This window comes from Triturus cristatus, chromosome 4_1 (genome assembly GCF_964204655.1).
Source record: "Triturus cristatus chromosome 4_1, aTriCri1.1, whole genome shotgun sequence".
Classification (NCBI taxonomy): domain Eukaryota; kingdom Metazoa; phylum Chordata; class Amphibia; order Caudata; family Salamandridae; genus Triturus; species Triturus cristatus.
In genome coordinates this window covers 25,924,563-26,068,741 of record NC_140585.1, presented here as the reverse complement: position 1 = coordinate 26,068,741, position 144,179 = coordinate 25,924,563, and the positions used below count along the sequence as shown (strand labels likewise).

Sequence of the window (144,179 nt, the reverse complement as noted above, 5' to 3'; positions counted from 1 at the left end):
CATCCACTACAACGCATTCCATTACATCGCAGGACACTACAACGCATTTTTAAAAACTACCTTTACAACGCATTCCATTACATCGCATACTACCTTTACAACGCATACCATTACAACGCATAATATTATATTAAAACCCCTACACTTACCCTACTGTTGCACCCCCTGGAGTTAGAATAGTAATTTTTACCCCTATACTATCCAACACTTACCCTACTGTTGCACCCCCTGGAGTTAGAATAGTAATTGTTACCCCTATACTATCCAACACTTACCCTACTGTTGCACCCCCTGGAGTTAGAATAGTAATTTTCACCCCTGTACTATCCAACACTTACCCTACTGTTGCACCCCCTGGAGTTAGAATAGTAATTTTTACCCCTATACTATCCAACACTTGCTCTACTGTTGCACCCCCTGGAGTTAGAATAGTAATTTTTACCCCTATACTATCCAACACTTGCCCTACTGTTGCACCCCCTGGAGTTAGAATAGTAATTTTTACCCCTATACTATCCAACACTTACCCTACTGTTGCACCCCCTGGAGTTAGAATAGTAATTTTTACCCCTATACTATCCAACACTTGCCCTACTGTTGCACCCCCTGGAGTTAGAATAGTAATTTTTACCCCTATACTATCCAACACTTACCCTACTGTTGCACCCCCTGGAGTAAGAATAGTAATTTTTACCCCTATACTATCCAACACTTACCCTACTGTTGCACCCCCTGGAGTAAGAATAGTAATTTTTACCCCTATACTATCCAACACTTACCCTACTGTTGCACCCCCTGGAGTTAGAATAGTAATTTTTACCCCTATACTATCCAACGCTTACCCTACTGTTGCACCCCCTGGAGTAAGAATAGTAATTTTTACCCCTATACTATCCAACAATTACCCTACTGTTGCACCCCCTGGAGTAAGATTAGTAATTTTTACCCCTATACTATCCAATACTTACCTTAAATGCAATGTAATATTATGCGTTGTAATGGTATGCGTTGTAAAGGTAGTATGCGATGTAATGGAATGCGTTGTAAAGGTAGTTTTTAAAAATGCGTTGTAGTGTCCTGCGATGTAATGGAATGCGTTGTAGTGGATGTTGCGTTGTAAAAAATGCGTTGTAAGTGCATGCGTTGTAAAAGTGTGCGTTGTAACGACGTACATCCATGTCTTTGTGCATGCCCCTGCTCCATCCTTTTTGCCCACTATGTTCCATGGACCTGCCACTCCTATCTACTCTGAGTGTTCTGTTGAGCTGCCACTCCCCTCCCACCTGCCTAGCATTGTCAGATGACTGTAACCTGTCCCTTCCACCCTACCTGTCCACATGCCATGCCCCTATCCCCTTCCTCCTGTGCTCCATGGTCCATTTTACTGCCACACCCTTCTGCCCTCCCTGATCTGTTGTGCTGCAACTGCTCCTCCTGCCTGCCCCGCGCGGTCTGTTGTGAGGCCCCTTCCCCTGAACTCTCTTGTCTGTGCCCAGGTCCTGACCCTCCCTTCTATCCTCCATGGTCCTTTGTGCATGCCCCTGCACCCTCCTTCTTGCCCATCATATCGATTGTGCTGCCACTAACCTTCCCGCTTGCCATGCATGGTCTTCTGTGCTGCCATGGCCCCTCCCACCTTCCCTGTGTGGTCAGCTAGCTGCCCCTGACCCCCTCCCACCTTCCCTCCATGGTCTGTGTGTATGCCACCATAGTCTCATTGTTGCTCTCCATGGTGTGTCTTGTTTCTAGTGCCCATCCTGCCTGACCTCCATGGTCATCTTGTTGCTCCTGCCCTGCCACCTTGCCCCCAGCCCTCTGTTTCCATGTGCAGACCCCCTATTCCCTCCCTCCTGGCTTGTCTGTTCCATTGTAATGCCCCTGATCCGTCCCTCCTGCCCTTTATGGTCTGTTATGCTGCAGCTTTCTCTCCTGTCTGTCTATTATGGTCAGCTAGCTACCATTGCCTCTTTCCCATCTGTTCTCTGTTGTCCATGTGCATGGTCCTGTCCCCTCCCTATTGCCTTCTATGGATTGTTGTGCTGCACTCCCGTCCCGCATGCGCTGTGTGGAGTATTGTGCTGCTGCAAACCCTGATGCCTGCCCTGTAGGGTCAGTTTGGTGCACCTCTCCATGTCCCTCCTGTCCTCGTGTTATCCGAGTCCATGTCCCTACCCCAATTCCTCCTGCCTACCATGATTCAATGTACCATACTTGCGAACATTTTGAACTTGGTAAGAGGGAGATTTTGAAAAAAAACTGGGGTATTGATTTTCCCCTTTGAGTTACATTGAAAAAGAGGAGATTGTAGACAGGAGACAGATCAAATAAAGCCCATTTGAGCTTAAAAACATTGGACGTTTACTGGCTGAAACGGGTCTGTTGGCATGTATGGTTGTACTACCACTGCCTCTTCCTTCTGCCCACAATGGTCTATTATATTGCCACAGCCTCTCTTGCCAGTCCTGTATTGTTGGTTTGTTGCCCCTGCCCCCCTTTCCACTGCCCTCCATAGTCCGTTGTGCTGCCACTGCCCTTCCTGCCTGCCCAGTGTGGTCAAATTGTTGTCTGCACTCTCCTACCTGCCTTCAATTTTCAGAGTCCGTGCCCCTGGCCTCTGCCTCTCAACCTTATCCCAATGAACAACTAGATTGCTAACATTCTATATTTATTACAAAAGTGTGGAACGCCTGACGTCATCTTGATGTAATCAAAACTGTAATACCTAGACTATTTCCTTTAGAAATTACATATATGAGAGGGTCTTATTTTCATCAAAATTGTGGTTAGTGCTCTAAAACACTAAAATGAGGACATATTTTCTGAGTTTTCAAATAGCGACAAAGAACTTTTAAATTATTTGTAATCTTTATGTTTTTTTATCCAGTTGACCACTTGATTAAATGTTGCACTTTGGCGGGAGGATGTGGTGTTACTTCCAGAGCTGCAGACTTTGCAACTGGGGAACCAGGTTGGAGTTTCTGCTTCAGCTCAACATTCTGTGATTGTGGTCAAATCCCTTAATCTCCCCATGTCTACAACCAAAATGAATTTCATCTTGTGTGATGTAACCAATGCTCATGTAAAGAATTCCAATACCTGACAAGTCTGCACTATATAAAACTGCAAATACACAAAAAATAAGTGTTTGCACACTTCTGTCATTGGGCTACATGTGGGCTACATCTGGGTGATATTTGTGCTGCATTTAGGCTCTTTTGTGTCTGGTGGCCATCTTGGGAGATTTATTTGTTATGAAGTTTCCTAATTTCCTCATTTACTGCAGTCTCCTCAGTAGGAAATGCTTTCAGTTTTTTACTTTGATTCCATCAAGAAGGTATTCAGATATGTCACACATTTGCCATAAATTCTGAATGTTAGCACTGCATATCAGAATTTTTAATGAAATAGAAGAGGATTTGAGAAGTCACTCAAAATTGCCCTAATTTTTCTTTCTGCAGAACTAATCATAATTTCTATGGCAAAATGAACCCCCTCATTTTGTTCCTTTTTAAATTAAATGTTTTAAGTGTTACCACTTTATTCCAATCAAGATGGCTTCAGGTGTGCCATACTTTTGTCATAAGTAAGACTGTTAGCTCTCTAGTTGTTTGTTAGAACACTCTGGGACATTCTGTCCCAGGGCTATACTTGGGCTACATCTGGGTGATATTTGGGCTACATTTGGGCTCTTTTGTCTCTGGTGGCCATCTTGGGAGATTTATTTGTTATGAAGTTTCCTAATTTCCTCATTTACTGCAGTCTCCTCAGTAGGAAATACTTTCAGTTTTTTACTTGGTTCCATCAAGAAGGCATTCAGATGTGTCACACATTTGCCATAAATTCTGAATGTTAGCACTCTAGTTGCTCATTAGATCACTGTAGTAAGCTACTGCTCACCAGGGAAGTCTGCTGCTGGTATTCAAAGTGCATGTTTCAGTCTGCATGTCAGAATTTTTTTATGACATAGAAGAGGATTTGAGAAGTCAAAATGTGTCCTAATTTTTCTTTCTGCAGCACTAATCATAATTTCTATGGCAAAATGAATCCCCTCATTGTGTTCCTTTGTAAATTAAATGTTTTAAGTGTTACCACTTTATTCCATTCAAGATGGCTTCAGGTGTGCCATACTTTTGTCATCAGTAAGACTGTTAGCGCTCTAGTTGTTCGTTAGAACACTCTGGGACATTCTGTCATTGGGCTATACTTGGGCTACATCTGGGTGATATTTGGGCTCTTTTGTCTCTGGTGGCCATTTTGGGAGACTTATTTGTTATGATGTTTCCTAATTTCCTCATTTACTACAGTCTCCTCAGTAAAAAAACTTTCAGTTTTTTACTTTGAATCCATCAAGAAGGCATTCAGATGTGTCACAAATTTGCCATAAATTCAGAATGTTAAGCACTCTAGTTGCTTATTAGATCACTGTAGTAAAGCTACTGCTCACCAGGGAAGTCTGCTGCTGTCTGCATGTCAGAATTTTTTAATGAAATAGAAGAGGATTTGAGAAGTCACTCAAAATGTGCCCTAATTTTTCTTTCTGCAGCACTAATCATACTTTCTATGGCAAAATGAACCCCCTCATTTTGTTCTTTTTTAAATTAAATGTTTTAAGAATTACCACTTTATTCCAACCAAGATGGCTTCAGGTGTGCCATACGTTTGTCATAAGTAGGACTGTTAGCGCTCTAGTTGTTCTTTAGAACACTCTGGGAAGCTGCAGTAGAACACAAAGGAATCAACTGACAGTCTCTGCCCTTGTTGGATGTACATGTTTTACTGAGAATGTCAGACTTCATTCTCACATGACTGAGAAAGATAATGTGAATTTACAGAAAATATGCTCTAAGTTAGCTTATAGATCACCTTCCAAACCACTGCGGGAAAAGCATGAGAAAATAGTTTTCTCTCAAACATGATTCATGATATCACAGCAGAAGGCTTTTTCCCATGGTAAAACCACCTTAGAACACACCACAATTCCTAAAATGAGTATGGTACCATCAACAAATGATTTATAATGTAACTAAAGTCTTAAAACCTTCTATTAACTGCAATGATTTTTAATGAGGTGCTATCATGTATATTGGTCCCAAGATGGCTGCCAACAGTTCTTGGATGAAGTGCTGACAGCCAATCAGATCTCACGATGAGATGTGTGGTTAGGCTTCGCCCAGATATATATGTGATTTTACTTTTGATTTTCTCAGGAACTACTGAACGCATTTACACCATTTAAGCAAAAGGAACATGCCTGACCTGAGGACTACATCTTTGCCAAATTTCAAGTAATTCTGTTCAGCCGTTCGGGCTGTACCTTCGACTAAAGGTCCTATGGGAAAATGCATGGGGAAAACACGTTTTGGGACCCCCCTTTTTTCTCAGCCCCCGCTTGACAAATCACCCCGAGACTTTCAGGGTAGGAGCTGAGCGGAGCGCCCCATTAGTTTTGAAAATTTCACGAAGATAAGTCAACCGGCGCCAAAGTTATTCAAAATACAATTTTCAGATTTCCTATAGGAACTCGGTCTTAACTATAACTATCTACTGGCGACCGCCAGTAGATAGTATATATATATATATGAATGATAAACTAATGAACAAAATTTAACAAAAATAATAGAAAATAACAAGGCGGAACACTCCTGTGGGGACCATGGATGTTGACGACAGAGCCTGGAAAATAAAGCACAAAATAAGGACGTGTGTAATGGGCATATCAAAGGAGAGAGACACAGAGATGGAAAAAAAAAGCCAGAGAGAAAAAGAGAGGGAAGGAAAGAAAGGGACTGAGAAAGGGAGAAGGAAGAGAGAGAGTTAGAGAGTTAGAAGGAAAAGAAGGGAGAAAGAGAGAGAGAGAGAGAGAGAGACAGAAACTTCCGCTTCTGCGCATCCATGAGCAAATAATTACCTGGTGCCACCGGAGTGTGCAGCAGTGGGCACTCCACGTGCCCGTCAAAACTCCGCACATCTCACACATGTTGCTGAGTCCTGAGTCATCAATGGCGGAGGCCACATCAGCTTTTGGGGCCGCTAAGCCTGTGGAACTCAAGTCCTTGCCACGTGGTGGTAGGCCCCTGATGGCCATATGAGCTTCGGGTGGCACTAACCCTGTGCATCTGAAGTCCGCGCCAAGGGAGTGGTAGGCCCCTGATGGCTATACAGATCAGGGTACGACTAACCTTCTGCACAACTTTTCAAAGACTCTTTATGGTTGAGACACGTGGAACGCCCACCATCTAGTCAGCACCGGCAATAAAGGATGTGACGTTGTCGATCTATTATATTTGCATGGTCACGTGGCCTGTGACGCATGTGCCGAATGGGTGTGGTGTGTGTGCAAACCTGCCCTGAGGAAGTGGCCATGAGATGTTGAGAACTAGACCACTGACCTGCACACCAACAGCGAGTACGCCTGCGACAGGTAGCTATGTGGGGCCAACATCGGAACGTAATCGCAGTGGCGTGGTGTGGTGTACGACAGGGCAGGGATAGCTACATTGACACGGACCGCTCATAGTACTGCTTCTGTGATGGGCCGCAGCTGGCCCTCTGTGAGCCTGGGTGCGAAGTGTTCATAACTCACACTACAAAAGCATTGAAAAACCATTTTGTGATTCAGTCCGTCAGCTGGCATTTAGCCGAGGCATTTGTGAAAACATATTGGAGTTCTTTCTGTGATAGATTCCCCTTTGACGCTGCCTTTCCCCACATCTGCAGGTAACGCACCCTCTTCCCACATTACCATCATACCCCCAACAACCTTCTTGGGCCTGGAAGTGTCCCTGTGCAGTTGGACAAAGAAGAATCTTAGTCATGTATAGATTTACATATAAAAAAATGTATTTAAAGAAAAGAACAACAAATAAGACTGAAGGGAGTCTGGTGCTGTGGTCGGTGCCACGGACTTGCGGTCACTGCCATTCAGGACTCAGGACACAGTTACACATGTGGGATCGGCTTGTGTTAAAGAGGATTAGTGGAACCACGTGTCGCCGGCCATGCATATGGAAATATGCCTCACTGATCAGAGGGAGTCTGGTGCTGTGGTCGCTGCCACAGACTTGGGGTGACTGCTATTCAGGACTCAGGCCACAGTTACACATGTGGGATCGGCTTGTGTGAAAGAGGGTTAGTGGGACTAGGTGTCTCCGGCCTTGCATATGGAAATATGTCTAACTGATCAAAGAGAGTATGCTGCTGTGGTCGCTGTCATGGACTTGGGGTCACTGCCATTCAGGACTCAGGACACAGTTACACATGTGGGATCGGCTTGTGTTAAAGAGGGTTTGTGGGACTACGTGTCGCCGGCCTTGCATATCGAAATATGCCTCACTGATCGAAGGGAGTCTGGTGCTGTGGTCCCTGCCATGGATTTGGGGTCACTGCCATTCAGGGCTCAGGACACAGTTACACATGTGGGATCAGCTTTTGTTGGACAATGTTAGTTGGCACCACGTGTCCAAAATTCAAATTGCGAGGTCTACTGCCTGCACTGTAGACTGCTGAGTGTTCGTTTGTACTTGAAAATTAATTTGGTCATTGTACTGAAGCTATAACTGATAGAAAAAATGTTCAAGAAGAAAGGATACTAAAATGATATTATGTAGATTTGAGGCCTGTAATAGTTACTTGCCTAGTGGACTCTGTAGTTAATGAATGAAGAAATAATTTTCATTGTGAGCCCTACTGAGTGCAGTGTAGGCGTATGATGAAAAGATGAAATAAGCATAGAATACATTGACGAAGTGTTGTATTTTCTGAGTACAATCTTGTTGTTAGAAATTAGCATTTAAAATTGGAATTGCAAGCTGTACTGCCTGTAGTGTAGTCTGCTATTCCATGTTATTTTGCATTTGAAGATTAATTTGGTCATTATAGTAAAGCTATAGCTGATATAAAAAAAACATCTTTGAAGCGAGGATACTAAAAGGATAATATGTAGGGTGTAGGACTGTGATAGTTAGTTGCCTACTGGAGCCTGTAGTTGCATATGGAAATACCCCTCACTGATCAAAGGGAGTGTGGTGCTGTGGTCGCTGCCACAGACGTGGGGTGATTGCTATTCAGGATTCAGGACACAGTTACACATGTGGTATCGGGTTGTGTTAAAGAGGGTTAGTGGGACTATATGTTGCCGGCCTTGCATATCGAAATATGCCTCACTTATCGAAGGGAGTGTGGTGCTGTGGTCGCTGCCACGGACTTGGGGTGACTGCCATTCAGGACTCAGGACACAGTTACACATGTGGGATTGGCTTGTGTTGAACAGAGTTATTGGCACCACGTGTCGCCGCCGTTGCATATGGAAATATGCCTAACTAATCAGAGGGAGTATGCTGCTGTGGTCACTGCCATGGACTTGGGGTCACTGCCATTCAGGACTCAGGACACAGTTCCACATGTGGGATTGTTCGGCTTGTGTTGAACATAGTGATTGGCACCACATGTCGCCGCCGTTGCATATGGAAATATGCCTCGCTGATCGAAGGGAGTCTGGTGCTGTGGTTGTCTCACGGAGTTGGGGTCACTGCCATTTAGGACTCAGGACACAGTTCCACATGCGGGATTGTTCGGTTTGTGTTGAACAGGGTTAGTGGCACCACGTGTCGCCACCGTTGCATATGGAAATATGCTTCACTGATCGAAGGGAGTCTGGTGCTGTGGTTGTCTCACGGAGTTGGGGTCACTACCATTCAGGACATAGGACACAGTTCCACATGTGGGATTGGCTTGTGTTGAAGACGGTTAGTGGCACCATTTGTCGCTGGTCTTCCACAGTGTAGGCCAGAGGTAGCAGTGAGCAAGGGCCCACAGCCACATGCATACGTTGGTTGCCCTACCGGCCTGCGAAGTGCAGGTTCAGTGGCACCACGTGTCGCCAGCCTTCCATATGGAAATACCCCTCGCTGATCAAAGGGAGTCTGGTGCTGTGGTCACTACCATTCAGGACTCAGGACACAGTTACACATGTGGGATCGGCTTGTGTTGAACAGGGTTAGTTGGCACCACGTGTCGCCGGTCTTCTACAGTGTAGGCCGGAGGCAGCGATCAGCAAAGGCCCTCAGGCAGGTGACGTTGACTTGAGCTGCACAGATTGGGAGCATTTGGTCTTCTTAACCCATTATAGTCTCTTACATAATTTGCGTCGCTACTAATCTTGAATTGTGAACCGTTTAACCCCAGTGTAGGGCAGAGGCAGCGGTCAGGATGGGTGCACAGCCGTGTGGCGATGATTTATGGTGCAGTGAGTTAGTAGCACCTGAAGCACACAGCGTGTGCGCACCATGCGATGATGCGTGGTCTGGGAGGGCCGCACTGGGTACAACGTGTCTTGCGAACTGGACTGCGACATCTGCAATCGCCACTGCATCTAAATTGTGAGCACTGCAGTCCGCAGTGTAGATCGAAGGCAGTAGTCGGTACAGACATAAGTCTGCGGTGCTGTGCCGCTGGGTTCGCAGGGGGCCTGAGTCAAGGAGGACCACAGTTATGGCGGCAGCCACGTGCCAGGGTGAGGGCTGCCGCTGTGACAGACTTGTTGGTCTTCCCTCAAGTGAACCACACCTAGGGCCTGGCCTATTTATTCATGCTCCTACGCTGGAGTGGCGTACGTTGGAGCAGCCCACTCCGCTTCCAGGGGGAAGACAACACAGCTACATGACCGAGATCTTCTCCACTGCCTGAGGTAACATGGTTGCATCCACTGTGCACTACACTACAAGTATCAATAGTATATCTCCACATGGAGAGGTTTGTGCTTTGCACAGTGAGGTCTGTGCAGCACATCAGCGTTACACTTAACTTATTGTTGATGGGTGACTTGCCTCCTTCATATAGAGTTGGTTGCCACATCTCCCAACATTCAGCTATTGTGTGGCAGAGGGGCCATGCCGTTTTTGGAAGGTTTGCTGTCCTGTTGTGCGCTGCCTCGTGGTAGTAGGGGGGGGTGGTCTGGGAGGGGTCCTGAGGGTGGTGGCAGTGGGTTTTGTGGCCTTCTTGGGAGTGGGAGGTACATGATCAGTAGCTCTATGACATGTGTTGGTCTTCAGATGTAATTCTGATCTGGGCTCCTTTTCACACTGTAGCTAGTCGCCCTACTTACATCAGTAAAAGGCAGATGTTACATTCCTACTGCTAACGCAGCTTATTGCCTGTTTTTGGATTGCACCGCAGATTTGGCTGCTCGTTGAAAATATCCGGAAGTGTTTACGTGTTATTTTTGCATAGAAACGCCTATTCTGCATATTATTAGTGTTAGTTGTTGCTCTCATTTGTGGCGATTTTTTTTTGCGGAAGCTGGCGATATCGGCTGTTTTCACCAGGTTGAGAATGGAATATTAATTTAAAATCACTGAAAAAACTATAGGTTTCAGGGATGTTATAGTTAGAAATTAGCATTTAAAAAACCTTAGAAATTCACTGAAAAAACCATAGGTTTCAGGGACTGAGGAGCATGGCATTTTGGGAAGGTCCATTGTCATGTTTTGCCCTGCCTCGGTGGTAGTAGGGGAGGTGCTGCGGGGGAGAGGTTCTGCTGCATGATCAGTAGCTCTATCACGTGTTGGTCTTTAGATGTGGCTGTGAGTTGGATCCAATTCACGGAGTAGATAGTCGACCTCCTTACACCAGTTAAAGGTTGATGTTAATTTGTTACTGCTAACTCGGCTTATCGCCTGCTTTTTGGATCGCAATACAGATTTGGCCGGTCGTTGAAAGTATGAAGAAGTGGTGTTTTTGTGTTTTTTTGCACGGGAACGGCTACTTTGCATTTCATTAGCGTTAGTTGTGGCTCTCGTTTGTGGCAATTTAAAATGAACATTATAATTAGAAATTAGCATTTATAAAAACCTTTGAAATTCACTGAAAAAACTATAGGTTTCAGGCACGTTATAGTTAGAAATTAGCATTTAAAAAGCCCTTAGAAATTCACAGAAAAAAACATAGGTTTCAGGCACGTTATAGTTAGAAATTAGCATTTTCAAAACCTTTGAAATTCACTGAAAAAACCATAGGTTACAGGCAAGTTATAGTTAGAAGTTAGCATTTAAAAAACCTTTGACATTCACTGAAAAAAAAACATAGGTTTCAGGGATGTTATAGTTAGTTGGACATTTCACTCATAGAAAACCATAGAGATTCCCCTGTTATAGTTAGTTGAGCTAACTATAACTCGCGCCCCCGAAATGCACTGCTGATGACGTCACATATTACATCATTCATGACATGGTCAGTGACATCACTGATGACATCACTGATGACATCTCAAATGACATCTCTGATGACATCACGGATTACATTATCCACGTCAAAATCTGATGCACCTTATCAGACCCTAATATAACACTTGATACACCCACTCTAAAATACAGACTCTAATTTTTGAAACCATGAACACACCAATACCAGTTAGTACATATCCACTCACTAATTCCTAGGTCTACACACACATCCATTAATTCACCCATACAGTCACTCATACGTACAGTCAGCCATCAATACAGCATTATCATATCCAGTCACATATATATACAGACACTCACACATTGCCTCTCATTCATAGAGTTATTCACACACCTAGTCAGTAAAGGAAATCATCAATCACACTTTCATTTACTCACCTGTAAAGTTATACACATACCACGTCACTTATTTAAACATATACTAACACATACTTACACTCTAATACAATAACTAATACAAGCACACACTGATCCATACAGGCACTCTCACAATCACTCACTCTCATATATAGTCATTTATGCAGTCCAACACTCATATATACTGCCTTTCACATATGGAGTTACTCACACATGTACCACTGAGGCATCCATACACTCACCAAGAGACTCATACACACACTCACTAAGCCATACAGCCCTTCACAGATGCAGACTTGAACACATATACCCAGTAAATTATCCACTCACACATCTATGCACAGAGTCACACCCCTCACCTACTTACACAGACATTCGGGCACCCATACAGGTACTCAGACAAGCAATCAATAGCTCATATAGATCCTCATTTAGTTGCTAACCAAACCATGGGACTGCTTACACACCAACTGACAACCTCAAATGTGTGAATGTCTGTATCAGTCGCTAACCCATGAATTAAACAAGACACAATTAATTCAGAAAAAACTTCTGTCACTCGGATGTCCCAAACAAACTTGGCACAGACTCCAGACTCCAGTTAATTAGGCAAGTTTATTACAACTCATCTGCCATTATGTGTTTTGCCGAAGCCTGGCCTTGTTCACATACGTGCTACATTGTTAAAATTCATATTTATGGTAGTAACATGACACATGATCATAGAAGACAGACTGTAATGCACATTTAATTGGAAGTAGAAACTCATTTCAATAAGTATATGCATGCTTAAAACACATGTAAAGTGTGTCAACGGCATGGAAATAAAAAAAACATCAGTTGCCATAAAAATGTAGATAAACGATTAGAAAAATGTATAAGAACTTTACATTAAAACAAGCAAGAAGCATATGATCACAATTGTGAGAAGTTGCCCTGGCATATGCTGGTCACTAGTTAAAGTGGCCATCTTGCACCAGTCCAATTCTACTCTTATGGTAGATAGGTTTAAGACAACCTTTTAAAGAAAGCTATCCTAGTGGTAGCTGTGGAGAGCAGCCTTCAGGCTAAGTCTCTGAGGAATGTAAAGCAGCTTGTTTTACCTTATAATCTCTTGAATTTCCAAATGAAAGGAAACCACACAGGTATATATTACCTACTGGCGGTCGCCAGTAGGTAGTTATAGTTAGGACCACGTTTCCATAGGAAAACCTCAACATTCTATTTTGAATAACTTTGGCGCCGGTCGACGAATCCTGGCGAATTTCTCAAAATAGGTGGGGCGCTACGCTCCGCTCCTACCCTGAAAGTCTCGGGGGGATCCGTCAAGCGGGGGCTGAGATAAAAGGGGGGTCCCAAAACGCGTTTTTCCCATGCATTTTTCCATAGGACCTTTAGAACGAGCTACAGCCCGAACGGCTGAACAGAATTACTCAAAATTTGGCAGAGAGGTAGTCCCTAGGTCAAGGAAGTGCCTTTTGTAGGTTTGGTGTAAATCTGTTCAGTAGATTCTGAGAAAATAGCCTTTAAATCAATATATATATCTGAGCCCGCTTACGGTACGCTTACCGTACGCTTACGGTAAGCGTACGGCGGCGTGCGCGAGCGCGATTCTGATTGGCTGTTAGATCTTAGTAAACATTCGAATCGGCTGAAACCAGGAAGCGGCGGCCGCCATTTTGTGTATTTCACTCTGAAAAAAAAGAGTGAAAACAAGGAAAGGGGGCAATGAGGAGAGTTACAGACCCCCTAACATTTGTAAGGGGGTCAAAGAAGGACAGAAAAGTACAAAAAAAACATTTATTGATTTTAAAAAAAATCACGGGGTACGCGTACGGTAAGCTTACGGTAAGCGTACGGTAAAAAAAATAAAAATAAATAAATGAAAAGCAGATTTAAGAGTTTAGATATTAGGGAGCTCTAAAAAGAGCTGTTGTGTTTATGAAGTCATTTTTTTAGTGGTACCTACAAGTAAGTACCGATGCAGAGTCTAAGGTTCAAGAGGAAGACTCTGTTCCCTTCATCATTGAAGTGCACACCATCTCCTCTATAAATGTCTTGCATGTCATAACGCAAGTTGTTGTGGTAAATGGCACCCATACCATAGTCACGGAGGAAAGCAGAAACTGATTTGTTGACGTGCTTTCTTGCTTTGTCAATCTGTGGACAGAAATGATTGGACCAGTTCCATTTTTGCCTTTGGCATATGTTGGAAAACACAAAGGCAGTTTTAGGGAAAAGTGTAAACAGTTGTGCAAAGGTGTCCTTCATAAGCATTTCCAGACCTACCCCAGTCAAAGTGCCTAGGTCATTGCCACCACAGTGCACTATTATGAGGTCAGGGTGTTGGATTTGAATGAAGGATTTCACCAATGGCATCAATTGGTGCCACTTTAACCCTCTCTGACCAATCCATTTAATGTCTACATTTGGCAAAGCAAGGTCTCTCACCATATCTGTTTTCTCTGCAAACTTTTCACTCCAGAAGACATAGCTGTGCCCTACAATCCACACTGTGAACATCTTCAAAGGAGAACTGGATGCACTCAGGAGGTGTCTTTCAGTAGAATGGCAATATGAAAAGAAAGACAGTTTGGAAATGGAGGCATACATATTTTTTAGAAAACAAAAAGAACTGATTGGCTGTTTCATACCATTCTAGAAAAAAAACTAGGCTGTATGTGAAAATTAATACAAGCATGTTTTGTATTGGTACAAAAAAATGTGTAACCAAAGAACAGTACTATGGATTTGCTGTTAGGTTTGAAAAGTCAAGCACTCTTGCTCTGTGGAATTGAAACATTGTGTGTCGAACTTCTGACCTAACTGAACACAGCAGTGTTCCATGAGCTGTTGCTATGGTAGCAGGCAGAAGTCAAGTTGGGGGAAGGGTACTAGGCAGAAGTCAAGTTGGGGGCAGGGTACTTTTGGAAAAGGGTTGGTTTTCAACCAATAGAAATGTGTGATTACATTTAAAAAAAAGGGGGAAGCACTGAGATTTGAAACTTACATGTATATGTGTGGAAAAATAGAGGGAAAGTTTGCCATTATCTGGTTCTGCTGAGAGGAGACAGGTGAACAGAACAGAGATCCTGGCTCTGATAATCTGCTGTTTGAGTGTCACATTTCTTTCAGAACTAACTAATTTTAAAGGTGAGTTTTCAGTTTGAGAGGGTATGTATGTGGTAACTTAAGAAATGAATAATAGAAATGGGAATTGTTTTTGTTGTAGTTACACATGGTGGTTTCATAATGTGTCAGTGTGTAAAAGTGATTTACATTTGCCCCTGAAAAAATAAAAGAGCAGTAAGTGTGCTTTGAAATTGGCAAAGAAATTTCGTTTTGGCACTAATGTGAAAACATGACTCTGTGTGCATAGAAGAATTATAGACAGAGATTTATTGCGTCTTGCTCTGGTGATTTCACAGTTGCATTAGATGGAAAGGGGGAGCAAATTTTTGGGGGAAGAAGCAGAGGCTTAGCACACACCCATGTCCTTGCCGTGTATAGTCATGCACAGTATGTACAAGCCAGTGGGGTTTTCAGGTTTAAGTCTGTAATGCAAATACCTTCAGCATCACTAAGGCTGGTTGCCCTTGGTGGAGTGTAGGCAGTCACAGAGAATGCACATGGTGGTGGTCTGAAAAAAAAAGAGCTTGGACACGTGCAATTAAATAAAGCAAAAATAGTGGTTTCATAATGTGTCAGTCTGTAAAAGTGATTTCAAATTGTAAAAAGAGATTTTCACTTGCCCCTGAAAAAATAAAAGAGCAGTAAGTGTGCTTTGAAATTGGCAAAGAAATTTCGTTTTGGCACTAATGTGAAAACATGACTCTGTGTGCATAGAAGAATTATAGACAGAGATTTATTGCGTCTTGCTCTGGTGATTTCACAGTTGCATTAGATGGAAAGGGGGAGCGAATTTTTGGGGGAAGAAGCAGAGGCTTAGCACACACCCATGTCCTTGCCGTGTATAGTCATGCACAGTATGTACAAGCCAGTGGGGTTTTCAGGTTTAAGTCTGTAATGCAAATACATTCAGCATCACTAAGGCTGGTTGCCCTTGGTGGAGTGTAGGCAGTCACAGAGAATGCACATGGTGGTGGTCTGAAAAAAAAAGAGCTTGGACACGTGCAATTAAATAAAGCAAAAATAGTGGTTTCATAATGTGTCAGTCTGTAAAAGTGATTTCAAATTGTAAAAAGAGATTTTCACTTGCCCCTGAAAAAATAAAAGAGCAGTAAGTGTGCTTTGAAATTGGCAAAGAAATTTCGTTTTGGCACTAATGTGAAAACATGACTCTGTGTGCATAGAAGAATTATAGACAGAGATTTATTGCGTCTTGCTCTGGTGATTTCACAGTTGCATTAAATGGAAAGAATAATATGCATTTCTGTAATGATAAGTTTAAGTGAGAAGACATTCTGGGCTTTTTTAATACAATCTTTGTGATTGTTAATTTTTTTTGCCCGCTGTAAAATGATGAATGCAATTGCTTTCACAATTAATAGTGAAATGCAATATATTCTGAAAACAGCAAAAATAAGGCAAAAATATTTTTTTGTAAAAAATGTAAATATGTGTATTGTATTATAAAATGGATAAAAAATATTAATACTTTTTTCTTTATTTTCAGATCGATATAGAAAATTTTCGGAAACTACAACCATTTTAAAAACTATTTTTTAAAAAAACAAATGAATAAATATTTTTTTGAGTGAGTATGGTAAGTCAATAATAAAAATTGTAGTCTCTCAAGGACTTTGTAATGAGATAAATGATTTTTAGTGGGTTTTTTTAAAAAATAAAAAAAAGGTACGCTTACCGTACGCGTACGGTAAAAAAAAAAAAAAAAAAGTTTTTAAAAACAAGTAAAAAAAAGATGGAAGATAAGGTTGGCTCTTAAAAGAACCGTTGTGTTCATGCAGGGACAGAGGAAAGGAAGCATGGGAAAATCATTCAAAGCTACAAATGTGCTGATCTATTTTGTTGTTCACTAGGGAAACACTGGTCTCCCTATGACAAATTAGACCTTTACAAAATGTGCAATGAATATCAACCTTCCGAAATCGAAGGTTCATTTCCAGAGGGCCAGCAAAAGGAGATTCTCCCCCCACAGATGAAGGGCTCACCTGACCTGCAGAAGAAGGAGTCTGCCCTGCAGATGATGGTCCAGGCTGAGCTGCTGTGGATGTACTGGCTCGTCTTTCTGAAGAGTTACCTCCAAAAAGATGACCATGTGTCCTTCTGTGTACTTCCTGGAGGTGTCTCTTCATGGTGTGATTCCCAAAGGAATACTTCCTGTTAGGATTACCTCTAGAAAGTACACGCTTACACAGCTTGCAAGTAACTAAGGGTGCATTCACCTTTTGCTGGCCTTCTGGAAAAGTAAAATACTCCCAAACGTAAGAAGGCTTTACTTTCCTCGCTCTCTGCCTCAAGACAGTGCTGCTGGTGCTAGCCTCACTCTCAGAAGAGCTCTGCTGTTCTGCCATCGTATCCCAAAGACAAACCAGCTCCTTCTCCCAAGGGATCACAAGCAGAAATGAGGGGAATGGGTGTGGTGTAGGAGAGTTCTAGAACTGAAAGTAGTTTCAACCAATCAAAAGTTGTGTTTCAAGATCACATGACCTACCGTACGCTTACGGTACGTTTACGGTACGCTTACGGCAAAAAGTACGCGTGCGCGTAAAAAAGACACGCGCTTGCGCGCATGCGCATAACAGTCATTTCCCGGCACTTCCGCGTAACGTGCGCGTGTTGCGTAAGCGCGCACGCGTCCCACGCGCAGTACGCGCGGCTACGCAAAGTACGTAACTATGCGCAAGCAGCGTAGATAGATTACGGACGTTGCGTAAACCGTACGCTTACCGTGAGCTTACGGTACGCGTACTATAAAAAAAAAATAAAAAAAAAAAATAAAAATCTGGAAATACATTTTACATGTTTATTTTAAAAAATATATATAAAAAAAATATTTAAGGATTTTAAAAATTTAAGCATAGTCTTTATAAAAGATAAGAAAATTAAATTAAAAATATGTTTGAAAAAAATGAAGAATAAAAGAAAAAAATAGCATTTAAAAAACCTTGCAAATTCACTGAAAAAACCATGGGTTTCACACACGTTATAGTTAGGAATTAGCATTTAAAAAACCTTGAAAATTCACTGAAAAAACCATGGGTTTCACACACGTTATAGTTAGGAATTAGCATTTAAAAAACCTTAGAAATTCACTGAAAAAACCATAGGTTTCACACACGTTATAGTTAGGAATTAGCATTTAAAAAACCTTAGAAATTCAGTGAAAAAACCATAGGTTTCACACATGTTATAGTTAGCTGGACATTTTACTCGTAAAAAACCAATGAAATTGCCCCGTTATAGTTAGTTCAGCTAACTATAACTCGCGCGCCCGCAATGCACTGCTGATGACGTCACATATTACATCACTCATGACATGGTCAGTGACATCACTCATGACATCACTGATGACATCTCAAATGACATCACTGATGACATCACTGATGACATCATCCTTGTGATAGAGTGGCAGACCTCCTCTCACCTTAATATAAGCTTTGATACACACATTCAAAAATAGAGACTAAAAATTTCAAAACAATGGACATACCAATACCAGTTACAACAACCTCTTCAGTAATTCTAAGATCCACATACACATCCACTCATTCACCAACAGTCCTATACAGTCACTCATACAAGTACTCACTCATCATATGTACTCATACATCTATACATCCTGTTACACAATGCCACTCATCCATAGAGTTACTCACACACATAGTCACTCATGCTAATAAAGAATAAAACATACATTTACTTGCATATACAGTAATACACACACCACCATACTTACTTCTACGGAAACTTACACATACTTAGTCTTTTAAACAATCACTTATAGAAACACATACTTATTCATACAGGAACTCTTTCAATCTCTCCCTCTCACATATACTCACATATATACACCAATAGTCACATATACTAGTTAAAAACATATGTAGTTACTCCTGAAGACACTATTGAGACAGTCATTCACTCAATAACACACCCATACACACACTCATCCACACATACAGTCCTGCACACATGCTGTCTTCAACAAATACAAACAGTGAGTCACTCATTCATGCATCTATGCACTACGTAATACCCCCCACCGTACCATACAGACACTCAGACTGATACTCAAAAAAACAACTAATAACCTATATAGACACCCATGTAGCTACTCACCAACCCATGCAGCCACTTATACACAAAGTGAGAGATACACTTAATCAGTCAGTAACACAATCAATTTTTCAAAAACAAATCATCCATTTAGACACTTATATACACATTTATTCTTCCATCGACCTTGAGATACACATATATAAAACATATTTAATTTTCAGAAAAACACACATTCACTGGATGATGTCATCAGTGATGTCATCAGTGATGTCATTTGAGATGTCATCAGTGATGTCATGAGTGATGTCACTGACCATGTCATGAGTGATGTAATATGTGACGTCATCAGCAGTGCATTGCGGGCGCGCGAGTTATAGTTAGCTGAACTAACTATAACGGGGCAATTTCATTGGTTTTTTACGAGTAAAATGTCCAGCTAACTATAACATGTGTGAAACCTATGGTTTTTTCACTGAATTTCTAAGGTTTTTTAAATGCTAATTCCTAACTATAACGTGTGTGAAACCTATGGTTTTTTCAGTGAATATCAAATATATATGTATTTATTCTTAGATACACTCTACCAATCTCTTTATGAGAGAAGCCAGGAACACATTCAAATATTAACGTTTCACAATAAGTTAAGCACAAATATGGCTGGGGCCCTAGGGGCGTACCAGACCACATACTAAAAAAGAGGTTAAGGAAAGTCGACTTGCAGAATGACAAGGCCTCGGACCTGTAGAATCGCTAGGGCTTCACTAATGCAGTAAAAGCAGGTAAGTAAACAACCCACGGGAGACGCGTGCAGTGTGAGAACACAGCCGCGGGTTCCCTATTGATTACAATGGAGCAAGTCGCGATTTGATTTATAAAGTTCTACGGTACTTTGAGGAAGTCTACAAGCAAGCCACTTACAAGGTAAGTAATTCGAGGGCCAACACACACCAGGGCACCGGAGTGCACGAGTTACCTCACCAAGGGAAGCCGGGTGCATAGGTGTCTTTTGGTGTCGGGCCGCGTCGCTGTTTTCTATGGAGACCAAATAAGACTTGCTGCTTGCGAAGACTGAAGAAGTGTCCGGTGGAATCCAAGGCTGGATTCAAGATGAAGATGACCTGAAAATTGAAGGGACAGTGGTCAAAGTCACTTGCCATTGACCGCTGGCCAGGAAGATGGTTGACCACGGATGCCGGGTGATTTCAGGTCATCAAAGGTGTTTTAACTCTTTGCTCACGAGGTCCAGGAGAGACTGACGATGACCAGCAGCTGGATTCGGAGTGTCCCACGATGTCTGCAGCTTACTGAGGTGTCGGCAACTGGATTGGAGCCAACAAGCCTTGGCAACAGCAAGTCTCGTGGAAATCGAAGGTCAGCGTTGCAGACCAGCAAGGTCTGAGGGACTCACTCAGCAAGGGTGAGTGAGGGCAGGCCTGGAGCAACCAGGGGAGCCCTTTGAGTTGATAAGAAAGTCTTCGGGGGACCCACAAGCCAACAGGCAAGGGATTGCAAAGACGCCTCTTGAGGAAATGCTTCACAGGAGCCCACGGTCACTCAGGATGGGGTAGGCCTCTGATTTTTGCTGCAAAACCTGCTGGAGGCGTGGGCCAAAAATGGTGCAACGCACAAGTTCATTGAACGTCGAGAAGGGGTTGCACTCGACAATAGTGCATGGTACCCGGGTATTGCTGTTCCTCGTCACTCGTGGGGTCCACTCGCCACAGCTTTGCTTGGGTCTCACAATGGCCGTCGAGAAGTCAGGAAATCCACTTCCGGGGCTGCAGGGACTTTGGACTCCAGCGGGAGCGGGAAAGTTTGCGACCATTGATTAAGGTTTTTGGTGCCTGCCAAGCAGGGGAGTCACTCCTTGACTCCAAGGGAGATTTGTCTGTCTTCCAAAGGTAGTGGAACGTCGAAGGGCCAGGATTCTTCTTTGTAGAGCATCGTCCAGGGTTATCTACTTTGCAATGGCAAGGTTTCCTATCTTATACTTAAGATAGGGCAGGGACTAACTCTATGATCACTCCTCTGGGAGGGTCAGGGTAGGGGGTGGTTACACCCATTTCCCTTTTTCCAGTTTCACGCCAGAGCAGGGACAGGTAGCCCCTGAACCGGTTTGAGCTGGCATATGCACAGAGGAGCCTACTGCTCCCCCAGTGCAGGACTTCAAAGCACTCTAGAAGTGCACCCCCCCCAGCCTCAATACACTAAATCCTGTCTGGAAGGTAGTGACACCTCCCTGTGACAGGATGCATATTGTTGGGCCTCCTCCACTGCGAGTTTCAGTCAGCAGCAGGAGGGCGGCCTAGTGTCTGTGCTGGTGGCATCCATTTTGTGATGCCAAGGTCTTTCAGATTTCTACCCTGTTACCACAGTAGGCACATGTTGTCCCCTCTAGAAGGGTGGGATAATACTCCTACACCAGTTACTGATGTGGGGGTATGATTCCAAGTTGTTTGACACCAAACACAACATGTTTTGATGCAGTCATTCCAAAGTTAGCATTTACCTTTGGGTTATAATGCACTTACGAGTATATGGTTTAACTGCATTCACAAACAGCCACAGAGAATAGACTCTGCCAGCTGCAGAGGGGTCCTGCTCATGCAGAGGCACCCCCTCACATTGTAAACCAAGCACCCTGCCCCCAGGATTGATAGGGCCTGCCATAGGGGTGACTGATAGGTTTATATGTGTGTGTAAGGTGAGATATAGAAACCTATACCTCAGTGAGGAGTGCTAACACTACCTCACCCAGGCTACAGTAGGTGGCCTGTGGTGTCAGATTGAGTCTGCTTCCCAGGGGTGGCATAATACATGCTACAGCCCCTGGTAGGCCTGCTAAGTTCCTATGCCCTTGGTACCTAGGGTACCATATACTAGGGGCTCAAAGGCACCACAGCATCCAATCACTAGTGCATCTAATATGCACAACAAGTTGTTTAGAAAGAACAGAGAGACGGGGGCCCTGATTAGCAGGGACCCAGCCAGACTATAGCCAGAAACCAGTGTATACATCAGGACAAAAAAATGGTGGCAACATAAGTGCAGATCCTACTCTCCTACCACAATGTCTTATTTTTGTATATCTAAATAATTTGATATTCAAAAAAACAATATCGCCCCCAGTGGACTAGTTCTACAAAATGCCACCAAGAGCTTACCTTCATGCACTTGTTAAAGTTGATAATATCTGAATTTATAATTCCTAATAATTACATTATATCCAGCCTATAAGTAAAACGATCTGTATCACCCACTGTGGAAAAGATGAAAACATATACTACCATATATTCTCATAATGTGAAATGGAAAGGACTTAGATGCCTTAGTGAGATATAAAACCATTAGCTTCATTTTATTCATATTGGAAAACATATTATCTGTAATATGTTATTTGTGTGTAAATCTTCTCCCACTTTAAGACCATTTGGTGATTTAGAATCCAAATTTAATATGTAGCTTGTCTCCAATTGCCTGAGCAATCGCTCCCTATTGCCTCCCCACATCAACTTGGGGACTGCATCAATTACAAAATATCTGAGGCAATTGGGATTAGTACTGTGGCATTCATTTAAAATGTCGAGCCACTGGTATGTAGGGTCAGTATTAGTGATTGTTCTTTGATGTTGTAAGATTATTTTGTGAACTTGCAATTTGGTGCTGCCTACGTATCGCAAATTACAGCTGCACTCCAAGCGATACAATGCATACTCAGTTTTGAAGGAATACAAATTGGTCACTTTTTGTGGTCTGTCTTGGAATGGCGCTTTGTACTCACTGCTATTAATCCCAAATTTGCACACTCTGCAAGAACTGCATTTGTAAAAACCTCTTGTATTCAACAGCCAATTAGGTTTATCAATTCATTCTGGGCTGCTCTTGACCAAGGCAACACTCATTGAGGGAGCTTTTCTGAATGTAATATTTGATGTTTTAGGAATTGTGGGACCTAAAATAGGATCACCTTGTACTAGTGGCTAATGTTTTCTCAATATTGACCTAAGCTGTTGTTCTTGCTTACTGTAGGTTAAAATCAATCTCACATTGGTGTCCTTCTCTTTCAAACTAGTCCCAAACAAGCATCTTGCCTGCTCTTAGAGTTAGCCTGGGTTATTGCTGGATTAAGGGGATCTTGATATTAACCATGTATTAAAAATCTTTCTGTTGTCTCACTCTGGCGTTTCTCCAAACCATTCTATGAATACAGGTTCTTTTAAGTCGCAACATTCCACCATAAGGAATGCTAGCCTTTAAATGTTTTGGATGAAAGCTGCTGGCATACAGTTTAGAGTTTCCTGCTGATCTCTTTCTGAACAACTGTGTGTGGCAATGTACTGTGGAGCTGATTGGTCTATGACCTAAGAAGGTCAGAATGTGGCATGGATTCCAGTGTGGAATCAGAAGGGCTATCGTGGGGGTTCTGTAAGTGGGAGTTGGAGATGAGCTGTTGGTGGATGAGGTGCCAATAAATCCACTTGCTTAATTACTTGACCTGCCTCCTACTTATTCATATCCTCGAGGACACTACATTTATTTGGCGACGAGCGGGAGTAAAGGCACCTCAACATCGACTGGGCACTAACCTCTAGAAGGTGTCTGCGTGGATTCTGGAGCTGTTTCTCATCATCTCTGGTCGTGAGGAGGCGCAGTTGGAGGCCTATCTGAGTGGCGTTGCTCCGGGTACGACACAGCGAATTTCTTCGTGGAGAGGATTTTTTCGGCAGGAGGAGAACAGCTGGTGGTATCGAGAGCGCGAGACCGCTCTGTTACATGGATTAATTTTCAAGGCCGTGAGCGCGAGGCTTCTGCGTGCTTGCAAGGGAGTTGCCAAGGGAGAAGCGAGGCTTCTGTGCTCCGTGATGCATTCAAGGCCGTGAGCGCGAGCGTTACCAAGGGAGACGCGTCGCTTCTACGCTCCGTGATATGCTTCGTCTTTCAAGGCTGTGAGCGCGAGAGTTACCAAGGGAGACGCGAGGCTTCTGCGCATGTGCCAGTAATTCCCAGATGGAGGCTTGGATGTAGCCAATGAGAACCTCGTTGGGGGCCATTTTGAGTCGTTGGGAAGATTACAATGCACTTGTGAGGAAACACGGTGTTTGGAAAAGGCAGAACTTTGTGCCCATTTCTCTTGGAACCTGTGGGAATCTGCATAGTATTCATACTTCATTGGAAGTGTGTTTATAACTTGTTGTTCCCTTATGTGAGCCAGCTGGTCATAATTACTTAAACATTTTATGGAAATTTTGGATGGGTTAGTGCTACCAAGGGTGGAACTGGTCGCTTGTTTAAAAAAAAAAGGAAAACATTTTTTTTTTTATTTTTTTTTTCTTTCTCTCTTCCTATTATTTTTAGAGTGTTCTGATTTGATGTTCATTTTTCTAGGCTTGGTAATATTTAAGATTCAAAAGAGTTTATTGACATGCAGAATGTAACACAACCTCCGTTTTTTCTAACTAGTCCAGGTGAGCCGAATGTAAAATGGCAGAAATGGAAAAAGATTTTTACGAATTATGCGAGGGTTTGTGGCACGAATCTCAGTGCCGAACGCAAGCATTCGTTATTGTTGCATTGCCTTGGGGGTGAAGGTCAAGAGGTTCTAGAACATTTACCTGAGTTAAGTGCTTCCGAACAAAGGAACCTCAATGAGTATGAAATATGTATTGAACAATTGGACCGTCATTACCTCCCAAGGCTGAGCACGATAATGGAGAGGTATCATTTTGGTCTAAGGGGGCAGAAAAAAGAGGAGTCGGTTGAGGAGTACGTTTCGGCTCTGAGGAAGCTTGCTTCTTCATGCAAATTTGGTTCTGCTGTGGAGGAGAGGATTAGGGATCAGTTTGTGTTGAGGTGTGCGCATGATGATATCAGGAAAGAACTCTGGTTGAAGGATGAACCTCCACTCGAGGAAGTTATTACTATTGCCAAGCAAGTTGAGCACATGAGGAAGTGTGTGGACGAGTTGAATGAAGAAAAGTGTAAAAGTGAAGAAAAGAGTAAAAGTACTGTGGTTGAAAATAAAATAGAAGAAGTGGTATGTCAAGTACAAAAGAGGGAGGTTAAGGGAAAAGATACTAGTATATCTATGCCTAGCAATGTAATCAGTTCTCCTGTTGGAGGAAAACCTGTGTGTTTTAGATGTGGACGTTTTGGACATTTTGCTAACTCACCTTATTGTCCGGGACTGAGAGCCATCTGCAACATGTGTGGTCGGAAAGGGCATTTCGCTAAATGTTGCAAGGGTAAAGGCAATAAAGATAACAGTGTAACTGCAAGGAATCAGCCTGAAGTAAAGGTTGTCACATTTCAAGGTGATGCAAGTATAAGTGATCACCCTTCTCATGTAGTGGATATAGAAGGGGTACCCCTTAATTTTAAGTTTGATTCCTGTTCGCACCTGACAATTATTGGAGAGGATGTTTTTATGCAACATTTTGTCAATAAGGTGAAATATTTCAAGAATGATCTTTCTCCCATGGGGTATGGTGGTTTACCTATAAAAATGTCTGGATATTTTGTGGCCACCATTGAACTTTGTGGGAAGATGATTGCGGGGAAGATATATGTTGCTAAGCGGGGTGATTCTCTTATGGGTTGGCCTCATCAACGTCTATTGGGGGTATGGTTAAACCCAAATGCCTCTCCACAGGTTCAGGTACAAGCGGTTGGGGATACCTCTCTCAAGTTTGTAGAACAGTTTGCTGACATATTTAAGGATACTTTGGGGTGTCTTAAGGGATACAAACACCACATCAAAGTGAGAGTAGGAGCGGTACCTGTAGTGGCAAAAGTAAGGAGGATTCCGTTGAATGAACAAGCTGGTGTTCAGAAGGAGATAGATAAATTGGTGAAAGCAGGCATAATTGTACCGGTTGAAGCCACAGAGTGGTTGGCTCCGATAGTCGTGGCCAAGAAGGCCACTGGCGAAATTCGACTTTGCATTGACTTGAGGGCATTGAACAAAGAAGTCATAGTGGATAAGTTTCCCTTACCGAACATTGATGAGATGGTTGGTACGTTGGGTGGGGCGAAATTCTTTTCAACTCTTGATCTGGCCTCGGTGTACCATCAAGTTGTGTTAGATGATTCCTCCCAGGATCTCACGGCTTTTGTTACCCCTATGGGTACTTTTAAATTTTGTAGAATGCCGTTCGGGCTTGTGTCGGCGGCTTCTGTGTTTCAACGAATAATGTCACACATTATCAGAGGTCTTAGTGGAGTTAAATGCTATCAGGATGACCTTTTGATTTTTGGAAACACCTTACAAGAGCATGATTGTCGGGTTTTGGCTGTCTTGCAACGTCTAAGGGAAGCGGGTCTTACTCTTAGGAAAGATAAGTGTAAATTTGGGTTGCAGGAGGTAAATTATCTTGGACATTGTATAACTGGACATGGAATTTTTCCCAAGAAGGAATTGGTAGAATCCATCATGAATGTTTCTGTGCCGGTTAACAAGGAAGAATTGCTTTCTTTTCTTGGTATGGTAGAGTTTTACGGTAAATTTATCCCTGGTTATGCAAGTAAAACTCATGCTTTGAGGAAATTGACTGTAAAAATTGCGGAGTTTTTGTGGTTAAGTGAGTGCGAGGAGGAGTTCCTTTTGATCAAGAAGGAGTTGAGTAAAGCGCCAGCTCTTCATGCGTTTGTGCCTAGTGATCCGACGGTTATTATGACGGATGCTAGTGAAAAAGGGTTGGGGGCTGTGCTGCTTCAGAAGAAGGATGGAGTGGATTGCTTGATTGCTTGTGCTTCAAGGTGCCTAAGAGGGTCTGAAAGGGGTTATTCAGTTATAGAGAAAGAGTCCCTAGCTATATTTTGGGCTTTAAGGAAGTTTAAAAATCTGGTGTGGGGTGTAAAGGTCTGTGTTTTGTCGGACCATAAGCCCTTAAAGGAGGTGTTTTCTAAGAAAGGTCTGGACTCCATTTCTTCTAGAATAAGGAAATGGATTATTTCTTTACAAGAATTTAATTTTGAAGTTGATTACATTCCAGGTGTGGTCAATAGGTCTGCTGACTGTCTTTCTAGGTTGGTTGATCTTAAAGGGAGCAATGAGGAGGATGGTGAGGATGATAATGAGGTGGTTAATGTCTGTGAAATCACGGATGGTACTGTTACCCAAGAGGATTGGAATACGGAGATCAAAAAGGATGATGAAATTTCAAGAGTGATGGTGATGTTGAGGGAAGGTAAACGGTTGGAGAAACCGTGGAGTTTAGTTTCTGATGAGCTTTCTGTGGTGGACGGCTTACTTTCGAGGGGCACGAGGTTGGTTCCGCCGTTGGGTATTAGAGAGAAATTGCTCAATTTTGCCCATATTGGTCATCTTGGGATTGTCAAGACTAAGGAACTGTTGAGGTTGCAGTTTTGGTGGCCTGGCATGGATATGGAGATAGAGAGGTTGGTTCGAGAATGTCCTGAATGCTGTGCTAGTGATAAGATTTTGAAGACTAAACAAACCCCAATGGTGTGCAGGAAGTTACCTGATCATCCTTGGGATGAGGTTTCTATTGACATTGTTGGTCCTTTGCATGGGGTTTGTGACACTCCATATCTAATAGTGGTTCTGGACTTATACTCTAGGTGGGTTGAGGTAGGTGCTGTTAGGGATGTGTCTACGGTGTGTGTCATCAGGTTTTTGCAAGAAATTTTCAACAGAGAAAGTTTTCCTAACAGTATTCTTTCGGACAATGGACCTCAGTTTACCTCTGGTGAGTTCAAAGATTTTATGGTGAGTTGCGGTATTCAACATAAAAGGTGTGCCATATATCATCCTGAAGCTAATGGTGCAATAGAAAGGGTCAACAAGACTCTTAAGGAGAGTATTCAGTTGGCAAGAGCTAGTGGGTTGAATTGGAAGGAATCTCTTCAAGATAGAATTTTGGCTTACCGTGTGTCCCCTCATTCAACTACTGGGAGATCTCCTTTTGAGTTATTTAAAGGGAGAGTACCTAATACTTTGTTGTGTCCTGGTTGGATGAAGTTAAACAAAGGTTTTGTTGATAATCAGGTAGGGAGATGGAGGGATAGAGAGATAGAGAAGCAGTCTTTGAGGAAATGTTATGTTGATGATAAGAAAGGTGCCCAATTTCAGGTGGTGAAGGTTGGGGATTTGGTTAAGATAAGAGCTCCTGTGGGGTGTCAACCTTGGTCGAAATATACTAATGTAAGACCTGTGGTTAAGGTGTTCAACAACGCTGTTAAAACAAGTGATGGCAGGATTTGGAACAAGAGTCGTGTTGTTGTGGTTAATCCTGTTGTTTCTGTTGGTCAAGCAGATAGCGACAGGTTAATCTCCGGTCCTGGGTCCTCTGTTCCTTTGTCCTCTGGTTCTAATTTGCCTGGGGTCTTGAGGGGCATCCGGGAAAGAAGTCAAAGGGTGCGCAGACTTCCTCTGTATATGAAGGACTATGTTAGGTCATAGGTTGGTTCTGTTGAGTGTGGGGAGGCTCATTTGCATATGCATATGTCACATGTTAATGTTTTACTGTGAAGTTTTTCTGTTCATTTTAGTAACATGTTACTCTCTATCTTGATTCTGTGTGATACTTTCTTTTGTTTATTACCATTTGCAATTTTGTTATTTTTATTGTTGAGGGGGAAGATGTGTGGCAATGTACTGTGGAGCTGATTGGTCTATGACCTAAGAAGGTCAGAATGTGGCATGGATTCCAGTGTGGAATCAGAAGGGCTATCGTGGGGGTTCTGTAAGTGGGAGTTGGAGATGAGCTGTTGGTGGATGAGGTGCCAATAAATCCACTTGCTTAATTACTTGACCTGCCTCCTACTTATTCATATCCTCGAGGACACTACACTGTGTCTCTATTTTGTTTTCAATAAACACATGCACATCTAAAAATAGAAGTTGTTGCCTGCTCATATGGGCTGTGAAGTGTAAATTTACTGAGTTGGTATTGATGCGTTAAAAAATGTCTCAGCTGTCTCAAAAGTACCATTCCATATATCAAAAAAATCACCAATTTAGCACAGCCAACATATTACATGTCTGTCCCAAGGTGCACCATGGTCAGCAATGAGCACCCACTCCTCCCACCAGCCCATATGTAAACACGCGTAGCTGGGGGAGAAGCAGGTGCCCTTCGCCACCCCCACGTAGCTGGTGAAATATCTCTTTATTGAAATGGAAAAAAAAATTCAAGGCGCCACTTGATCAAGGACATCAGCATCTTGCTATGATTAAATAACATCAGCGGTCTACCTCTCAAGTAGTATTGTGTGTCACTTAGGCCATCATGATTGTTACTATTAGTATATAGGGATGTCACGTCAAGTGTCATTAAAACATAATCCTGAATCCAGGGGATGTCATAAATGTTTTTTTTTAAAGAAAATATCTCTCTCTCTATCTTTATCTGTTTTTATGTATGTATGTGTGTATGTTTGTGTGTATATATATATATATATATATATATATATATATATATTCACGTGTATATTACCTACTGGCGGTCGCCAGTAGGTAGTTATAGTTAGGACCTAGTTACTATAGGAAAATGGCAACATTCTATTCGCAATAACTTTGGCGCTGAATGATGAATCTTCGCAACATTTTCAAAACTAATTCTTTGTTGAGATCAGCTCCTATGTTGAAAGTTTGGGGGTGATTCGTGAAGGGGGGGCCGAGAAAAAAGGGTGGTCCCAAAACCTGTTTTTTCAATGTAAATTTCCATAGGAAACTTTAGACAAGGCTACAGGTCGAACGGGTGAACGGAATTACCCCAAATTTGGAAGGGAGAAGGGTCTCAGTCTATAAAGCACGCTTTTGTTTGTTTGGTGTAAATCCGTTCAGTAGTTTTTGAGAAATATTGAAATTTATAGATATCCATATTTGGGAATTCTGACATCTGATTGGCTGAAGCGTTACGAGCACGAGCTTGCTGGTAATTGGCTGCGTGCGGTGCGAGCGGTTGCAACTAGGAAGTGTTGGCCGCCATTTTGTGATTCCGTTGATGCGTGTAAGGGGAAAAAAGGGAGAAAAAAGTTGGAAAGAGGAGGGTAGGAGCACTGTTAGGTTTGTAGGGTGGGTAGGGAGTGTGAAGCAAATTATTTATCCCTACTGGTGTGAAAGTGCTGTTTTGCTCACTGTGAGATGGTGCTGAGGTGAGGTGCTGGAACACTCTGGGATGAAACTGTACATGTAAACTGTGAGCTGAGTGCTGTAAAGAAAGTGATGTACTCTGGGCGCTGTAGCATAGTGGGCGCTGTAGCATATCTGTGCAGGTGGTGTTAGTATGCGTTTAGAGTGTAGCGGGAGTGGGAAGCAAAGTACTTAGTGGTATCGGTATGAAGACTCAGGGATGAAACTGTGAGTGTAAGTCGTGAGTTTATTGCTGTGAAGTGATGTGCTGTGGGCGCTGTAGGATACTGGCCGCTGTAGCATACCTGTGTAAGTAGTGTTAGTGTGCGTTTATTCCGTCATGGCGTCCTTGTAGGTGGTGTGGTTTTCGGTTGTCTTGGTGTTTCTCCAGTTCTTCTCTAGGCGTCTGCAGGTGCGTATGGCTTCTTGGAGAGTGGACAGGGAGTGTGAAACGAACTACTCATCCCTATTGGTCTGAAGAGTTGAATGTAGTGTTTTAGGAAGCAGGAATAAAGGAATAATCGTGAAGAATATAATGCAGAATGTTGCAATGCCAGAGAAGGAAAATTGTCAAATGAGTTGTGTCTAAGAAAGTGGTTGAGTGTAATAAATGGATGGAGTTTGAAAATTATGTAGAAAATGTTTTTATTTAAGGGCCATATTTGGACCCACTGGTGCAAGAGGTAGGCTATCCAGCTGATGCAAAGTTGAACCATTTCTGCTGTATTTAAACGTAAGCTCCGGAATCGGTGAATTGTATATTACATGTTACAGTTGCATGTGAAATAAACAATATCTATTACACTTGAATGACTCTACAATCTATAAAGAAAATAAAGGTAGGATACGATTACCACATGTATCGTTTAAGAAAAGAAAGAAAAAAGAAATTGCAAAATGTAGTCATCAAACTTTTTATGTACCTTGGCAGTGCTTTTTGTAACAGAAAATTAACAACAGTAGAATAGTTAGCAATCTGTTGTACAGTAGATTCATTGTGGTTGGCCTGGGGTGGATGAAACGGGGGGTGGCCAGTGATGTGGGCATGATCACTGTGGCTAGCGTTTAAGGTCCAAGTGGTGAGGTGTCCACTCGGGGCAAAATGAGTCTGCATGTTGGAGTGCAGCTATGGCTCACGGCACTCTTTTGACCGGCTGGCGGTGGGAGGGGCATACGAGCATGTAATCTATGTATCGCTGTGGTGACACCACGTGCAGCGGTTTTGTAGCAGTGAGTGCGGGGCATTGATAGCCCCCTCCACACATCGGGGTCGTCCCGGGTCCCAACTTGTGTGTCGACGGGAGTTGTTCGGCGCAGCCAGCCATCTCGACGGGTTGGGGCTGAGCTGGTTGGGTGCGTCCGCCGGGTTGTCATGCTGTTTTCCAGGTGAGGAGCAGACTGGTACTATGGAGCGGTGGAACAATTAAATGTGTTAATTTACCTGTCCTGCGCTCAACGGGAAGGAGGAATGCAAAACTATAACAGTAGATTTTAATGTGGATATACCTATATATAAATATGTTTTGCTTAGCTCACTCGTCAGTCTGGATGATCAGCTGGATGTCTACCTTTCCAGAATGAAAGCCACGTTCTGTTAGGGCGGAGATAGATATAATATTCCAGAAAGCACCCAAAAATATCTGTTAACCAAGTCTCTCTTCTGGAAAAAGGAGATAAAAATAGCACACAAGCTTGGGACACACACCTGCAGCCTGCTCTTTCCAGCGAGAATTTGTTTGGCACTCACTGTTTTCGTACTAAGATGCAGGTTTCTGGATGCCCGATCAAAGAAAGATGCCAGGGTATAAAAATATAGATTAGTCTCTGGGGTCGACGGTGATTCTTATATGCGGGGCTCATTAATCTTATATATAACTATATAAGATTATAGAAATAGCAGTGCCTCGGTCCCTGGGATGCTTCTGCAGTGACTGCTCACAGTGATGTCCCCGTATGCTGTTTATACCAAAAGTCGCGTCACTGGCTTACGGTGGAGAGTAAGTCTTGGCAGGGGAGGAGACATGGTTTCTCAGATCCTCTTTTAAGGCAGAACTAGCGTTGTTGAAGGCCTCGAAATGGCATTATAGGTCTAGCTGATAACGACCTATTAAATTTGCTTTATTCAGTGTTACCACATTTTATTGCAACCCACCAAACACCATTGAGGTTTTCATTGATGGTGCTTGTACGAGTGTTCTTTCAATCAATCAGGGAATTGTAAGCATGCTACTCACCCATGAGGGTTTCAAGGCGCTGAGGGAGGGGGTGGTCCACAGATCTGTTTAGCCAAAGAGCCAGGTCTTGAGGGTCTTCCTGAAAGTGTTCAGGGAGGGGGCATGTCTGATGTCTGCCGGTAGCTCGTTCCAGGTCGTGGCTTCAATGTGAGAGAAGGATCTTCCACCTGCTCTGGCTCTGTGGATGCGCGGGGTTTCGGCCAATGCGAGGTTGGAAGATTGAAGGTTTCTTTTTGGGTACATGGAAGTTGATTCTGTCGTTGAGGTATTTGGGTCCGTTGTTGTGTAGGCATTTGTAAGCGTGAGTGAGGATTTTGAAAGTGACTCTTTTCTCCACGGGAGCCAATGGAGACTTCGTAGGTGTTGACTGATGTGTTTGTGTTGGGGGATGCCGAGGACGAGTCTGGCGATTGTGTTCTGTATTATCTGGAGTTTGCGGAGTAGGGACTTGTTGATGCCGGCGTTGAGTGCGTTTCCATAGTCCAGTCTGCTGGTGATGAGTGCGTGGGTGACTGTCTTCCTTAACTCAGGGGGGATCCACTTGAAAGTCTTGTGGAGGGTGTTGAAGCAGCTGGAGGTGACGGCGTTGACCTGTCGGTTCCTGGTGAGTGATGAGTTGAGTACAATGCCGAGGTTCTTGGCTTGGTCTGAGGGGGTAGGTGAGCTTCCGAGGGCAGTAGGCCACCAGGTGCTGTCCCATGCAGAAGGGGTGGTACCGAGGATGAGGACTTCTGGCTTCTCAGCGTTGAGCTTCAGGCAGCTATTGGTCATCCAGACTGCGACGTCTTGCATTCCTTTCTGGAAGCTGAGTTTGGCAGTGGTGGGGTCTTTGGTGAGGGAGAGGATGAACTGGGTGTCGTTGGCGTAGGATACGATGTTGAGGCCGTGTTGTCGGACGATGGCTGCGAGGGGGGCCATGTAGATGTTGAAGAGGGTGAGGCTCAGCGATGAACCCTGTGAGACTCCGCAGGTGATCTTCGTGGGGTCAGAGAGGAAGGGTGGGAGTATGATCCTTTGGCTTCTTCCGGTGAGGAATGATCGGATCCAGTCCAGGGCTGTTCCTTGTATGCCTGCGACTAGTGTGCCGTGGGAGACGGTGTCAAAATCCGCTGATAGGTCGAGTAGGATGAGGGCTGCGGAGTGGCCTTGGTCCAGGAGGGTGCGGATGTCATCTGTGGGGGCGAGTAGGGCAGTCTCTGTGCTGTGGTTGCTTCGGAATCTGGATTGGGACGGCGCGAAGATGGCGTTCTCTTCAATGAATCGTGTCAGTTTCCTTTTGACTGTTTTCTCTGCAACTTTGGCCACGAAGGGGAGGAGCGAGATGGACCGATAGTTCTTGAGGTCGGTGGGGTCAGCTGTGGGCTTCTGGAGCAGAGGTCTGACTTCTGCACGCTTCCAGTTATCTGGGAAGGTGCCTGTTTTGAAGGTGGTGTTGATGGTGCATTGTACTTCAGGTGAGATGGCAGCCGTGGCTCTGTGGTAGATGTGAGGGGGGCAGGGGTCGGTGGGGGCCCCCATGTGGATGCTTTTCATGGTCAAGGCGGTGTCTTAGGCCGTGATTGTTGTCCAGTTAGAGATGGTGGGCTGGCTGGTGTTTCTGGGGGGCGGGGCACTGTCTGTGGCGCCTGGTGGATGGTCGATATGTCATAGAGGTTTTTGAACTTGAGGTGAAAATAGGTTCCAAGCTTGTCGATGAGGTCTTGGGATGGGGTGATGTCTGTGGCTTTGCTGCGTGGGTTGGTGAATTCTTGAATGACACTGAAAAGTTCCTTGGAGTTTGTTAGAATCCGGGTTCTCTGGTTGGCACAGGTAGGTACATGTGTCAAGCAGTGAACCCAGATTCTAACATTGGTGGTCAGCGGTGAGGATTACGAATTTGCATTTGTGATACATACACAGTGATTGGTGAACGCCACATAGTGAAGGCAGGCCAATAGCGCAACCACTTACTTTTAATTAGCATTTTTTTTTAAATCGCCAGTTGATAAAGAAATCATGCCTTTTTCAGTTGTTGTGGAAAGGGCAGCATCCCTCATCTCTGAAACTGAAGACGTAGAATGGGAAGAAGAGAGATTAGAGAGCTACACCAAGGCCCAGCTGAAGGGCTTCTGCAGAAAATTCAAAGTCCCCACTGTTGGATGTAAGCTCAGTAGATCTTTGCAAGGCGCTGAGGGCCTGGATGGAGTCAAGAAAAGACTCTGATGAGGTGGAGGAAATTGAGCAGGCAGAGAGCATCGCTAGCTTGGGCAGAGGCCTGTCGCCAGAGGAATTGGCCGACAGGAAGGAAACCAGAGCTCATGAGATAGAGATGGCGAAACTAAATGGGCAGCTGGAGCTGGAAAGCAAAAAGCTGGCTCTGGAAGAAAAGAAAATGCAAATGGAGCATGACTTGATAATGAGGAAGCTTAACTTAGAGATCGAGAGGCTTGAGACCATGAGTGTCTCAGTCCAGCAACAAGAAATGTGTGTAGCTCAGACATTGAGCTTTGCTGAGTGGGAGGAGGAATCCAGCTCAGATGGTGGCAGCAACATTGAATTTTCTAATGCTGAGAGAGTAGTACACACACCCAGAGACATGGCACCTGACTTGAAGGAGGGGGTTAACAAACACGAGGAGGTTCAAGGACATGAGGTAGCTCCAGTAGCACGCAGTGTCCCTGAGAGGAATAGGGTAACTGGCGCAGGGGTTCATGGTCCTAGTGGTGGGAGGGACACTCTACTGACTCTAGATGAGAGGTGCAGGGAGAGGGGTTCCCCCAAAATTGAAGTCCTGGTATGTGAGTGTGAAGACCGCCCAGAAGAGTGTGGGTTGTGTGACAGAGACAGTCAGATACTGTCTTGCCAGTCTCAGGAGAGTGGTGTGGAGTACGTGTGTGAGGCACGGGATGATGAGGTGAAGGATAGTTTGGTTAACGCTGCTAGGGGGCTGTGTGATCCAATTGTGGGAGAGCATATTGTAAATCCCTGTTTTCCAGAGCTATGCCAACACCTGTGGGAGAGTGAGTTCTCTGACCGCAGGGAGCTCACATTGGAGCAGACCTTTTGGTGGAGTCCAGAGGGTCTGGAAAGGCATTGGGGAGTGATCCCAAGAGGAGTGGTTCAGGTATCTTCAAACCCAGTGTGGTGGAAGTGGCTCAGGGTAGCCCAACTAGGTCCTGTAGTAGTGAGAGGGGTGTAGGGCCTCACGTCCTGTCTTTAAGGGGAAGGAGTGAGAACTGTTATGTCCAAGTAGTGCCCAACCTCAGTCTCACAGCTTGGATGGTTCTTTAAAGGAACACCAGGTGGGGAGCCTAGTCTGTCCTGAGGGGCTGCCCGTTGTGCGGGATCCCCTAGTGTCTGGTAAACGGGGAGTGTCTGTAAGCAGGCCTCCCTCAGTTCTGGTATCTGGCAGTACTGCTCCAGTTGGGAAGGTACAGAAGTCCAGATTGAGGGGTGAGGGGGGGAAAGTGTCCCCAGTGGAAGAACCAGTGGGTCAGGGGCCAGCCAGAAGCGCTGCGTCACCAGTGAATGACCATGGTGACACCACTTCTGTCCTGGGGGATCTTTGTGCACTGTCAGATGGACAGGGGTCGGGAGATCTGCGCCAGGCAGACTGTCACACGACACATGAGTTATGTGTCACCCTCAGGGGGGGCATGCGTGCTCCCCGGGAAGTCCTGGTGCGCCAGGCGAGCGTTCAACCGCATGGGTTGGTCCCAGGGTTGGGAAGCCAGGTTCAGGTGTTGTCTGACCTGGAGGGTGGGACAACTGTAATCAGTGTCCTGACCCATGTTGCTTCTAGGGGTACCACGCCAGTTGGGAGGGTGCAGTACTCTGGAAGGGGGTGCAGAGGGAGCGAGTCCACGCCTCTGACCCCGGTGCAGCCTGAGGGTTTAGACCCTAGGTTGGAGAGCCAGGTTCACGTGTTGTCTGACCTGGAGGGAGGGACATCTGTAATCAGTGTCCTGACCCATGTTGCTTCTTGGTGTACCACTCCAGGTGGGAGGGCACAGCCATCTGGAAGGGGGTGCAGAGGGAGGGAGTACTCGCCTCTGACCCCGGCTCAACTGAAGGGTTTAGACTCTAGGTTGGAGGGCCAGGTTCAGGGTGTCCCCCCTGACCTGGACGCCCAGTTGCAGGATAGAACCCCTGAACTGGTGGGTCAGTGCCAGGATGTCATACCTGACCTGACAGGAGGGAGAATGGACAACGGTTGCCAAGCACCTGGGGCTACTGCCCCCCGCTCCCTGGCGCCACTGAGGTTTGAGAACCCTGAGAGGCATAAGTCCTGGGTCTCATCCCGGACTACGGTCAGTAGCCACTGTGGCATTTTGCTGTCTGTCTGTTGGGACACACCTGTGAGCCAGTTAAGGTTAGGTGCTGCACAGGTGGTGTCCACAGGTGAGGAGAAGGGTTCCCCATGGATTGGCTTGGTGGGCCCTGAGAGTATGAACAGAGGGATTCCATTAGGTTCAGATTGGCGTAGAACTGGAGTCTGCCCATGCAGTTGCGGGCCAGGTCCTTGTTCTATCACCCCAAGCAGGGAAGACCATCACGGTGGTGATTGGTCTGCCCTGCGTTTTGGCTGGAAGGGGATAGTGTTGGACTTGGCCCTTTTTGCAGGGTCATCCCTAAACATTTTGCCTTCCTCCTGCATCATTTTTTCTGACCTGTTGTTGGCTGTTTTATGACTCTGGGCACTTTACCACTGCTGTTCAGTGCTAAAGTGCATATGCTCTCCCCATTGTAAAATGAATATGTTGGTTGCATTCCATGATTGGCTTATTTGGTTTACTATCAGACCCCAGTAAAGTGCAGCCGGAGTGCCAGGGCGTGTAAATACAAATACCGCTGGTGGGCTTGCAGCACTGTTTGTGCCACCCACAGAAGCGGCCTGGTAAAATATGTCTAGGTCTGCCATTGCAGAACCTGCGTGCAGTCTGGTACTGACATGCTGACTGGCAAGTGCACCCACTTGCCAGTCCCTAAACCTTCCCTTAACTTCATGTTAGTCACCCCTATGGTAGGCCCAAGGGCAGAGTGCATTGTAGCGTAAGGTAGGACAAGCCCTGATGTGTGTGGCATGTCCTAATAGTGAATTACAGCCATTTTCGTTTTTCACTATTGTAAGGCTACCCTGTTCTCATAGGCCAGAATGGGCTGTTAAAATTGTTACATCCTATGATCCTAACAGACCCAGGGAACATGGTAGAAAATCGAGTTTAGTATGCCTGAACTCAGAATAATAAGGTACATCTAAGGTTTATTTTAATATTCTGCGTTTGCAAATGCCACTTTTAGAAAGTTGGCCTTTGATTGCCTAACCATTTTAGCCCGCCTCCGCGTGATGTGTATCTGCTGTCTGGCTTGTGTGAGTGACAGGGCTGGGGAAACCCAGATGGGCAGGGCTAGGTAGCCTGGTCTTGAATAGAAAGATTATATAGATGGGTGGGAGGAGTACACCTGGACTCTGAATAGGGTTGAGCTCTGCCACCACAATGCTGGCTCCGCCCCCTATGGAGCATCTGATGGCTCTGCCCTGCACCCTGAAAGAAGAAGCCTGCATCGCATCAACAAAGTGCTCCAGAACTGGACTGAACTAGGCAAGGGCCGCCCTGGCCTGAGAGAACAAAGGATTTGTGGTATAAATGTAGGAGCCCTGCTCCTTAGAAACTAGATCCTGTCCTGCCAAGAAGAAACCTCTGTCCGACCTGAAGGAACTGGAAAAGCTGCATGGAGGAGTACTGTCCCTGACCTGGGGGATTGGCCTGCAGTGGTTGCCTTGCTGCTGAAGAAGAGGAAGAAAAGACTCAAGAAACTTTCATTTGACTTGTGCTGAGAGATCTCCAAGGGCTTGTGAGTGAGCTTGCCCCCTGAACGAAGTCCCAGGAACGTTTTCCCTGCATCTTCGACTTGAACTGCTGCGCCCGTCTCGCTGATCGCAGCATACCGTCTGCAAGCTGGTATCCCGCTGTCCGGCCCGAACAAAGCGTCTGAGGCCCCTCTACGAGCCGTAGCTCGCACCGCAAAGGAAGGTATCGTCCGGCCTGAGCAACGCGACTAACAGGCCCCTACGAGCCGTAGCTTGCACCGTAACGGAAGGACTGCGAACAAAACTGGCTTCTATCCCCTATGAACCGTACTGCCCAGCGTACGCTCCTTTCCCCTGCTTTGGAAAGGCTGCGGTGCGTACGGTAGTCGCGTACGTCTCCCCTGTGCGGAGCCTACTGTTCGCTTGTATCCAGCGCTTCAAATCAAGATTGCCGATCTCATGGTATGGCGTGAACACCGCGACGAACATTGAATGCACCGTACCTAAGCACTGTCCCCTGAAGCTCTGCACGCCCAAGGTCTAATGTACCGTAGTACGCATCGCACCAGGAGGACAATGCACAGTGCATCGAGCTTGATGTTAGCGCTGCATCCGTGACAAACTCACCAAAAGTAAAGGTACTGTGCCTGTTCGCACCGTAGGGTGTACGCTTCATCCCAAAGCGCCTACAGTGCGTGTGAGACCCGTTCCCAAGCAGTTTTTACCGCGTACGAAGCGTACAGACAGGAACGAAGCGCACAGAACTTTAAAACTACGCTAAAACCAAGAACTCTTTGTCTAATAAGTATTGTGGGCCGTTTAAACGTTATCTGGTCTTGTGCTAGGCCTAAACTATATATATAAAGTGTTATTTTTTATATATCCCAGTGTGGAGTCCATTTGTGGTGTTGTCACTGAGTTACTGTGTGTGTGTTCACAAATGCTTAACCTAAACGCTCTGAGATAGGCCTTGTCTGCTCGCGCCAAGCTACCTAGAGGGTGAGCAGGGGTTATTGTTGGAGTGTACCCCCCTACCCTGACTAGAGGAAAGGTTCCCTGCTTGACATAAGTACCTACCTGTGCCAACCAGAGAACCCGGATTCTAACAGAGTTGGAGGAGTTGGCCAGGATTTTGTTGTGGATAAAGTTCCTCTTGGTGGCACTGATCTGGTTGTTTTAGTCCGTCACAACGTCCTTGTAGGTGGTGTGGTTTTCGGTTGTCTTGGTGTTTCTCCAGTTCTTCTCCAGGCGTCTGCAGGTGCGTATGCCTTCTTGGAGAGTGGTGGTGAACCAGGCGGCTTTCCTGGGGCGTTGTCTGTCGGGGTTGCGTAGCGGGCGAGCTCGTCTGTGCAGTCTGAGATCCAGGTGTGGAGTTCTCTGGCTGCATCGTTTGCGTCGGGTGCCCAGGTGTGGTTGTCTTGGGTGAGGGTGGAGTTAAGTTGCTTGTCGGTAACCTTGCACCAGTTCCTTCGTGGTGGGCTTGGGGCTGGTTTGGGTGCCTTGGGTTTGTTGATGACGAAGTGTACGCAGTGGTGGTCGGTCCATGGCGACTGCGTTGTGTGGCTGAATTGGATGCTGTTTCCTGCCGTGAAGATGGGGTCGAGGGTGTGACCTGCTCTGTGGGTCGGTGTGTTGACGAGTTGTTTAAGTCCGATGCTGGCGAGGTTGTCACGAAGGATGGTGGAATTGGGGTCGCTGGGGTTGTCGAGGTGGAAGTTCAGGTCACCAATGAGTATGTCGTTTGTTGAGGCGATGACGTGGGGTGCGATGAAGTCAGTGATGGTGGTGGCGAAGGGTGTTCGGGGCCGGGGGGGTCTGCAGATGAGGGTTCCTCGGAGTGTGGCTTTTAGGGGTGGTCTGGAACTGGAAGTGCAGGTATTCGGCGGAGGGGAAAGTTTAGCTGGAGGTGGTGAGGCGGAGGGTGCTCTTGTGGGCGATGGCGAGGCCCCCTCCTGGGTGGTTGGGGCGGTCTTTCCTCTGGATCTTGTATCCGTCTGGAATGGTGGTGCTGATGTCAGGGGCGGAGGATGCGTTGGTTCAGGTCTCTGTGAAGAAGGTGATGTCGGGCGATAGAGAGTCAAGTAGGTTCCAGATTTCCATGGCGTGTTTGTGTACGGAGCGTACATTGAGGAGAATGCATTTTAGGGTGCGCCAGTGCTGGCCTCGGTGGTGTTGGAGGTCGGGGTGGCAGTCAGCGTCTTGTAGCAGAGGAGGCAGGAGAACGGGCCATGGGTCGTGTTCGGCGAGGCCTGTTGGCATTCTCTAAGTCTTCCAGGGTTGAGTGCGAGGAGGGTGGTGGTGTCGTAGCGATGGGTTGTGGGAGTTCTAGGGTTCATGGTGCTGGCCGCGGTCAGGTTGCGGACGGGGGCAGACGGGCTTGCCTTTGGTGAGCCTTCGGCGTGCCGGTGGCACGCCCGCTGCGCTCGTACACTGCGCAACCGCACAGTGGCCACCATTAAGTAGGGGAGGTGGGAGGGAGGAGAGGCTTGGAGGCGGGAGCGGGGGAATTCCGAGGGAATTCCAGGGAGGAATTGCCGGAGGGAATTCCGGGTGGCGGGGGGGCAGGGGCAGCAGCAGCGAAAGGCAAAAGGAACAGGCAGGCGCGAGAAAATAAAAACAGTGGTGGAAATAGAGCAAGACAAAGATGAGCACAATAACAGTGGCACAACAGGGAAAATTAAGAAAAAAACTGCTGAGAAAGGTTACGGTGGTTGCAGGCAGTCTGGTCCCAGTTGGAGCGGGCAGCAGCCTCGAACCTCCCAAGGAAGAGGTCGGGGTCTGGAGGCAAGAGACGGCACAGCAGAGCGGCAGGGAGAGAGTGGACATAGACCGAGGGGCAGAGAGGCCAGGTCAGGGGTGGTGTGGCTTTGGCTGGTGCGTTTGCTGAGGGAACTTTTTCCCCTACAATTTTGTGTGCTTGATGCAGCCAAGGTGGGTCCCGTGGGACCAGTGACTCTGCAGCCCCGACTCATGGTGTCTCATTGTGGAGAGGTTGATTGATTGTATTTCGTTGCACAGCGGGGGACTGGAGCCATTTTTGGGGCCTTAGTTTGCAATGTTTTGTCCCATTGGCAACTGAGGCTGAGTGGCATTGGCTTGTCCTTGTTTGGTGGTTTTGGGCTCCAGACATGGCGGCTCGGCAGTTGGTGTCACGGGCCCGTGCACAGTTTGCAGGAAGGGTTAGGTCCCATTTCTGGTGGCAATACACTGGCAGTAAGATACACAAGCATATGCTATTGCTCTATCCTCAGAGGGTGTTTATGCCACCGGGTGGCATTGTCCCACTGTTTTGTTTTACATTTGGTTGATGGTGTGTTGAAAGTTTGGCATGTTGAAGCCTACAGTGATCTAAGTGGGGCAAACCGCAGCCTCAAACGGAGTCATGCGTGACTTGATAGGCCTCAAAGTGTAGTTGCACTATTACAGGATACAAGCAATACAGCTCCAATTCACATAAGAAGGATAGCAAACACAGCTTTAATACAGATGCGAGGGGGTAGAGGTTCATATCACCAGTTGCTCATTAACTCAAGGATAAGACACCGGCATGGTATGTGTTTGTACCCTTCGAGCTGCCATGGGGTTGTAGTTTTGATACCATTACAGACTCACTTGGGCAGATTGTAGCACGGTCGGTATTCGCCTTACTGTTCATAACATTGCAGTTTACTTGGTGTAATCGGCGATTGAGCGCCAATTGGTGGTACGATGCATACGGATGCCCAGATTGCGGAAGGCTTGGCCATGGGCAATGGCTGGCGGGCAGGGTAAGGGCCGTCCTGCCTAATGGGTCCCCCCTTGCCAGAGATCCAGTGCCATCTCCCGGCTTGCCAAGTCGGGCTCCAGGGCTTACTAACCTGCAGGACAGCGGCTCGATTGGCCTAGTGATTTATGCTATCACCCGTGTTGTCATGGCGCGGTCTGGTAGCACAGTGTTATACGCAATTGTAAGAAGCCCGAGTCATTAGACACTGAGTGGCTTTACTAGTACTTTTAGCGTGCATGTGGCACATTTGATAATGGTGCAGGACAATTATTCTGTAAGGTCCACCTTGCGCCTGTCAAATGGGGATGAGCTGTCCGATAGACGGACATGCATTTTAACAAATACTTGGTTTAGTCTGCAATGTGGTACTGTGACATGGTCATGGGCCCTGGCTTGCTGTAGGTGGTAGGTTACGGGTTGGTCATAATCATATATATTTGGAATGCAATGACAGAAGAGGCTGAACTTTGCGGCACGTCATGCTGTGCATAGGTTTCAGCTTACATGTTTTCATCCGATGGCAAAGACAGAGCAAGTGTTCGGGTCGGAGCCATTAAGCCACAGGGTGGCACGACAAAATATTTTCAAACCCATGCTATACTCTTAAGGGAGTTGATATTCTACCCGTAGAGGGTGCCTGCTCTCATCTTGCCATTGCAGATATCGTCATTCGGTGGGATTGAGTGCTGCACGTGTGGCCTTCCTTGCTTATTTATATAAAAAGTATCACGGGTAGGGAGCATGCTAGTCTCACAGCTGTGGTGTAGACAAGATGAACAATTGCACATGTTTGAGGGGCCTCATTGACGCTGGTCTTAGCAGTTTGGATCACACCACAGAGGGCATAGATGGGCCATGGCCCCCGATGAAGTATGTTTAATTTCAGCGATGTGGGGTCGGGGCTTAAAATCTCATTCCAATTGCAGTCAGAAACAGAATTTGGAGGAATCTTGTGAATGCATTGGGCTCACTCAGCAGTGGAGTAAGCGAGAGTTTAGCACAATTTCCATTGCCGGAAGTGTGGCGCAGGAATCAAGTTAACACAGCCAAACCAATCAAGGGCTCAGTGGCAGATACACAACAGACATACATTCTCAGAATCCAGAGTGACACCATTCATCTGTCCACCGTAGTTTATCACCAAAACTGCCTGCGCAAATGTCTGGTCGATGCAGCTAAGTATGTGCACTCTGCGAACAAGGGCATGTTACAGGTTGCTTCCGTGAAGCTATATTCACCTGCCCGATAGCCATGGCAGCCAGGTGGGTTGTGGAAGTTGTCACCTGACAAGTGTGCTGCGGTTCAAAAGTTGGGGAACCACTGGGTTAGAGCACAAGAGACTTATGTAGGCGAAGACTTATCACAGTTCTTGCACAGTCCCATCATTTCAGAATGGAAACGTTGCCTTAGGTATCCCTGGGCATAATGGAAGGCCAGACAGGCACCAGGGGACCACAGAGCGGGTGCACTCTGCTCTCACCGTGGTATATGCAGGCTGCTTCACCTACACCAAGGGAGCAAGCAGTTCTTTAAGTGTTGGGTTGGACCCGTACAGGACATCGAGGAATAATGTAGCTATGCTAACTTGCCCAGCCCCCAAAACATCTTGGCCATCCACCTTGTCTTTCACAGCAACTGCACATGCGAGCGTTTCAATTACCTGTGCATAGTTCATTCCGATACACAGTATCATTTTAATTTAAATGATCGCTGTAGTTGCAGGTTTCAAGCGTGAGATTCCCTCAATGTCAGCAACTGCTCACATTGTCAGCAATGGAGCTGCCTGGGAAGTCTGCGTGCAGTCACTACAGATTAAACTGCTCCGTTCTAGATGCCTCATCGTCAAAGGTAACAGCAAAGACCCATGGATATCATGAAAAACCATGACCCCAAAACCCATTGAAAATAAATGAACTCTATCCGGGCTGAAGAGAGGTTAAACCCCGAAACCGGTCCTAGGAGTCCTGTTTCTGGTCCAGGGAGGACCTGGCTTGGCAGTTCGGGCGAGACTGTTCCCATGAGGCACAGGGTCACGACTGATTTACATATGGCCAGGTCTAAACTGGGGTGGCTTGGTGAGCAAAAGAATGATGGATTTAACCCAGATCTCTTGACTGGGGGTGAATGTTTTGATTTGTTCTGCATTCCGTCCATCAATTGTGTGTCTTTTGCTTTCAGGAGACATTTTAAAACTTGGCTTTTTTAACCACTGAGCCCTGCCCTGCTCCTGTGTGCGGGCTTCAAATCCCTGATTTCTCTGTTCCCTCGGTCCAGCAGCGCCGGGACACTCCTTGGAGTAGCCGTGCGCTTTATAAGCTCCAATTTTCATTTTCATAAGTTCAGACCATATTTTTCCGGAAAATCCTTGTTCTGCTTTACTGAAAGAACATAACGAAGAGTGTGCCAAAGGGCAGTTTGTGCCCCCTTCTCTTGTGCCAAAGGGCAGTTTGTGCCCCCTTCTCTTGTGCCAAAGGGCAGTTTGTGCCCCTTCTCTTGTGCCAAAGGGCAATTTGTGCCCCCTTCTCTTGAGCCAAAGGGCAGTTTGTGCCCCCTTCTCTTGAGCCAAAGGGCAATTTGTGCCCCCTTCTCTTGAGCCAAAGGGCAGTTTGTGCCCCCTTCTCTTGTGCCAAAGGGCAGTTTGTGCCCCCTTCTTTTGAGCCAAAGGGCAGTTTGTGCCAACTTCTCTTGTGCCAAAAGGCAGTTTGTGCCCCCTTCTCTTGAGCCAAAGGGCAGTTTGTGCCCCCTTCTCTTGTGCCAAAGGGCAGTTTGTGCCCCCTTCTCTTGTGCCAAAGGGCAGTTTGTGCCCCCTTCTCTTGTGCCAAAGGGCAGTTTGTGCCCCCTTCTCTTGAGCCAAAGGGCAGTTTGTGCTCCCTTCTCTTGAGCCAAAGGACAGTTTGTGCCCCCTTCTCTTGTGCCAAAGGGCAGTTTGTGCCCCCTTCTCTTGAGCCGAAGGGCAGTTTGTGCCCCCTTCTCTTGAGCCGAAGGGCAGTTTGTGCCCCCTTCTCTTGAGCCAAAGGGCAGTTTGTGCCCCCTTCTCTTGAGCCAAAGGGCAGTTTGTGCCCCCTTCTCTTGTGCCAAAGGGCAGTTTGTGCCCCCTTCTCTTGAGCCAAAGGGCAGTTTGTGCCCCCTTCTCTTGAGCCAAAGGACAGTTTGTGCCCCTTCTCTTGAGCCAAAGGACAGTTTGTGCCCCTTCTCTTGCGCCAAAGGGCAGTTTGTGCCCCCTTCTCTTGTTCTATTTTCGTTTTAATTTTTCTTTTGCACCAAGCTGAATTAGTTCTATGCAAGATGCCTTGCCTGCTTTTTTTAATCTATCAACGTGCATATGATATCATTTTTATGCAACATTTTCTGCAATGCATTGTACATGTTCTGTGATTTGAGCAGATTTCATGCTTTATTCAAGCCTTCATCTAATATTTTATCTCTTAGCTCGGGCGTTTTAAATGATCTTATGGACGTCTTTAGACCCCAGCTCTCTGTTAACAACCGTGGGATGTTGTGAACACTGACAAACCATGTAAACCTCTTATATTTTTATCATGGGCTTGTCTGCAGACTCTTTTACCTCTTTTTAACACAAAATGTGAAGTTTTAGACACTTGCAGAAGTGCTCGCCTTTCATTATTCATCTTATAGTCGCCGCCATGCTAATATCGACGCTTATAGTGCAGCCTGAACATCTATATGTAAATTGCGATGACGCATTTATCGCTGTATTTATTTTGTCTTAGAGGGACTTTAGTCTCACCAAACTTGGGGCCATATTATCAAGGAACGGCGATAACATTATCGCCGCTTTAGCGGCACGATACTGTCGCTAAAGCAGCGATAAGGGGTTGATAATATGCCCTTGTGAATTCCCATAGAAGCCCAGGTTCTGGTGTGAACACGGGCTTCTATGGGAATTCTCCAGGGCATATTATCCAGGCCATTATCGCAGTTTTTTCCTGCCGCTAAAGCGGCGATAATGTTACCGCTGTTCCTTGATAATATGGCCCTTGGAGACAAGAGATAAAATTGAAGATCAGATACTATCAAAACTCAGATATCTCCAATAATTGGGGCGGCTTCACGACTGGAGTGTCACGCCGGGGGTCACGCCGGTTTGATGCGAGAGACCAGCCCAGTCGGGAGTGGCGCGGAGAAGCGGCTGCCAGGCGGCCCTGCTCATCTCTCCCGCGCAGGACTGGGAGAGAGAGCAGGGAAGCAGCGATTCCTGACTGAGAAAAGGCACGCGGTGTGATCCATTTGCAAAAACTCCATTTAAAGGCTTGCTTTTTTCTGCTAAAATGTATCTTAGCGCTTAGAAGTAGTGATAGGGTGTTAGGGCGCTAGGCGCTCCTAATTATGTTTGGAATGTTGATATTGTTTTTGTTGGTCCCATCATGCATTGCTGCTTTCATTTCGCATTAAGGTTTCCATTCACATTTTATGCATTCGATTTTGTTTTTAGAAATAAACATTTTAGAATTGTATGCGGTGTTTCTGAGCGCTATTTTGAGAGCGCTATTGGTTTACGACAGAGGGTTTGAAGTTTCACAGTGTCCATGACTTCATCTATAGCGACTAATGGTCACCAGAAGACCCCTCACGCACAGCACTGCTTGGTGTTGTGTGTGCGGGACAAAGACCTACTGCTTTGAAATCCAACCCTGGGGCTCTTGTGAGGGGTGACCCTCAAATTGTGATAGATACGTGGGACTCATCAAGTTTGCTTTCACTCAGTTTTTACCCAGGAGGGTGTGGAGAGGGGCTGGAAGCCGGCTGCCATAAAGAGACCCCACAAGGAAGGAGGCAGAGAGAGCTTGGGTGTCTGTAAAGTGAGGGGCATGAGAGTGGGGGGCCACAGGGACACTCAGCACAAATGAGCATTGCTGATCAGACGTGATGGGGTACACCTGTCCCTAGTAGCAAACAACATGTACTGACTGCATTGATGGAGGTGCTGGGAAGTATGGGCGGGAAGGTGAAATGGGGGATTTGGAAGAGGAGGGAAGAGAGAGCACCTCCGGGGAGGATTTTTCTGTTGGTGAGTGAGAGCTCACATTAAAGCTAGGGGAGACCAGGCAAGGTTTATGAGACGAGAAGTAGGGCGCTAGACCAGCAGCAAGCAAGAAACAAAGACAGCCGGGGCATAGAGTGGGCAGGCTGGAGGAGAAACCGAGGGGAATTTTATGGAAGAAAGGGAGTGTTTTAGGGATAACAACAGTGGGGTTTTGCTGTTAAGGAAAGAGGGTGCTTAGACAGGTGGACAGCGTATGTTAATGATGGGGCTTGGGTTAGAGTCCAGTGTTAGTACAACTGTAAGGAAGTAGGAGGCAGGAGGTCACATTTTTTGTGAGCTCCACTTGCTTTCAATTAAAGCAGCCCTTTCCACAATCCTAAAGTGAGAATCAGGACTCGGCCATTTCCTACAGGGGCGGCTGCGGCAGGGGTCGCCGTCTAACAGGGATCCTGCCAACAGGGCGAGGAGTGGGGACCTTCTTTGGAGCTCTGAAACTCTGAGGCAAATTTAGCTGCTGGTCAGCCCCATCCTGGAGCCTCATCTCCTATGGATTATGAATCACCCAAGATTGGAGGTACAGATCTTAAACTCAGCTTATGTTGATGGTACCCGTGAACACATAAAGGATCTCTTGACTTCAGAACTTCACTGGTTAATGACGCCTCGTTCATTGAAGAACTTCCAGTGGTGGCCAGGTATTACCTGGACCATACCACATGTGATTACTGTCCTTTGAGCAGATGTTGTGGTATGAGGTACAGATCTTAAACTCAGCTTATGTTGATGGTACCCGTGAACACATAAAGGATCTCTTGACTTCAGAACTTCACTGGTTAATAACGCCTCGTTCATTGAAGAACTTCCAGTGGTGGCCAGGTATCACCTGGACCATACAACATGGGATTACTGTCCTTTGAGCAGATGTTGTGGTATGAGGTGCAGATGCTTAGACAGATTGGGTATTGGCTGGAACAACCATGGCACTGTTGTCACTAAATGTTGTTAGGCCGGACTGTGGAGATTCCGTACTCCTGAGACCTATTGAAGCGTGGAAGAGATCTGAACATGTCTGCTGATGAGGATGACCGTGAGCAGAGTAAGCTGTACAGATGCTTCCTGACCTGTTCTGGTTGGCAGAAGACCTGAGAGGTGCCCCTTTCACAGACTGGCATGAGGAGCGATGAAGGAACACCCACCGGTACAAGTGAGATACCTGATCAACCTGGGCTGCTACTTAAGGATGACAACAAGATTGTTCAATTCATGGCACAAGAAGACCTGAGGCTTTGTTGTACTGGATATGGATCTAGGAACCGAAGCTAGATCAGACGCCCTCCCTACAGAGGGGCGGAGCTTGGGTTGACTCATCTGCATCACACCATAATTTATACAATAAAAGATATAGCTACTTTTCTTTTTCAGAAAGACCTGGCCACTTTCTTCTCACAGGGCACATGGACATGATGGATTTCCAAAGTGTGTGTTCCGTACTTGTATCCGCCTGCCCTAGACCTGCGATAGTTAAACAACTGAGACTGCTTAATACAAACACCTCCCAGACTAAAGCAGACAAAAGAACAACCACAATTTTAATTTGAAACAGACAACAGACATAGAAGTAAAACATGCTTTGTTGACAGCCTCTGGAGGGTCACGTGCTTTATACTGGTTCCTAGTGGTCTCATCCTATGGTTTTAGGCGGTCACTGCTTGTTTCTGTAATTGTAAGTCATGTCCTAAAGTTTTGGCAGTCACTGCTTTCCATTGGAATTGATGGTCGTATCCTAGGGTTTTAGGCACTCACTGGCTACTTCTCGAATTTATGATTGAGTCCTATAGTTTTTGGCAGTCACTGGTTGTTGTTGAAATGATGACTGGATCATTTGGTTTTTGGTGGTCATTGGTTGTTGTTGTTGAAATTGATGACTGAATCATTTGGGTTTTGGTGGTCATTGGTTGTTGTTGAAATTGATGACTGAATCATTTGGTTTTTGGGTGGTCATTGGTTGTTGTCAATGAAATTGATGACTGAATCATTTGGTTTTGGGTGGTCATTGGTTGTTGTCAATGAAATTGATGACTGAATCATTTGGGTTTTGGTGGTCATTGGTTGTTGTTGAAATTGATGACTGAATCATTTGGTTTTGGGTGGTCATTGGTTGTGGGTCAATGAAATTGATGACTGAATCATTTGGGCTTTGGTGGTCATTGGTTGTTGTTGAAATTGATGACTGAATCATTTGGTTTTGGGTGGTCATTGGTTGTTGTCAATGAAATTGATGACTGTACCATTTGGTTTTTGGTGGTCAAGGCCTGTTGTTGGAATTGAAGGCCGCATCATCTGAATTTTGGCAGTCACTGCTTACCATTGGAGTTGATGGGCCTATTTCTACGTGCTTCTGATTCAAGATACACCTTCAGCTTTGGGCGGGAGGCAATTCTGTCCACATAGGCTGCAAGCAGAGGGAAGTCCTTGAGGCAGTCGGGGGCGAGTACGAGGTGGATCTGCAGGATGTCCAGCAGACAGTAGTCTACATAGGAGATCTGTGTCAGAAAGAAGAGCACATTTAATAGCCACAGTCCAGTGTTATCTTCCGCAAGCCAGAACCTCCCCTGCATGGAGCTATCCCACTGTACTGAACTCCCCCGCTAATACAATATTGTGCAATATGAGTAGGGCACCGCCATGGGGGCGCCATCTTTAAAGAGCTGTGGCATGTTTACTTGTGTAGTAACTTCATATTGTGAGCTTTATGAGTTCATGTGAGCTTTATGTAGGCAAGGCTGGGACTGCGCATGAAGGACAGTCAAGTTATCCTCTTACAGGAAAATCTACTGGCCAGGGCTGAGAATGCTGAAGAAGTGACACAGGACTGAGTGACACCTCCGGCCCAGGGCTGGGAGTGCTGCTAAAGATACGTAGGACTGGGTGACGCCTGCTGGCCAGGGCTGGGAGTTCTTCTGAAGTGACACAGGACTGAGTGACACCTGCTGGCCAGGGCCGGGAGTGCTTCTGAAGTGACACAGGACTGAGTGACACCTGCTGACCAGGGCTAGGAGTGCTGCTGAAGAGACACAGGACTGAGTGGCGCCTGTTGCCCAGTGCTGGGAGTGCTGTTGAAGTGACACAAGACTGAGTGACAGCTGCTTGCCAGGGCTGGGAGGGCTTCTGAAGTGACACAGGAGTGAGTGATACCTGCTGGCAAGGACTGACAGTGCTGCTGAAGTGACACAGGACTAAGTGACGCCTGGTGGCTAGGGCTGAGAATGCTGATGAAGTGACACAGGACTGAGTGGCGCCTGTTCAAGGCTGGGAGTGCTGTTGAAGATACACAGACAGTGACACCTACTGGCCAGGGACGGGGAGTTCTGCTGAAGAGACACAGGACTGAGTGACACCTGCTGGCCAGAGCTGGGAGTGCTGTTGAAGATACACAGTACTGAGTGACACCTGCTGGCCAGGGCTGGGAGTGCTGCTGAAGTGACACAGAACTGAGTGTCACCTGCTGGCCAAGGCTGGGAGTGCTGCTGAAGATACATAGGACTAAGTGACACCTGCTGGTCAGGGCTGGGAGTGCTGCTGAAGTCACACACACAGGACTGAGAAACGCCTGCTGGCCAGGGCTGAGAGTGCTGTTGAAGTGACAAAGGACTGAGTGACACCTGCTGGCCAGGGCTGGGAGTGCTGCTGAAGTGACACAGGACTGAGTCACGCCTGCTGCCCAGGGCTGGGAGTGTTGCTGAAGATACATAGGACCGAGTCACGCCTGCTGCCCAGGGCTGGGAGTGTTGCTGAAGAGGCCTAGGACGGATTGACGCCTGCTGGCCAGGGCTGGGATTGCTACTGAAGAGACATAGGACTCAGTGACACCTGCTGCCCAGGGCTGGGAATAGTGCTGAAGAGACAGAGGACTAAGTGATGCCTGCTGACCAGGGCTGGGAGTGCTGCTGAGGTGACACAGGCGTGAGTGATACCTGCTGGACAGGGTTGGGAGTGCTGCTGAAGATACATAGGACTAAATGACACCTGCTTGCCAGGGCTGGGCGTGCTGCTGAAGTGACACAGAACCGAGGGACACCTGCTGGCCAGGGCTGGGAGTGCTGCTGAAGTGACACAGGACTGAGCGACGCCTGCTGGCCAGGGCTGGGAGTGCTGCAGAAGTGACACAGGACTGAGCGACGCCTGCTGGCCAGGGATGGGAGTGCTTCAGAAGTGACACAGGACTGAGCGACGCCTGCTGGCCAGGGCTGGGAGTGCTGCTGAAGTGACACAGGACTGAGCGACGCCTGCTGGCCAGGGCTGGGAGTGCTGCAGAAGTGACACAGGACTGAGCGACGCCTGCTGGCCAGGGATGGGAGTGCTTCAGAAGTGACACAGGACTTCGCGACGCCTGCTGGCCAGGGCTGGGAACGCTGCTGAAGTGACACAAGACTGAGCGACGCCTGCTGGCCAGGGTTGGGAACGCTGCTGAAGTGACACAGGACTAAGTGGCACCTGCTGGCCAGGGCTGGGAGTGCTGCTGAAGTGACACAGGACTAAGTGGCACCTGCTGGCCAGGGCTGGGAAAGCTGCTGAAGTGACACAAGACTGAGCGACGCCTGCTGGCCAGGGTTGGGAACGCTGCTGAAGTGACACAGGACTAAGTGGCACCTGCTGGCCAGGGCTGGGAGTGCTGCTGAAGTGACACAGGACTAAGTGACACCTACTGGCCAGGCCTGGGAGTGCTGCTGCAGATACACAGGACTGAGTGACACCAGCTGTCCAGGGCTGGAAGTGCTACTGAAGTGACACAGGACTGAGTGACACCTGCTGGCCAAGGCTGGGAGCACTACTGAAGATACACAAGACTGAGCGACGCCTGCTGGCCAGGGATGGGAGTGCTTCAGAAGTGACACAGGACTGAGCGACGCCTGCTGGCCAGGGCTGGGAGTGCTGCTGAAGTGACACAGGACTGAGCGACGCCTGCTGGCCAGGGCTGGGAGTGCTGCAGAAGTGACACAGGACTGAGCGACGCCTGCTGGCCAGGGATGGGAGTGCTTCAGAAGTGACACAGGACTTAGCGACGCCTGCTGGCCAGGGCTGGGAACGCTGCTGAAGTGACACAAGACTGAGCGACGCCTGCTGGCCAGGGTTGGGAACGCTGCTGAAGTGACACAGGACTAAGTGGCACCTGCTGGCCAGGGCTGGGAGTGCTGCTGAAGTGACACAGGACTAAGTGGCACCTGCTGGCCAGGGCTGGGAAAGCTGCTGAAGTGACACAAGACTGAGCGACGCCTGCTGGCCAGGGTTGGGAACGCTGCTGAAGTGACACAGGACTAAGTGGCACCTGCTGGCCAGGGCTGGGAGTGCTGCTGAAGTGACACAGGACTAAGTGACACCTACTGGCCAGGCCTGGGAGTGCTGCTGCAGATACACAGGACTGAGTGACACCAGCTGTCCAGGGCTGGAAGTGCTACTGAAGTGACACAGGACTGAGTGACACCTGCTGGCCAAGGCTGGGAGCACTACTGAAGATACACAAGACTGAGTCACACCTGCTGGTCAGGGCTGGGAGTGCTGTTGAAGTGAGACGGGACTGAGTGACACCAGCTGGCCAGGGCTGGGAGTGCTGCTGAAGTGACAGGACTGAGTCACGCCTGCTGGCCAGGCTGGGAGTGCTGCTGAAGTGACACAGGACTGAGTCACACCTGCTAGCCAGGGCTGGGAGTGCTGCTGAAGTGACACAGGACTGAGTGACACCTGCTGGCCAGGGCTGGGAGTGATGTTGAAGTGAGGCAGGACTGAGTGACAAATGCTGGCCAGGGCTGGGAGTGCTGCTGAAGTGACACAGGACTGAGTGACACCTGCTGACCAGGGCTGGGAAAGTTGCTGAAATGACATAGGACTCAGTGATGCCTGCTGGCCAGGGCTGGGAGTGCTGCTGAAGTGACACAGGACTAAGTGACACCTGCTGGCCAGGGCTAAGAAAACTGCTGAAGTGACACAGGAATAAGTGACACCGACTGGACAGGGACGGTAGTGCTGCTGCAGATATGCAGGACAGAGTGATGCCTGCTTGCCAAGGCTGGGAGTGCTGCTGAAGATACACAGGACTGAGTGACAACAGCTGGTCAGGGCTGGAAGTGCTACTGAAGTGAGACAGGACTGAGTGACACCAGCTGGCCAGGGCTGGAAGTGCTACTGAAGTGACACAGGACTGAGTGACACCTGCTGGCCAAGGCTGGGAGCACTACTGAAGATACACAAGACTGAGTCACACCTGCTGGCCAGGGCTGGGAGTGCTGTTGAAGTGAGACGGGACTGAGTGACACCAGCTGGCCAGGGCTGGGAGTGCTGCTGAAGTGACAGGACTGAGTCACACCTGCTGGCCAGGCTGGGAGTGCTGCTGAAGTGACACAGGACTGAGTCACACCTGCTAGCCAGGGCTGGGAGTGCTGCTGAAGTGACACAGGACTGAGTGACACCTGCTGGCCAGGGCTGGGAGTGATGTTGAAGTGAGGCAGGACTGAGTGACAAATGCTGGCCAGGGCTGGGAGTGCTGCTGAAGTGACACAGGACTGAGTGACACCTGCTGGCCAGGGCTGGGAAAGTTGCTGAAGTGACATAGGACTCAGTGATGCCTGCTGGCCAGGGCTGGGAAAGCTGCTGAAGTGACATAGGACTGAGTGATGCCTGCTGGCCAGGGCTGGGAGTGCTGCTGAAGTGACACAGGACTAAGTGACACCTGCTGGCCAGGGCTGAGAAAACTGCTGAAGTGACAGAGGAATAAGTGACACCGACTGGACAGGGACGGTAGTGCTGCTGCAGATATGCAGGACAGAGTGATGCCTGCTTGCCAAGGCTGGGAGTGCTGCTGAAGATACACAGGACTGAGTGACAACAGCTGGTCAGGGCTGGAAGTGCTACTGAAGTGAGACAAGACTGAGTGACACCTGCTGGCCAAGGCTGGGAGTGCAGCTGAAGATACACAGATAGAGTGACACCTGCTGGCCAGGGCTGGGATGCTGCTGAAGAGACAGAGGACTGAGTACCACCTGCTGGCCATGGCTGGGAAAGTTGCTGAAGTGACACAGGACTGATTGACACCTGATGGCCAGGGCTAAGAGGGCTGCTGAATATGCATAGGACTGAGTGAGACCCGCTGGCCAGGACTAGGAATGCTCTGATGTGATACAGATCAAGGGAGACTTATGTTAGGAACGATCTGTATAGCGTTGTATTTTGTAACACACATTTGTACATCGATTGGTGAACCATGACAATCAATAGATTTTGTTTCGGTGGTTTCCTGAGTAGAAGACCTCACCTTACTGCCCACGATGAATCCACTTCCTTTGTTGTTCTGGGACAGAAGTTTCTCAAAAGGGGCAAACTGTTTGGGTAGGTTTTCAATATATTTCTCTTTCCCGTTGTCCTGTAGGAGGTAAGAATTGACATAAGACTTGTTAAACCCATGCTCCAGGCACAAAGTTCTCTGAATCGCATCCACAACATCTATGTTCGCTTCCCCCGTCTGTTTCCTCACTACCTCCTTGCTTCCACTCCCTCGTCATGATGATTCCTTTTTGGGTCTGCCATTTGAGACAACGTTAGCAGTCTCACATGACTGTTGTCCTTCCCAAAGAAACCATACATTGTACGCATGTCGCAAGGGACTTCTGGCCAGCAGGCGACATCCACGCTCTGTTCAAGCTTCATTTCTATTTTGGTTCCGCCCACCAACATGCAGCATGAGACAGTGGCTCCCTTCACTTTGAGCGACACCATTGGCCAGTTTAAGATAGTTCCCTTCTCTTCAGTTGCAAAGCTGGTTCAAATTGGGTTGTTTCCATTTTATTTACTTTTTACATTAACTTTAAATACCAGCTATTTATTTTGCCAGGAAGATACATAAATGGCTTGGTGACATTAGAGCTGCCTGCGGTTTTATAGCTTGGTCGGGTGGTGATTGTAGAAAGCTGGGTTTCTGTTGCAGTCACCCCCCCCACACACTTTTTGCCAGGCTACTGAGGCACTTTGACTTGATGCGCCCTGGGTGCCTGCCAATCGGGTTCCCAGGGCCTGTGTTCTTTCCCAAAACTGTACCTTGTACGCCTATTTGGCACCTCTCTGGACACATGTCAGTCCCTTGTAAAATGTACCATGGGTAAGGGCATTGTTGGGCTACAGCACTTATTGCGCCACCCTTAGAGGCCCTGTACCTTTACACGCACACACACACACACACACTGCCATTGCAAGTTGCGTGCCTTGGTGCAGAACAAAGTGAAGATTCGACATGGCGCACATCCCTATGTGCCATGCCTACAACCCACTTCCCTGGCATAGGTCAGCCCGCCCTCTAGCTGGGTGCTCTATACCAGTAGTGAGGGTACAGGTGCATGAGCCCTGTACCCGTACAACGTCTAGACCAATTCTTAGATAATGCGAGGGTGCTGCGGTTTGCGTATCCAGCTGCTGCACTGCTGTGATGCGAAAAATGCTCCAAAGTGAACCCAATCTTCCAATGTCAACCAAATTAATCCACAGTACACCAATCAATCTGAGAATCATATATTCATCGTATCTTTCCATGTTCAGAGAATCAATCTTGAGACAGCACGATTGAACAGAATACTTTATTAATATTTTTCAAATGCCTTCTGTAGCCAATCCAGGCTTTTACATAAGCACGTTGTAGGAGACTAGGATCTGCTTCACATGGGTACCCCCACTTTTTGCTGGTGTTTCACTGTTTTTCAACCTTAGTCTGGCTGTGGTCCTGCTAATCAGGACCCCAGCCTAGCTGCTTCCTCTCTAAAATGGTTTGCATGTATATTAGGTACATATTGGATTCTGGAGTGTCTTATAAGGCCCTAGTATATGGTATACTATGTACCTAGGGCATAGGTACCTCAGAGGCCTACCAGGGGCTGCAGCATATATTATGCCACCCCTGGGAAACACTCCAAAATGGCACCACAGGTCTGCTACTGCAGCCAGGGTAAGGGTGTGTTTACACCCCTTACTGTGGTATAGGCTACCTATATCACTACCCTATATAGACACATATAAACCTATAAGCCACTCCTATGGCAGGCCTTGATAATCCTGAAGGCAGAGTGCTTGGTTTTGTGTGAGAGGGTGCCCAAGCATGAGCTGAACCCCTCTGCAGGTTTCGGAAATACTTCCTTATGGCTGTTCAGTGATATAGCCATACCATATACTCTTAAGTGCATTATAACCTCGCGGTAAATGCTAACTTTGGGGTGGCTGCATCAAAACATGTTGTGTTTGGTGTCAAACGCTTTGGAATACTACCCCCCACCAATTCTGGCGGCAGGGGTAGCATTCCACCCTTCTAGAGGGAGAGACATGTTCACACTGGCTAAACCCGGTATGACTTTCCTGAGCCCTGGCATCACAAAATGGATGCCTCTGCCACAGACACGGGTCTGACCTCCTGCTGCTGACCGAAAATCCGGCAGGGGAGGCCTGGACATTAGGTTTCCTGTCGAGGGAAGGTGTCCCCACCTCCCCAGACATGCTGATGTGTATTGGGGCTGGGCGGGAGCACTCTCTGGTGCTTTGAAGTCCTGCACTGGGGGCACACTTGGTGTCCCTGTGCATACTCCAGTTCAAAGCGGTTGCAGGGGCTACCTGCCCCTGCTCTGGTGCGAAACTGGACAAAGGAAATGGGTATAACCACCCCTCTTTCCTGGCCTACCCATAGGTGGGACCTTAGAGTTAGTCCATCCCCTAAACTCACTATAAGTATAGAAATTCAGTCCCTAGGACTTTAGATTACCCTGGATGAAACTCTGCAATGTACATCCTGGACCTTCGACGTTCTATCCTGACTAGAAGACTGAAGAGATCTCCCTTGGGATCAAGGAGTGTCTCCCCTGCTTGGCAGGCACCAAAGAAGCAACTGACCGGTCTGCAATTCTGAAGCTCCTGCCGGACGCCGAAGTCTCTGCATCCCCAGAGGTGGATTTCCAGACTTCCCTGAGGCTACCCTGAGTCCACAGCAAAGCTGAGGCCCCTGGCTATCGTGGGTGACATGGAACCGTGACCCCTGGACACTGTGAACTTTTGCAGAAGGACTATCTTCCTGGTCCTCCTCGAAGTTGTGCTTTGGGCTCTAAATAGCTCCAGCATTGAGCACCTCTAGCACTGAAGATTGTTGGCCTCCACTCCATGAGTCACCCGTGGGCCAGCTTCAAGTGCGACCGCTTTGTGGAAAAGTAGCTCATAACTGAACATTATCTGCGCCATCTTGTCTCTCCCCAGCGCGACACACAGGAAAGCGCACGGCAGCCATTTTAGGCACCCTGGTCTCTCTCCCTGCTCATTGCCGATCGCCAGCGCGTCCCCCTGGCGCTGCGAACATTCCCTCGCGCGCCGGCCACCCCCGCGCTCTCATACATGGGCCATAAACCCTCTCCTTCTGCGCGACCCTACCATGGAACCACATCCCACGCCTGACCGACATCCCATACATGGTCATACATCTCTTTGATAACCCCCTTCCTCTGCGCCCAATTGTCCGAACCGATCCCAGGCCATCACCTAGCCCTGCGGATGCAGTTTATTGCCCCTACTGTAAGGGAAACACCCCACATCAAAGGGATTACAGTAGATCAAGGCCCCCCACCCCCTGAGACCCGACCAGTCGCACACACCCCCGGGAATTGGCGGAATGTCCAGCTGTGTGATAGCCATCTCCTACTGTGTGTGGGGTGGGGACTTCCACTGTAGATATGTGTGGGAACGAGCTTGAAGTGGGGATTCTGAGGATGTTCTTTCATGTATCAAAGCGATCGCAAGAATGTGCCATGTATGATAAACCTGCAATAAAGTCATAAACCTGTGTATAAGAGGCCAGGCCTCAGAGATGTGGTTAGAGCACCTCGCGACGATACCTTGCTGTCTGATCTGATGTGTTCTCCTCCGGAGAGAATAAACCTTGGTTTCCTGCCTTCCAGTCTCCGGCGCCTGCCTCTTTGTTGGTTAATTATCGAATGGTATAAGAGGCGATTACCGCCGGGCAATACTCGAAAGGTTATCGACTGCAACTGCCGCTACCTTTTAACAATTGGCGTCCCAAGCGTGGGGCCCATCAGCGACACGTGGATCCAGTGGGAGAGGTCCCGACGACAGAGTGAACGACTGCAACGATCGGAAAGAGCTCCTGCCCGATAGACCCTCGTCTGGCAGCCGATCATCCGAACTTCACTGGTTCCGAAACGACCTCTCTCGAGTGATCTACGGTCCTGACTGGGAACCATCAGGAGTGCCGCGGCAAATACGGAGAGTAGAGGACGATCGGGCGCTGGAGGCGGAAGACGAGAAACTGTCCATGCGGTCCGGGTAAGGTCGTGAAACACGACAAATTGCGAAACGATTGATTGATTGATTGAAAATACTAGTATTGCTTATTGATTGTTCTCTTTGAGATATTCGCTGTCTACAAATGGGGAGGAGTAGAAATACTCTCTCTTCCTTTGCAGATAGTGAAGGGTAGGTAACGCAGACTCTTGTCCCCATTGTAACCCGTCGTGCCTATTTTTATCTCCCCACTGATTGATTGTCCGAACATTGATTGTTTTGAAGAATAGTGCTCTTTGAGATATTCTCTGTTTGCAAATAACGTAGAATATAAATATTCTGTCTAGTCTTTGCAAATAGTGAAGGGTAGGTAACGCAGACTTTTGTCCCCATTGTAACCCGTCGTGCCTATCTCTTTCTCACCATTGATTGATTGATTGTCTGAACACTGGTTGTTCGATATTGGTTCTTTGGAGGTATTCTCTGCTTACAAATAACGTGGAACAGAGATATTCTGTCTAGTCTTTGCAAGCAGTGAAAAGATAGGTAGTGCAGACTTTTGTCCCCGTTGTAACCCGTCATGCCTGTCTTCTCCCCACTGATTGGTAGTTGGTTCTGCCCGGACCGCTTATTAGAGATGAACCATCCGGCTCCTCTGGAAGGCACCCCTAATAAGGACATGTTTACTAAATATGGACTAGTCGCTGTAGCTTATAGCAAACTATGGCATAAATATACAAAGAAGGACTCCGAAAACCAGTAGACCACTGATGGGATCCTTTTTTTCTTTTAAGAAACACTAGGAAATAGCCCTTTGCGAAAAATATGAAACTAGGGGAAGGAACCAAGCTCACGGTCAAGATGGCCACGAGGTAGCTCAGCTACATCGCTCTCGCTACCTAAACATGTCTGCCCTACCACCCACCCCGCCCAGTAAACACGACAAAATCCTGCACAACCGGAAGCCTGCTGATACCCACCATCGACGTCACCGAACTGGGCTAGATCACGCACAATTGGGCTATGTCATTTTCCGATTACGCAGTAACATCCTTGTGCTCGTTGCCAGATTGCAAATATGTACAACACTCCAACAAAGTAGTATGATTAAAACATTTTAATAACTTATAGGTATAACAACATTCCGACAGGGTGAACACGTTAAAACACGTTTTTTAACAACTATTTACATGACAGCCAGCCGCAACCTCCATCCCAAAGCATTCACGTCCGCGTGACACAGTCCTCACCCTCCTTCCTCGAAGTAGCAACATTGGCTTGTTTTGGGCGGTCCTTTTAGTCGGCTTTGGGCTATAAAAGACATGCAAAATCCATCGGCCTGTAGGGCGGCATCAGTGGCGGACGGTTGTGCGAATAGGCCGGAGGCTACACGCAGAGCTGGGACCCTGGCGGCGCCGAGGAGGAGTCTAGCGGGTTTTTATACTGGTCTTGCCATTCTCTTCTGCTGCACAGATCGACAACGAAGGGTGCCCTGGCGGGGGGGGAAGCGACGCGAACGGGCCTCCCCCGCCTCCCTAGGTGGAGGCTCACCAGCTGAGAAGGCACCCCTGCCGTTTCACTCGCCGTCCAGCTGAGTAGCCGCCCCTGCACTCACCAGCCAGCTGCAGCAGGGGAACCATTTACGTCTCGCCTATCGGACAACCACCCAGGCGCAGGTTCCTTTCTGCACCAAGATTGCCGTCAGCGTTCGACGCAAGAAGTGGGCCCCCGCAGCCAAGTGGTCGGAGGGACCCACCCCGGTGGCTGTAACGAAGAGCTGCTGCCACTGGACTCTCGAAATGGCGGTCGGCTCTTCAGATTCAGGCCTGGTCCACTAAAAGATGGCTCTGGGCTACCTTGGAACTCGGAAGCTTGCCTGCTCGGGCATGGGCCACACCCTTGAAAACGCCCTCTCAGCTTTGCAGATTCTGCGGGAATCATTGGCCTTCGACTCCCGTGGACTTCCGGTGGGGGCAACCGCTGCTATTGCTTGATCATTCCACATTAACTTGTCTTTGCCCCGGGCGGCAGCCATCTTGCCTCCCTTTGGTGCCGTGAGAGAGACTGATTCAAGGCGCCAGCAGAGAGACCCGCCTGCTGTCCCGCCCTAAGAACGGATCACGGCATTGCTGCGAGACTGTGGTGACGCCATGCTGACGCAAGCTTCTGTTTGAATTATCAGGAGACACTGTAGCCTAGCCGCTCGGATCAGTTCCGGTGGAACCTCAACATGACCCGGTAGGAACAAAAACTGTGCTTCCCCACCCCCGAATCACGATTCATGCTGTCTGTTCTTTCCGTTGGCTCTAACGAAAGTTCTCGAACTGCCGAAAGGGATTCTGGTCTGGCAGCTAGTTAGTGGAAGGACTTAGACTGTACGCTGGACCCGCCCGACCTACCCCAAAATGGCGCCGATGTAGGAAGGGCCTACAACTCCTTATGGCGTTTCAGTTATTTGACATTTATGTTAAAAGGATATGAATGCGATGTTTTCACACATGATGGGCGGAGGGACGGGGAGGGTACTGATCGGGCATACGGACGACCTTATTGATGCTGTCCTCCCCATTTTTATTATCATTTTTTATTTTTTTGTGTTAAGGTAGTGTTGCTCGTGATACTCGACGCCTCTCACACCGTGGCCGACCTGTAACGGTTGTAGGCCCGTATTTGTATACTGACATTGTTTTAAATAAAGGACTTCTTAAAGGAATTACGGAATCAGCGTCATGACAAATCATCTAGGTTGGTGGAGGTTTTTTAATGACTGTTACTCACAAGCAATAGAAGGCAGATAATGCAGACCCTTTTTCTTTTTACCTGAATCTTTGGATCGATGAAAGTTGTACCCATCACGCCTTTTTTTTTTTTTTTCAGAATTGTTAGAAAACGGTTTACTATAGCTTAAGGTATCTGCCGAATGCAAGGTACGGTACCTTACCCTATAATATGCGACCGATTGAGAAACAAGTGCACGACAAGGGAACCCGAATTTAGGAGACGAATAAAATGGAGCGTCTTGTATAGTCGAAGGGAAGGATATAGTAGGTTTGTGGTATTACCCGCCCCTGCAACTAGCCTGGTACGTGGTAAGTAGAACTTTTTCCTGTCTACGCGCGCTAACGTACTTTGAATGCTGCATACCCCCCCCCCTCTCTTTTCTCCTCTGTAGGTCACATCGGAGTTCCGACTGAAGAATGGAGTGAACATGGACCGCACCGTGCTCAATATAGGGAAAAACATAGACAAACGTTGTGGGATGGTGCGCGAAGTGCAGACCACCACTGGGAACGTGAAAAACTGTATGGTATGACTGTGCGTACGTGCCATGATTATACGGTATGAATGTGTATGCATTTCGTATGCTTGGGTCGCTGGAAGAGAACGTCATCGCATGACTGAAGTGCTTGTCTATCGATCAACATGCATAGGAAAGAGGACAGGAAAGGAGAGGTCCCCATACTCAACGTAGCCCTGTGTCTTCGTCTTAAGTTTCTGCGCTTGATGTATGTACTGTCACGCCCTATCCGGTATTTATGTGTACGTGATCGCCGAATTTATGTCTTTTCCCCGCTTGTGTTTTCTTACATAGAATTGACCCGTGCTACTCCATGTTGTGTGTGCACCAAGTGGCCTATTATCGTACACATGTCTCTCTCTCTCTCGTTTTGTGTAGTACGTATACCAAATAGCCTACTTGATGCGCACGTCTCTCTCTCTCTCTCTCTCTCTCTCTCTCTCTCTCTTTCACTCTCTCTCTCTCTCTCTCTCTCTCTCACTCTCTCTCTCCCTCCCTTGCTGAAGGCTCTCTTGCTCTCTACCTTTTTGAATAAATTAACGACGCTATACCTCCTCAGCATGTGTATAATTGGCCTCAAACACGACAGTGTTCGAACAAATTGACAGAAGCAAAACGACCATATTTTCCCACATTACTACCTCTCCTTTCTGTAAAATGTTGACCTCAACTGGCCGAGAAAGAAAGGACAGGTAAGATGACTGATGTCTCCAAATCTGGCCCTCACCACGGGGACTATATGTCAGTGGTTTTCGTTTTAGAGCTCTAACGGCACCACCTCCACCGCTCAGAGTCGCCCCGCCCAATTGCCCAGAACTGGAACGTCTAAACACCCCGTCCTCCCAGAATAGCCCCAGTTTGGTACTAGCCATCCCAGGGTATTTAGAACAGTACAGCTGATGACTTTATTTTCTGAAGACACGTCGTCTAAACTAATGAGGGTTACCTATTATCTTTAGCTTGTGTCCCTCCCCAAAATAGACATTGCAAACCCATGACTGTAGCATCTCGCACTTTTTCATAAACTTAGCAGTCCTAGGGGAAAAATGTGAATTAACAAGAGCTTGTGTTAGAAGAACGAGTCTCTACCGGAGAAGCCGGTTCGAATTTTTGATAGACCAGAAAGTTGACCGATGTCAGGCCTCCCGCAACGATTATAAGGTACAGGAATGGACACCTAGCAGGCCAGACGATGGAAATTTGCAAGAACACCCACAAAACATGCACCACAGCAATGATTAATAAGTTAGTAACATACACCGACATAAGAATTAATAGACATCCATCATAGAGCGACCGACAAAACATTTCCCCGACTACTCGGTGGTTGGGAGAGAGGATGAAGTGCGTAAATGTCTTCCCTGCCAACTCTCTAAGATTTTGTTTTTTTGTACTCATTCAAAGATAACATGCAGTCATCGGAAGAGAAGGGGTCGGACGTGACGCACAGCCTGGCTGCGGATCATGGAACACCTATGGCATCGACCAAGGGGGAGCCACGAAGCAAAAAGGGCACGGAACGAGGCACCATTATCAGCATGAAAAGCGATAGAACGAAGGGCTATCCCGAGGCCCCCTGCTCGCTGATCAACGTGCCTGAAGTCCCAGCCCGTCGGGCCCGATTGATGGGCCCAGTGCTGAAAGATTCTGCTCTCCTTGGTCCGCTTTTTGATCCGATCCCACTCCACCCCCTCTTCCCTCGGCATCCCAAAGCACGCCCCTATCCCCCCCCCCTTCTCTTTTATATGGGATCTTGAATTTGACTTGACAACAGAAGAACAAAATGCGGGTACCCCGTCTCAAGGTACCTATGATAAGACGAGTTAGGGAACAGGACTGTGATCCGAGAACAATGAATGGTCACACCCTGCTACGTGAAAACTTGGATTTGAGCCGGACCTTAGCTCCACCGCCGTTGCTCAACAGTGCCAACAAAAGAAGAAGAACAATGAGAGCTTACCAGTGATGGCTCGATGCAATAAGACACTGGAAAGAAGAACTCCCCCCCCTGACTATAACTCATGTTAAGTTGAGTTCCTCTCCCAACCGCTTTCGTATTGACTATCTTCCAATCGAGTTTTCATGATATTGCATCGGTCACTTCCAACTGTACACTGATAGTTAAGAAACTCTGACTTTGTATAATGACACTTGTATAACACCAGCCGTGCACATGACTATACTGTCTATTTTTGATCCACACAAAGTCTAGGCCTTAAGTAATGTACGTAATATTCCTTGTTTTGCCAGAAACATTTTTTATTACTTTACGGTATCATGTTTGTGTTCAAGCGAGCTTCCCTCCTCCTATCTCCGGGTCTGACATATGACGCAGCTGACGTAATTTTGTATGCACTTCCTCCTCACCTACCCCATCAACTACATGTAATTATGTACAAATGTGTCGGATTATTCCTGTCCGCCCTAAAACTCTGAACTTTGAAGCAGAATATATGAAAGCTCTATACAAGGTAGAAGTTCGTGGCATTATGGGGATAGATCCGAACTAAACAAGCTGGCGAGATATGTTAAAAGGGAGGACTGTGGAAAAGTAGCTCGTAACTGAACATTATCTGCGCCATCTTGTCTCTCCCCAGCGCGACACACAGGAAAGCGCACGGCAGCCATTTTAGGCACCCTGGTCTCTCTCCCTGCTCATTGCCGATCGCCAGCGCGTCCCCCTGGCGCTGCGAACATTCCCCCGCGCGCCGGCCACCCCCGCGCTCTCATACATGGGCCATAAACCCTCTCCTTCTGCGCGACCCTACCATGGAACCACATCCCACGCCTGACCGACATCCCATACATGGTCATACATCTCTTTGATAACCCCCTTCCTCTGCGCCCAATTGTCCGAACCGATCCCAGGCCATCACCTAGCCCTGCGGATGCAGTTTATTGCCCCTACTGTAAGGGAAACACCCCACATCAAAGGGATTACAGTAGATCAAGGCCCCCCACCCCCTGAGACCCGACCAGTCACACACACCCCCGGGAATTGGCAGAATGTCCAGCTGTGTGATAGCCATCTCCTACTGTGTGTGGGGTGGGGACTTCTACTGTAGATATGTGTGGGAACGAGCTTGAAGTGGGGATTCTGAGGATGTTCTTTCATGTATCAAAGCGATCTCAAGAATGTGCCATGTATGATAAACCTGCAATAAAGTCATAAACCTGTGTATAAGAGGCCAGGCCTCAGAGATGTGGTTAGAGCACCTCGTGACGATACCTTGCTGTCTGATCTGATGTGTTCTCCTCCGGAGAGAATAAAACTTTGTTTCCTGCCTTCCAGTCTCCGGCGCCTGCCTCTTTGTTGGTTAATTATCGAATGGTATAAGAGGCGATTACCGCCGGGCAATACTCGAAAGGTTATCGACTGCAACTGCCGCTACCTTTTAACAGCTTGAGGCTCCTTCGCAATCACTAGCCCGTTGGCTAGCAGGTCCCCACGAAGGTGACTCCTTTTCTAATTGGGCTTATCTGGTTGCTCCAGACATGCCCCAACGTACCCTCGCTGGGTGAGTCCCTCAGACCTTGCTGGTCTGCACCGCAGTCCTTTCTCTGAATTCCAGTGACTTGCCGTTGCCAAGGCTTGTTGGGTCCATTCTGGTCGCCGACACCGCAGCACTCAACAGACTTCATGGGACAGCTCGAATCCGGCTCATGGACTTCGTAGACGCCTCCTGGACCTCGTGGCTGAAAAGTCAAGACACCCATCAACTCACCTGAAGCACACAACATCTGTGGGCATTGGTCCATCCTGCCCTAAGGTCACTGGCTAGTGACCCAGACTCTGTCCCCTCTGCTTTCAGGTTCCTTACATCCTAGATCCAGGCTTGGATCTCTTCGAACACTTCTCCTCTTCACGGCAGCAGCAGTTCTTTGCAGGCCTCCATTGAAATCGACGACTCGACCCAACACCAAAAGACACCTATGCACCCAGCTTCCCTGGATGAGGTAACTCGAGTACTCCAGTGCTCTCGTGGGTGCTAGCCCTAGAACTCCTTAAGTCCCAAAGGGTTTGGTCCAGACTCGATTAGAAGTGTCCCTAATCTTTAAATTTCCAACCACGACATTGCCCATAGAAGATAATAGGAACATGGGTCCCCTGTGTCACTACCTTGGGTGGTTCCTTGGGGTCCCAGCGATTCTAGAGGCAATAGGCCTAGTGCCTGTTCCAGTCGTGGTTCTTATATCACTTTTTTGGTATATGATTTGGTACGCCCCTAGGGCCCAAACATGTATTTGTGCTATTACTGATTATTGCTATCTTGTAACTTAAGTACTTCGAACTCCAGCCTCATAAAGAGACTAGAGGGGTGTGTGTTAATCTAAATACATATATTTTAAATATATACCTGGTGTGGTTGTCCTTTCATTTGATCATTCAAAAGATTATAGACTGGTAAAACAAGCTGCTTTACATTCCTTCAAGACTTAGCCTGAAGGCTGCTCTCCATAGCTACCACTAGGATAGCTTTCACATAAGGTTGTCTTTAACCATTCACCATAAGGGGTTGTTTGGACTGATACAAGATGCCCACTAGAACTACTGGACAGCATATATCAGGCCGCCTTCTCACATTGGTGTGCAGCGTGTGGGATTCCAGTTTGCTATTGTTTTACCAGATAATCTCAATTCAATTGATCAACTGAAAACCACTAAAGGCACCTGAGGTACATATAATATCAAGTGTAGCTACAGTAAGTTCTACTGAACTTAGAGTTGTGTGTTAAGGGATAGCATACTCGTTCTACAACTCAAGAGAGTTTAGTAGGCCACACTAGTGTAGGTAGTGCAATACACCATACCACATTAGTAATGTCTAACCAGCCAGGAACCAGTGGGTCCCTACCAGGAACCAGTGAGCTCCTTCCCTATAAATATGAGGATCTCACCTCTGCTCAGCTTAGGGCCTTATGTTCCATTAGGAAGCTGAAGACAGGCAAAAGCCCATCCACACAGCATCTCATAAATATACTGAAACTTTAGGGCCTAGTGGGCCTGATGATGTAGACAGTGTGGGTGGGCCAGCATCTGAGGGTGGGTCCAGGTGTGGAAACTCCCCTGACCCTAACTCTAATGCTGACCAGACTGGTGACAATGACCAGACACTGGTGAACACAGACCACCAGGATGAGGATGAGGAGGATGACAATAATGTCACTTCCTTTATTCCTCCTGGAAGGCCTGACAACAGGGCTAGAAGAGATGGATCTCTGTCAAGGGGATCTATCCAGTCTAACTCCTCTATAGGAACCTCTGTTTCTTCTCACAGAGGGAGGGAAACCTCCCAGGAGAGGGGAGAGAGACTGCTGAAGTATGAGCAAGACAAGTTCAACCTCAGAAAGCAGCAGATGGCCTTAGACAGGGAAGCCCTGGAGCTCTACAGAGCTAGTAAATAGGAGGGACTAGAGTCCCTTGGTGGCAGCAATTTCCCTAGAGATAGGGAGAGGTCTTATGACCATAGAAACCTAAGTAAGATTGTCCCTCCCTACCAGAGTGGGGATGACATCCACAAATGGATAACTGCCTTGGTGAGGGCCTGTAAAGTACAGAAGGTCCCTCAAGGTCAGTGGGCAGCAATCTTATGGCTCTCCTTTCCAGACAAAGGTAGAGACAAGCTCCTCACTGTAAGAGAAGAGGATGCTGATGATTACAAAGCCTTGAAGAGTGCTCTGATTGATGGGTTTGGCCTAACCAATGAACAGTATAGGTTGAAGTTCAGAGACACCCAAAAAGCACAAAATCAGGACTGGGTTGACTTTGTTGACTGTGCTGCTAAGGCTCTAGAAGGTTGGTTATTGGGCAGTAAATTGTGTGACTTCAAAGGATTGTATAATCTGATAATGAGGGAGCAGATTCTTAATAACTGTCAAAATCAGCTGTTGCACCAGTACGTGGTAGACTCGGATCTGACCTCCCCCCAAGAATTGGGAAAGAAGGCAGTTAAATGGGTCAACACTCACCCTACTGTTACCCTAAAAATAATATGCGTTGTAATGGTATGCGTTGTAATGGTATGTACTGTAATGGAATGTGTTGTAAATTTAGTTTCTATAAATGCGATGTGTTGGCATGCGATGTGAAATCATGCGTTGTAATGGATGTTGCGATGTAAACACTGCGTTGTAAAGGCATGTGTTGTAAATGTTTGCGTTGTAACGGCATACTTTCATGTTTTTTCAATTTAAAAATACTTATGCACAAGGCAGGCATATTTTGATGAGAACATATATACTTTTTTTATTTTTTGTGGCATATGCATACAAAAAACAAATTACAAACATTAACCATCACACAAGTGTGCCAAATTCAGGCCAATTGGCTTTACCATTTGTGTTATTAGCATCAGAAAACAGCAGAGAGAAAGATAAGGGTTCTGATTTTTGTTAGAGAAGTACTCATTTTATTTAATTTTTGTATTCTGAAACTCGTTCAAATTGCAACATTGGTGCAGTTTTTTTAGTTCGGAATGGAGGTTGCAATATCTGGTAGTTTTTTTCTGTTGCTTAATCTTTTAGAAGGTGTTCTGTATCTTGAGGCTCAATTTGTTGTCGTTGTAAAAAATCTTAAATTAAAAGCAGTGGGAATGTGGGTTACAAAGGATGTAGTAATCCAGTAAAGAGGAGATTGCAAGATAGATAAGGTGCAGGCCACTCTTCCTCACTCACACACCTTTGGGTATGGGGAAATTATATTCTAAAAATTACTATAAAATAGTTTTTTATTTCAAATAGAGCAATCTGCAAATCTCCGTAGTTGAAAATTTTGCGTTACATTTAATAAGCTAACTTTCCTTCAGGCATTTTCAAAACATGAAGAGTTCTCACGACTTTTTTATAAGCCAGTTGCGTAGTGAAACTGACTTTCCTTAAAATAAAAAATGAAATGCTCCTCCTTGTCGCTGTTGCCTCAGCGCCTCCTTGTATGCGCTGCTGATCTTGGCATTCTGAACCCGCGCACTCTCCCGTTAGCACACCATGGCGGTGCTGAGGGCTCAGTCAGAGACACTGAGCCCCCTCCACCTCACACAGAATGAGTCCTTACCCTAGCCAGCTTTCCACGCACCCACTGGACCTCAGTTACTGTGGTCGCTAAATCACCCTATTGTCGCCACTCCACTCCTGGTAGTAAATTTCTCTAGTGCGATTTGGGATAATATCCCGTTTACACCACTGTAGTAGCTTCTCCAACATATCCACCTAAAACCTTTCGAGAGCCCAGGACCGTGCCAATCATCTTCTGTTCGGCTTGCAATGCCATGACCACATCACACTGACACTGAAGTCCCTTCACTGGCACCCATGAAAACATCACACTTCGAACCCTGTGTCTCAACGACAAACCTTTGCCTGGTCGCTCATTGGATTATCTTTCTTGGTGTGTGTCCTCCATCTTCCAGAAGTCTAGGGTCTGCCGACGGAAACCTACTGAAGTGGAGGGCGAGCTGCTCGTGTGCAGGGCTCACGCGTGTGGGACATGCCACCATGCCAATTCGTTGTTGAAAATAACTTTCTCAAGTGGAAGTTGCTCTTAAAAACCTCCCTCGTCCACCAGGAACATGGTTTCATCTGGTCTGCAAACCGTCCATCCATCACTTGATCCTCCTGTCGTAAGAGCCAGAGACATAAAACCAGCTACAACCAGCGCTGCTCAGGCTCTACCAGGGTCTGTGGGCTCCCCTCCAAGGATCTGACTCAATACATCTCTACCCCAGGAGTAGGGTTCTCAGGGTCCTAATACCAGCTACAACCATCGCTGCTCAGGCTCTCCGAGGGTCTGTGGGCTCCACTCCAAGGATCTGACTCAATACATCTCTACCCCAGGAGTAGGGTTCTCAGGGTCCTAATACCAGCTACAACCATCGCTGCTCAGGCTCTCCGAGGGTCTGTGGGCTCCACTCCAAGGATCTGACTCAATACATCTCTACCCTAGGAGTAGGGTTCTCAGGGTCCTAATAGCACCTACAACCATCGCTGCTCAGGCTCTCCGAGGGTCTGTGGGCTCCACTCCAAGGATCTGACTCAATACATCTCTACCCCAGGAGTAGGGTTCTCAGGGCCCTAAGAGCCAGAAACCTAGGACCAACTACAACCCCCACTACTCCAGTCTCTACCACGGATGTTGGCTCCTCTCCAAGGATCTGACTCAATATCTCTCTACATCGGGAGTAGGGTTCTCACCGGAAGACTCAACCGTGCCACTATCAATAAACTGGTGGCTTTAGTGTCCAAGACTGGTAATCATTCTCCTTCCTGTATACTGGCCCCTATTTACTAAGCCTTTACATTTAGAAAGCCACACAAGAGTCGATTTGCGCCTTCTGTGGCTTTGTAAAGAAATGTAACACAATCCAGCGGCTTGTGCCGCGTTACGAAACATTTGGGGACTTACTTCTCACCGACCCAAGGGAAATGATGCAGGCTGCCCTCAGCACCTCCTCGTGTTCAAGAAAAGAGACGTATGTCCAGAAAAGGGAGAGTTCTGTGATGTTGAGAACAAAGAGTGTAACCCAACTCATGCGCCAAGAGAGGAGGTTGTTACCATCACTTATTTAAAAAAAAGGAAGAGTGTAACTCACTCAGGTTCAGAGAAAGGAGCGTGTAACAGAAAACAAGTTCAAAGAAGGGAGAGTGCAAAGAAAATCATGTTAATAGAAGGGAGGCTGTTAACATAACTTATGTTTAAAGTAGGAAGACGGACACTAAATTCAGGTTCAGAGAAAGGCATTTGTAACCTAACCCAGTGTGAGAGAAGGGGAAGTGCAACCAGATGGGAGGATGGTAACATACGTCATGTTTAAAGAAGGAAGAATGTAAAGAGTGTAACCCAGCTCATGTTCAGAGAGGATAGTGTAACCCAACACATGTTCAGACAGGAGAGTGTGTCCCAGCTCATGTTCAGAGAGGAGAGTATAACCCAACACATGGTCAGAGAGGAGAGTGTAACCCAACTCCTGTTCTGAGAGGAGAGTGTAACCCAACACATGGTCAGAGAGGAGAGTGTAACCCAACTCCTGTTCTGATAGGGGCATTTAACCCAAAACATGTTCAGAGAAGAGAGTGTAACCCAATGCATGGTCAGAGAGGAGAGTGTAACCCAACTCCTGTTCTGAGAAGGGCATTTAACCCAAAACATGTTCAGAGAGGAGAGTGTAACCCAGCTCATGTTTAGAGAGGAGAGTGTAACCCAACTCCGGTTCTGAGAGTGGAGTGTAAACCAACTCATGTTCAGAGAGGAGAGTGTAATCCAGCTCATGTTTAGAGAGGAGAGTGTAACCCAATGCATGGTCAGAGAGGAGAGTGTAACCCAACTCCTGTTCTGAGAAGGGCATTTAACCCAAAACATGTTCAGAGAGGAGAGTGTAACCCAGCTCATGTTTAGAGAGGAGAGTGTAACCCAATGCATGGTCAGAGAAGAGAGTGTAACTCAACTCCTGTGCTGAGAAGGGAGTATAACCCAACTCCTGTTCTGAGAGTGGAGTGTAACCCAACACATGTCCAGAGAGGAGAGTGTGCCCCAGCTCATGTGCACAAAGTGGAGAGTGTAACCCAACTCATGTGCAGAAAGGGGAGCGTGTAACCCAACTTATGTGAAGAAAAGGAAGTGTGTAACCCAACTTGTGTGCAGAAAAGGGAGAGTGTAACCCATATCATGTGCAGGGAGCTGAGTGTAAACCAACTTATGTTCAGAGAGCGGAGAGTGTTCAGAGATGGCAGTGTAATGCAGTTCTCTCAACATATGATCAAAGAAGGAAGAGTGCCACCCATTGCATGCTCATAGAATAGAGAGTGCCACCCAACTCATGTTGGTATGGACTGCCACCAAACTGCTGTTGAGAGAGAGCCAATAGTGTAATCAACTAATGTTCATACAAGGACATTTGTTAACATTGCTTGCATTTAAATAAATGAGAGTGCAACCCAACTCATGTTCACATAGAGGAGAATGCCACCCAACCCACATTCATCGAAGAAACAGTGCCACCCAAGTGATGTTCACAGAGAGGAGAATGCTACCGAACCCACATTCATCAAAGGAAGCATGTAGCCCAACTCATGTTCAGAGGGTGCCATCTTACTCATGTTCAGAGAACGGAGAGCACCAATGATCTCATATTCAGAGAAAGGAAAGTGCCAACAGAATCATGTTCAGAGAATGGAAGGTGCCACCCAACTCAAGTTTGTAGACAGGAGAATGGGACACAAATCCTGTTAAGAGAGAGGAGAGTGCCTCCCAACTCATGCTCAGAAAGAGAAGAGTGCCACCCAACTTATGTTCAGAGAGAAGAGTGCCACCCAACTCACATTTAGAGAGAGAGAAAAGTGCCACCAAACTCATTTTCAGAGAGAGAAAAGTGCCACCCAACTCACGTTCAGAGAGAGAAAAGTGCCACCCAACTCATGTTCAGAGAGAGAAGAGTGCCACCCAACTCCTGTTCAAAGAGAGATGAGTGCCACCCAACTCATGTTCAGAGAGAGAAGAGTGCCACCCAACTTATGTTCAGAGAGAAGAGTGCCACCCAACTCACGTTTAGAGAGAGAGAAAAGTGCCACCCAACTCACGTCAGAGAGCGAAAAGTGCCACCCAACTCATGTTGAGAGAGAGAAGAGTGCCACCCAACTCATGTTCAGAGAGAGAAGAGTGCCACCCAACTCATGTTCAGAGAGAGAAGAGTGCCACCCAACTCATGTTCAGAGAGAGAAGAGTGCCACCCATCTAATGTTCAGAGAGAGAAGAGTGCCCCCAACTCATGTTCAGAGAGAGAAGAGTGCCACCCAACTCATGTTCAGAGAGAGAAGAGTGCCACCCAACTCATGTTCAGAGAGAGAAGAGTGCCACCCAAATCATGTTGAGAGGGAGGTCCTTTGTCCGTCCCGAAACACTGGGTGCTGCTTATATCTGATGGGGGTTTGGGGAATGGATCGTCTTTGAAAGGGGTAAGGTTTACTTACAGAGAAAGTGTGCCCAGTGGTGAGGGTGTGAACACATCTTGTACACATGTGGAGAAGGTGTTCTTTACTTGTGCTGTGGGTGTACTCATTAGTTGAACACATCTAGGGGAGGTGTATCTCAGTTGTGGTGTGAATATGAGCAGGGGACACATGTCTCAGTCCCAGTTGAACACACAATATGTGGGCATTGAGGCTTGTGGTTGAGGTGCAGGGACCCCATGACCTAGTGGTGCTGTCATTACTCATACAATACCATTTGCATGCCAGGAAGGTTTTCAAACCAGATTATCGTCCCAATGGTCACCAAACACCCCTGGCATTGGCTGTGATAGCATCTCCACACCACATCACAGTCATGCATGCACCAGATCTACCCTTTAACACAACTACGTACATAGTCCAAGTAGATCATACGCAGGTAGCTGGTCCGCAGGTCGTCCAGGCCGTCACTGGTCATGTCGATAAGCGCCGCCTCCTTGTCGTTCCTTCCACAGAGCCCTGCGAAGAGCAGTGGGGCATCAGTGATACATCACACATGACAACTCATGAGCCAACCATTAATGAGCAGACTTTGTCATGATCCTACAGAGGATGATTGTATCTCTCACTGTCATGTATGTCTGTGTTGTGCATAGACCTTGAGAGTCCATAGATTTGGCAATAGCACAGCAGACCCGTGCAGGAGAAGGTGTGACCTCTGAGGGAACAGTGCAGTATAGTGTAGTGAAGCTTTATAATTAAAGACTGACCCTGAGAAACAGGGAGCTCTGTGACTGGAGTGTGCACTGAGAGCTCCCAGAGAGACACCCTGAGAAACAGGGACCTCTGTGACTGGAGTGTGCACTGAGAGCTCCCAGAGAGACACCCTGAGAAACAGGGAGCTCTGTGACTGGAGTGTGCACTGAGAGCTCCCAGAGAGACACCCTTAGAAACAGGGAGCTCTGTGTCTGGAGTGTGCACTGAGAGCTACCAGAGAGACACCCTGAGAAACAGGGAGCTCTGTGTCTGGAGTGTGCACTGAGAGCTCCCAGAGAGACACCCTTAGAAACAGGGAGCTCTGTGTCTGGAGTGTGCACTGAGGGCTCCCAGAGAGACACCCTTAGAAACAGGGAGCTCTGTGTCTGGAGTGTGCACTGAGAGCTCCCAGAGAGGCACCTTGAGAAACAGGGAGCTCTGTGTCTGGAGTGTGCACTGAGAGCTCCCAGAGAGACACCCTTAGAAACAGGGAGCTCTGTGACTGGAGTGTGCACTGAGAGCTGCCAGAGAGACACCCTGAGAAACAGGGAGCTCTGTGTCTGGAGTGTGCACTGAGAGCTCCCAGAGAGACACCCTGAGAAACAGGGAGCTCTGTGACTGGAGTGTGCACTGAGAGCTCCCAGAGAGACACCCTGAGAAACAGGGAGCTCTGTGACTGTAGTGTGCACTGAGAGCTGCCAGAGAGACACCCTGAGAAACAGGGAGCTCTGTGACTGGAGTGTGCACTGAGAGCTCCCAGAGAGACACCCTGAGAAACAGGGAGCTCTGTGACTGGAGTGTGCACTGAGAGCTGCCAGAGAGACACCCTGAGAAACAGGGAGCTCTGTGACTGGAGTGTGCACTGAGAGCTCCCAGTGAGACACCCTGAGAAACAGGGAGCTCTGTGTCTGGAGTGTGCACTGAGAGCTCCCAGAGAGACACCCTGAGAAACAGGGAGCTCTGTGACTGGAGTGTGCACTGAGAGCTCCCAGAGAGACACCCTGAGAAACAGGGAGCTCTGTGACTGGAGTGTGCACTGAGAGCTGCCAGAGAGACACCCTGAGAAACAGGGAGCTCTGTGACTGGAGTGTGCACTGAGAGCTGCCAGAGAGACACCCTGAGAAACAGGGAGCTCTGTGACTGCAGCAACATGCTGAGAGCTGCCAGAGAGACACCCTGAGAAACAGGGAGCTCTGTGACTGCAGCGGCATGCTGAGAGCTCTAAGAAAGAGATCATAAGAAACAGGGAGCTGGAGTGCCTCCATGAGAGCTCCCAGAGAGAGAGCCTGAGAAGCAGGAAGCTGGAGTGCCTCCATGAGAGCTCCCAGAGAGAGAGCCTGAGAAGCAGGGAGCCGGAGTGCCTCCATGAGACCTCCCAGAGAGAGAGCCTGAGAAGCAGGGAGCCGGAGTGCCTCCATGAGAGCTCCCAGAGAGAGAGCCTGAGAAGCAGGGAGCTGGAGTGCCTCCATGAGAGCTGCCAGAGAGAGAGCCTGAGAAGCAGGGAGCTGGAGTGCCACCATGAGAGCTCCCAGAGAGAGAGTCTGAGAAGCAGGGAGCTGGAGTGCCTCCACGAGAGCTCCCAGAGAGAGAGACTGAGAAGCAGGGAGCTGGAGTGCCACCACGAGAGCTCCCAGAGAGAGAGCCTGAGAAGCAGGGAGCTGGAGTGCCTCCACGAGAGCTCCCAGAGAGAGAGCCTGAGAAGCAGGGAGCTGGAGTGCCTCCACGAGAGCTCCCAGAGAGAGAGACTGAGAAGCAGGGAGCTGGAGTGCCTCCACGAGAGCTCCCAGAGAGAGAGACTGAGAAGCAGGGAGCTGGAGTGCCTCCACGAGAGCTCCCAGAGAGAGTCCCAGAGAGAGAGCCTGAGAAGCAGGGAGCTGGAGTGCCACCATGAGAGCTCCCAGAGAGAGAGCCTGAGAAGCAGGGAGCTGGAGTGCCTCCACGAGAGCTCCCAGAGAGAGAGACTGAGAAGCAGGGAGCTGGAGTGCCACCACGAGAGCTCCCAGAGAGAGAGCCTGAGAAGCAGGGAGCTGGAGTGCCACCATGAGAGCTCCCAGAGAGAGAGACTGAGAAGCAGGGAGCTGGAGTGCCACCATGAGAGCTCCCAGAGAGAGAGCCTGAGAAGCAGGGAACTCTGCCACTCTGAGAGCTTTTCTGAGAGCTTCCAGAGCGAGAGCCTAAGAAATAGGGAGCTCTGAAACTAGAACACTAATAGAAGGAACCCTGCAAATAAAGAGGAGCTCTGAGACTGGATTGACACCCTGAAAGCTCCAACAGAAAGACCCTGAGAAAGAGGGAGCTCTGAGAGTGGAGAGACGCCCTGAGAGCTTGCAGAGAGAGATACTGAGAAACAGGGAGCTCTGAGACTGGAGTGACACCCTGGGAGCTCCCAGAGAGAGATCCTGAGAGAAAGGGAGATTTGAGACTATAGTGACACCTTGAGAGCCCCCAGAGATAGATCCCAAGACTAGAGTGCTACCCTGAGAGCTTCCAGATTGAGAGCCTAAGAGATAGGGAGCTCTGAAACTAAAATCCTAATGGAAGAAACCCTGCTAATAACGAGGAGCTCTGAGACTGGACTGACACCCTGAGAGCTCCCAGATGGAGATCTTCAGAAATTGGTAACTATGAGACTGGAGAGGCACCCTGAGAGGTCTGAGAGAAAGATCCTAAGAAATAGGGAGCTCTGACACTGGAATGCCACCCTGAGAGCTCCCAGAGAGACAGCCTGAGAAAAAGAGAGCTTTGAGACTATAGTGACACCTTGAGACCTCCCAGAGAGAGATCCTGAGACTAGAGTCGCACTCCAAGAGCCACCTGAGAAATTGGGAGCTCTGAAATAAGAGTGCCACCCTGCGAGCTCCTAGAGAGATACCCTGAGAAGCAGGGAGCTCTGAGACTAACGTAACATCCTGAGAGCTCCAAGAAAGAGACCCTGAAACTAGAATGTCACCTGAGAGTTCCCAGAGGGAGATCCTACGAGAAATATGGAGCTCTGACACTACAGTGCCACCATGAGAGCTCCAAGAGGGGATCCCGAGAAATAAAGTACTCTGACACTAGAGTTCCATCCTGAGAGCTCCCAGAGAGACCCTGAGACTAGATCATCAATCTGATAGATGCTAGAAAAAGACCCTAAGAAATAGGAAGGTCTGTGACTGGAGGACCACACTGAGAGCTCCCAGAGAGAGACTCTGAGACTAGAGTTCCACTCAGAGAGGTCCCAGAGACAGACTATGAGAAATAGGGAGCTCTAGGACAAAAGTGTCACCCTGAGAGCTCACAGAGAGAGACCCTGTAAAACATGAAGTTCTGAGATTGAGTTAACACCCTGAGAGTTCCCAGAGAGAGACCCTGGGACTCCCAAAGGGGGTCCTCAGAAATAGGGAGCCGTGACACTAGAATTCCACCCTGAGATCTCCCAGAGAGAGACTCTGAGAATTAGGTAGCTCTGACACTTGAGTTCCACCCTAGAAGCTCCCAGACAGAGACCCTAAGATATAAGGAGCTCTGAAACTAGAATGCCACTCTAAGAGGTCCCAGGATGAAACCCTGTGAAAGAGGGAGTCAGAGTCTAGAATGCTACCGACCCTGAGAACTCCCATTTATCAGCATAGCACAAGGAACTGAGAGGTAAGGGTTGCACACGGATGCTCCCTTGTCGAGAGAGCGTGGAGGTTTGCACAAACACAGCATCCAAAAAGAGAGACAGCAGAAGAAAGCATCGGGGAAGGATTACATCTTGACAACACCCAGGCAGAGAGACAACACAAGCAACCATGGGGGAAAGGTTGCAGCCGGAGAGTTCCCAGGAAGATACACAGTACAAGGTCACACCCTCAGAGTTCCCAGGTATGAGTAAAGTATAGTATACCGAAGGCTGAGAATTGGAGAAAGACCCTGAGAAATAAGAACCTTTGAGGCTAGACTGCCCGTCATTTCCCACCATCCATCTGCACAGGAAGTGACATCACGGCATTTCCCATCATTCATCTCCACAGGAAGTGACACAAGTTTCCCGCTAAAACCAATTTTTCAAAAAAGATGCCAAGCAAAAGGGACTTCATTTCCCATTATCCATCTGCTCAGGAAGTGATATAAATACACTTCCCACCATCCATCTGCACAGGAAGTGACTACACGGGTTTCCTGCCAGAATCATATTTAAATGAAGAAACTAAGCAAGTGTCTTCATTTCCAATCACCCATCTGCATTGCAAGTGACATCACTGCACTTGCCATCAACCATGTACATGGGAAGTGACATCACTGGTTTCATGCGAACACATTCTTTAAAGAAGAAGCCAAGCAAGAGGACTTAATTTATCGTCCATCTGCACAGGAAGTTACATGAACTCAATTCAGATCAACAATCTGCATAAAAAGTGACACTGCTGTATTTCCCATCATCCATCTGCGCAGGAAATGACATCACTGGTTTCATGCGAAAACATTCTTTAAAGAAGAAGCCGAGCAAGAGGACTTCATTTATCATCCATCTGCACAGGAAGTGACATCACTGATTTCCAGCCAAAACCTTCTTCACTCCACATCATCTACCTGCACAGGAAATTATATCCTGCCTTCTCAATACTTCAATTACTTCTTCAGGGCTTTCCATTGCCTGGGCGTCGCCAGAAAAGGGCAGACACTCACAATGTGAAATAGGAGGCATCCTCCTTCGTCTCATCTATATACTCAACGCAGCACAGCAAGGCACACAACCAACGCACTCCATAGACCACATCCTCGATCTTGTCTTCTCAATAGCAACAATCCAGCACAAGCCACCGATACCCTTGGACCCGACTGACCACTATGCCATCTATATCTTTCTGCTCAGTGTACGACCAACAAACTAGGGTCAACATAGAAGAGAAGAATAAATGTTCAGAGCCGATAAAAACTTCTCCAGAGACAACCTAGTGCTTGAACTCATCTCTCACTCCATCAACTACATGTCGGACCCCAGCACCCTTCAAAAGAACTTCAAAAACTTTTATGAAAACTATGAGAACATCCACGCCCCAAGGGCATCAAGCACGAGCAAGTCAAAGCCTTCAGCACCGTTATTTTTAAGACCTTTCTGACAATAAACGTTTTATTCACAGACAGACAGGAACATAGAAGAAAAAGAGATCTCTAAAGGGCCTCATGAGACTGCATTCTGTCAGTGCTACAGGCAGCTCATCACATCAGCGACAGAAGAGTCCTATGCCAGCGCCATCCATGGCAGACCTCGAAACAATCCTAAAAATGTTACCAGGCTGCAGGTCTAGTAAGCTGCATAATCTACTCGAGCGCACTGTAATGTGCTAGACCCATAAACTAGCCTCAAATTGTGCGATCCTAGAAAAATATTGTATTTTATGGAGCATTTCTGCTGTACAAAAAAACTCTTTTGCTTGAAATGTAATAGAGTAAAAGTTTGCTCCTTGTATAATAAGAATCAAGCCCACATGTAGGGTACTTATGACCCCTGTTTGATGGAGCAGGTAGAGCAAAATTTTGTATACCTCATTTATTTTGCATGAAAATACTAATAACATAACCTACTTATATTATAATTTGACTAACCATTTGCTGTGTTATATTAATCAATTATTTGCACCTTTATTAAACACCAATTACACGTGGGACTTATTGCTATTTGCATGGCAAAATAACTCTAATAACTAAATTATGTACGCATATTAATAGTAGTACATGTGGTAATAGGATATCGCATGATTTATGTTGCTTTTGTGATGTTTGCGTTCCTGTTTTGGACCGTAAGGGTGAGTATTATTGCTTTAATTGTCGCTATAAGCTAGGAAAATACTAATACATAAAGGGATTAGTGAGGGTTTAACATTGGAATCTTCATTTCTTTGTACTAATTATTCTTTTGTGTTTGTTTTGCTTAGGTTGGCAGTGGGCCTACCTAAAAATGGTGTCCGAAAATGGAGTTCAGAAGTGGCCACCGTCTCGTGAGCGCGATGCCTACTGCGCAGACTCGGATGGCTCCGTAAACCTCCAAATAACCTAAGGCACAGTGTTCCTGGGCAAGGGTAGGAACTTGGAGGACTGCCAAACTTCAGTCAGTAAAAACTGGTCTATATGAACAATTGGGACATGCAAGCAAACCTTAAACATTGTTGCATAAGGGCAACATGAACTGCGGAAAAGAACCAGCAAAATCCATGTGAACATCCACTGATGTAAAATCGGACGATTTCTATCAGCCAATCACCGTCTTTTGTCGCCTAAAAATGTTTCATGTTATCCCGAAATTTATTATAAAAAGAGTAGTAGAATAGGGAGGGGTTGGCTGGCATTCGGCGGTTTGGATTCGATGACAAATGCTTGCACGATTTCTGGTCCTTTGGAGATCTTTGGGACTGTAACGTGCTGAGCAAAGAACTTTTTGAGCTTTGGCCTGCTTTATTTGGACAATCAACGGCTAAATTCGGTTATGCAGAGCCAAATGAATTAGAGAAAAATACAGCTAGGAAGAATAGGTAAATATAATGTCATGCAAATTGAGCTAAACTCTAAACTTTTGATTAAGTGAAAAATGCTAATATTAATTGCAAACAATATTTAGATAAAGATATTTAATTAACAGAAATTACGAGATTGTGGTTTTTCAATGAAAAGAATAGAGGATTCTGAATCTTAAATGTGTTTTAGCTGGTTCTAAATCACCATCAACCAATCCAACTAATTGGTCCGTCGACCAAGTGGTGGAGTGCCTTGATGTTTAGGATTAGGAATCTATAGGTGGCGAATGCTAATGTATATTCTGTAAAATTACTTTTCTTCCCTATAGGTAATAAGGTACCCCCCCACATGTCCAGCGCTTGAATTATTCATCCCTCCTGTGTGCAGACTCGTGAGTGGAGACATGTGAGTGTTGGTGTTATGGGCCCCACCAATGACTGCGTGTGTGAGTGAGTTAGTGTGACGTCGGGTCTGTGACGCAGGGAGGATAGTTATATATATATACTCCCCCTTTTCCCCGGTCTTGCGCTGGATCAAGTTCACTAATAGCATTGATATCAGGATGGGGACAGGAATATTTCTCGGTTCATGTTTAAAATCTCACTTTTAATAAATATATTACTAAAGCATGATGTGGTAGTGCACTGTCATTTACAGACAGCATGCTCTCCATTGAAATGGCCACAAACGTTCCTGCTGACATGCAGCTTTACTGATAAAACTAAATAGAATACAAACAATTGGCTGCCATGCGCCAACGCAGACATGCTCAGGTATGTTCATGCACACACTGCAGTGCAAACACCTGTGTACTAGCGGCCTCATTTACAAGCCTATTGTGCCACCGCTGCATTACTTTTTTTGATGCACTGGGGACGCAATGGGCTTGCCCGTATTTACAAGGCTACGTAAAGTCACCCTGCGTGCCTTTTCATAGCCTTGTAAATCTGGTCCCCACTCATGCATTACTCTGCATGAAAGGGGCGTTCCATGGGTGTTGCTGTGGGCGTTCCCACGCAACATCCATGGAATTTGACACATTCCCAGATTTACTAAGTGTCGTAACCTGGGAATGCGTCAGAATCCTACGTCTCTCCAAAAGAAGGGGAAGGAGTGGGGCAACGAGGAGAAATACTTTTATTTCTCCTCGTTCTTTCCTATTTGTATGTGTGCTGCATTCTGCAGCATGCATAGAAGGAGAAAAATGCCAACGATGATTGTTTTTGTGCAGGAAGGTGTCCCTTCCTGCACAAAAACAATGATCCCGCAATGCGGGCACCCTTGCAACATGACGCAAGGGTGTCTGCATTGGCGCATAGCAGCCAATTGCGCGCCAGTGCAGGGGAAAGCACATGGATTCATTGTATTGTTGTTACTGCGACGGCTCCCTGTGCTTTTAAAATGACGCAGGTCGGTGCAGAGAATTGGCTCACGGTACCGCGCCGCATCATTTTGTAGTAAATGAGGCCCAATATTTGGAAATTGGGTTTCAGCAAAAATATTTAGCATTTGCTCATAAAGTGTTCTGATTTGTTTTCATCCTATAGAAATCTTTTCACCGCACATACCTACAAAAATGCACCTTCATAACTACTGAAATATATCTTGAAATGTTTCCGCGGTTCATATATTAGCTATTTAAGTGTTGGAAAAACAGCCTGACATTTTACAGCCGTTCATTTCACACGCTTTGCACAGCACAATTGCCACCCAGTTCACTTTACGAAATCTTGTAACTTCACAACCAGAGAAAGAAAAGTAAATGTAGGAAAACAAACTGATTATTGACCTCTGCTTCTGAATGCAGAGCAAATGTGACAAGATAAAAACAAGATTTAAATGCCTCTTTATTGCTCATTCACTTTGTGAGTGAACAGAACTGCTGTTATTTGTTATCTCGCCAGAACAGGTGAGTAGACCCTAAAAATAGGCTACAGTCGCTTTTAATTTGCTTCTTGTTGCCTTCGTGATGGGTTCAAGGGATGAAGACTGAGGGGCTTATTTACAAGCCCCTTGCGCCGCCGGTGCATCACTTTTTTGGACGTATGAGCAGCGCAGTTGGTTGGCCCATATATCCACGTAAAGTCACTCTGCATCCGGATTTTTGTGGATGGGTGAGTGGATCAATGGGTGGGCGGGTGGGTGTATGGATAGATGGATGGGTGAATAGAAGGATTGATGGATGGGTGGGTGGGTAGGTGAGTGTGTGGGTGGATTGAGATGGATTAGTGGATGAATGGATGGATGGGCGGGTGGGTGGATGGATGGATGTAAAGATGGATGGGTGTTGTGTGGATGGATGGGGATGGCTGAGTGGATGAGTGGATGCTTTGATGGATGGATGGATGTGGGTGGGTGAGTGGATGGATGTGTGTGGGTGGGTGCATGAATGTGGGTGGGTGGATAGATGGATGTATAGATGGATGGGTGTTGTGTGGATGGATGGGGATGGCTGAGTGGATGCTTGGATGGATGGATGGGTGAGTGGGTGGGTGGATGGATAGTTAGATGGATGGGTGGGTGGGTGTATGGATGGATGGTATATGGATGGCTGGATGGATGGGTGGGGAATGAAAGAGTGAATGGATGGATGAATATGGATGGATGAATGTGCAGATGTGTGGGTGAGTGGGTGGATGGATGAGTGGATAGATGGATGAGTGGATGGATGAATAAATGGATGGATGGATGGATGGGTGGTGGATGGATGGATGGAGGGCTTCTTCTCTGGGTGTGTACGGTGGACAGGCGCAGATGGACATGTCACTGGTGAACCTGTTGGACACAACCACTATTCATTCTGCCGCTGCGTTCTCAAGTAAATAGTCCCCAGAGCCTCTGCACACAGCAGTCTAGTGACTGCACTTGGAGAGGAAAATCTAGATTTACCCGTCGATATTTTATTTTCAATGTGATGTTTGATTGGTGTTGTGGTTTTGATATTCAGCAATATTAAAGGCACTCCAACACTTTAAGCAAAGAACTGCATCCTGCTGTTACCACAGGGTTTTCAAACAGGTTTGGGCTCTGTGGCTTGTCAGTTTATGTTGTTTGAGCTGTTTGTTTGTGCTGCCTGTGGAGGTTGCTGAGCATACCACACCCTAAACGGCCGCACCTGCCTCTCTAGCGCTGGATTAAAACCTAAGGAGTGAGAGGTGAGCAACTGACAGGAGATCACTTTAGACCAGGGTCAGGCACTTTGACTACGAGGAAGTCATAAGAGGGTGGGTCAAAGATAAGCAGAGGGAGTTATAGAGAAAGATTTGGAACATCATTTCTTGTTTCATGCAGGGGTTTAGGGCAATATTCAATCAATCAATCAGGGTTTTGTAGAGCGCACTACTCACCCGTGAGGGCCTCAAGGCGCTGGGGTGGGTGTGAGAGCTCCATTGGGGTCATTCGAAGAGCAAGGTCGTGAGGTCCTTTCTGAATTGGTGCAGTGTCGGGCTCCGTCGGAGGTGAAGGAGGTGTTTGTTCCAGGTCTTGGCTGCGAGGTAGGAGCTGGATCTTCCACCTGCTCTGGTCCTGTAAAAATGTGGGACGGAGGCCAGGGCAAGATCGGCTGTGCGGAGGTTTCTCTTGGGGGCGTGGAAGGTGATTCGGTCGTTGAGGTATTGGGGTCCGGTGTTGTGGAGGGCTTTGTAGGTGTGTGTAAGCAGCTTGAAGGTTATTCTTCTATCGACGGGGAGCTAGTGGATGTCACGGAGATGTTGGGTGATGTGGTTGTGTCGTGAGATATTGAGAATAAGTCTGGCTGCAGCATTTGGATGGAAGTTTTTTGTTGATTCTGGCATAGAGGGTGTTGCCGTAGTCCAGTCTACTGGAGATGAGTGCATGAGTGATGGTTTTCCTGGAGTCGGGGGGGGATCCACTTGAACATCTTGCAAAGTATGCAGAGGGTGTTGAAGCAAGCGAAGGATACGTTGTTGATCTGGCAACTCATGGTGAGTGATGAGTCGAGTATGATGTCAGTCAGTCAGTCAAAATACTTTATTTCGATAAATAAATATCATAAAAAGACATAGGAAAAATACAATGTAATTTCACACAATCGACAATTCATAATTACTAAAAATGTTTAAAAAGAGGTCATTTGGGTAAAAAATTCTAAACACATCATTTGCATATTACATTTATATTCTCTTAATTTCGGCCATTCATAAAACCATATTAGTTGAATTAGTAGACGACTTCCTCTTCTTAACCCTAACAGCACCCACTAGAAAACTAGCAACATGGAACATAATCCTAGGGGTCTGCAGTAACTGTAAAAACAAAAGTGCGGGCTTAACCTGAATAAACCCGGCCTCCTTTAAAATCGGAATCAAATATTTCTTTCTTAATGCCGTGTAGTGATCACAGAACATCAAAAAGTGCAATGTGTTCTGGATCGAAAAATTATCACATTTAAACGGCATTGCGTTTTCGGGAGTACACCAGGTTGGAAAATGACCAAGGGTTAGATGAATCAGGTTAAACCGAAAATGAGTTAAGAGAAAACGGTGAAAAGGTTTATTTACAATAGTTAAATATAGTTCAGGGCCTACATGTGTACTCAAAATGATACTAGCCCGCACCGATGGTTTCTCAAATTCTACTTGTTCCCTTTCTAGGCTTGACAAATCTCCCATCATACCTTTAATCAAACCAATGTCTTTAACAGTTATCGATTCTGGGGAAAAGAAGAGGTCTGATCTCCCTAATTTAACAAGGCAGTTTTTAATGTACACTAACCAAGCTATTTTATTTACTTTATCCAGCTGCAGGCAATCTTTTAAAATAATATGATTAAGGGGAATTTTTTGATTCACCCAAGTCTTTAGCCAGGCCAAGACGGGGGCTACTCTAATCAGATCTGAAATATAACCTACACCAAGTTCAGCATGAACAATGTATGTTGGGGTAGACTGTGGAACAGAGAGGACAGATCTTAAAAATGTATTCTCCGTGGTCTGTATACTTTCCATAGAGCAATTACCCCAAATCGCACTTCCATATGTAGCAACAGCAAGACATTTTGCTTTGTAGATTTTTAACAAAGTTACTATTGGCCTTGCTCCCAGTTTTTTTATAAATCCCTGGAGTGCAGAAGATGATCTAGCAAGGGCGATATTTCTATTTTTCATCTGGGGACCCCAGGAACCTCTCTCATCGAAAGTGATCCCCAGATAAGGAAAAGTGGCTGCTCTACACAATTCTTGCTTCCCACACCTGAAAGTTTTTGAGAGCTTGTTTTTATTACCCTTGCCCATAATCATTATCTGAGACTTTTTAACATTGATCTTTAGGTCCAAAGAACCCATAAAGACCTCAAAAGCGTCCAATAATCGTTGGAGGCCAACACCAGTGCGGGAAAGCAAGACGGCGTCGTCCGCGTATAGGAGAACTGGAATTCCAAGTTCTCCTATACGTGGAATGTCAAGGGTTGCATCTTTTAGTGTAGGTTCCAAGGCATTTATATAAACGGTGAATAGGAGGGGTGCCAGAATGCACCTCTGCCTAACTCCCCTTTCTGAATTAAAGTGACTCGTGCATCGCCCCTCTGGGGTAACTCTAACTGAGGCTATTAGATCGGTGTGTAAATCTGCTAGGAGATTAACAAGGGCCTTGTCCAGTCCCATGTCGAGCAAAATTTTCCATAATTTGGAACGATTTACAAGATCAAAGGCTGACGAGAGGTCCATGAACCCCAGGTACATGGACCCCTCCTTGGCCATCGTGTATTTTTCTACTAGTAAATGCAGGTTCAGGCCTTGGTCTAATGTGCTCCTTTTTGATCTGAAGCCGCACTGAACGTCTGATAAGACCCCTTTCCAGGTCTCTGTTAACCAGTCGTTCAGTTTTGTTAAAATAACCCGGCCCATTATTTTCACCGACGAATCAATCAGTGAAATGGGTCTGTAACAGAATGGGTCTAGCCTGTTACCCTTTTTAAAAACTGGTATAATTATGGATTCCTTCCAAGAATCCAGGATTTTGTCAATTAAAAGAGCATTAAAAACATTACATAGCACTTTGGACCAAAATTTCGGAGCACTTTTAAAGACGTCCCCTGGTACCCCGTCGGGGCACGGAGCTTTATTTTTCAGGGTCAGATCTATAGCCCTTTCCACATCAGCTGCCGCAAAAATAACAGTGTCCTCAGCAGTGCAGAGTTCCCCGGCTGCAACTTCTAGAGTGCCATCAAGGGTGGCAGTATTACATATTTCCGTATATATTTGACTAAAATGTTTAATCCACCCCTCATCTGAAATATTTGCCTCTAAGGGGGTATTCGTGTCGTCAGAAAAGAGAGGCTGATTTATTATTTTCCAGAATAGGCCACTATTTTTTGGGGTTTCTGGTTCTAGAAGTTGAGCCAGAGCATTGTCTTTCAGTTCCTTCTTTCTTTCTAGGATAGTTTTTTTATATACATTCCTTGCATTAACTATATCTGCACGATTTTTGGGAATTGCTTTTAGTGCTTTTAGCAGTACTCCGTGCGCTTTTGAGAATTTCTTATCGAACCATCTTTTGCCCACTAGCGACTTCTGCCTGAAATTGTTCTGGAGACTACGGTTAATTTCCATGCAGATATTATCAAATGCTACTAAAACCTCTTTAGGATCTGTACTTTCTGCTAAACATGTTGAGACTTCATTCTCTGTTTTGGATAAGACCTCTTGAAGAAAGATTTCAGGGACTACTTTTGTCCATTTCAGCCTACGATTCTGATCTTTAACCTCAAGGTTCAAGCCCCCTCTAACTTTTACTGTTTTAAAAAAAATAAATTCAGTATTCTTCAATACAAGTAAAACAGGATTATGATCACTAAAAACTGACACCTCTGTATAATAATTTAACACATTATTTAACAAAGAAGAGGACACAAAAATATAATCTATAACAGTACCCATATCTTTTCCCTTAAACGTAGGGGACCTATTATTACCATCCCCGCAGCCTGACTCATATAGATTCCATCTTGCAAGAAAAAAATCAAGATATTCTCCACGCCTAGTATGTTCCAGATGAACAGATGAGGAAAGGGGAGGACCTTCATCATCCCGTCTAATACATGGTAGAGTGCATGGGTGTATATTAAAGTCCCCTAGTACTATTAATTCAAAAATATTTACGTTAATACTATAGACTGACAAAAATTTATCCAGTACTTCCAAATTTTGATTGGTACACTCATTTGCATGTGAGTTATAAAAATTAACAAAAAGAATCTTGGCCTTATCTTGGGTAGAAAGCTCAACAATTAGACAATTTTCGGAGCCCGAAGAGCACTGAGTTAGTGTACCTTTAATGTCCAATTTAAATAGACTTAATAAGCCCCCCTTGGGTCTTCCTGCCACACTACTGGTAGCTGGGTTGCAGAAGTGAGTATAACCATCCAGGGAGAAGCTGCTCATATAGTCCCAAGTCTCTTGCAGGGCAATGATGTCAAAAGATTTTAATGTCATTTCCCATTCGGCAATCCCAATTTTGTTCTTTAAACCGGCAATGTTCCAAGTGGCTATCTTAAGGGATGGTGCTAATGACTGAGTAGAGTTCCCCAGGGCATCGGGCAGTCAATCATTTTCCTCCAATGATGATAGGGCAGTATAACGGTTATAAAGAGGTAGGATGTTATCAAACTGCCTGTTCGCTGACTGAAAACCATGTCGGTCCCCACTGTTTTGAACCCAAGACATATTCACAGATGCATTCGGAACACAACCAACCATCCCTCTTCCGTGCCCATTTAGAGGGTTCCTTTGCTCATGGGGCAATCGATATTGGGTATTATCCAGGTGGTTATAAAAAAAACCAAGGGGTCTAACACGTACCGAGTTTTCCAGGGTTGGCAAAGTGGCAGCTCTAAGGAGGACTGTTGCCACATGTTGTGGATATTTAAGGTTATAATAATACAATCCCCTCTTATGTTTTTTGTACCATTGCCAATCCAACTAACTCTACGGGTAAATAATATATCATTAGCAAAGGCACACGGAAAACCACAATTCCGATTCAGCCAGGCAAGTGTTTTATTTTTAAGGGCATCATAAGTTTCTAACCTAGGATCAATCAAACAGGAATCAACCTCTGGTACATTTGTTAATACCACGGTGTATGGAACACACTCCGGAGGAAGATTGATAACATTTTTACTCCTAGGTCTACTTCTCCCGACAATATCTACCCCTACTAAATTATCCTGATTGCTTTTTTGTGCTATTTGTGGTTGTCCTGATATTTGTGCTAATGTGGTTCCCGCTCTAGATAGATTCGAAGATGGAATATTCAGAGCAATTACGGCTGAAGAAGCCTGAGCATTAGCCCCTGAGCCATTAACCCTGTTGCTATCTAAAGCATGTGCTATAGGACCCACTGTATTATTACCCATTGTACCCGATGAGCCAGGTTGAGGGCTCGACAAGGTGGTAGACCGGGTCATACAAGAATCTAAAAGACCTTCCAAACTATTGACCCTTAGGAGCACTAGATCTAACTTTGCCACCAGGGGTCTAATCAGTGCTTCCAATTTGAACTCAAGAATGGTTACCAAAAGGTCAATCTGAGCTGAATGCAGAATACTTATTTATGGGCTCCGGGGTATCTCCCCTTTTGAGAGATATTGAGCCTGGCTTTTTGGTCTTCCGAGCCACTACCCTCTTAGCAGGAGCCTTCCTACAAGCACGCACCACTCTCCGTGTGGGAGATTGAATTAGAGAGGGCCCTGGTGATGGTGTCGGGCTCAGACTTGGGATAGATTCAATACAAATTTCCTGCTCCTCCGTGGGTACATCAATACTTGTATCATCATTATTAGAATTAACCAGGCTACTATAGGGCATCGGTGAGGTAGGCGGACACTGCCTTGTAGGTGACGTTTCTGGATTTACCCTGCTCAGTGATAATCTCCTATCCTTGTTAATCTTACTGACTACTTTAACAAGATAATTGTCCATTGTCCTTGTGTCATTGTTAACCGCCAATTTGGAGGACCTAAGTTTGGACATAATAGGGCCAGCAAATGCTAACTACCCAATGAAAAATACAGGCGCAACAATAGATTGCCTAATTATTGAAGAACACTATAATATTGATAAGGTCAACAAACATAATATACACAATAGGCAATATTAAAAAATGGTAGATTACTACATATGCGGGTTCCGAGTTCAGCAAGCCAAAGTCCGTGGCCCTGCCCTGCCTCCTCCTGCCCCGGACGGCCACAGACGGCCCGCCCTCTGCCCGGGCTCAGCCCGGCGCCGCCCGCACGCGTCCCGCGTTCCGCCGTTAAGTAGCGCCTCCGGGCGCTGGTAGTGACGTCAGGTGCGCGCCGGTAGATGCTGGGGCACCTGTGGGATGTGGTCCGTGGCTGCTGCGGCATCTCACTGGCTCACGCCACTACCCCAAGTTGCTGTCTCGTCCTTCCTCCAGGGATGCCAAGTACATGAGGGCTTCTGCACCAGGGAGGTGAGCTTTTTCACGGGGTCCCAGGAGCTCTCGGCGCTCCGCCATTAAGTAGCGCCTCCGGGCGCTGGTGGTGACGTCAGGTGCGCGCCGGTAGATGCTGGGGCACCTGCGGGATGTGGTCCGTGGCTGCTGCGGCATCTCACTGGCTCACGCCACTACCCCAAGTTGCCGTCTCGTCCTTCCTCCAGGGATGCCAAGTACATGAGGGCTTCTGCGCCAGGGAGGTGAGCTTTTTCACGGGGTCCCCAGTATGATGTCAAGGTTGCATGCATGGTCCATTGGGGTGGGTGGGTTTCCAAGGGTGGGGTGGCACCAGGTGTCGTCCCATGCAGAGGGGGTGGAGCTGAGGATGAGGACTTCTGTTTTCTCCGAGTTGAACTTCAAGCAGCTGTTCCTCATTCAGGTCGTGACAGCTTTCATCCCTTATTGAAAGTTGTGCCTGGTGATGTCAGGTTCCTTGGTGAGGGACAGGATGAGCTGGGTGTCATCGGCATAGGAGACGATGTTGAGCCTGTGGTTTCTGACGATCGTTGCGAGGGGGGCCATGTAGACCTTGAAGAGTTAGGGGCTGAGGGAGGATCCTTGGGGTACTCCACATCTGAGCTCTGTCGGTTCTGAGAGGAAGGGTGGGAGTCTTATTCTCTGTGTTCTGCCTGAGAGGAAAGATCATATCCAGTCTAAGGCCTTTCCTCGGCGTCATGGAGCCTGGTGGCTAGTGTGCGGTGGGAGATGGTGTTGAAGGCTGCTGATAGGTCCAGGAGGCTGAGGGCTGCCGTATGGCCTTGGTCAAGGAGGGCGCGGATGTTGTCAATGGCAGTGAGGAGGGCGATCTCAGTGCTGTGGTTGTTGCAGAATCTGGATTGAGAGGTGTCTAGGATGTTGCTGGTTTCTATGAGTGTGCTAGTTGGGTGTTGATGGCCTTTTCGATTACTTTGGCAGCTAAAGGAAGCAGTGAGATGGGCCTGAAGTTCTCGAGGTCCGTCGGGTCTGCGGAGGGCTTCTTTAGGAGGGATTTGACTTTGGCGCACTTCCCGTTGTCGGGAAATGTGGCTGTAGAATGTGGCTGTCTCGAGGAAGCAGTTGATAGTTTGGCGTAGCTCGGGTGCGATGGCGAGCCTGTGGAAGATGTGCGGCGAGCAGGGGTTAGAAGGTGCTCCAAAGTGGAAGCTCCTCATGGTCTTTAGGGTGTTTTCTGTGGTGGAGGGATCCAGGTGAGAAGGATCCGTTGTGTGGCTTCTTTGGGGGTGGGGTTGGGGCAGTGCAGTGGTCTTGGTCATCGAAGTTGTCGTACAGCGTCTTGATCTTGAGGTGAAAGAAGGAGCTGAGTTTGTTGCAGAGGTCTTGGGAGGGAGGGATATCGGTTGTTTCGCTGTTGGGATTAGCAAATTCTTGTATGATGGCAAAGAGTTCCTTAGAATTGAGGACATTGGAGAGAATTCTGTCGTGTATTAAGTTTTTCTTTGTTGATTTGATGAGTGGTTGGTGTGCTGTGATGGCTGTTTTCTAGGGGGAGCGTGCTTCCAGGGTTTTGCTGTTTCTCCTCGTCTTATCCAGTCATCGGCAGGTGTGCTTGGATTCTCAGAGATCCATGGTGAACCAGTTGGCTCTCTTGTTGAGTCGTGTCGTGGTGTTCTGGAAGGGGGCGAGAGTGTTGACGAGTTGGCAGTCCATTGGTGGAGTTTGCTAGCCGCTGTGTTGCCGTCTGCCGTAATAGGGGGTGGAGTGCAGGTGGGGACAGAGGTGAGGTGTTCTTAAGAGACTTTGTTCCAGCTTCTGCATGAGAGGCGATGCGTGTGCTTGTGTGTGGTGGGGTTCGTAAAGGAGAAATGGATGCAATGGTTGTCAGTCCACAGCAGTTCTGTGGTGTGGCTGAAGCAAATGTTGTTTCCTCTGGTGAAGATGGGGTCGAGTGAGTGACCTGCTGTGGGGGTGGAGACGGGTTGCTTCAGTCCTAAGTTGGTGAGGTGGAAATTCAGGTCTCCAAGTAGTATGCAGACTGTAGAGGCGAGGGCATGGGGTGTGATGTGGTCGGCGATGACATTGGTGAAGGGGGTGCTGGGTACGGGAGGTCTGTATGCGAGTGTTCTGCGGAGCATCGTTCTGGGGTTTGGTTGGATCTGGAAGTGGATGTGGATGTGTTCCATGAGGGGGGGGGCGAGGCTTTGTCCAAGTGAGTGGCTGTCAATCGGAGGGAGCGTATGTGGGCAATGGCAAGGCCTCCTCCTGGGTGGTTGAGGCAGTCTTTCCTCAGGATCTTGTATCCCTCAGCGATGGCTGTTGCGATGTCAGGTGCGGAGCTGGCGTTGGTCCAGGTCTCTCTAAAGAAGGAGACGTCGGGTGTGTTAGTGTTGAGGAGGTCCCAGATTTCTACTACATGTCTATGCAGGGAGCATACATTGAGGAGAATGCAGCTCAGGTTTGTGTGAGGTGGCGTCCGGTGGGCTGGAGGTAGCTGCCGGGGTCTGAAGGAGGTAGATGAAGGTGTGTCGGCAGGAGATCAGGTCTTGGGTGTTGCTCAGTGTTGAGAGCTGGCAGTTGTTGTTGCATGCATGGAGAGTGCTATGGTCATAGCGGCGGGGGGTCAGGGGACCAGTGTCCCTGGTGCTGTTCGCTGTTGCGTCGTGGCCGGGTGCAGACATGCTTGCCATTGGCGTGCCTTTGGCGTGCCAGCAGCGCAGCCGCCAACATTAAGTAGGGGTCAGATAAGGGCGATTAGCTCGGAGGCAGGAGCGACACGCTGGTGGGGGGCAGGTGGAGCAGCAGCTGCAGGTAGTGCGGGAAGAAGGAGTGGGGAGGGAAAGAAGTGAAAGGAGAGGGAAAGAGTTGCAAAAAAGGCAATAGTAAGAAATGAAAAGGCAAGATAGAAAGAAAGAAGAAGACGCAAAGAGACAAAGAGACAAAAAAGGATAAAAAGGCAAAGAGACAAAAGACACAGAATTTAGCGGAATGGCAGAAGAGCAGGGTGCTCTTCCACTAGAGCACCAGGGATGAGGAGCAGACAGGAGCCTGCAGGTGGAGGACGGCCTCGAACACCTACCTGCCAAGGAGCTCAAGCGGCGCTAAGGGCAGGGCCTTAATGGTGGAGCTGCGCGGGGGGAGAGCAGTGACTCTGACCAGGAGAAGCAGGCTGGTGGATATTGCATGTAGTGTGCTTAGTAGGAGAGAAAGAAAGAATGGTATCCCTCTGTGGAGTGTCACACTCTACACCATGTAGGTGGTGTCGTTGGGAGGGTGTTGTCTCTGTTGTGATCCTGAGTGGGAAGTGTTTCCTTGTGGGCCGGTGACCAGTGTGGAGGGAGCGCAGTCGCATAGGATGGATAGTATGAATGAGGAGGTCTGAGAGACTCCTGCATAGTCTAGAGCGACAGCCACCTATCAGTGTATTCTAACTGGCAGACTACCGGAAGAGTGCAGTGATAGATGTCTGACACTCCAGAGTACTGCCAGAGAGAATACACTGATAGGTGGCTGTTACTCCAGAGGACCACCAGAAGAGTGCCGCGAGAGGTGGCTGTCACTTCAGAGTAATAACAGAAAAGTTCAGTGACAGGTGGCCGTCATTCGAGAGTACTACCAGAAGAGTGCAGTGATAGATAGCTGACATTCCAGAGTATTGCCAGAAGAGTGCAGTAATAGATGGCTGACACTTCAGAGTACCACCAGAAGAGTGTTGTGATAGGTGACTGTCACTCCAGAGTACTAACAGAAGAGTGCTGTGATAGATGGCTGACACTCAAGAGTACTGCCAGAGAGAATATACTGATAGGTGACTTTCACTCCAGAGTACTACCAGAAGAGTGCAGTGATAGGTGGCTGTCACTCCAGAGTACTAAGAGAAAAGTGCAGTGATAGATGGCTGACACTCAAGAGTACTGCCAGAGAGAATACACTGATAAGTGGCTGTCACTCTAGAGTCCTGACAGAAGAGTGTAGTAATATATGACACACTCCAGAGTACTGACAGAAGAGTCAGTGGCAGGTGGCTATCACTCCACAGTACTACCAAAGTACAGTGAGACATGGCTGTCACTCCAGTGACCTACCAGAAGAGTAAAGTTACAGGTGGCTGTCACTCTTGAGGATTACCAGAAGAGTACAGTGACAGGTTGATGTCACTCTAGAGCACTACCAGAAGATTCCAGTGACAGGTGCCTGTCACTCCAGAGTACTTCCAGAAGAGTGCAGTGAAAGGTGGCTTACACCCCAGAGTACTACTAAGAGTGCAGTGACAGGTGGCTGTCACTCCAGAGTACTACCAGAAGAGTGCAGTGACAGGTGGCTGTCACTCCAGAGTACTACCAGAAGAGTACGGTGATAGGTGGCTGACACTCCATAGTACTACCAAGAGTGCAGTGATAGATGGCTGTCACTCTAGAGCACTACCAGAAGAGTGATGTGATAGGTGGCTGTCACTCCAGAGTACTACCAGAAGAGTGCAGTGATAGGTGGCTGTCACTCTAGAGCACTACCAGAAGAGTGCAGTGATGGGTGGCTGACACTCCAGAGTCCTGCCATACAGAATACACTGACAGGTGGTTGTAACTCTAGAGTACTACCAAAGTTCAATGATACCTGTCTATCACTCCAGAGACCTAGCAGATAGAGTACAGTAGCAGGCAACTGTCACTCCACAGGACTACCAGAGAGTACAGATACAGGTGGCTGTCACTGCAGAGTACTACCAGAAGAGTGCAGTGATAGATGACTCTCACTCCAGAGTACTTCCAGATAGAATACACTGCTAGGTGGGTGTAACACAAGAGTACTACCAGACAGAGTAGAATGGCAGGTGGCTGTCTATTGCTGTATTCTCTCTGGCACTAGTGTAGAGTGGCAGCCACATATCACTGCACTCTTCTGTTAGTACTCCAGAGTGACAGAAATATATCACTGCACTCTTCTGGTTGCACTCTATAGTGACAGACACCTATCACTGCACTCTTCTAGTAGTTCTCTGGAGTGACAGCCAGCTATCACTGCAATATTCTGGTTGTACTCTGGAGTTAAAGACGCATATCACTGCACTCTTCTGGTTGTACTCTATAGGAACAGACACCTATCACTGCACTCTTCTGGTAGTTCTCTGAAGTGACAGCCAGCTATCACTGCACTCTTCTGTTAGTACTCTGGAGTGACAGCCACCCATCACTGCAATGTTCTGTTACTACTCTTGAATGAAAGCCAACTGTCACTGCACTCTTCTGGTAATACTCTAAAGGGACATCTAGCTCTCACTGCACTCTATCTAGTAACATAAAACACCTCCCTCACTACATCAGAGCCTCATCCCCACTTCTTGATTCACACACCAGGCTGAAGGGCTGGTTCTTCAAATAACTCCATGGGGAAAACAAGCCTATTCATCTGCTGAAGTGCTTGGATACCCTCACGGGTGGTTAGTGTGCCATATATATCGTCATAACATAGCATAGTCTGGAGTTTCAGCTGCGTATCACTGTATTTTGTCTGACAGTACTCTGGAGTGACAGCCATTTATCACTATACTCTTCTGTTAGTACTCTGGAGTAACAGCCCCCTACCACGGTATTGTTCTGTTAGTACTCTGTACAGACAGCCACCTATCACTGTATTGTTCTGTTAGTACTCTGGACTGACAGCCACCTATCACTGTATTAGGTCTGGCAGTACTCTGGAGGACAGCCACCTGTCACTGCACTCTTCTGTAAGTACTCTGTAGATCCAGACACCTATCACTGCTCTCTCCTGGTTGTACTCTAGAGTCACAGCCAGCTATTACTGCACTCTTCTGGTAGAACTCTGGAGTGACAGCCAAGTATCACTGTATTTGGTCTAGCAGTACTCTGGAATGACAGCCATCTATCACTGCACTCTTCTGCTAGTACTCTACGGTGTCAGTCACCCATCACTGAACTCTTCTGGTAATATTCTGGAGTGACAGCCACCTATCACTGTATGCAGTCTGGCAATACTATGAAGTGACAGACAACTATTACTGCACTCTTCTGGTAGTACGTTGGAGTGACAGCCACCTATCACTAGACTCTTCTGGTAGTACTCTGGAGTGACTGTCATCTATCAGCACACTCTTCTGGTAGTACTCTGGAGTGACAGCCACCTATCACTGCACTTTCTATTAGTACTCTACGGTGACAGCCACCTATCACTTCACTCTTCTAGTAGTACTCTAGGGTGACAACCACCTATCACTGCACTCTTCTGATAGTACTCAGGGGTGAGAGCCACCTATTATTGCACTCTTCTAGTAGTACTCTAGAGTGACAGCCACCTATCACTATATTTGGTCTGGCAGTACTCTGACGTGGATAGCCACATATCACTGCACTCTTTTGGTAGTACTCTGGAGTGATAGCCACCTCTCACTGCACTCTTCTGATAGTACTCAGGGGTGAGAGCCACCTATTATTGCACTCTTCTAGTAGTACTCTAGAGTGACAGCCACCTATCACTATATTTGGTCTGGCAGTACTATGACGTGGATAGCCACATATCACTGCACTCTTTTGGTAGTACTCTGGAGTGATAGCCACCTATCACTGAACTCTTCTGATAGTACTCAGGGGTGAGAGCCACCTATTATTGCACTCTTCTGGTACTACTCTGGAGTGACAGACACCTATCACTACACTCTTCTAGTAGTACTCTAGAGTGACAGCCACTTATCACTATATTTGGTCTGGCAGTACTTTGACGTGGATAGCCACATATCTCTGCACTCTTTTGGTAGTACTCTGGAGTGATAGCCACCTATCACTGCACTCTTCTAGTAGTACTTTAGAGTGACAGCCACCTATCACTACACTCTTCTGGTAATACTCTGGAGTGACAGCCACTTATCACTGTATTTGGTCTGACATTAGTCAGGAGTGACAGCCACCTACCACTGCACTCTTCCGGTAGTACTCTCTAGAGAGAGACACCTGTCACTGCATTTGGTCTGTCAGTACTCTGGAGTGACGTCCACTATCACGGCACTCTTCTGGTAGTCCTCTAGAGTGACGGACACCGATCACTGCTCTCTTCTGGTAGTACCCTGTAGTGAGAGCCACCTATTACTGCACTTTTCTGGTAGTACTCTGGAGAGACAGCCACCTAGCACTGCACTCTTCTGGGTAGTACTCTAGAGTGACAGCCACCTATCACTACACTCTTCTGGTAATATTCTGGAGTGACAGCCACCTATCACTATCACTGTATTCGGTCTGACAGTAGTCTGGAGTGACAGCCACCTATCACTAAACTGTTCTGGTAGTACTCTAGAGTGACAGACAGTTATCATTGCACTTTCCTAGTAGCACTCTGTAGTGACTCCCAGATACTGCTGCACTCTGTGTGCCACATGAAGGCCTGGTTGATATCAGTGGGGGTTCATGCCGTGATAAAGCACACTGATGGTAATAGTGTCACATTAGCATGAAAAGGGATCCATGACTTCACAAAGTCACTACAGGTCTGTGCCATACGTGTAAGCACCAGATTTGTAGTACTATATACTCAAGAGAGATTTTGCTTCATGCCTGCTCTGCTTAAGTACATCATGTAGGTTTCTATACACTTCTGTGAGAGCGAGGGTCTAAGACCACGTTGGTTCATCCTCACTCTCACCACTGTGTGTTGATCATTCCTCTCCATGGATGTATGACGTTACAACGCATACTTTTACAACGCATGCACTTACAACGCATTTTTTACAACGCACAATCCATTACAACGCATTACATTAAGACGCATGACACTACAACGCATTTTTAAAAACTACCTTTACAACGCATTTCCATTACAACGCATACTACCTTTACAACGCATACCATTACAACGCATAATATTAAATTGCATTTAAGGTAAGTATTAGATAGTATAGGGGTAAAAATTACTTTTCTAACTCCAGGGGGTGCAACAGTAGGGTAAGTGTTGGATAGTATAGGGGTAAAAATTACTATTCTAACTCCAGGGGGTGCAACAGTAGGGTAAGTGTTGGATAGTATAGGGGTAAAAATTACTATTCTAACTCCAGGGGGTGCAACAGTAGGGTAAGTGTTGGATAGTATAGGGGTAAAAATTACTATTCTAACTCCAGGGGGTGCAACAGTAGGGTAAGTGTTGGATAGTATAGGGGTAAAAATTACTATTCTAACTCCAGGGGGTGCAACAGTAGGGTAAGTGTTGGATAGTATAGGGGTAAAAATTACTATTCTAACTCCAGGGGGTGCAACAGTAGGGTAAGTGTTGGATAGTATAGGGGTAAAAATTACTATTCTAACTCCAAGGGGTGCAACAGTAGGGTAAGTGTTGGATAGTATAGGGGTAAAAATTACTATTCTAACTCCAGGGGGTGCAACAGTAGGGTAAGTGTTGGATAGTATAGGGGTAAAAATTACTATTCTAACTCCAGGGGGTGCAACAGTAGGGTAAGTGTTGGATAGTATAGGGGTAAAAATTACTATTCTAACTCCAGGGGGTGCAACAGTAGGGTAAGTGTTGGATAGTATAGGGGTAAAAATTACTATTCTAACTCCAGGGGGTGCAACAGTAGGGTAAGTGTTGGATAGTGTAGTGTAATATTATGCGTTGTAATGGTATGCGTTGTAATGGTAGTATGCGTTGTAATGGAATGCGTTGTAAAGGTAGTTTTTAAAAATGCGTTGTAGTGTCATGCATTGTAATGTCATGCGTTGTAATGGATTATGCGTTGTAAAAAATGCGTTGTAAGTGTAGTGCGTTGTAACAGTTGCGTTGTAAAGGTTGTTCCCCCTCTCCATGCTCATACCAATCTCCTCTCCATGCATCAAGAGGTCAGAAATATAGAAAGACCACCTGCTACTCCTGAGTTACCCCTACATAACACCTCAGGTCTCACCGTGCTTACGTCCCAGGTACCGCATGATGGCGCCAGACTGGTAAAGGCAGAAGTCTCCTTCCTTCAGCCGGGGCATCTGACCAAAGACCTAAAGAAAGTGCAAAGAGAGCTGTTAGTCACAGAGAGGGTGGTGGGAGAGATGCAGAGTACATTCTTAGGTATAGAGGGGCTGGGGATAAGACAGGCTACTTCTTTTATTATAGTTGGGCCAGTCAGCAGAGGTAGGAAGAGTAGCCTTGGATACATGGATGCTGGTGGAAGAGGTAGGAAGATAAGCCTTGGATACAGAGGGGGTGTGGAAGAGGTACGCAGAGCAGCCTTAGATACAGAGGGGCTGATGGAAGATGTATGAAGAGAAGCCATAGATACAGAGGGGCCCTGGAAGAGGTAGGAAGAGCAGCCTTGGATACAGAGGAGCTGGTGAAAGAGGTAGGAAGAGCATTCTTGGATACAGGGGAGCTGGTGAAAGAGGTAGGAAGAGCAGTCTTGGATACAGAGGAGCTGGTGAAAGAGGTAGGAAGAGCAGTCTTGGATACAGAGGAGCTGGTGAGAGAGGTAGTAAGAGCAGCCTTGGATACAGAGGAGGTGGTGGCAGAGGTAGGAAGAGCAGCCTTGGATACAGGGGAGCTGGTGAAAGAGGTAGGAAGAGCAGTCTTGGATACAGAGGAGCTGGTGAAAGAGGTAGGAAGAGCAGTCTTGGACACAGGGGAGCTGGTGAAAGAGGTAGGAAGAGCAGTCTTGGATACAGAGGAGGTGGTGGCAGAGGTAGGAAGAGTACCCTTGGATACAGAGGAGCTGGTGAAAGAGGTAGGAAGAGCAGCCTTGGATACAGAGGAGGTGGTGGCAGAGGTATTAAGAGCAGCCTTGGATACAGAGGAGGTGGTGGCAGAGGTAGTAAGAGTACCCTTGGATACAGAGGAGCTGGTGAAAGAGGTAGGAAGAGAAGTCTTGGATACAGAGGAGCTGGTGAAAGAGGTAGGAAGAGCAGTCTTGGATACAGAGGAGCTGGTGAAAGAGGTAGGAAGAGCAGTCTTGGATACAGAGGAGGTGGTGGCAGAGGTAGTAAGAGCAGTCTTGGATACAGAGGAGCTGGTGAAAGAGGTAGGAAGAGAAGTCTTGGATACAGAGGAGCTGGTGAAAGAGGTAGGAAGAGCAGTCTTGGATACAGAGGAGCTGGTGAAAGAGGTAGGAAGAGCAGTCTTGGATACAGAGGAGGTGGTGGCAGAGGTAGTAAGAGCAGTCTTGGATACAGAGGAGGTGGTGGCAGAGGTAGTAAGAGCAGTCTTGGATACAGAGGAGCTGGTGAAAGAGGTAGTAAGAGCAGTCTTGGATACAGAGGAGGTGGTGGCAGAGGTAGGAAGAGCAGTCTTGGATACAGAGGAGCTGGTGGCAGAGGTAGTAAGAGCAGTCTTGGATACAGAGGAGGTGGTGGCAGAGGTAGTAAGAGCAGCCTTGGATACAGAGGAGGTGGTGGCAGAGGTAGGAAGAGAAGTCTTGGATACAGAGGAGGTGGTGGCAGAGGTAGGAAGAGCAGTCTTGGATACAGAGGAGGTGGTGGCAGAGGTAGTAAGAGCAGTCTTGGATACAGAGGAGGTGGTGGCAGAGGTAGTAAGAGCAGTCTTGGATACAGAGGAGCTGGTGAAAGAGGTAGTAAGAGCAGTCTTGGATACAGAGGAGGTGGTGGCAGAGGTAGGAAGAGCAGTCTTGGATACAGAGGAGCTGGTGGCAGAGGTAGTAAGAGCAGTCTTGGATACAGAGGAGGTGGTGGCAGAGGTAGTAAGAGCAGCCTTGGATACAGAGGAGGTGGTGGCAGAGGTAGTAAGAGCAGTCTTGGATACAGAGGAGGTGGTGGCAGAGGTAGGAAGAGCAGTCTTGGATACAGAGGAGGTGGTGGCAGAGGTAGGAAGAGCAGTCTTGGATACAGAGGAGGTGGTGGCAGAGGTAGTAAGAGCAGCCTTGGATACAGAGGAGCTGGTGAAAGAGGTAGGAAGAGGAGCCTTGGATACAGAGGAGCTGGTGGCAGAGGTAGTAAGAACAGCCTTGGATACAGAGGAGGTGGTGGCAGAGGTAGTAAGAGCAGTCTTGGATACAGAGGAGCTGGTGAAAGAGGTAGGAAGAGTAGCCTTGGATACAGAGGAGCTGGTGAAAGAGGTAGTAAGAGCAGTCTTGGATACAGAGGAGCTGGTGAAAGAGGTAGTAAGAGCAGTCTTGGATACAGAGCGACTGGTGGAAGAGTTAGTACGATCAGTCTTGGATACAGAGAGACTGGCAGAGTGCCAGGCCATAGGGTTGTGCACAGATAACACTCACCGCTGTCTCCTTGAAGTCCACCTTTCCTGCTGCCCATTTCTGCGAGGAGATTTCATCGTCTGTCCAGTGACTGCCCTGGTCTGAGAGCAGGAAGCGCATTACCTCAGCACGGCCTAGAACGAGAGGTCAGTAAAGACCAATCAGACTGCAGAAAGCACATAACCTCAGCACGGCCTAGGGTGAAAGGTCAAAGAAGACCTGTCAGAGTGCATAAAGCACATTACCTCAGCACAGCCTAGGATGAGGGGTCAGAGAGCCCATTCAGACAACAGGAAGACCTGACCCTTCACTTCTATCATGGATGAAGTCTCCTGCATCAGCGGGCAGTGCATGGCAAGGTGCAACACTGGAGCTGACATGTTGGGCCTGGTGTGTGAGGCTTTCGTCCCTACAGTGTAACATCCATGTCAATGACAGAGTACATCAACAACTCAGCCGAGGGAGCGCTCTACGCAGTAAAACATCTCAAGAACATGTGACTGTTTACTCCCCCTGATGATCTTACGATGGTAGTGTAATCACTAGTTCTCTCGAAACTTGATTACGGCAATTCGATCCTAACTGGAACTCCGACAATTCACCTTTCGCCCCTAAGAGCAACTCACAGTGTGGCTGCCGGGTTCCTCATAGGAACTGAACGGTTTGATCACATATCACCTGCCCTCAATAGACTCAGGTGACTTCATATCTAAGGAAGACGCATCTTCAACACCACTGGTATCACCCACAATGCCCTTCACAAAAAACAGCTCAATACCTAGAAGCCAAACTATCAAGAGCAGGAAGAGTCCGGGCACTGAGAAGCTCCAACTCTCTTCTTATCAAACCTCCTAACCCGACGAAGAAATCATCCCAGGCGAGTATGCTCTCAGGAAACGCCCCCAGGATCTGGAACTCAGTCCCTAAGAATCTCAGATGCAACCCCTCTCTTTCTTGCTTCATAAGGGGCCTCAAATCTCTGCTGCTAAAGAACAACTACTTCAACTCGCACTCAGGCTAAACTACGTCTCCTAAAGATTCAACCCACATTGACAAGGTACTTCGAAACGGTCGCCTGACTCTCTCAGTTCCTGTTCTCAATCAATCAATCAGGGAAATTATAAGCGCACTACTTACCCGTAAGGGTCTCAAGGCGCTGGGCGGGGGGTCAGGAGGCCCGTTTCTTTCGAAGAGCCAGATCTTCAGAGCCTTCAGAAGGTGTTCAGGGATGGGCCACATCTGATGTCGGCATGTAACTCGTTCCAGGTCTTGGCCGCGATGTAGGAGAAGGATCTTCCCCTTGCTCTGGCTCTATGGATGCACAGGGTTTTGGCGAGGAGGAGGTTGGTGGGGAGGAGGTTTCGTTTGGGTACGTGTAGGGTGATTTTGTCATTGAAGTATTGGGGCCCGGTGCTGTGTAGGCATTTGTAGGCGTGGGTGAGTATCTTGAAGGTGACTCTTTTCTCGACGGGGAGTCAGTGGAGCTTGCGCAGGTGTTGGCTGATGTGTTCATGTCAAGGTGATCCCGAGGACGAGTCTTGCTGCGGTGTTCTGTATTGTCTGGAGCTTGTGGAGTAGGGACTTGTTGATGCCGATGTAGAGGGTGTTTCCGTAGTCCAGCCCGCTGGTGATGAGTGCGTGGGTGACTGTCTTTCTTGCCTCGGGGGGGGGGATTCATTTGAAGGTCTTACGGAGGATGCAGAGGGTGTTGAAGCAGCTGGGTGAGGGTGTTGACCTGTCGATTCATGGAGAGGGAGGAGTCGAGTACGATGCCGAGGATCTTGGCGTGGTCTGTGGGGGTTGGTGGGCTGTCGAGGGTGGTGGGCCACCAGGTGTTGTTCCATGCTGACGGGGTGGTTCCAAGGACAAGGACTTCTGTCTTCTCGGAGTTGAGTTTTAGGCAGCTATTGCTGATCCAGGCTGCAACGTCCTGTATTCCTTCCTGGAAGTTGAGTCAGGTGGTGGGGTCCTTGGTGAGGGAGAGGATGAGCTGGGTGTCTTCAGCGTAGGAGACTATGCTGAGGCCGTACTGTTGGACGATGGCGGCGAGGGGAGCCATGTAGATGTTGAAAAGGGTTGGGCTGAATGATGATCCCTCTGGGACTCTGCAGATGATTTCCGTGGGCTCAGAGAGGAAACGTACCAATCAGATTCTTTGTCTCCTGCCGGTGTGGAAAGATCTGATCCAGTCGAGGGCGGTGCCTTGTATGCCGGCGTCGTGTAGTCTTGCTGCTAGTGTGCGGTGGGAGATGATGTTGAAAGCTGCTGCTGACAGGTCGAGTAGAATCAGGGCTACGGTGTGGCCTTGGTCGAGGAGGGTGCGGATGTCGTCGATAACCAATGCTGTCACCTTAATGCTATATTGTGAGGAAGACTCCCAGTTTTCAGTTTTTACTGATTTTTACAGATAAATACAGACAGAAAACAGAGTGTTTTCTGTCTGTATTTATTTCTAAAAGCAGAAAAATGCAGAATTATGTGCTTCATGTGGGTGACTCTCCGTGCTATATTCGTGATTTCTATGACAACAGCTGAGCAGATAGACAGCATGGGAAGTTAAACAAGCATTTGCAATGCAATAGGTCTCGCATTTACGCGAGTTTAACCCCTTCCCCGCTCATGACGGAACCACTCCATCATGAGCCACGGTTGCGCTGTGCTCATGACAGAGTGGTTCCGTCATGCTACGGCCGTTGGCCGCCGCTCCGCCCACGCGGCGCTAATTCCCCGCCTGTGCGGGCGATTAGCGCAGTGGGCAGAGACGTGACGGAACCACTCCGTCATGAGCACAGCTCAACCGTGGCTCGTGACAGAGCGGTTCCGTCACGAGCACAGCGCCACCGCGCTGCCCCCAAATCCCCCCCAGTGCCGCGGCGGAATTCCTGCCGCGGCGAAGGGGTTAATCTATTGGCATTGTAAATGACAATACTTTTTATTATGTTTCATAAACCAAAACCTAAATAAAAGGCATTTTCTTTTACAATGCCAATAGCTCAAACTCGCGTAAATGCAAGACCTGTTGCATTGCAAATGCTTGTTATAAAAGGACATAGATAGGCTATTAAAGTGATTGTTCATTGTCATTATAGCCTATGGTAAGTATGCAAACTGCTTTGTTATGTTACCTGTGGGACTCCCACTTTAACGACAGGGAATGATTCAAGCATGTGAATCTATCAAAGATTCCATACTGGAGAATCTTCCTTCTTTGGAAGCTTCCCTAGTGTAAACCTAGCCACATACACCAACACCGAGGCCGATGGAGAGCATGGGCAGCCTGTCTTGGAGTCGCTCTCCTCCACGCCAGCAAGTTTCAGAAATCTGAAAATTGGCCAGAGGCGGTGAGGTGGGAAGGAATATTTGAAAAATAAAAAGTGCGCCCCCTGCATTCCCCAAATGCCTACATTTTGGAAGTCTGACATAGTTTATTAACACAAAAGGGGGAGTTAATGTGGCCTAGTGGCTAGAGCTGCCGCATTGGAAATTGGGGCATCACGTTAAACCCCGACCTGGGCTCAACGTCCAGGGATTCTAAACAAATCACTTGTCATATAATCTTGGTTCTCTTGTAAGGCACTCTAATTTCTTCTGGCCAAGTTTGCGCTATAAAAATCCATAGTCTGATTTAAGAGAATTAAGAAAATGAAATGAGACCGAATGAAAAGTAAAGTAGAAAAGGGAAAGGCATACTCAACACCAATTCAAATTGTCAGGCTTGAAGTAAGAAATAAATACGAGCTCCTCGTTGATACCACAGACTTGCTGCTGGACGGCGCCTAGGTGACAAGGGGCGAGGTGTTAAATCCGCGCCATACTGTAGCACCTCCTTATGGAATCGGCCCCTTCAAGGCTCAGTGTCTAGAAGTTCCACTGGCACCTGAAGTGGCGGGGCTGTGAACTGTGCAGACGGTTCGAGCGCTTGTCTGCGGAAAGGTTTGAGCTGTAGCGCTATAGTTCGCATACTGTACTTCCGCTTCCCTTCCCCGCCCCGTAAACAGTAGATGAGCGCATCAGGGCAAACGTACAGGCACGCGCAGAAAAATAACCTTCGCTCCCATTTGAACCAGGCACCGAGACATCTGAAAACCGGCGCTGGCAAAGGCAATAGGTCTAGCACTGGCCGCCACCTTTCTATTTGCTAATGCGTGTTTTCTATTGGCATGATTGTTTTGCAAGACGCTTAACATGGTTGGGGTACCTGCCAGGCACAAGTCAAACAAATTGGCAAAAAGTAAAAATATTTTTGGTCCCTAAAAATACACATTACCGACGGAGAGGATGTAACCTAACATCTAGAGACAGGCATTGCCCCGCGCTGTGTTTGACGGAAGAGACATGTGACTGAGACAGTAATAGACCAATGGATGAAGACGGCTCCATGAAACCCCGATAAGTGAGTAGATACTTCAGATCTAAAATAATGCGACCGTGCGCGGTTTTAGTGGCCAGTGGCCCTACAAAAATATATAATAAAGGCGGCATTTGTCAGTACTAGGGAGGCAGAGGTGGTATTCATTTTTAATATAAAATAAATGTATTGACTGCGCTGTCGGGATTCGTTCCGAGCGGTGTCGGGAGACGAAAACGCGTGTATTTTTGGGGCATATCTACAAGGCGGCGATATAAAATTATCGGCGTTTTTGCGGCCGTTTTCGGCCGAAAAGCTGTGATAATTTTATCGCTATATCAGCAAGGTCACGCTATCGCGTGCAACCTTGCCTTAGCGCCTGAATTCCGAATGCCCATCTTTGCATCTCTAATGAGATGCAAAGTGGGCGTTCCTCCCCAGGATAATGGGAGAAATGTCGCTAAGCGACATTTCTCCTTTTATCAAGCTTCACGCAAAGCAGCATAGCGACAAGAAAAGTAGCGATAAACTCTGTTATCGCTACTTTCCTTACGCCTGCTTTGAAACTGACTTAGCCATGATATCCTATGTATGGTGGATATCATGGCTAAGTATGCGAGTCCCTATCAGCAAACCATCGCCAAACTTCGTGGGATTATCGCTGGGTTTCCAGCGATAATCTCACGTTTGGCAGTAAGCGCTAGGATTTTTATCACTTTTGAGATAAGCGTTGCTAATAGCACGCTATCTCAGCGATAAAAATCCACGCTAGCCGGCGATAATTATCCTAGCACTAAGTGCGCTTAGCGATAATTATCGCCGGTTGTTGCTGATATGCCCCTTTGTTCTTAAAAAACTAGGGGGCATATTATCAAGCACGGCGTTAAAATTATCGCCGGTTTAGCGGCAGAAAACTGCCGCTAAAGCGGCAATAATGGGCTTGATAATATGCCCTTGAGAATTCCCATAGAAGCCCATGTTGACACCAGAACATGGGCTTCTATTGGAATTCTCCAGGGCATATTATCAAGCCCATTATCGCCGCTTTAGCGGCAGTTTTCTGCCGCTAAAGCGGCGATAATTTTTAACGCTGTCCTAGATAATATGCCCCTAAGCCTTTTTCGTCTCTGTTTTCTCCTTTTGTCACTATTTTTCATCTTTCTCTTCCACGTACTTTCCTCCTATTGTGATCTTCTCTCCTTGTTCGGAGCCAAAGTCTGATGAGGAAAAATAAGTCCCGGAGCCCCAAAATAATAAGTGCGGCCGGTGCCCCCCAGCAGAAACCACCGGCTCAATTTAAGCACTGGGTCTGACACAGGTGTTTCAGGACAAACATGGCAGAGGTTCTTCAGAATGTGATACCCCTGCCACAGGTACGTGGGGAGGGAGTTTACTTCCCTGGCAAGCTTGGCGCACACACCTGAGTCTTCAATCTCGCTAAGAGATTGAACTCCATCAACAGATCTGGCACAGGTTCGTCAGTAGTTAATTCTGCTCACACATCTGGCACCGGTTCGTTAGGATTTAACCTTAGTAACAAGCCTGCCACAAGTTGGTCATTTTTCAACTCCACTAACAAGCCTGGCATAGACTTGTAAAGACGGTAACCCTCCCCAGACACGCGCACAGTTGGCTGAGGTATAACGTGCACATTCGGGGCCCGCTGATGGGGTGCCTGGGGAACTCCAAGAGGGAAGACTCGCTGGAAACTGTTTGTCCTTCACCAAAAGAAGCAGAGTGAACCTCTGGCCGGGCTTGTGTACGAGACTGAGTGGCCAAGGCCCCCCAACCACCACAGGTATAGCTGTTTTGGGAGTGAAAATAAAATGGCGTAAACAAAAACCACAGGTATAAAAATGTTATCTGCAAAACTACACATTTTTTTTATACACCATCAAAAATAATATGTCTTTCGGTTCCCTTTGAGGTGGTAATTCCTGCCTGGAGAATACCCTTTAAGCTTGAGATACACAGTGTCGGGACTGACTGTAATTCCTTCTGCCCCAGGTAATGCGATCATTTCATCAAGGTGTCGTTTTAATATCTGGTATTATCAACCCAGGGTGGTGATTGGGTGGAAATGGTACCAAGCTCTGCAGCCCGCATTGTTGTGATACCTGTTCTTCCTGTCTGGTCACCTGTCTACAATGCTTCTCTGCCTGCAGGCAATCCTACTCACAGATAATGCCTGCCAGGCTTGCCTGCCTCCAACACTTGTCTTCCACAATATCTGCCTGCAGGTAAAAGCCACCAACAGACATACTGACGACTCCAGCCTACAAAGCTTCCCAGCACTTGCTTTCTTCCTTCTATGTGTAGAAGCAGTGATTGCCCCCATTCAATGTCTGCCATGGTAGCTGCCTGCAACGTCTGCAGCAAATGTGTGCAACACGCCTCTCATTTCCGACAACCCAACTGTTTTCTATAGTGTTCCGTTTGCTTTGCCAGCCTGCCTGCCTTCGTGGAATATCTGCCGGTTATGCCTGAGGCACTGGCTGCCTGCGTTGTGTGCATACACGGTTTGTATGCCTGTAAAGGCCTGCCTGTCCCGTGTGTATGCCTTTAACCCAACCTTTCCAAACCGGTTATCAGTAATTCCGTTCTTTTCCTCGGGCTCCTCTATGTCCCATGCCTGAGACCTGTCTCTGGCCATGCCTCAAGCCCCATGCAGCACTTCTGAAATATCTTTAGCATCGCCCTCTGGTAGCAGAGGAAATGAATGAAAAGAAATGTATCTGCTAATATTAAGGGGGATTGTGTTAATGTGCGCAATAGTTCACTGCGAAGAGTTTCATAAGATAGTCGTCACTGAAAGGAAATATGTGGGGGCAGAGGGTAGTATATAAAAAGAGCAATACATTAGATTGATACAATGTTCTGATCTAGTGATAGTGAAGGAGCCCGATTGATGACGTGGTCACAGAAACATGTAACAGTAAGAAATGAACAGAGGCAGAGAGAGAGAAAGACGGGCAGCAGATTGTCAGAGACTCTGAGGTACAGACATGGATGCGCATATAGAAGATAAATGGTGCATGTGAACAGAATGCGTGCGCGTGTGTGAACAGATGGAAGAATGGTCTGACAGATTCACAAATACAGCGAGAGGAGGCAACAGAGTGAGCGATAGAAAGAAAAGGGGGCACAATCAGAATAGGTTCGGCAGTTACATTTTGTTAACAAGCGCGCGCGCCTCGCGCTGAAAGGAGGCAGCAGGGGGAGGGGAGAGAGGAGGGGGCCTGCGCCAATTTCCCTTGCGGGAGCGAACGAGTTAATTACAAACATATGGTTTGAAAGCTAGCTCCCGCAATGAAATCGCCAGACGTGCATGCATTGCCATTGGAAGCAATGCAACGCGTGCACGTATTTTCCCGCAAAGCTGTGCCTACGGCTAAAGGTGTTTTTCCTATGCAGCGCATGCGTGCTGCGTAGGCGAGACCTAAAAACAAGTTGATATTTCCCTAAATACAGGCATACATTAATAGGTATTTGTATTACAATGCTGATATTTACCTGTGGGTGTAGTGTTTCACTAAATGTTGTTACTTAATTTGCTAAAACGCAACAGGTAGAAAAGCATGCGTGCATATTTTTCAGTAAAATAAATGTGGACATATACATTTTTACGATTGCATTTATTCTCAAAACAGAAAATAAATATGGATAATACCAATAATGTGGCCAAAAAATAAATATGGATAAATACAGAAGGAAATGTTGAATAAATAAATAACATCAAATTGGGAGCCCTAATTGTTATATACTTTTTGTGACTCCCTAGCTGTTTGTGACCTGTACAAATCCTCGCATGTACCTCTAGTAATCTTATGCGCATAACATGTAAAGTGCTCTGATACCTTTGGGTCTAACTGGTGCTATATAAAACTCAAAAATAAATAAATAAATAAATTAGTGCGAATGGGAGGAAGCCTTACATTCTCTCTGAGGTCAGACGTTTTACTGATGTAAGTGATCGAGCCTGGAATGAGCGACCATGGCAGGTGTGACCATCGTCTTAGAGTGAATGTGGAGGAGAGTGACTGAGATCTCTGGAAGACTCAAGCTAGGAGAAGTAATAATTCTGGCAAAGACTGAATCGCTCGCATGCGAGTTGCTTGCAATGAAGTGGCTTCGAGCGGGCAATCCCTGTGACTCAAGTGCAAGACAGATCTAGGGCCAGCCACCGGCAGGGAGATGCCCTGTGTCTCAGCTTCTCCCTCCGCCTGTCTTTAAGAGATGCGAGGCAGAGGAGACCTAGAGCAGTTAGAAGAATCCGGACCCATGGGCTTTCGTAGAGTACTTCGGTTCCCCGCTGATATAGCTATCAACCTTTGAGGGTGAGATGGGGTTGGGAAATCCTCAACACTCTGGACTATGGGCCCTTTCCTTACACTTTGCTCTCGGCAGAGTTAAGGCAAATTTCATGGTATGGGACTAAAATACAACCCACATGAGGAGGAGCCCTTAGGAAACCCAGAACACTTGCCACAGACTCTGTGCCCCTCACTACTGGCTATCAGTAGCCCCCAGAGCAGGTGAAGAACACTTTTGGTTACTGCCATGGAAGGTCCTGGTATCCTCAGACTTAGTGATGAAGAGGACGATGTAAAAAGATTCTTTACGCATTGTGAGAGTGAGTGATCACCGAGAGCCGCAATACTCAGTGTGTATGCCTTTAAGACTCCACCAATCACACCCCTATCAATAAAGGTACACACCCACATTCCAAATGTGAAGAAGTAATACAAAATTTCTGAAGAGATTCAGTCATGAAGGTTGACCTAACTAACATACTCCCAAACCTCCATCCCCAACTCAGACCATCACAAAGACATCCTGTAGATGACATTCCCATCTCTCTGGGTCATATGGTCCCAATCATCTATCACCTCCACCCCTCACGAAACTTGGTAGATCCCACCCCGTCTCTCTTGCAATGTCTTCCTTCATTGAACGAAACTGAAAAACTGTATCCAAGACTGCTCTTCCTACCTCTTCCACCAGCCCCATCTGTATCCAAGGCTGCTCTTTCTTCCTCTGCCACAGCCCCTCTGTATCCAAGGCTGCTCTTCCTAAATCTCCACCAGCACCTCTGTATACATGGCTACTCTTCCTACCTCTTCCACCACCACCTTTGTATCAAAAGCTGCTCTTCCTACCTCTTCCACCAGCCCCACTGTATCCAAGGCTGCTCTTCCTTCCTCCTCCATCAGCCCCTTTGTATCCAAGGCTGCTCTTTCCACCTCTTCCACCAGCCCCATCTGTATCCAAGGCTGCTCTTCCTTCCTCTGCCACAACCTCCTCTGTATCTAAGGCTACTCTTCCTACCTCTTCTACCAGAACCTCTGTATCCAAGGCTGCTCTTCCTTCCTCTTCCACCAGAACCTCTGTATCCAAGGCTACTCTTCCTTCCTCTGCCACCAGCCCCTCTGTATCCAAGACTACTCTTCCTACCTCTTCCACCACCACCTTTGTATCAAAGGCTGCTCTTCCTACCTCTTCTACCAGAACCTCTGTATCCAAGGCTGCTCTTCCTACCTCTTCCACCAGCTCCTCTGTATCCAAGGATGCTCTTCCTACCTCTTCCACCAGCCCCATCTGTATCCAAGGCTGCTCTTTCTTCCTCTGCCACAGCCCCTCTGTATCCAAGGCTGCTCTTCCTAAATCTCCACCAGCACCTCTGTATACATGGCTACTCTTCCTACCTCTTCCACCACCACCTTTGTATCAAAAGCTGCTCTTCCTACCTCTTCCACCAGCCCCACTGTATCCAAGGCTGCTCTTCCTTCCTCCTCCATCAGCCCCTTTGTATCCAAGGCTGCTCTTTCCACCTCTTCCACCAGCCCCATCTGTATCCAAGGCTGCTCTTCCTTCCTCTTCCACCAGAACCTCTGTATCCAAGGCTACTCTTCCTTCCTCTGCCACCAGCCCCTCTGTATCCAAGACTACTCTTCCTACCTCTTCCACCACCACCTTTGTATCCAAGGTTGCTCTTCCTGCTCTTCCATCCTCTTCCACCAAGCACTCTGTATCCAAGGCCACTCTTCCTACCTCTTCCACCAGCCCCTATGTATCCAAGGCTACTCTTCCTACCTCTTCCCCCTCCTCTGTATCCAAGGCTACTCTTCCTACCTCTTCCCCCACCTCCTCTGTAATCAAGGCTGCTCTTCCTTCCTCTTTCACCAGCCCCTCTGAATCTACAGCAAACAAATGATGGATGGAATACTGACAATGCAAACATTCTCCCCCAGTCAAAAGATCTGGGTTAAATCCATCGTTCTTTTGCCCACTACGCCACCCCAGTTTGGACCCAGCCATATGCAAATTAGTCTTGACCCTGTGCCTCATGGGAACAGTCCAGACCGAACTGCCAGGCCAGATCCTCCCTGGACCAGAAACAAGCATCCTGGGACCGGTTTCAGGGTATGTCACCCTTCTTCAGCCAGGCTTGAATCCAGTGGCACAGTGAAACCCCGAAACTGGTCCTAGGATACTTAGACTGTTATCAAAAATGATCTCAAGGTTTTTAGCTGATTTGACGGGGGTGGGGAGGGATCCGCAGACTTCTGGCCTCCAAGTGTTGGACCATATGGAGTTTTGAGAGCCAAACACAAGCGCTTCAATCTTGTCTTCATTAATCTTTCATCCAGCAGATGATGCTGCACAAGCACTGGCTGCACCTTCCTGCCACCAAAGGCAGGTCGTTTGGGACGGATACAATAATTTGAGTATCGTCTGCATATGACAGCACTTGAAACCCAAATGAGTCCACCAGGTCCGCCAGAGAGGCCACATAAAGATTAAAAAGAGTTGGGCTCAAAGACGAGCCCTGATGCGCCACACAAGGGAGACTGAATGTGAAGGGCGTCTAACATGGGCTTCAATTGGAATTCCATAGAGCATATTATCAAGCCCATTATCGCTGTTTTAGCGGCAGTTTTCTGCCGCTAAAGCGGCGATAATTTTATCGCCTGGCTTGATAATATGCCCCTTGATCTTGAAAATAAACCGCTGAGGAGGGGGTTCTGATAGCCCCTTCACTCCCTTAAATATAAAAAAAGAAATTTACTACAAAGAAGAGTGCTTCAGCCTGTGCTAGGGCTGTTCCCGGTCCCGTACCAGGGCTTTGCTTCTCTCTTTCACCAGGGCATGGACATGCCCTCCATTTCATTCTTGTCTGCAACATTCGTGCCCAAAGGTCATGGGATCTGTTGAGTACCAGGGTGCCAAAGGCTGGCTTCTAGCCACAACCCTGGTTTTGAAGGGGCAACAATGCCCAGAGCTGCCTTAGCCCAGTCTTGAATCCCTTCCCAGAGAGAGGGAAAGAGCTGTCCTTGGCGGCCGCGGTGGATTCAAGGGCTGGCCCAGCCCACAGCTGTGATCCTTTAATGTTCCTGCAGCATTATGGAGTGGAAGGGTAGAGCGCATTCCACTGGTGAGGAGTGGAAGAGAGAGTTTAAAGTGGATCACCCGGTGATCCACCCAGGTAAGAGGTAGGACTTCCTCAATAACCAGATTGTTATGGTTAATGGGAATCCCATCTAGGGTGTGACCCACCTTATCAGTAGGAGATTGCACCATCTGTACAAATCCAAAATTGGACATAAGTTCAAGGAATACGCCAAAGACTTTACCAAGAAATGAGGTTCCAAGGTCTGCCACCAAGCCTTGGTAAAGTTACCTCAGCCCGGCGGACGGTATCCCAGGAGGCCTCTATAATTCAACCAGCTTACATGTGGTGCAGAACAGGCGTTATTCCCTAGCTGAGGATGTGTGTTGGTGCTCGCACACAGGGGATACTTGTTTTTGTAGGGCTAGGTTAGGACTTCTTTTGGATATCCTTATGGGATTCTGTTTTTTCTTGATACCCAGGTTTCCTATCTAATATAGGAAGACCCTCCATACATATATCCTTTCAGGACCCTTGAGGGCCTAAGGGTGGGATGACCAGGCCCTTGGCGGGGTCCTAGCCCTTAGTACGTACATGCCCCGCCCCCTCCACAGACAAGTGGTACAGCCTGTTCCCTGAGGGTCGCACATGCCGATGGCATAGGTCCACAGGCATGAACAAGAGTCTGTACTTTCCAAACAAAGAACTCCAAGCATAGCCACACACTAGGTCGACACCTGATGCACATAGGAGGTGGTGACCTCACACTTGGCTGCAGGCCCTTCTTGCCTCACCTGTAATGATGCTACCTCCACGTATGTACATTTAGGACTGCAAAGCCAGGGCGGGAGGAGTGACATCCCCTGCCGGTGCAGACACCACTTCGTAATGTAAACAATTGTGTGGCTACCAAAAGCTACCAGATATATAAAGACATTTTGCCTTTGCAAGTCATGCGATTGCAAAATCACAGGGTTTGCGACAACATAATGTCTTTTTGTTTTGTAAGAAACCCATTTTGTGAGTCAAAAAAGCACTATTAGGAAGGAGCAAACCCTTTCTGTTGTGAATAGCTGTGGCGTGTCTCAGGGGCGGCTCCTCCTTTAGGACGGAGGTGCGCCGCCCCACTAAAACGCCCCCAGCAAAGCCCCGGAGACGAAAAATAAAATGGTAATAAATGTAATTCATCAGCCCATCCCGAATCAAGTGTCAGGACGGGGCGGGGCCTGCTGAGTGGCAGCAGGGAGGGGCGGTGTGCTGCCTGGGCAGTAGTTTAAAAGTGCGCATGTCTCTTTGGTCGGCTGTCTTGAACCACCCAGCCAAACGTACGCATTTTATACCTCTGAACCCAGCTGGGTTGAGAGCAAGCATAGGCCTCAATCTCCTCGGAAGTGCTGAGAGAGGCAGCTGCCTCCAATCCTGGCGCTTCTCTCATGCTGGTTAACAGCATGAGAGCAGCGCAAGGATTGGTTATGGGAGTTGACTGGACGTCACAAGAGAAGAATAGGACCAGAGCGAGGAGGACGTGTGGTGCAGCAAGCCCATTAAGTAACTATTTACTTTATTGTATTAATGTATTTATTTTATGCACACATGCACCACCCATTTGCCCGCCGCGTAGTAGGTGCAGTTGCCAGCTGCCACTGTGTGTATCAATGTGTTGTGGCTGCGATTGCGGAAACGAACCATCGAAAAGTTGCTGACTCCTCATAGGAAGTAGTAAAAGATTTAAAAAGTGGACACTGTCCTCGTGGGAGGCCTTTCCCTTTGGGAATCGATACAGGTGATCTCGAGGGAGCAGGCAGTGGGCCAAGCAACTGCTTGCTCTTGCATGTATGTTCCCAAACGGATTTTGGGGCATATTTACAAATAAATGGCACAGCTCGGCGCTGCAAGCGATTTAGCAGTGTCGTGCTGTCATTTAAAAAATGCAGGAATGCTCTGTATTGACAGGAATACTGTGCAGCCCTGCGTTTCCCCCTGCGCCAGCACTAACATTGCTGCCTAGCACCAGTGCAGCACCCTTGCACCATGGTGCAAGGGTGCCTGCGCTGCAGGGTTGATTGTGTTTATGCAGGTAGGGGCACCATCATTAATGGTGATTGTCCTTTCTATGTGTGCGGCAGAATGCAGCACACATTGAAAGAGGCTCTTCTCCTCGTTGCGCCACTCTAACGCCTGCTTTTCTATGGCGTTTGTTCTTCTGCAGCACACATTGAAAGAGGCTCTTCTCCTCGTTGCGCCACTCTAACGCCTGCTTTTCTATGGCGTTTGTTCTTCTGCAGCACACATTGAAAGAGGCTCTTCTCCTCGTTGCGCCACTCTAACGCCTGCTTTTCTATGGCGTTTGTTCTTCTGCAGCACACATTGAAAGAGGCTCTTCTCCTCGTTGCGCCACTCTAACGCCTGCTTTTCTATGGCGTTTGTTCTTCTGCAGCACACATTGAAAGAGCTTTTCTCCTCGTTGCGCCACTCTAACGCCTGCTTTTCTATGGCGTTTGTTCTTCTGCAGCACACATTGAAAGAGGCTCTTCTCCTCGTTGCGCCACTCTAACGCCTGCTTTTCTATGGCGTTTGTTCTTCTGCAGCACACATTGAAAGAGCTTTTCTCCTCGTTGCGCCACTCTAACGCCTGCTTTTCTATGGCGTTTGTTCTTCTGCAGCACACATTGAAAGAGGCTTTTCTCCTCGTTGCGCCACTCTAACGCCTGCTTTTCTATGGCGTTTGTTCTTCTGCAGCACACATTGAAAGAGGCTCTTCTCCTCGTTGCGCCACTCTAACGCCTGCTTTTCTATGGCGTTTGTTCTTCTGCAGCACACATTGAAAGAGGCTCTTCTCCTCGTTGCGCCACTCTAACGCCTGCTTTTCTATGGCGTTTGTTCTTCTGCAGCACACATTGAAAGAGGCTCTTCTCCTCGTTGCGCCACTCTAACGCCTGCTTTTCTATGGCGTTTGTTCTTCTGCAGCACACATTGAAAGAGCTTTTCTCCTCGTTGCGCCACTCTAACGCCTGCTTTTCTATGGCGTTTGTTCTTCTGCAGCACACATTGAAAGAGCTTTTCTCCTCGTTGCGCCACTCTAACGCCTGCTTTTCTATGGCGTTTGTTCTTCTGCAGCACACATTGAAAGAGGCTCTTCTCCTCGTTGCGCCACTCTAACGCCTGCTTTTCTATGGCGTTTGTTCTTCTGCAGCACACATTGAAAGAGGCTCTTCTCCTCGTTGCGCCACTCTAACGCCTGCTTTTCTATGGCGTTTGTTCTTCTGCAGCACACATTGAAAGAGGCTCTTCTCCTCGTTGCGCCACTCTAACGCCTGCTTTTCTATGGCGTTTGTTCTTCTGCAGCACACATTGAAAGAGCTTTTCTCCTCGTTGCGCCGCTCTAATGCCTGCTTTTCTATGGCGTTTGTTCTTCTGCAGCACACATTGAAAGAGGCTCTTCTCCTCGTTGCGCCACTCTAACGCCTGCTTTTCTATGGCGTTTGTTCTTCTGCAGCACACATTGAAAGAGGCTCTTCTCCTCGTTGCGCCACTCTAACGCCTGCTTTTCTATGGCGTTTGTTCTTCTGCAGCACACATTGAAAGAGGCTTTTCTCCTCGTTGCGCCACTCTAACGCCTGCTTTTCTATGGCGTTTGTTCTTCTGCAGCACACATTGAAAGAGGCTCTTCTCCTCGTTGCGCCACTCTAACGCCTGCTTTTCTATGGCGTTTGTTCTTCTGCAGCACACATTGAAAGAGGCTCTTCTCCTCGTTGCGCCACTCTAACGCCTGCTTTTCTATGGCGTTTGTTCTTCTGCAGCACACATTGAAAGAGGCTCTTCTCCTCGTTGCGCCACTCTAACGCCTGTTTTTCTATGGCGTTTGTTCTTCTGCAGCACACATTGAAAGAGCTTTTCTCCTCGTTGCGCCACTCTAACGCCTGCTTTTCTATGGCGTTTGTTCTTCTGCAGCACACATTGAAAGAGCTTTTCTCCTCGTTGCGCCACTCTAACGCCTGCTTTTCTATGGCGTTTGTTCTTCTGCAGCAAACATTGAAAGAGGCTCTTCTCCTCGTTGCGCCACTCTAACGCCTGCTTTTCTATGGCGTTTGTTCTTCTGCAGCACACATTGAAAGAGGCTCTTCTCCTCGTTGCGCCACTCTAACGCCTGCTTTTCTATGGCGTTTGTTCTTCTGCAGCACACATTGAAAGAGGCTCTTCTCCTCGTTGCGCCACTCTAACGCCTGCTTTTCTATGGCGTTTGTTCTTCTGCAGCACACATTGAAAGAGCTTTTCTCCTCGTTGCGCCGCTCTAATGCCTGCTTTTCTATGGCGTTTGTTCTTCTGCAGCACACATTGAAAGAGGCTCTTCTCCTCGTTGCGCCACTCTAACGCCTGCTTTTCTATGGCGTTTGTTTTTCGCTTTGCCTCAAAATTACAGATCCTTGTAAACCTGGGGCAGTGTCAAAAACCAATGGGTGGTGCATGGGAACGCCCACAGCAACACCCATTTCATGTCCTTTGGCAACCGAAAACTGTGGCGAGGACCCATATGACAAGGTGGTGTTAAGCCATACAAAGTCGCTTAGCGCCACTTTAAATATGGAGCAGGGCAGTGCGCCCCGGAGCGTCGGAGCAAGTGAGGCTCTGGCAGGGCAGTGCCCTTGTAAATATGCCCCTTTGTTTTTAAAGCAGCATGCATCCTTTAAGAAACAGAGGGTGTTAAAAAACATCATTGTTTTGGAATAGAAACACTGGGCCCGATTCACAGAACTAACTTAAGACAAAATCCTAAACTTACTACCATTTTCGTATTCACAGAAGGCACTTACTCATTTTGGTATTCACAGAAGACACTTACTCACTTCGGTATTCACAGAAGTTAGGAGTCCTAACTTTACTACTACTAAACTCAGAAAAATCCTAATTTTAAGGCTTTCGGTATTCACAGAAGGCATTTAGGAGTCCTAAAGTTAGGAGTCCTAAGTTTACTACTACTAAATTGAGAAAAATCCTAATTTTAAGACTTTCGGTTTTCACAGAAGGCATTTAGGAGTCCTAAAGTTAGGAGTCCTAACTATACTACTACTAAACTGCGAAAAATCCTAATTTTAAGACTTTCGGTATTCACAGAAGGCATTTAGGAGTCCTAAACTTAGGACTCCTAACTTCTGTGAATACCAAAATGAGTAAGTGCCTTCTGTGAATACCAAAATGAGTAAGTGCCTTCTGTGAATACCAAAATGGTAGTAAGTTTAGGATTTTGTCTTAAGTTAGTTCTGTAAATCGGGCCCATTGATGGTGGCCTGCACTCCACTGGAGGGCCCCATCCAATCTTCTGTAGCCAATCACAGGTGTCTGCAAATAGCAACCTTCATTCACTTGGCGGGTCCCTCTGTGTCCCCCCTCACCCCAGCCCCCCTCACTCCACCCTCCGCGCCTGGAGATCTTGCCATGCAACCTGTTAGCAGATAGGCCGCACTTAGGGGCATATTTATGAGCCGCTATCGCCACGGGAACGGCACTTTTATGATGTTCCTGTGGCGAAGGGGCTTCACCTCATTTACAAGGGAGAGTTAAGCCACTTAACATGGCTTAAAGTTGCCTTGTTAATAAGGCCCCCTTTCACGTTACACTCAGCGTGAAAGGGGCAGGCAGTGGGTGTTGTGGTGGGCGTTCCACCGCAACACCCAACTGATTCTGACTCTGCCCCTTATTTACAAGGCGAGAATTAAGAACAGGGAAATCCTGGTCTTACGCTGGCGAAACGAGGAAATCTTTTTCCTTTCTCCTCGTTTTTGCTGCTTTCATGTGCGCTGCCTTGTGCAGCACGCATGGAAACATCAATAGGCCAATGATTGTTTATGTGCAGGAAGGTCCTCGTTCCTGCACATAAACAATCATTTAAAAAAAAATGCAGTTTTGCAACTTCTATGTGAGCTGCATTAAGTAGCACACATAGAAGTTACAGAACGGCATTTCAAGATTGTGTATGTGCAGGATGGGGCGTCTTCCTGCACATAAACAAACTTCCCCTGCACGCAGACACCTGTGCCTGTTTTCGCGCTTGGCTGCTAAGTGTAGCGCCAGCGCAGGGGGAAACGCAAGGATGCACCATATTCTTGTAATTATGGTGCAGCCCTGCATTTCTGAAGTGCGGAGAGAGGCGTTAAGCCAGGAAGGCTAGCGCCTCACTCCACCACTTCCCTTGTAAATATGCCCCTGAAAGTGTAGGTGAAAAAGATTGATTCAGAGTTTGCGACCAGTTTTTGCAGCCAGTCTCTTTAGGCATTGAACCCCAAGTGCTTGTAAGCTTCACTGAATGAATATGAGTGCATTTCCCCAGATCTCCAGGGAGCAGGCGCCTGTACACAGGCGATGCTCCTTGTGAGCTGGTGCAACAGCCCCCCTCGGAGTGTGGCATGAAGTCTGTAGTGTACATGACGTCATTTCGCCAGCCTGAGATTTGTATGAAGAGTTTTGTGGACTCTGATGACGAGAATGGAGATAATACATGTAGTTGTGAAGTGTGACGTTGCTTCATGTCCCTGGAATACTCCACACAAGGGCAGGAATGGGATTACATGCGGGTACAGAGGTCAAGGGGTGGGGGGCAGGGCTCACTCCAAGAGTTAAGACCCCAGGGCTGCAGACAATAGAGACTTGCGCCATGAGGAGCAGGGAAGGAACCCTGAGATAATGGCCACACCCTGAGACTAGGGTCACACCCTGAGACTAGGGTCACACCATGAGACTAGGGTCAGGCAATGAAACTAGAGTCACACACTGAGGGTAGAGTCAAACCTTTAGTCTATGGTCAGACACTGAGACTAGGGTTAAGGCCCTGAGACTAGGGTCACTCAATGAGACTAGGGTGAGACCCTGAGTCTAGGGCCACACCCTGAGGCAAGTGTAAAACCCTGAGGCAAGTGTAAGACCCTGAGACTAGGGTCAGACACTGAGGGTAGAGTCAAACCTTTAGACTATGGTCAGACACTGAGACTAGGGTTAAGGCCCTGAGACTAGGGTCACTCAATGAGACTAGGGTGAGACCCTGAGTCTAGGGCCACACCCTGAGGCAAGTGTAAAACCCTGAGGCAAGTGTAAGACCCTGAGACTAGGGTCAGACACTGAGGGTAGAGTCAAACCTTTAGACTATGGGCAGACACTGAGACTAGGGTTAAGGCCCTGAGACTAGGGTCACTCAATGAGACTAGGGTGAGACCCTGAGTCTAGGGCCACACCCTGAGGCAAGTGTAAGACCCTGAGACTAGGGTCAGACACTGAGACTAGGGTCACACACTGAGGGTAGTGTCAAACCTTTAGACTATGGTCAGACACTGAGACTAGGGTTAAGGCTCTGAGACTAGGGTCACTCCATGAGACTAGGGTGAGACCCTGAGTCTAGGGCCACACCCTGAGGCAAGTGTAAAACCCTGAGGCAAGTGTAAGACCCTGAGACTAGGGTCAGACACTGAGGGTAGAGTCAAACCTTTAGATTATGGTCAGGCAGTGAGACTAGGGTTAAGGCCCTGAGATTAGGGTCAACCTCTGTGATTAGGGTCAGACCCTGATACTAGGGACACACCCTGAGACTAGGATCAAACAATTAAACTATGGTCAAACTGTGAGATGAGGGTCACACTCTGAGGCTCGAATCACACCCTGAGGCAAAGGTCACAACCAAAGATTAGGGCCAGACCCTGAGATGAGAGTCAGACCCTGAGATGAAGGTCACACCCAGAGATCATGGTCAGACCCTGAGACTTGGATCACACCATAAACTAGGGTCAGACCCTGAGACTGGGGTCACACCCTGGAACGAGGGTCACACCCTGAGAGTTGGGTCAGACCCCGAGACTGAGGTCATTCTGATACTAGAGTCAGACCTTGAGGCTATGCTCAGACTCTGAAACTAGGGTCACACCCTGAGACTAGGATCAAACCTTGAGACTATGGTCAGACTGTGAGACGAGGGTCACACACTGAGACTCGGATCACTCCCAGAGATTAGGGTCAGACCCTGAGAGTTCAGTGGTATAGTGAATAAAAAGGCAAACACTGTGACTGGGTGAGAGAGTGAGAGATTGGCAGCATTTCGCTGGAACAGCAAACCCTGAGACTTGGGTCAGTCCCTGAGAGTGCATAGGCAATAGACCTAGAAGTACAAGCCCTGGGCTAGGTTTAGGGCTTGTCACTAGGGGCAGATCCCTGAGACTAGGGTCAGAATCTGAGGCTAAATTCACACCTGAGATTTTGGTCACATTCTGAGACTAGGATCAGACTCTGAGTCTAGGGTCACACCCTGAGAATAGGGTCAGAACCTGAGACTAGAGTCACACCCTGTGACTAGGGCGACACCCTGAGACTAGGGCCACACCCTGAGACTAGGGCCACACACTGAGACTAGGGTAAGACCCTGAGACTAGGGTTTGATCCTGAGACTAGGGTCAGACAATGAAACTAGGGTCACACACTGAGGGTAGAGTCACACCTTTAGACTGTGGTCAGGCAGTGAGACTAGGGTTAAGGCCCTGAAATTAGGGTCAACCTCTGTGATTAGGGTCAGACCCTGATACTAGGTTCACACCCCAACACTAGGATCAAACCTTGAGACTATGGTCAGACTGTGAGACGAGGGTCACACCCTGAGACTCGGGTCACACCCTGAGACAAAGATCACTCCCAGAGATTAGGGTCAGACCCTGAGAGCTCAGTGGTATAGTGAATAAAAAGGCAAACACTGTGAGAGAGTGAGAGATTGGCGTCATTTCGCTGGAAAAGCAAACCCTGAGACTAGGGTCAGTCCTTGAGAGTTCATAGGTAAAAGACCTAGACGTAGAGCCCTGGGACTAGCTTTAGACCCTATGACTAGTGCCAGATTCCTGAGACTAGGGTCATATCCTGGGAATATGGTCAGACACTGAGACTGAGGTCAGACCCTGAGACTGGAGTCACATACTGCGAGTGGGATCAAACCTTTAGACACTGAGACTAGGTTTAGACCCTGAGATTAGGGTCAGACTTTGTGATTAGGGTCAGATCCTGATACTGAGGTCAGACGAGGATCACACCCTGTACCGAGGATCCCACCCTTAGTTGAAGGTCACACCCAGGGATTATGGTCAGATCTTGAGACTAGGGTCACACCCTGAGACTAGGGTCAGACCCTGAGACTGGAGTCAGACCCTGAGACCGGGGTCACACTCTGGGACTAGGGTCAGACCCTGAGACTGGGGTCACACTCTGAGACTAGGGTCAGACCCTGAGACTGAGGTCACACTCTGAGACTAGGATCTGACCTTAAAACTAGGGGCAGACCCTGAGACTAGGGTCACACTCTGAGACTAGGGTCACACCCTGAGACTAGGGTCACACTCTGAGACTAGGGTCACACCCTGAGACTGGGTCACACTCTGAGACTAGGGTCTGACCTTAAAACTAGGGGCAGACCCTGAGACTAGGGTTACAACCTAGGGTCAGTGATATTGTGAATAAAAAGGCAAACACTGTGACTGGGTAGGAGAGTTAGAGAAAGGTGGTGTTTCGCTAGAACAGCAAACCCTGAGACTAGGGTCAGTCCCTGAGGGTACATAGGTAAAAGACCTAGCAATCCACGCTCTTAGACTAGCTTCAGACCCTGAGAGTTTACAGAAATTTGTATAACAAGACATTGAGATAGACGAATACATGCCGCATGAAAGAGCACTTACCTCTCATTGGGAAGTAACTGATGACGTAGTTCCCCACTGTAGAGAGAAGAGAAATACACAGTGCCATTAAAGGCATAGAAGTGTACTTAGCTCCCCTAACTGTTTGAGATAAGGCCCTGAGAGAGAGGCCATCAAGTGAATGGGCGCACTCAGCCCCACTTACCAATACAGAATACACAATCCTTATCCTCAATTTGTAGCTGGGGGTGAAGCTTGCACTGATCACACTCCACCTGCAGCTGGTGGATGGGGTTTACACAGTCCTCTCACTCCACCCAAAGCTGATGGATGAAGTTTACACAGTCCTTACATGTCACCTGCAGCTGGCGGATGAAGTTTACACAGTCATCTCATTCCACCCGCAGCTGGTGGATGACATTTACAAAGCCGTCATACCCCACCTGCAGTTGCTGGATGAAGTTTACCCAGTCATCACATTCCACCCAAAGCTGATGGATGAAGTTTACACAGTCCTTACATGTCACCTGCAGCTGGCGGATGAAGTTTACACAGTCCTCTCACTCCACTTACAGTTATGGGACACGCAGTCCCTTCACACCCACTGCTGAGCCCCAACCCCAGAGAATGTCATATTCACTCTTTTGGCCTTGGGAGCTCCCACAGTCTCACCATTGAACCTCCCCTCTCACCCTCCCCCACAAGGAAGCCATTTCATGCCCACCTGGTGATGGCACATGGAAGGCTGTGACCAGGGGCACTTACTTGTGGTGTTACGGATAGAGATGCTGTTGGCCTTTCCAAGGCTGCAGGGGCTGGTACCTTCAGAGGTGCTTTACTCCCTCTCTCAGCTCTGACTGGTTCTACGCAGTCTCAGAGTCATGCGCCTCCACCTAGTAGAGTCTCCAGTGGAGGTGTCTCTCCCCTTCACTTAGTGTCTTTCCCAGTAGAGGTGAGGTGGGGGCACCTCTTCTCTAGGTATGGTTTCCAGCAGCAGTGTCTTACTCCTCCTGTTGGTATGGTATCCAGCAACAAGGTCCTACACCATCCTACGCTCTAGCTCTCCTTCTCTCCTGTCTGCTCCTGTTCTATTTATGCTCCCTGGGTCCAGGTGACTCAGGGTGAGGTGGGAGTGTTGTGTGTATTTTGGGGGGAGTTGGCTAAACCTCTCCACTTGTTGCTTAGGGACGTGCCAGGCACTGCACCTATGTAGACAGTGCATTGAAGCTGGTGAGTGATGTCCAACCACAGATGCTGGCATGCCTGGTGTTCACAAAGAGCCTACAAGCCCAGGGTGTGGCAAGTGATTGTACAATCACATCCTCTTGTTTATTTTCTATGTTTGACAGTCTTTCTTCGGTCTCTATGATCACCTGCCCTCTTGAAGTGAGGCGAGGTTTCACCCTTCACTGGTAGTTGGACTGAGATACCATTGTTACATTCCATCTATTCAGTTTGATCCACAGGGTGGAAAGCTGCCAAGGGGTAGTCCAGGTGATGGAGCAGGGTTTTTCCTTTTAAACCGAATACCTGTTTCATTTTCGCATGTTATAATTAAAAGTACTACTGATTAATTATTAACTATTAAAAGTTTGTCAAGTGTTGTCTAACCAAACTTATTAACAAAAGAATTACACGTGGGAATGCTATTGCATGGCTAAAATAATAAGTGAACTAAGTTGGTGAGCAAACTGACAAAAATCGATGTTGCTTATGTAATGTTATTGTGTTTGCGCTTATAATTAATATGCATTAATGGCTTCTGATGTTGCAAATGGCTAGATAAATACATACACATAAGGGTATTAGCTGGGGAGTAACACTGTATAATCATTTCTGTGCAGTAATTCTGTTTTATGTCTATTTTCACTTCAGTTGACTAATGTGGCCTACCAGAAAATGGCTACCACCCGCAGCCTGCATTCGAGTAGATGGAAATTTTGCAAAGAGGCTTCGCGTTGCCTGTGACCTTGCCCACTCGACAAAACTGAAAAGCCATGATCATGACGACAAATCCAGGACGGATGCCAAGAGCCCCTGAACATGAAATTTGTTTTGCCAATAAGAATGCTGAACTTATGAACTGATGATCCCACCACTGGGATACAAGTTATCTTAAAGACATCCGTAGATGTATCGAATTAGTCATGGACATTCAATGTTTCTATTCATTATCTGGGACAATCTAAGTGTGAGAAAATCTCGCACAGTATCGCAAATGTACCAAGATGACATTATTTCCGCCATTCATCCGTTCTGAACAATGAATTGTAACTTTACAGAATGTAAATTTTAGTATAAATATTAGTAGGCTAGAGAGGTCTAGCGCCACTTCTTCCCGAACTTATGATCCGAGGTCCCTATGCTGACGGAGAGGACGGAGACTCTACATGACGGCAAGACACTCTGTTTCTTCTACTGAGGACCGGTTCTGACTTAGGATCTGACATTTAGACAGAATAGGTAAATATGAGAGAAATGAATTTGCATTTAATTGGCTTTTCCTACAATTTTAGATAAACGAACATTCTGTTTGAATCTCTGTGTCGGGTGGTTATTTCTTGTCATGATTATTGAATTTATTTGCATATTGTTGTGAAATGATTTTGCTAGATTTATAAGCAACTAGTTGGTCGCATTGACCTCAAAGTAAATGCAGATTGGTTAGGTATCAGAAAGTGTTTTCCCCTTATACATGGCACGGGTAAGAGTGGTAGGATGAATGTTGGTGTAATGGGCCCCACCAGCGTGTGATGTGTGTGTGCGTGTGCGACTGTGAGATCACTCCGTTCGTGGAAGTAGAGGGGATTCGGAAGCTCCGATCTGCACCAGTTTCTTGGTAGCAGAATGATGGTTAACTATTGTCTTGGTCTGGCGAAATTGCGTGTATATAGGCTTGTTGATTATTGATTGATATTTATACTAACACTGTATGTTGAAGTCGTGTTGAGTTTTATGTATTGTGAACGGCTTCTGGGACGTAGGGAGTCAGTGACAGTTCCGTAGTAGGGCAGAGGGAGTGCTGCTCTCGGAAAAAGGCGGGATTGTTGGCCCTGTATGCAGACAGGGGAAAAACGTGTGACAATTGAAGTTGCGCGTCGCATTGTCTGGGTTCGATGAGGTAGCATCGCCATGTGTTGCCATTAGAAACGTATTTTCTGTGTGAGAGAAGTGTATATGATAGCGAAGGTTATCTGTGAAGTTCTGGTCTTAGGTCCCAGGGATCCGTATTGCATTCCGTTAAAGCTTATCACTAGAAGGGTAATAGGTATTCTCTGAGCTTGTTAGCAGGACAGGGCAGAGGTAAGTGCTGCTTTGTTAACGTGTGATATAATTCTGTAGTAGGACAGACTGTTCGCTGTTCTCGGGAAAGACAGAATTCTGTGTGGATGTACTACATTTTCTGGTGTGAAAGTGCGTGAATGAGAAGGCATTCTGGTTAATTGTGAAACTCTTAGGAGCATTCCGGAGAAAACAGTTAATTGGTGCTTGTTAGAAGGGTAGAGTAGAGGGATGTGCTACTTTATCAACGGAAGTAACGATTCTGTAGTAGGGCAGAGGTAAGCGCTGCTCTCGGAAAAGGCAGAATTCTTGTGGGAAAGGTCTTTTGCTGTTCTGTGGCTAGCGAAGCAGACAATGGAGATGTTTGTATGTTGTAACTAACAGACTCGTAGAAATTGAAACAAAGTCTACCGAGTAGTCTTGTAAAGGAGGGGTAGACGAGAGAAACAGGAGACAGGAGCAGAAGCTGCTGCAGCGACTGCTGACGTCAGGGAGACCGCGCTGTGATTGGACAGTGGGCTAGAACAGTGGAAGCACGGTGATTGGTGTGCTAGTGTACGCCGCGCTAGGATTGGGAGACATACAGGGTGACGTAGACGCTCCAGGATTGGTGCGTTGGTGTGAGTCGCGCTGGGATTCGTGGACTGAGTCAGTGACGTAGACGCTCCAGGATTGGTGCGTTAGTGTAAGTCGCGCTACAATTGGACAGATGATCGTACAGTTGTAGAAAGGATAAACAGCTTGTGGAGAATAAGAAAAATGTATTACCACGCTGAAGAAAAGAAAAAGAAATCTTTGCTTAGTAAAGTAAAGAACTGGTTCGACAAGGATAAAGATATTGTGACTAGGGAAGGACAGTTACTGCCCCCGATAAGAACCCCGGCATCCTTCATGGTTGCGAAGTATGGGTATCATACCTGTATTTGGTTAGATAACTGGGTGAAGTATACGAAGGATGATGGAGTATTAGCGTTCCCGGAACATGGCTCATTTAATCTGGCCATACTGAGGAATTTACGGGAGCAGATGATGAGCTTAGAACCTCGGCCTAGGCCGACGCAGTTTGAGGCATTAACTGAATGGGAAGATGAAATGCATGAACGAGAAAAGCAGAGGGGTGGGGGTAGCTATAGGTACATGTTCGGGCTAAAGTATGATCGTGAAACCCATCATGACCGGATGAGAAGGTGGCGTGATGCCAGTATGACTGAGGGATTATATCCTGTAAGAACGGCAGAGGAATCAGGAGGGAGAAAGTGTACAGAGAAAGAACATAATATAGAACCCAGAAGATATGGGGCAAATGAGTCTGATGATGATGTCTTAGAGGACATGCTCTATAAAAGACCACCACCGTATAGACGAGAACCTGAGGTAGGAACAGCAGTGACCCCGATGAGAGACACTCTGCGTATTATTAAGACAGAGGGTACCACCCCTGGGTTGAAAAGTAGTTGTTCTTTGGCGGAAAGAGAAAGAGAGAGAGATAGAGAGAGAGAGATAGAGAGAGAGCGAGAAAGAGAGAGAGAGAGAGAAAGAGAGAGAGAGAGAGAGAGAGAGAGAGAGAGAGAAAGAGAGATAGAAAAGGAGAATGAACTTGAAGATGAAAAGACCAGAGAACTAGCAAGAACTACCTTTGAACTGACAGAGAAAATCAGATAACTGACTAAACATCTTGAGGCAGTCACAGTGCTTGTGGCAATAGGCCCGGTTATGCCAATTTTTGACAAGCAGAGGATGGGTGAAAGTGGTTTGACGGTACCATATGTGGGCAATAGGTTGATTGTTCCTCAGGAGCAGGCAGAAATGAGAACAGGAGAAACACAGTGGAGAACGGGAGAAAATCAGTGGAGACATACCATATGTGGAGGAGAATTGAGTGTGCAGACTAACTCGAGTTTGAATTCTGGATGTGTGGAAGGGAACAGAGGATCAATCTTAGAACCACAAAGAGTGACAGGACCAGGGGGTGCAGAAAAATCTGTGGGAATAACTGCTGAAGATTTGAATGATTGGCTGAAGACTTTGCAGAGGAAAGAAAAAGAATCCCAGGGAATTGATGTAGCCAGACTACGTATGGAAATGGAGGAGATGATTGTAGGAACCATCCCTACAGAAACGCTGAAAAATTATCAGGAAGGGGAGATCCTCTTCCTGTGTAAAAGTATCACATGGAGAGCAAAGAACATACATGACAGGTTGAAAGGAATAGCCAGTGAATTGGGGATTGACATGGACAAGGTAAAAGCTTTACAAAAGCCTTACCGAGTTGATTTTACAGATAAGGACATTGAGAATCTGAACAATGTAGGCCGAACAGGACAGATTAAGGAAATGATTGCTTTGCTGAAGAAATGGGGAGATGTAGAAAGATGAAAGACAGATGGTACCGAAAGCGAGAGGATGGGGCAGATAGAACTTACTCGACATTCCCTCTGAAAGAAAAAGAAAAGGCGGTAACAGCTTACCCCATGAGAGAGATTCCAAGAGGTGGTTACGTACATGTCCCATGCACTAGACAGGATATTTTATCCTTTACAAATGATTTCCCTCGACTAAGGGAGAAGCCTGTCGAGTGGTATAGACAGGTCGACAGATTTGTGAAATTGTCAAAAGTGCTGTGGATTGACCTGAATAGTCTGTTTGATATAATTGTACCAGCAGACTTGTGGGCAGAATGTAAAATAGTCATAGACTGGCCCACTAAGGAATACCCAAGAGATCCAAAGACAGGAGCTCCAGATCCGGAGGTAATGAAGAAATATGAGCAGGTTATGGCCTTCTTGAAAAATAGGGTACCCCCCAAGGAAACAGATTGGGTTAAAATAGATCGAACACATCAAGAATTGAAGGAATCAGTACATGCATATTATGAAAGACTAATCTTAGCTTTCAAACAGTTCAGTGGAGATGAAATCTGGGTGATAAGGACCTGAGCCATTTTGTATATAGATTTGTGAATGGTTTGCGGCCGGAAATCAGTGAAATGATAAGGCAGCGTACCGTAGACTGGCAGAGTAAGAAGATTGATGAGATTCTGAGACATGCAAAATACTTCAGTGATGAAATTGAGGCAAAGCAGAGGAAGCTAAAAGAAAAGGCAATGTGGGCACAGGTGAAAGTTGAAGAAAGATAGGAAGCTCAGTTGGTTGAACAAGCAAAGAACCCAGGAAATAAACCCAGGTTTAGTTCAGGAAAAGGGAAAGGAAACATTGAAGAAGCGAAGAAAAAGTTCCCATGCCACAACTGTGGAAAATTAGGGCACTGGAAATCCGAGTGTAAGAATCCACCGTCTACTAATGATGACAATCCATCATGAATTCACAGGTGCAGAGTGAGGGGTGTGGTCAGCATCGGCAACAGCAGAAAGCTGATAAGCAGCAGAATCAGGTGCCAAAATCACCCTTGCCACAGAGAAGAGGATCCCAGAAGTACAGCCAAGAGTCGGGGTTCTACGATGAAGAACAGGTAATCAAGCCAAAACGCGCAAGCGCTGTTTCTCAGTACTGGCTGAAAAATGAGGGAAGCGACTCCGAGGGAGATTTCTGACAGTGCCGAAGAGAGGAGGAGGAGTGCGTACTTGGCGCAACTCTAGAAATAGACCAGGCAGGGCCTTTTGTAGATGGGAAAATTAATGGTGAAAGTGTTACTTTCTTAGTTGACACAGGAGCCACGAGATCAACTGTCAGGTCAGCTGATATAAAGAATCTTCCTCTCTCGGACGAAGCAATCCAAGTAGTTGGTGTATCCAACACACAGATTAAAACTCTACTTACTGAACCAGTAAGGGTTAGAATAGGGAAATTTTCAGACATGCACCGATTTGTGGTGTGTGACACAAGTCCAGTGAACTTGTTAGGCAGGGACCTGCTGTGCAAGATGAATTGCACTATTTTCTGTACTCCAGATGGAATAACCTTTGAAACACCAGATGAGGATGTTTTATACAGAATGACCATGGATGACAGGGAATGTGAGGCTTTGGGAACATATGGTATATTTAATCCAGTTGCGTTACCCCCAGAATTGAAACAGACAGTGAAAGCAGCAGTTTGGGATTTTACTGGAGAAGATGTGGGTCTGATGAGAAATGTAGATCCAGTAAAGATTACTGTAAAAGAGGGAGTGGTTTACCCAAACATACCGCAATACCGATTGACACCTGAAATAATTGAAGGAATAACACCCATAATTGAGAAGATGATTCAGCAGGGGGTGTTAAGAGAAATATTGAGCAGCCCATGTAATTCACCAACAATGGGACTGAAGAAACCTAATGGGAAGTTCAGAATAGTACAGGATTTGAGAAAAATTAACAAGATTGTTGTGTCATGTTGTCCCATTGTGCCAAATCCATCAGTGATTTTGTATCAGATTCCTCATGATGCAGAATGGTACACTGTAATTGATTTGTGTCATGCTTTCTTTTCAATTCCATTGCATCATGACAGCCAGCCAATATTTTCTTTTAGATTTGGAGAGCGGATTTTGGCATGGTGCCGAATTCCACAGGGGTATACAGAGAGTCCATCGATATTTAATCAATTGCTGAAGAAATCTCTGGAAAGTCTAACAATGCCTGAAAATTCAGTCTTGGTCCAATATATTGATGACCTGCTTGTGGCATCAAAAACCCGTGAAGCCTGTGAAGTAGACACCATTGCATTACTGAATCACTTGGCAGATGGAGGATTAAAAGTATCTCCAGCCAAATTGCAATACTGCAAGAAAGAAGTCCAATACTTGGGACATAACATTGAGAAAGGTCTGAGGAAAGTGACCATTGACAGGATTAAAATCATTAGAGGGATGAGAGCTCCAATGACACAGAGAGAAGTGAGAATGTTTCTGGGAATGGTGGGTTATTGTCGTCAGTGGATAAGTAACTTTTCCCTGATTGCCAAACCATTGATTAAATTGACCAAAAGTGAGGTGAAAGACCCATTGGAACTAAATCCAGAAGAAATGGCTGCATTTAGAGAGTTGAAGGACAGACTATGTGAAGCTCCTGCCCTAGGAATGCCCGATTATGAAAAGGAATTTGAGCTGTATTGTAGTGAGAGAAATGGATGTGCACTTTCAGTGTTAATCCAGAAACATGGACACCTGAGGAGGCCAATTGCATACTTCTCAGCAACACTTGACCCAGTAGCTGTGGGTTTACCAGGTTTCCTGAAAGCAGTAGCTGCTACCTGCAAAAGCCTGGAACAAAGTGAGGGAATCATAATGGGATATCCTGTACGGGTATTCGTACCTCATGATGTAGCAATCCTTTTGACAAGGAGCCGGACACAGTTCATGTCTCATAGTCGGTTGACTAAATATGAGAAAGTCATTCTTGGTGCAACCAATGTAAGCTTGGAGAGATGTGTGAATGTGAATCCAGCGACACTGTTGCCTGATGCTGAATGTGAGGGAGTGAGAAATGAAGTTGATCATGACTGCCTGGATGTGCTTGATTACTGTACAAAACCAAGGCCAGATATAAGAGATCTGCCACTGCCTGAAAGTGATCATGTGTTGTTTGTGGATGGATCTTGCTTGAGAACGGAGGAAGGAACACTGAGTGCTGCTTATGCTGTGTGTACAGTTTCAGGAGTCGTGGAAGCATCACCTTTGAAAGGAGTTAAATCCGCTCAGGTGGCAGAATTGGTGGCACTGACAAAAGCCTGCAAGATTGGGAGGAGTGTGAGAGTGACTGTGATGACTGATAGCCAGTATGGCTTCGGAGTTGTCCATGATTTTGGCCAGCTATGGCTACAAAGAGGTTTCCTGACCTCAAGTGGAACTCCCATAAAGAATGCTGAAGTGGTTGGAAAATTGCTAGAGGCGATACAGCTGCCGAAAGAACTAGCGGTTGTAAAATGTGCTGCTCATGGTCAAGGTGATGATTTTGTTACTGTGGGAAATAAATTTGCCAGTGACGTAGCACAATATTGTGCAAGAAACAATCATTCCATTAACAGGAGTAAAGAGAGAGAAATATCTTCTTGTTCCTTGATGTTTACTAATGAGGTGGGAACATGGGAGGAAGTGAAACAATTGCAGGATGAGGCAGGAGACGAGGAAATGAAGGATTGGGTGAAAGCAGGTTGTGCACCTAGAGAAAAAGATCACGTATGGGTCTATAGGGATGGAAGACCAGTCATGCCAAATAGCATGCTATCAACAATGGTAAGGATGTATCATGGCCAAGGACACCTGGGGAGGGATGCTATGATAAGAGCCTTTAAGCAAACCTGGTACAGTCCAAAGTTCAGGCTGATAGCAGAAAGTCTCTGTCAGAGATGTCTGATATGTCAGCAATTCAATCCTGGAAAGAAAACAGTGGTGAGCCTAGGAACAATAGGCAGAGAGAGAGGACCCTTCACAAGAATGCAGATAGACTTCATTGAAATGCCCCCAGTCAACAGATTGAGGTTTGTCCTGGTGGTGGTCTGTTTGTTCTCCAGGTGGGTGGAGGCATATCCAACAAGAAGAAATGATGGGATAACAGTGGCTAAATTACTGTTAAGAGAGTTCATCCCAAGGTACGGGTTCCCAGTAACCATTGAATCAGACAGAGGAGGACATTTTTATAATGAAATCATGGGTCTAATTTGTGAAGCATTGAGTGTACAGCAGAAGCTACATTGTGCTTACCGACCAGAGGCTTCTGGTACCATCAAAAATAGAATTGGCAAAATGTGCCTAGCCACAGGAATGAAATGGCCCGATGTCTTACCTCTAGTCCTGATGACCATTAGGTCTACTCCGGACAGAACTCCAGGTTTGAGTCCACATGAAATTATCATGGGACGTGCTATGAGGCATGCATTTGTACCAGTCAACAAGTTGATGACAATAACTGATGACATGATTTTGGATTACTGTAAGGGCCTGGCTGACGCAGTTCATTCTGTGTTTCACCAGGTTGGAGAAGACGCCACCACACTTGAAAAGAAACCAGCCCATGATCTGAGCCCAGGGGACTGGGTAAGGATAAAAGTCCACAGAAGAAGGAATTGCCTGGTTCCAAGGTGGGGAAGGCCAAGACAAGTCATCTTGACCACAACGACTGCTGTGAAGTGTGCTGGAGTGAAAAATTGGATACATGCAAGTCACACACTGAGAGTTCCAAATCCAAGAGATGGTACTGGAAAAGAATACTTTGAAGAATCAGATTCCAGTGATGATGCAGACAGCGAGACAGAAGGAAAAAGAATCCTGAAAGTGGGGAAAGTGAGTCAAGGGAAATTTTCATCCCACCAGAAGAGATTCTGAAGAGAACAGTGCAAACTGCAGAGGCAAGTTCAGACTCTGAAGAATTACCTGAGGTTTCAATTAACAGTGACCAACACAAAAAGAAAGAAAGAAAAGAAAAGAACATTCCAACAGAAGAGACACCTAAATCACAAGAGGAAATTGGACAAGTTCCACCTGAGATAAATATAGAAAAAGAAGGGACAAACAAAGACAGAGAGGGACAGATTGCGGAAAACCCCGAGGAGGTGTAGGGAACATCAACAACAAGCTAGGTGAAGGGACAAGTAGACAGCAAGAAGATTGCGTGTCGGAGACCCGAGGAGGGACAGAAGTAGGGAAATCTCAATTGGTGGAAAAAGAGACTGTTGGAGAAAAGAAAGTTGTTGGAGAAAAGAAAGCTGTTGATGAACAAGAGGCAACTGAGACAGAGTCCGATGAAAGTGATAATGAGATACATGGAGGACGAGTTCTGAGAAAGAGAACTTGGCTTGGAGAAAGAAACAATAAAGAGGGAAAACAAAAGAGAAATGCTAAAGGTGATCTCTGGCCAAATAAGATAAAGAGACTGAGGTACAGACTGACACGAGTTAACTCTTTGAAAGCTGAACAAGTGAACGAAGTGTCAAGTCAAAACCCAACTAAAGAAGAAGAAACAAAGATACCTGAGAGAGCTAAAAGAATAAGAAAACCAAACCAGAGGTACAAGTCACCGGAATGGACGTATGTGGCACTGCCTGAACAAGGAGAAGAGGCAGACAGTAAAAGAAGTCCAGAGGAGGCTTTACTGAAAGAGGTTGCTGAAGAAGAAGCTGTGGGAATCCTAAGAGTTATCTTATCCGACATTGGAGAAGAGACGGATGTTCAGGACCTGATACAGTTTGATGATGATGAAGAGACAGTGAAAAGTGATGAAAATCCAAAATGAGTAAATCCAAGGAAAATCACTTGGAGAAGAGAAGAAAAAGAAATACTAAAATTAGTAGATTGTAATAATCTGCTGGGTACTTGCTGCCCTTTAAGTTCAGTAGAGGAGTAGAAGAGGCTAAGTCAAAAGACACGGTCAAATTAACAAAATGGCTAACACTGAGAATAATAAAAGTAGATGTACCTTTCTGAAAAGATGGTGCAAAATGTGCTGCTGCTGTACAGGTTTATTAATGCTGCTTTGGAGCGTGCTTGCTCTACTGATTTCATTTAGAGTCACTATAGACACTTTAGAAGGTCATACTGAGAACAAAATAATATAGGGAAGAGTTCACAGAAAATAGCATCAACTAGAACTAGCAATGTACATATACATAAAGATAGGTCAGTTAATGATTTTTCTAGCAATCTTTTTTCTAAATTGTTGTATGATTACGTAAAGACAATGGAAGTAAGGGATTGCTATGTTTGCATGCAATTACCTGCCTCTGTTTCAGAAGGAGTGACTTATCATCATCTTCCGGCTACGTATGGAATTTCCTGTAGTGTGTTGATTAGTATATTTCATCAGTTAGGAAAATTAGATTATAATATGTCTAATGTAGATAATATTCTTGGGCAACTGCCTATGAATAAAGCACTGAATCCAGCAAAAGAAGCTAACACTTTAGGTGAGATTTTTTTAGAAACTAAAGAATTAACCTTAGAATATGTTTTTAGAAACAATTTAACTTGCAGTTTGAAGGGAGAAGAGAAGAATTTTCTAGACATGGTTGAGAGAAGAAGGTTGAACATGCACAAGAAAGCAGAAGGGCATAAAATGAGTGACACAATGTGGGATATTGAGAAAGAAAAGGAGTTGAAAAATGGAGCCAGTCCAACTATGGCTATAGATGCCCCACAGAAAGGCAAACTGTGCATTACCAGGAAGAGATCCCAGTATGATTATTATTTCATAGGGACTAGTGTGTGCCATGATACATACTTTATTGCAACCGGATGGGGATTTAGAGGAGGAGAAGATCCAGTTTTCCCGGGAGTGTATTATATTTGTGGGAACAAGGCTTATTACCATTTGCCTGACCATTGGTTTGGTACATGTTATGTTGGCCTGGTCTTTCCAAAGATTTTTCACATGGATAGAGTAGATGATGCTGAACAAACTAATCTATTAACACGCTATAGAAGAGAAACATGGACAGAAATTGTAGGAGATATTTTTGGAGCTTTAATTCCAGCAGTGGGAATTTCTTTGAATGCATTTGGCATTCGGAAGCTGTCAACAGTGGTGGATCGCTTGTCAACAAGCACCGCTGGAGGGTTTCTTTTGGTTAATACAGAAATGATTGCTTTGCGTGCTATGGCGATGCAAAATCGACTTGCCCTTGACATTCTTTTGGCAAAAGAGGGTGGAGTCTGTGGAATGCTGAAAGTTCAACATTGTTGCACTTACATTCCTGATGAAAGTAAAGATCAAAAAGTTTATATAAAAAAATATTACTGATTTGCATGAAGAATTAGTACCACTGGAAGCTGAAAGTATCTGGACTAGAATGGCCAATAAGATGATTGCTATTAAGAATTTTATAGCTAGAATAGGTAGTACTATTTTTGGTAAGATATTATTTCCATTAACCTGTGTAATTGTTACATTATTGATCCTTAGATTAGGGTGTATGTGTTGTAGATATAGAAGTAATAAAAAGAAAATCACAAAAGAAAATGTTAAAAGGAGACAAAAGAAACCAGAAAGAGATCCACAAGAAATAGAATTAGAAGAGCTAAGAGAAAGCATGTATATAGAAACTAAAAAGGAAGATGAGATGGAAACAAGGGTTTGAAAAATGAACAAGAAGATATTTTGAATTTCTTCCAAAAGCGGAAACTAAATTGATTTTTGGGTTTTTGATTTTTGTGGTGATTAGATATCACCAAAGGGGGGATTGATGGAGCAGGGTTTTTCCTTTTAAATCGAATACCTGTTTCATTTTCGCATGTTATAATTAAAAGTACTACTGATTAATTATTAACTATTAAAAGTTTGTCAAGTGTTGTCTAACCAAACTTATTAACAAAAGAATTACACGTGCGAATGCTATTGCATGGCTAAAATAATAAGTGAACTAAGTTGGTGAGCAAACTGACAGAAATCGATGTTGCTTATGTAATGTTATTGTGTTTGCGCTTATAATTAATATGCATTAATGGCTTCTGATGTTGCAAATGGCTAGATAAATACATACACATAAGGGTATTAGCTGGGGAGTAACACTGTATAATCCTTTCTGTGCAGTAATTATGTTTTATGTCTATTTTCACTTAAGTTGACTAATGTGGCCTACCAGAAAATGGCTACCACCCGCAGCCTGCATTCGAGTAGATGGAAATTTTGCAAAGAGGCTTCGCGTTGCCTGTGACCTTGCCTACTCGACAAAACTAAAAAGCCATGATCATGACGACAAATCCAGGACGGATGCCAAGAGCCCCTGAACATGAAATTTGTTGCGAATAAGAATGCTGAACTTATGAACTGATGATCCCACCACTGGGATACAAGTTATCTTAAAGACATCCGTAGATGTATCGAATTAGTCATGGACATTAAATTTTTCTATTCATTATCTGGGACAATCTAAGTGTGAGAAAATCTCACACAGTATCGCAAATGTACCAAGATTACATTATTTCCGCCATTCATCCGTTCTGAACAATGAATTGTAACTTTACAGAATGTAAATTTTAGTATAAATATTAGTAGGCTAGAGAGGTCTAGCGCCACTTCTTCCCGAACTTATGATCCGAGGTCCCTATGCTGACGGAGAGGACGGAGACTCTACATGACGGCAAGACACTCTGTTTCTTCTACTGAGGACAGGTTCTGACTTAGGATCTGACATTTAGACAGAATAGGTAAATATGAGAGAAATGAATTTGCATTTAATTGGCTTTTCCTACAATTTTAGATAAACGAACATTCTATTTGAATCTCTGTGTCGGGTGGTTATTTCTTGTCATGATTATTGAATTTATTTGCATATTGTGTGAAATGATTTTGCTAGATTTATAAGCAACTAGTTGGTCGCATTGACCTCAAAGTACATGCAGATTGGTTAGGTATCAGAAAGTGTTTTCCCCTTATACATGGCACGGGTAAGAGTGGTAGGATGAATGTTGGTGTAATGGGCCCCACCAGCGTGTGATGTGTGTGTGCGTGTACGACTGTGAGATCACTCCGTTCGTGGAAGTAGAGGGGATTCGGAAGCTCCGATCTGCACCACAGGTACCTGCATTGCTTTGGCTTGTTTTCTAAAAGCATTTCTTTGTGTCTTCGGGTTGTGTTTTAATTTCCATACATTTCATGGAAACAACTTGCCTCATTTCAGGGTCTTTCATCCATTACATTTGCTACAAGTGCTCTATAATGACGGGATAGAGTTATCATGGGGCAGAGTAATCATAGGATAGAGTAATCATGGGGCAGAGTAATCACAGGACAGAGTAATCACAGGACAGAGTAATCACAGGACAGAGTAATCACAGGACTGAGTAATCACAGGACAGAGAAATCACAGGACTGAGTAATCATAGGACAGAGTAATCACAGGACTGAGTAATCACAGGACAGAGTAATCACAGGACAGAGTAATCATAGGAAAGAGTAATCATAGGAAAGAGTAATCATGAGGCAGAGGAATCATCTGGGCCCAAAGCCGGCACAATCATAGGAGAGAGAAATCACAAAGGCCTGAGACCTCTATAATCACAGGACAGGGTTATGACCGGGGCCTGAAACCTCCATCATTAAAGAACAGAGTAATCACCGGGTGCTTTGGCCTCTAGAATCATAGACAGAAGAATCACTGTGTAAACTTCATAAACCAGCTGCAGGTGGCATGTGAGGACTGTGTAAACTTCATAAACCAGCTGCAGGTGGCATGTGAGGACTGTGTAAACTTCATCCACCAGCTGGTGGTGAAATGCGATGACTGTGTAAACATGATCCACCAGCTGCAAGTGGCGTATGAGGACTATGTAAACTTCATCCACCAGCTGCAGGTGGCGTATGAGGACTGTGTCAACTTCATCCACCAGCTGCAGGCGGAATGGGATGTACGTCGTTACAACGCACACTTTTACAACGCATGCACTTACAACGCATTTTTTACAACGCAAAATCCACTACAACGCATTCCATTACAACGCATGATACTACAACGCATTTTTAAAAACTACCTTTACAACGCATTCCATTACATCGCATACTACCTTTACAACGCATACCATTACAACGCATAATATTAAATTGCATTTAAGGTAAGTATTAGATAGTAGATAGGATTAAAAATTACTATTCTGACTCCAGGGGGTGCAACAGTAGGGTAATTGTTGGATAGCATAGGGGTAAAAATTACTATTCTAACTCCAGGGGGTGCAACAGTAGGGAAAGTGTTGGATAGTATAGGGGTAAAAATTACTATTCTAACTCCAGGGGGTGCAACAGTAGGGAAAGTGTTGGATAGTATAGGGGTAAAAATTACTATTCTAACTCCAGGGGGTGCAACAGTAGGGTAAGTGTTGGATAGTATAGGGGTACAAATTACTATTCTAACTCCAGGGGGTGCAACAGTAGGGTAAGTGTTGGATAGTATAGGGGTAAAAATTACTGTTCTAACTCCAGGGGGTGCAACAGTAGGGTAAGTGTTGGATAGTATAGGGGTAAAAATTACTATTCTAACTCCAGGGGGTGCAACAGTAGGGTAAGTGTTGGATAGTATAGGGGTAAAAATTACTATTCTAACTCCAGGGGATGCAACAGTAGGGTAAGTGTTGGATAGTATAGGGGTAAAAATTACTATTCTAACTCCAGGGGGTGCAACAGTAGGGTAAGTGTTGGATAGTATAGGGGTAAAAATTACTATTCTAACTCCAGGGGGTGCAACAGTAGGGTAAGTGTTGGATAGTATAGGGGTAAAAATTACAATTCTAACTCCAGGGGGTGCAACAGTAGGGTAAGTGTTGGATAGTATAGGGGTAAAAATTACTATTCTAACTCCAGGGGGTGCAACAGTAGGGTAAGTGTTGGATAGTATAGGGGTAAAAATTACTATTCTAACTCCAGGGGGTGCAACAGTAGGGAAAGTGTTGGATAGTATAGGGGTAAAAATTACTATTCTAACTCCAGGGGGTGCAACAGTAGGGTAAGTGTTGGATAGTATAGGGGTAAAAGTTACTATTCTAACTCCAGGCGGTGCAACAGTAGGGTAAGTGTTGGATAGTATAGGGGTAAAAATTACTATTCTAACTCCAGGGGGTGCAACAGTAGGGTAAGTGTTGGATAGTGTAGTGTAATATTATGCGTTGTAATGGTATGCGTTGTAAAGGTAGTATGCGATGTAATGGAATGCGTTGTAAAGGTAGTTTTTAAAAATGCGTTGTAGTGTCATGCGTTGTAATGGAATGCGTTGTAGTGGATTTTGCGTTGTAAAAAATGTGTTGTAAGTGTAGTGCGTTGTAAAAGTTGCGTTGTAAAGGTTGTTCCCCGGCGGAATGTGATGACTGTGTAAACTTCATCCACCAGCTGCAAGTGGATTGCAATGACTGTGTAAACTTCATCCATCAGCTGCAGGTGGATTGCAATGACTGTGTAAACTTCATCCACCAGCTGTGAGTGAAATGTGATGACTTTGTACACTTCGCCCAACAGCTGTGGGTGGAATGCAATGACTGTGTAAACTTCATCCAGTAGCTGAAGGTGGAGTGTGATGACTGTATAAACTCCATCCACCAGCTGCAGGTGGTGTGTGAGGACTGTGTACACTTCATCCACAAGCTGCAGGTGACATGTGAGGACAGTGTAAACTTCATCCACCAGCTGTGGGTGAATTGCAATGATTTTGAAAACTTCATCCACCAGCTGCAAGTGGAATGTGATTACTGTGTACACTTTGTCCATTTGCTGCGGGTGGAATGCAATGACTGTGTATACTTCATCCATCAGCTGCAGGTGGATTGCAATGACTGTGTAAACTTCATCCACCAGCTGTGAGTGAAATGTGATGACTTTGTACACTTCGCCCAACAGCTGTGGGTGGAATGCAATGACTGTGTAAACTTCATCCAGTAGCTGAAGGTGGAGTGTGATGACTGTATAAACTCCATCCACCAGCTGCAGGTGGTGTGTGAGGACTGTGTAAACTTCATCCACCAGCTGCGGGTGGATTGAAATGACTGTGTAAACTTCATCCACCAGCTATGGGTGGAATGTGATGACTGTGTATAGTTCATCCACCAGTTGCAGGTGGAATGTGATGACTGTGCACACTTCGTCCACCAGCTGCAGGTGGAATGTGAGGACTGTAAACTTCATCCACCAGCTGCAGGTGGATTGCAATGACTGTGTAAACTTCATCCACCAGCTGCGGGTGGAATGTGATGACTGTGTACACTTCGTTACCAGCTGCAGGCGGAATGTGATGACTGCATAAACTTTATCCACCAGCTGCAGATGGCCTGTGTGAACACTGTGTAAACTTCATCCAGCAGCTGCAGGTAGATTAGAATGACTGTGTAAACTTCATCCACCAGCTGCAGGTGGATTAGAATGACTGTGTAAACTTCATCCAGTTTGAGGACTATCAGCGTGTGAGGACTATGTGTAAACTACATCCAGCAGCTGCAGGTGGATTGCAATGACTGTATAATCGTCATCCACCAGCTGTGAGTGGAATGTGATGACTGTGTACACTACGTTCACCGGCTTCGTGTGGAATGCAATGACTGTGTAAATGTCATCCACCCGCTGCAGTGGCATTTGATAACTGTGCACACTTTATCAACCAACTGCAGGTGGCGCGTTAGGACTGTGTAAACTTCATTCACCAGCTGCAAGTGGAGTGTGATGACTGTGTACACTTCATCCACCAGCTGCATATGGTTTGCAATGACTGTAAACTTCATCCACCAGCTGCAGGTGGTGTGTGATGACTATGTACACTTCATTCACAAGCTGCAGGTGACATGTGAGGACAGTGTAAACTTCATCCACCAGCTGTGGGTGAATTGCAATGACTTTGAAAACTTCATCCACCAGCTGCAAGTGGAATGTGATTACTGTGTACACTTTGTCCATTTGCTGCGGGTGGAATGCAATGACTGTGTATACTTCATCGATCAGCTGCAGGTGGATTGCAATGACTGTGTAAACTTCATCCACCAGCTGTGAGTGAAATGTGATGACTTTGTACACTTCGCCCAACAGCTGTGGGTGGAATGCAATGACTGTGTAAACTTCATCCAGTAGCTGAAGGTGGAGTGTGATGACTGTATAAACTCCATCCACCAGCTGCAGGTGGTGTGTGAGGACTGTGTAAACTTCATCCACCAGCTGCGGGTGGATTGAAATGACTGTGTAAACTTCATCCACCAGCTATGGGTGGAATGTGATGACTGTGTATAGTTCATCCACCAGTTGCAGGTGGAATGTGATGACTGTGCACACTTCGTACACCAGCTGCAGGTGGAATGTGAGGACTGTAAACTTCATCCACCAGCTGCAGGTGGATTGCAATGACTGTGTAAACTTCATCCACCAGCTGCGGGTGGAATGTGATGACTGTGTACACTTCGTTACCAGCTGCAGGCGGAATGTGATGACTGCATAAACTTTATCCACCAGCTGCAGATGGCCTGTGTGAACACTGTGTAAACTTCATCCAGCAGCTGCAGGTAGATTAGAATGACTGTGTAAACTTCATCCACCAGCTGCAGGTGGATTAGAATGACTGTGTAAACTTCATCCAGTTTGAGGACTATCAGCGTGTGAGGACTATGTGTAAACTACATCCAGCAGCTGCAGGTGGATTGCAATGACTGTATAATCGTCATCCACCAGCTGTGAGTGGAGTGTGATGACTGTGTACACTACGTTCACCGGCTTCGTGTGGAATGCAATGACTGTGTAAATGTCATCCACCCGCTGCAGTGGCATTTGATAACTGTGCACACTTTATCAACCAACTGCAGGTGGCGCGTTAGGACTGTGTAAACTTCATTCACCAGCTGCAAGTGGAGTGTGATGACTGTGTACACTTCATCCACCAGCTGCATATGGTTTGCAATGACTGTAAACTTCATCCACCAGCTGCAGGTGGTGTGTGATGACTGTGTACACTTCATTCACAAGCTGCAGGTGACATGTGAGGACAGTGTAAACTTCATCCACCAGCTGTGGGTGAATTGCAATGACTTTGAAAACTTCATCCACCAGCTGCAAGTGGAATGTGATTACTGTGTACACTTTGTCCATTTGCTGCGGGTGGAATGCAATGACTGTGTATACTTCATCCATCAGCTGCAGGTGGATTGCAATGACTGTGTAAACTTCATCCACCAGCTGTGAGTGAAATGTGATGACTTTGTACACTTCGCCCAACAGCTGTGGGTGGAATGCAATGACTGTGTAAACTTCATCCAGTAGCTGAAGGTGGAGTGTGATGACTGTATAAACTCCATCCACCAGCTGCAGGTGGTGTGTGAGGACTGTGTAAACTTCATCCACCAGCTGCGGGTGGATTGAAATGACTGTGTAAACTTCATCCACCAGCTATGGGTGGAATGTGATGACTGTGTATAGTTCATCCACCAGTTGCAGGTGGAATGTGATGACTGTGCACACTTCGTACACCAGCTGCAGGTGGAATGTGAGGACTGTAAACTTCATCCACCAGCTGCAGGTGGATTGCAATGACTGTGTAAACTTCATCCACCAGCTGCGGGTGGAATGTGATGACTGCATAAACTTTATTCACCAGCTGCAGATGGCCTGTGTGAACACTGTGTAAACTTCATCCAGCAGCTGCAGGTAGATTAGAATGACTGTGTAAACTTCATCCACCAGCTGCAGGTGGATTAGAATGACTGTGTAAACTTCATCCAGTTTGAGGACTATCAGCGTGTGAGGACTATGTGTAAACTACATCCAGCAGCTGCAGGTGGATTGCAATGACTGTATAATCGTCATCCACCAGCTGTGAGTGGAATGTGATGACTGTGTACACTACGTTCACCGGCTTCGTGTGGAATGCAATGACTGTGTAAATGTCATCCACCCGCTGCAGTGGCATTTGATAACTGTGCACACTTTATCAACCAACTGCAGGTGGCGCGTTAGGACTGTGTAAACTTCATTCACCAGCTGCAAGTGGAGTGTGATGACTGTGTACACTTCATCCACCAGCTGCATATGGTTTGCAATGACTGTAAACTTCATCCACCTGCTGTGGGTGGATTGCAATGACTGTGTAAACTTCACCCACTGGCTGCTGGTGGAATGTGATTACTGTGTACACTTCATCCACCAGCTGGGGGTGGAATGTGATTACTGTGCAAACTTTTCATCCACCAGCTGCAGGTAACATGTGAGGACTGTATAAACTTTATCCACCGGCTGTGGTTGAATTGCAATGACTGTGTAAACTTCATCCACCAGCTGCGAGTGGAATGTGATTACTGTGTACACTTCATCCACCAGCTGCAGGTGGTGTGTGAGGATTGTGTACACTTCATCCACAAGCTGCAAGTGGAATGTGATTACTGTGTACACTTCGTCCACCAGCTGTGGGTGGAATGTGATGACTATGTAAACTTCATCGACCAGCTGCAGGTGGCATGTGATGACTGTGTAAACTTCATCCATCAGCTGCAGGTGATGTGTGAGGACTGTGTTCACTTCATCCACCAGCTGCAGGCAGAATGTGAGGACTGTGTAAACTTCATCCACCAGCTGTGGGTGGAATGTGATGATTGTGTAAACTTCATCCACCAGCTGCGGGTGGATTGTAATAACTGCGTAAACTTCATCCACCAGCTGGGGGTGGAATGTGATGACTGTGAAAACTTCATCCACCAACTGCAGGTACATTGTAATGACTGTGTAAACGTTATCCACCAGTCGGGGGGAATGTGATGACTGTGTAAACTTCATCCACCAGCTGCAGGTGAAATGTGAGGACTGTGTAAACTTCATCCACCAGCTGCAGGTGAAATGTGAGGACTGTGTAAACTTCATCCACTAGCTGCGGGTGAAATTTGATGATTGCGTAAACTTCATCCACCAGCTGGGGGTGGAATGTGATAACTGTGTAATCTTTATCCACCAGCTGAAGGTAGATTGTAATGACTGTGTAAACTTTATCCACCAGCTGGGGGTGGAATGTGATGACTGTGTAAACTTTATCCACCAGCTGTGGGTGGAATCGGATGACCGTGTAAACTTCATCCACCAGCGGTGTTGGCATGCTTGGTTTTGCCTCTGGTATGCTCCTATCATTACCTGGCCTCACCCCTCACCCTGCAGCACAAAAATGAGCAAGGATGGGTAAAGCTCACGGAGTTCCAGTCTGCGAAATTCCACAGATTTGAATGGACCTCTGTGATTCCACAGAGTTCCACCCACACCAACTCCCCCTAAACAGCATACAAAAGAGCCCCCTCGCCTACAATCCGGCATGGTCTCTTTCGGCCCCAGGTCGGTCCGACTCCCCACTATGCAGCACGTCCTGCAGCCGCCATGAGCTGCGAGGATAGAAGGATACCTTAAAAACACCTGGACGGTCACGTGCTTCTATCGATGGCTACTTTAACTTCAATACAAATACAAGAAGGAGTTTATATCGCAGGTGCAACCCAGCTTGGAGTAAATGGATTTGACAAAAGTGCTTTTTTTTGTTTTTAACACATCCCAGAGAATCAAAATTGTTTTTAACATCTTTTTGTAATAATTGCAATGATTTTAATTAATTGTGAAATAAAAATGTATCTTATCGCAAGTTCATCATCATTACTAACTAAGTCAGTACTCTCTAAAGTACTGGGCGTGCCTTTGGACCATGCGGGCCACCGACGGGTGATGGTTTGTCGCATGTGCTTTATTAGGGCCACCAGAGCTGCCTGCGTTCCAGCTCCTTCAGCCTTCAGACACATGGCGGAGTTCAGGGTTTCCTCTTCCTTTCCGTGCTGGGTCGGTGCGGAGTAATGTGCAGATGGCCTCAGGCTGAATGCACCATTCCTAAATTTGTAAAAAGAATACGTGCCGAGACTGAAAGTTTTCAGAAGCTCACTGTCCGCACTATCAAATGCCGGGGCGCCTTGATACACATTGGATGGTACTCTTGATCCCCCTCAGGCCTCTACTCCACCACCAGACGGCCCCTGCCCCTTGTCTTGCTTCTGTGGGTTCTTTTTATTCCCTACTTTCTCCTTCTGTAATTGTTT

At 46.7% G+C, this 144,179-nt stretch overlaps 1 protein-coding gene across 1 annotated transcript; it reads right to left on the bottom strand.

Moving 5' to 3' along the window:
- Positions 1 to 48,261: 48,261 nt before the first annotated feature.
- Positions 48,262 to 122,449, bottom strand: LOC146839357 (glutathione S-transferase P 1-like). The gene is made up of 7 exons (XM_085650349.1): positions 122,223 to 122,449; positions 121,500 to 121,535; positions 100,091 to 100,203; positions 97,781 to 97,868; positions 72,653 to 72,756; positions 53,998 to 54,105; positions 48,262 to 49,234 (listed from the first exon to the last, which is right to left on the bottom strand). Coding segments are annotated over exons 1-7 (639 nt in total). The 5' UTR covers positions 122,224 to 122,449; the 3' UTR covers positions 48,262 to 49,045.
- Positions 122,450 to 144,179: the final 21,730 nt, after the last annotated feature.

Excerpts from the sequence above, each read along its gene's own strand:
- LOC146839357 (XM_085650349.1), bottom strand. Across the intron at positions 97,869-100,090 it reads TGGACTTCAAGGAGACAGCG|GTCTTTGGTCAGATGCCCCG; the intron begins GTGAGTGTTATC and ends CACTTTCTTTAG. Across the intron at positions 49,235-53,997 it reads GATTCATCGTGGGCAGTAAG|ATCTCCTATGTAGACTACTG; the intron begins GTGAGGTCTTCT and ends TTTCTGACACAG.